Source organism: Curcuma longa, chromosome 3 (assembly GCF_044706935.1).
Source record: "Curcuma longa cultivar G26 ecotype Majalengka, Jawa Barat chromosome 3, ITB_CL_G26_1.1, whole genome shotgun sequence".
Classification (NCBI taxonomy): domain Eukaryota; kingdom Viridiplantae; phylum Streptophyta; class Magnoliopsida; order Zingiberales; family Zingiberaceae; genus Curcuma; species Curcuma longa.
Genome location: NC_133863.1, coordinates 13,517,800 through 13,659,906, shown reverse-complemented (window position 1 = coordinate 13,659,906; position 142,107 = coordinate 13,517,800). Strand labels below are relative to the sequence as shown.

The window sequence follows — 142,107 nt, the reverse complement described above, 5'->3', positions numbered from 1 at the left end:
TCATTTAAACCTTGATGACCAAGCTGTCCTACAAATTAAATTGGATGAAACATGAGTTTAAAAATGTAGAAAAATCTAAATATAATAAAAATACATCCAATTACAAATATGTGTCATCCAAGGCAAAAATGTACAACTAAAATCTTAAATTTTCTTATTAATGATGTCAATTTAACCATCAATTATGTTAATCATCAAGCGGCGATCGGGAAAAGAGAAAAAAAAATTAGGGTTTTAGAAAGGCTCTGATACCATGTGACGAAAATAGGATTTAGAATTATCCATCCAATAGTTACATACAACTATATATAGATAACATGATCTTTATGTATATGGGCCTTAACCCTAATATGTATATGGGCTTTAACAGTAATATAATTTCTTCATTTGAATGAGAAATCAATATCTAAAATTATTTTAGAAATGAAGGAAACTATATAGGAATGAATTCATACACAAGCGTAGTCCATGAACACAAATGCATGATTGTTGGTTCTAGCATGTATGAATATTAATCCATGAAGCAGGATTCTTATAATTCAATTTGGTTGTGTTTCAGCTGGATGCCACAGACGGTTAAGTCATCAATCAAGAATATGCCACCTTAATCTTCTTTGGTACCACAAACGAAAAATTCTCATGGGGAGAAAGAACTGAGTGAAGGGATTAACGGGGCACCGGAGATTCCCGACAGACCACTCCGACACTCAAATCAGTAACGAAAATGAAGAAGGAGAGAAAGCAGTATACGAAGTTGAATGAAAATCGAAAGAGCCTCCTTCATACCTGCGGGGAGCTTATATAGTTGTCGAAGGGAACATTCCTTCTGTCATGAGAGCAGAATGTTGTAGTGTCTTAGGGAGGCAAATTCTGTAAATTGCTGATAAGTGAGCTGATAATGCATCATCAAGGGGAACAATCTTTGCTGATCCCTAACCACCTTACGATTTAGCAGAGTCGATTATTCTCATTTTTTGACTGTAGATACAAATGTGATGAAATCTAGGGGACCAGGCCTAAAAGCCTAGTAATCGTTATAATCCTTTGGCAAAGCTCATACGCTTGATTGTTCTCTAGTACGAAGAAGGTTGAGAGGGGCCAAGTTGGAATTTGACAGAGTGGCCGAGCTTGTATAGACCAAGGAACCGAAGAGGCCAGTTAGTTGAGAGCGATCGAAGTTTAGCTGGCTGAGGTTGAACAAGGGCGAGTGCCTAAAGAGCTCGAGTGGGCCGAGTGAGGCTGAGTGTGGGGTGGAGATTGGATTGGCCGAATGAGGCCGAGTGGTCGAAAGTATGACCAAGTGGTGGCCGAGGACGAAGTAGAGTAGCCAAGATGATCGAGGTTGAAACTGAATGGCCGAGCCGATCGAGAACCAGATTGAATGACTGAGCTGATCGGGCGTGGGGCTGAGTGACCAAGGCCGAGTGGCCGAACCAATCAGAGCCGAGATTGCGTGCGAGACTGAGAGGCTGGGCTGATCAAGGCCAAGAATGAGGTCGGGTGGCTGAAAAGATTGAACATATAGTCTGGTTGATCAAGCGCACAATCGAGCGGCCGAGGCGTATGGCCGAGTGGCCAAGGTGATGAGTGTGTGTAGTCATAGAGCTAAGCCGACTGAGGGTCTTTTTGAGGCTGAGTCGAATTAGCAGGACTGGGCCGAATGTTATTGCAATTGGGCTAGTAAAAACGTGGTTTGACCATTGACCTATTGACTTGCCAGATCGGATTGATTGTTGACCCACTTCACCATGTCAGACCAATAATTAAAGACCTGCCATATTAGGTTGGAAGATTAGGATCATGAAATCCTTGGGCTATCCAAATTAAAGGTTAGATTTAATTTGATTGAGATTCAATTTGGAGCTCAATTAAATTAAAAAGATTAAAAAATAATTAATTTCATAGTCATGCAGTGAAGAACTATATATACAACCTTAGTTGAGCAGCTGTCTCACACACACCAAAACACTAAATGACGTTGTGTCATTCGACACTACGCACTCCCAAGCAAAATGTGACATTGAAAGAAAGAAAAAATCCACACACCTTGAAATTGATTGTGTCTGACTGCATTATCTTAATGTAGTTGGTAGAGGATTTAAGTTTAGTTTACAAGTCTGATATGTTTGTCAAATATTCAAGTGTACAAGTTTGACAATTAATTATATTGCAAATGCAATGATAACTCAACAGGTGTTGAGTTGAAAGATTAAAAGTTGAAGAGGTTTTAGCAGATTGATGAAGTTGATCAAATACTTAATAGATAGAGGATGATTCCGCAAGTTGACGAAAGTTTAAGGAAACCAACTGTGTAGTGGATGATGAAGAAGTTCAAGTGATCTAGCTTGTAGGTTTGACATGAGGTTAAGATTGATTAGATTCTCGACAAGTGCACAAAATTAAGTGGCATACTAATCTGACAAAAGAGCAAAAGCAGATGTTGCAATGTCTTCCATAAAGAAAATTGAGTCGATGGTGGTGCTCACAACTAAGGAAACAGATAGAAAGAGAGCAAGAGATGAAGGAAGAGGTGAGAGGAGAAAGATTGATTAAATTGAATAATAATCAATCGAATTTGAAAATTCGATTCGATTTGATTTTTTTTTAATATTAGTTTTTTTATTTATTCAATTCGACTTTAAAATTTATAAATCAATTAAATCAAAATATCATTGATACCGATCAAATTAATTGATTTTATATTAATTCAATTTATTCGATTTTGATAGTAAAATTCGATCGATTTGGATTTGTCCCAAAAAAAATTTAATTTAACCGACCGAATTCAAAAATTCAGTTCAGTCAAAAATTTAATTTTTTTATAAAAAATATTGATTTTTTTTATTTATTCAGTTTAGTTTTAAAATTTAAAATTCATAAATTGGTTTGTTAATTCATAAATTAATTTATCAGTTAATTCAATAACCGATCGAATTAATCAATTTTATATTGGTTCAATTTATTTGATTTTGGTGGTAAAATTGGATTGATTCGGTTTGTCCAAAAAAATTCAATTTAATTGGTTTTGATTTGTTCAGTTCGATTTTGAACCAATTGATCACTCCTAAGCAAGGTATAATATACATATTACTTAAAAACATTTTAATCTATCAACAAACCCATTCAACAAATAAAAGTTTTTAAACAACGAATCCATCGGTATCAGTATTAATTCTTGAATGGATTGTTGTAGTTCTCAGAAGATCGAAGTCAGCCTGCACTGACTGAGTTGTTGGATGATCAAAGTCAAACTATGCTGATCTAACTCACTGCAAAATTGACAAGCTAATTCCGTCTTGAGCTGGATTGGAACCTAGCTGGTTGTCCAACCTAGCCGATCCCATTTTGAAGTACCTCAGTTTGAGGCTGTCACAAACTATATATGACTGGAAAAATCCCCTACAACTGAATGATAATCTGATGTAGATGCAGTGGAACCAGAAGCTTGTCCATCTCGACCTGTTGTTGATGGCAATACCCATCTCTTCCAGTCATTGCGCCTTCTTATGTTCTCCCTCTGCAAATGGTTGAAGCAAAAGTAGGGATGGATTAGACAATCGCTTAGAGGAATTCAAGGAACATAGAAGATAATAAAGTTTCTTGTGACATTCACTTTGCAGATAGATGAATGATGAAATAGTGGAGTAAAATGATGAGAATTATGATGGATCAATATACAGCAAAAAACACAAAGTGATTCATAATGATAAATACAAATGAAACTCACAAGTCTTAGAGTATATAGAATAAACAACAAAGTAAATTACTGTACCTGAATTTCAATTACAGTTGAACTTCTTAAAGCACTCAATATATAGTTTGTGTTACTAGTCACAATCTGGACCTGCACATGCTAAGCCACGATCAGTGTCGATTCAAATGAAAAATAAATGGATTAGAGTAGAGGAATGAGAAAAACATATATACAATGTATTGTGTGATACTGATTTGTGGTGCAACAACGGAATTAGCATGCTACAACTATAGTAATAGATATGATGATAAAATTGTTATAAAGAAAATCTAGAGAGTAAGCAAAAAAACATCCAACACACACATGAGAAAGATATTGCAAAAAATATTCGAGTTTCTAACAAGCTGTGTGCCTGCAACTAGATCCTTATTTAGATTCTTAACGATATCTTTTAATCAGTTAGATCTCTTAGTTTATTCCAGTAAATTCCTATCTCGTATTACTATTTTCCTTACTTTTATTTTTTTTAAAGGATGAGCAAAAGATCGATTAAACTGAATTAATCGATAAAATCAGGTGAATTTAAAAGAATTTAATTTTTTTAAAAAAAAATATCAGTTAATTTGGATAATTGAGTGTTTGGTCTTAATTTTAAAAGTTTGAATTCAATTGAACTGATTAAATTGAAAATAACAATTGATTGCTATATTGTTTTACATCAATCAATTGTTAAGACATAAAAAATCAAATAAAATATGTAACAATTGATCATTTGACTTGATTGTCCATCATCATTAATAGATTGATGAAAAACATCAGTCGATTAATGATGAAAAATTGATTATTTTAAATTTCGATCGAATTAATCGATATTTTATTGATTTATTTATTTATTTTTTATTGAAAAATTTGATCGATTCAATTAGTTTGAAAAAAATACATTTGTTCAATTTCGATTTAAACAGTTTGATTATTAACTGATTGTTGACCCCTACTCTATTTCCATATTTCTTTATTTCCTCCCTTTCAACACATGTCTATTCGTCTACTTAAATAGCAGTTTCAAGGTCAGATTAATCTCAAGCCTATGAGTTTTTACATGAAACAAGCTAATCATATCTGTTGAAATTAACTACTAGCTAGGTTTATCACAATGTGCAGTACTAGCTATTCTATTTTATCTATGGATCAGATTAAATTGATAGAAATTAGCAAAATTTGTAAATCCTACTATACCAAGATTAAGATGAGGTAAAGGTAACCCCATGGCATCTAAAGGAACATTACAATCTCTTATTTAATAGCAAAGGCACACAGGGATCCTTCAAAAAGAGTCAGAAAGCTAACTCATGTAGATGATATAGCAGTCAACAATTAGTCGTTACATTTTAAAACATAATATTCAAAACTCAGAGACCATTCACAATTATACAAGCCAAATCAGTAAAATACTAAAAAAGAATAAACGATGAATCATCAACATAAATGCTCATCATCTTATTCAATTAACTTATACAATACCAACATAAGTTTTACAGTACAAAATAAAGAAAACATGAATTATCATCATTGATAATCTATTGTATATATGCAGAGGAACCAGAAGCTTGCCCATCTCGATCTGTTGTTGATGGCAATACCCATCTCTCCCAGTCATTGCGCCGTCGTATGCTCTCCCTCTGCAAATGGTTGAAGCAAAAGTAGGGATGGATTAGACAATCGCAAGAATTCAACATGGAAGATAATAAGGTTTCTTGTGACATTCACTTTACAGATAAATGAATGGTGAAATAGTGGAGTAAAATGATAAGAATTATGATGGATCAAGATACAGCAAAAACACAAAATGACCCATAATGATACAATATTTAAAGGAAACTCAAGAGTCTTGGAGTATATAGAATAAACAACAAAGTAAATTAGTGTACCTGAATTTCAATTACAGTTGAACTTCTTAAAGCACTCAATATATAATTTGTGTTACTAGTCACAATCTGAACCTGCACATGGTAAGCCATGATCAGTACGTCGATACAAATGCAAAATAAATTTATTAGAGTAGAGGAATGAGAAAAATATAGTACAATGTATTGTGCGAAACTGATTTGTAGTGTACGGAATTAGCATGCGATAATAAATATGATGATAAAATTGTTATAAAAAAATCTAGCAAAAAAAACATCCAACACATGAGAAAGATATTGCAAAAATATTCGAGTTTCTAAAAAGTTGTGTGCCTGCAACTAGATTCTTATTTAGATTCTTAACGGTATCTTTTAATCAACTAGATCCTTTAGTTTATTCCAGTAAACTCCTATCTCATATTACTGTTTTTCTTATTTTTATTTTTATTTCAAGAGTGTCGGTTAAACTGAATTAATCGATCAAATCGGTTGAATTTAAAATTTTAATTTAATTAATTGAGAAATTTATTTTAAAAAAATAATTAATTCGAATAATTCAGTTCGATCTCAATTTTAAAAGTTCGAACGATTAAATTGATTAAACTGAAAATAACAATTGGCTGCTATGTTGTTTTTCATTAATCGATTGCTAGACATAAATAAATAAATAAAATATTTAACAATCAATCATTGGATAATTGTTCATCATCAATCAATTGATGATGGAAAATCAATTATTTTGATTTTGGATTGAATTAATCAATGTTTTATTAGTTCATTCAATTAGTTTGAAAAAAATATATTTGTTCAATTTCAATTTAAACGGTTTAGTCAATTCAATGTAGCCTACAGAAGCTGTAAACTGGAATTGTTATCAAAAGAGAAAGAAAAGAAATGATTAAATAATATAAAATTTTCATCAAAAGGGGTCTTTTATTGATGATCTCATGGAAGTGAATTAATTATGCACATTTTAAATACTTGCAGGGAAGACAATATGTAGAAACTTACTGGATTACAAACAAATAGAACACCAATCAAAACATTAGCAATGCAAAGCAATAGATGCAAACTAACTATGGTTGCAGGTTTTTTCCCCTTTACGTTAAACAAAATGTGGCAGAATCTAATAAACTGATAATCTAATAAACTGCACACCAGAAAGCAAGTCCAAAGCAACTCACCCGCCTGAAGGTCGCGATCAATGAGATGGGCACCCACCCTTGAGCATCCATATTTCTTCGCAGGAAAACATCCTTGCACAGATTATCAACACTGCGAAAGCATGTTCATTATCAACACTGAGACATCTATAATGGAGTTGTTAGAGTAAAACCTGAAGTAGTATTCTATTTGTTTCTTCAACACCAATTGTTTGTCAAATACATGTGGCATTGGATAAGGTGGAGGTGGAGGTGGAGATGGGCGGACATAGTATGTTTCAAGAACTGGAGGTTGGGAAGCATAATACGTCTGAAGAACTGCAGGTGGTGTGCCATAATACGGCGAAGTGCCATCTGAGGGAAGATAATAACGATCATCAAAACCATGAAACCAAACTTGACAAAGAGAAAACAAAAAAAATTTCATTACCAGTGTAGCCTATGGGACTCGCAAAAGGCGGGGCGGCTTGATGAGGCACGAAAGCATAGGGGGCCATGAACGGTTGTCGTCCATGTCCCTGCAGCCGGGGCATCGGCATCCACATGTGTGGATTTGTATCAAGAACTTGAGGGCCATTCCAACCATGGACTCCTCGCTCCGGATGAGGCAGCTGATTCCTGTAGCGTCCATTATCGCTGTTGAATCTGTGCCGATTGCCACCAATTACTTGTGACTGTGGCAGGAACCCAGCGCTCGTGGCATGCCTGTTCAATGGAAGCGCACCGCGGAAAACCGGAGGTCGTACCGATTCCGATGTCTCAGGACCACCGTTGGTGGTGGACGTACTGCCGCCGGCATTCTACATTGAGATAGGGTTTATTTTAGGTTTATAAACAAGACTACGATCGATTTCCGTTACGTTCGTTAGACTATGAATACAAAATTTACATCAGCCAGTTAGGGAAAGACATGGACAAGACGAAATCTCACCGCAGATGATCCATCAAATAAAACTTTCACGGAGTCGGAAGAAGAGGAATTGACAGTGGGTAACTCCGAAGACGAAAGGCCCAGACTGCGCTCTCAAAACCTGACTCGCCTCGTTCACCCCGCCGGCCTTCAAAATCAAAGCTTCTCTATCACCACCTCCAGCAGTGGCAATGCCTATGCTCCGCTGTTCTTCGTCATCACCCGTAATGTGCTCGCTAGCGTCGGAGGGCTGTGGGCTAGCGATCCTCTCGGGCTCGGCTGGCGCCGGGGCAACGATCGGCGCCTCCGGAGAAGAGAGAACGACGTCCAGACTTGCACCGGAGACGGCATCGGAAGGCAGGGACATGGTGATAGGATTTTCGAGAAGACAAGCGAGCGGACCGCGCGGAGGAAGGTAGTGATCGTCGGACGGACGGCGAAGAGGATAGACGTTAAAAAAATATATATATATATATATATATATATAATAAAAATTTTGAAACATCAAAATTATTTTTTTTGTAAAAAATTTTTAAACGGAAAAATTATGGATAATAATTACGAATGATATAGAAAAAGCAAATTTATCATTAATATTGTTGAGATAATCCTTACTGTATATTTATAATTGAGATATTATAATATTAAAAATAATATATATATTTTTAAATAAGAATAATAATATTAAATTTAAATAATTCTTATTAATAGACTATTTCAACTATACTAATAAAAAATAAGATTTATTTAAAAATATAGTAAATAATCATTAAAAATCATTAATATTTATTTTAATTATTTAACTTATTTATTTCAAATATTTTTTAAAAAATCAATAACTTTTAATTTGTTACTAAAATATATCGTCTCTATTGATAAATAATTTAAAAAAAAATATTTTGACGAGCAATAAAATTTTAAAATTTATTTTAATGGATGTTAAATATTAATTTATTTCTTAAAAAGTTATTTCTTAACTTTAATTTGTAATAAGTGAAATTTTTTTCCCTGGGCACGATGCAATGGTAAAAATATTGATGGATCATTGGTATAAGATAAGGCATATAACATAAAGTACGATTACTTATGAATAAGCCTTTTGATAGAGTGAGGTGTTACAAATGCAACGCGAAATATAATTAACCATAAGCCTATGTCCATTTTGATGAATGAAGCTATCATGTTATAAGTTATAATTGAGTATTCAAGTAAAGTATGATTCTTTTATAAAGGTTGGCTATCAATGTCTAACAACGTGAGTACATTTTAATTTATCCTAATAATTGATGAAATTTTTTTTTATGGGATAGGATCAATCACATCTAATTAAGATTAATCAATTGGAAGAGTTAATAACATTATGATTTTTTTTAAACATCAATCTAGTAATATTAATAGATTGTATATAATATACTAGTTGCATATTATTTGATTTGATCAAATTTTAAATTTGAAAATCAAGATCGAACTAAATAAATTAAAATAATTAAAATTCAAAAATAAATTTTTAAATAAACCAAATTAAAATTTCAAATTTAATTGGCTCGGTTTAATCGGTTAATAAATGATAAAAAAATGAAATAACAAAATCATTTTTCTTTTTCTTTTATAAAAAATTTTGAAACAGAAAATTATGGATAATAATTGAGATGATATGAAAAAGTAAATTTAGTAACAGTAATTAATAATGTTAAGGTAGTTCTTACAGGATATTCAGATCTTATAATATTTAAAATATATTTTTTAAAATAAATATAATAATATTAAATTTGAATAATCATTATCACTAGACTATTTCAACTACATTGAATAAAAATATAAAATATATATTTTTTTTACAAAAAATAGTAAATAATCATTAAAAATTGTTAATATTTATTTCAAATATTTTTAAAAACCCAATATAATCACAATATTTTTTTATAAAACGCTATTATAAAATAAGAACATTAAATACTGCTATTTATTAGGGAAAAAATAAGTTTATAATTGGAATTATTGTAAAATCAATTTTTTAAGATAAATTGAATTGATCGAATTTTATCATGAAAAATAAAAAAAATTAAATCAATAAAAAATTAACTAATTCAATCGATTATCAAATTAATCAATTTGTTATATCAATTGACTTATATTGATAATTGAGTCAGAAATTAAGATTTTTATAAAATACTAATCTAACCACATCAATTTATTTCGTACCATATAATTGAAATGATTTAATCGGTTTAATTAATTTTAATTTTAAAAATCAAAATTAAACCGAATAAATTGAAATGATTGAGATATTTAAAAAAAATCTAAACAAACTAAATCCAATTTTTGAATTCTTTTTTAATGGATCTTTTATTATTCATTCTATTTGTATTTCAAATAGCCCTTTTATTATTTAAATTTAAATTATTATTACTAATACACTATTTCACCAATACTAAAAATATTATAAATGTAAAATTTATAAATATATATAATATAATATAGCATGTAATTTTTCATCTGTTTTTTTTAATTATATAAAAATATTTATTTCAACCATTTAACTATTATAATTGAATATTTTTAAAGAAATGTTTAAACTTTATGTCATCGTTTATATTTCACCTACAATCCTTCAAATATTTTATTTCATCATTCTTCAATTTTTAACGGATCTCAAACCATTAAGCTACACAAACTTGTTTGCACAAGGTCATGACTAAGCTCATCAAGTCACAAACTCCATAAATTTCATTTGTGTTTCTACTAAGTCCATGCATAATTGAACACCCACATTAGAAAGATAAGTGAACATTATTTATTTTACCTCCGAGGTATAACTGAGTTGGTTATGGAACAGACTTACAGAAGAGGACAAGAATTTGAATTTTGACGAAGTCAAATAATATCCTCTTCCGTCATGATAACTCTCCTCACAGAATCATGAGCAGATACTATTTTTTTTACATAAGTAAACATTATTTAAACCTCTGCCTTTCTCGTATTTAAATTACTTGCAAGACACTTTAAATCAATAATGTACTCTTTAATTATCAATTAATAATTCGATGATCATCGTATCTTTATTAAATTCAAAATCTAAGATCATAAATGAACTCGTCGGAGCTCATGTAATTTTAGATAAAAGTTAAATGGTCATACCTTCTAATGATATATTTTTAAAATGATAAAGTTTCGACTCCTTTTTAAAAGATTAAAAAATAAATTATTTTAGTTTTCTCAAAATTATTTGATAATATAAAATAATCTATTTTAACTATTTTTTTAATTTAAAATTTATTTTTAGAGATATACTTTTATTTGTTCAAAGTAATAAATTATTAAAAATTAAAAACATCTAAAATAGAGCATTAAGTAATTTATAAAAATAAAAGTATTCTTTTGATAATAATAAAAATAAGTGCGTTGTTTTGAGAAAAAAAAAAGATACATAGAGTGATTCGAAAATTTAAAAAGTGGAAGGGTACATTTTAAAATACCGGAAATGTAGGGTGCCAAATGAATGCTGGTGCTGGTCACGGCTTATCTGTTGGCCGAGTCTGCCAATGCGCGACGATTTTTCTCTGCCCAATTTCTCTCCTTCCTCGTCCGCCAACATCTCTCTCGCCCGGCCGGCGTCGTAGCGGTGACGCTGGCGGCGGAGGCCTGCGCCGCTCCTGTTCTTCTCTGGATTTTAGCTTCCTCCTTTCGCTCTTTTGCTCTCAGTGGAGTTTTGTCTGCTAAACCTGCGCTGTGCTACGAAAAAGGCGTCTCCTTTCACTCCAAATCCGCTACTTGTAAGCTCAGCGCGACCCTTCTCTAAGCCTTATGAGAAGAATCCTGACGCCGTCTCCAGATCTGAAATCCCATCCTAGCTGATCGCCTAAGATCGGAGTGAATTCTGTTCCAAAGGTATTTTTTTGGTCGTCGCCTATTGTTTACGATGGAACATACGAGAGATGATAGGGTATGATTAAAGATGCAGGTTACAGTATTAGGAGTAGATGGTCCATGCCTACAATATCTCGTTGGTCTCTATCTTCTATCCCGTGCCAGAAGGATCTATTTGAGACTTCTCTTCTGCGCCTCCCCGCTTTAGGGTGCGAGTTCGTAGAAGACGGACCAATAAGTTTGTTTCTGATTTTGGTTGTAACTTTGAGCCTGTGACCTGTTTAATTTCCACCTTCCATAGATTCATCTTTTTAAGACTGACATCGATTTCGATTTATTTTTTACTTATTTTTACGCTGTTCACTTTACTCGCCGAAGGTCTTAATTTTTACCTGATAAAAAAATAAGTTTCTAATTTTTACTAAAGAATGCAAAGTTGGAACCTTTTAATGGTTTCCACGCTGGCTATTTCATTCAAGTTGATCATCTCTTTTGTAATCGCCACTGATATGTGTAAATTCGTGTGACCCAGGAAGAAACATTTGGATTTTGGGCGTTTGGGGGTTCCATTGATTTTTGACAGACGGTTAGAAGTGGAAGACAGCCAGGATGAGATGAAAGATGTTAGTCACATTAATGAACCTGCTGAGTTCCTGCTGGCTGCCTTCAGACCGATATGGCTATTTAGGTTCTGATGCTGTAGGTCGGCAGGATGGACTTCTATGGTATAAGGACAGTGGTGTGCATTTTAATGGCGAATTCTCCATGGCAGTGGTCCAAGCAAACAACTTGCTTGAGGACCAGTGTCAGATTGAATCTGGGCCACTGAGCTTGCTTGAATCCGGTCCCTATGGCACCTTTGTTGGTGTATATGATGGTCATGGCGGTCCAGAAACATCCCGTTATATCAATGACCATCTATTTCAGCATCTTAAGAGTAAGTTCCAATGTTCTGTCTTGAAAACTTTGGCTTAGACTCTGCTACTTCTATCTACATAATGTTGTTGAATTATAAATATGTGATTGTATCCCAAGTTTCACTAAATTCAAAATTTATTTTTATTATTAAAGAATTCAAATGTCTTTCTACTCCTGTGGTAATTATTTGCAGCACAAATTGACTTGGATGATCCTTTTACAAGATATTTTCTGCACAAAAATCCAGAATAGGTAGTCTTATCGACTAGGAATCACTTCGGTGCCGAAACATAGCTTATGATTGTGTCTCCGTGCAGTTTATGTTTGCATGCCAATGATTAGAGTCCCTTGCAAAATGTTATGCCTTTTATAAGCATAGACATGTAAGAACAATTTGTTTTTTTTTTTCTTTCAGGATTTGCAGCTGAACATCAATCAATATCTGTGGATGTAATACGAAAGGCATATCAAGCTACAGAAGAAGGCTTTACCTCACTGGTTGCCAAACAATGGTCAACAAAACCTCAGCTTGCTGCTGTTGGCTCGTGTTGTCTAGTTGGTGTTGTCACTGGTGGAATGCTGTACACTGCCAATCTTGGTGACTCCCGTGTTGTTCTTGGGAAACTTGTCAAAGCAACTGGAGAAGTTTTGGCGGTTCAGTTGTCAGCAGAACACAATGTAGGAATTGACTCTGCAAGACAAGAGTTGCAGTCAATGCACCCAGAAGATAAACAAATTGTTGTGTTGAAGCACAATGTTTGGCGTGTGAAGGGCCTAATCCAGGTGATTAAATAATAATTTACCAACAGTAAATGACATGAGTTCATGTTGCATTTAGTCTCTTCATTTTTCTTCATATCTATGCATTTAATTGTTACTACCCTGATAACCCATGAACTCAAGTGGAGCCTAATCCATTCAAAAAATGGCTAGCTACTTGGAAGAGATACTACCTTCATATATATCCACAATAATGGCCTTTGCATATGCTTATGTGGAACTAAATTGTGTATAACCCACCAAGAAATTCCTTTCATCCTTACCTAGAGTTATTGGAGTTGCACCTATAATATGAGCTTTTTTGAGACTTACATCTTGCAAGTCACAAAAGTGCTACCTCAACTATGTCACTAACATTTTATAATCCGTGCTAGCCTAAGAAGTTAGATGGAGTCCAAACCTTCCCTATTGGCCATCTAGGAGAATTTCACTCTTGTATGCATTCTCTCCACACAGGACTCATGTCCAACTAATGTGTTGCACTGGCATCTTGTATGCACGCCTAAGTGTATGATCCTAAATTTCTATCTTTTTGTGATCCAAGACAAGGTAACTACTTTATGCCATTGAATAAAACTATTTGAAATAACATGCATTCTTGTCGATGAGCAGTGCATAAATCACAGTGAGAATGATGAGTGAATTCCTGCTTCATCCATTGAATGAAACTATTTGAAATAACTTTCCTTCTTGTGTTCTTTTGGATGATCTAGTGCATAAAGGGCGGAGAGAATGCTGAGTGAATCTCTGCCCATACATGGTAGGTAGTGATTATAATATGCTCTCTTGTAGATGGGCAGGAGAGAATGATGGATGAATCCTCACTGCCATTACAGGGCAGGCAGATAATCTGCAGATCAGTCGGGCAACACTATATTGGGACAGTTATTCAGTCTCTCAAGCTCAGGTAAGTTCAAGGTGTTCTTGGAGAAGTACAGAGAGAAATAGTGGATGAAGCAACTGCAACTGAGCCTAGTAATGGGTTGAGACAATTACATTGGTTTTAACCCTTAAATGTAACAAAAGGGTATTGTTGAGTGCAGTGAGGATGAGTGTGATGGCAGTGAAACTTTCATGACCAGGACAATGATGTTGTAGATGATGTGGTGTTTAGTGTCAAGGTGGACATAGCACAGGAGTTCTTGCATGTGTATCGAAAGCAATTATCATACCTTACTATAGATAATTACCTGTATAACGTAGACTTTGATTCAGTATCTGATTTCAGGTGGACATAGCACACAGATGAGGCATACATGGAGTTGGTGTGCAAGGAGTTTTGAGATTCAGATTTCAGAATAACTCTAGGTAGACCTATATGTTAGATAGACAGAAGGTATACAGTATATCAACATTACTAATTGCTTTACTTTTATTTTGACTGACTGCCTTTTTTGAAGACTGATTGCTTGGTCTTGTTTCTATGCTATTAGAGCTCTTGAGTTCTTTGCTGACTCAAAAAATAGATTACCTATTATTTTGTATGTTATATGAGGCGCCGTTAGTAGGGAAGTTGTTGGATGATTTTATGAAATGCTGCAAGTTCAACTTATGTTGCCCAATTTGGAGAGGATTCATCAGGGGCCGATGATTGACTTGGTGAGAAGCCATTATATTAGAAAGTACAAGCTTCAAGGCATCTGCCTAATGTTACATCCTACTCAACAATCTCAGTAAATCTTGAAGAAGTGGATTTTAGGTTTAGGGATAATCCAATATTGACTTGCCAAGAGATAATTAGCTTAGCATTGATAAAGAAAGTTCCGAATAATTAGTATAAAATGAGGTTCCACATATACAATTTTCCCAAAAATCTCAAAGTTGGAATATTTCACAGTAAATGTGTTATATTCTGGAAATTCAAAGGTTCAAATATAACATATTAGTTTCTTTCTTAGTGGCCATGAAGACATACTTGCAGAAAAATGGTAGTCGATAGCATTTGTTTGCTCAAGCAATTGCTTGCATGAGTGAGAACAACATGCCACCTGGGAATCACATATAGTAGTATTGCAGGGTGAACATATGATAAGATGTGGTTTTATAAGTGATCCTATTGGTGAACATATGATAAGATGTGGTTTTATAACTGATCCTGTTGATAAGCTGATCATGTGCCCTGTTGAATATTGACAGATCATTCCACACACTGTTGGTATAAAGTAGATCAACAAGGCCAAAGAGGCAAGAAAGAATAGTGTGGGGTATGTTAATGGCTCAAAATAATAAGAACCTCTAGATTGGTTACAAAGATGCATGAGAATAAGTTTGCCTTACTCCTATATATTTGTGTACTTGATTGAAACATAAAAGTATGTGTGTGAAACTGAAACTTTGGCTATAAATCACTATGATTTATGTAATTAACCGAATTATTGGACACATCCATATCTGGTAATATATCATACTTTCACTGTTCTTATTGGTGTTTTTCTTTTTTAGTTTGGTGTACTCAAATGACTGTGAACTTGGTGTTCAGGCAGAACTCAAGCTGTTTGTTTTGCTTAATCAGTCTTGTTTTGAGTAGTGTCAGTTGCTATGTTTCTGTCAGTTCCAATATTTTATTAATTTTTATCTGTATTTAATGAGGACTAATCAGGGCTGAGTATGGTGAAGTTCTGATGCATTTGTTTCTTTGTCCTCTCTCCACTATTTGGTGCACACGTTGCTCATCTTTTCCGGTGAAGATGTACCTTTTTCTTTTGTTGGAGCACTAAGCATCCTCAATCAACAACACATTCTTCAACTTGTTAACTATACCAGTGTGGGAGCTTCATGATGTCACATCTATGCGGATTTGGATGCCACAAGATAGTTTTAAATTGCCTTTTGTTTGGTTTAATTGCATTCTACTGATTCTGAGAAGACACCTGTCACACAACAGGAAGTAATGTTGGTGGTTTCTAGCTTTTAATTATTTTTTACATAAAATATTTTATTACCTGCACCTACCAATATACATTCCAGTCGACATTTCCTCTTACTATGTACAATCAATATTAGATACTAGTGACTCCTTTTTCTCTTGAAGAAAAGTGTGTTCCATTTTCATTTCAAATAACTGAAATAAAACAAAAGCCTCGGTTTATTCTTTTCTTTAAGTGCCATGTGCAATAATGATGTATTTGGAAGTGAAGGTGAAAGGGGTTGAGGGTGATCAAAGACAAGAGAAATGATTTAATTGATCTGAATATTGTTACTAAGAAAAAGTAATTTAATTTATCTAAATTCTGTAACTTACAATTTTTTTTAGCTGATCATAAATAATTGGGACTAACATGGCTTTAGAATGATGATTGCACGTGTTGCATGATTTCTATTGTTTATTTGTTGCCACGAGCACTTAATGGATCTTTGTCATGATCATTCTTTTGTTTGCACACCATCTATGTCATGTAATCAACATAGAAAATTGCAAATTATATTCTTTTTAATTAAATGTATTCTTCCTCTTCTCTTGTTTATATAGGTTTCTAGGTCAATAGGCGATGTCTACCTGAAAAAGGCAGAATTTAACAGGGAACCATTAATTGCAAAGTTCCGGTTACGAGAAACTTTCAAAAAGCCTATACTCAGCTCAGAACCATACATTTCTGTGCAACCATTGCAACCTCAAGATCTGTTTCTTATATTTGCATCGGACGGCCTCTGGGAACATCTCAGCAACCAAGAAGCTGCAGATATTGTTCACAATAATCCTCACAGTGTACGTTTCTTACCTATAATTTACACTATCATTCTTTTCAGATAGTATTGCTTCGAATTCTGAATCCGAATAATTATTTATTCTTTGCTTGTTGCTTTGTGCTCTTTTGAACACTGTCTTATTGGGGGTAATTTTTGTATTTTCTGGCCAAATTTTCTTCTTGTTAACAAACAAAGTATTCTTCATAATAAATGCAAATTGCATAACAAAGTTGTTGGATGTGTTAAAATCAGTAAAATTTGTCATAGTTTAGGATGCGTAATTTGATCTTCTTGTCTCATTGGGGACAATTTTGTTTTTGTGGTCAAATCTTCCTGTTGATGACAAACAAAAATCCTTCACATAAACATTGAATTGTATAATAAGCTGGTCGGACCTTATTGACTATGGAGTTTCAGGGAGACCTGAGTACTCAGGCAGGCTAGAATGAATCCTTTAATATTGTGGGTAAACAAGGTTCATAACTATAAGATGGGTCACATTCTTTCAATACCATTTCATGCTTTCCTTGTTTACATCATCTGATGTATCCTCGTGATGATTCCACCAATTCCTTCATTGCTGAGTATCAAGGGGAGATGCCATTAATCTCCTTTTTTCTTCCTCAAAGTTTCACTGTTCCAGTTCTTGTTTTGTCTATACTTTAGCAATCTCCATGCGACGTGACATTATCTTTAAGCTTGCACAATTGCCCTTCTGTTTCACTAGTTCGTTTCCTAAATTCTTGGTAATTACTGGCTGGGATCCTGACTCAAAGCTCAAAAGCCTAAGCTGATTTGAATTCTGATCCTTCAACTTCTTTAACACATTTTTTATAAGAAGGGCCACTAACTGTAAATTGCACAAATCCAATGCTCTTCCGATAGTCTTGGCACTTTTCTGTTTTTCCTGAAGAAGTTCCCAGATACCAAATATGTCACACACCACATGCCACAATGGTGCGCGAGTGACTAGGTCCAAAAATCCAACCGGAAGTTTTCATGTGAGAGGGAGAGAACTCAAACTCAAAGTAAACTTTTTTCAGAGGAAGCTCATGAGTTGGTTCTTTTTCATCACCCTCACCTCAGCCCTGTTGCAACCATTTGCTTACAAGTGAAAATAGAACATTGTTCGAAGAAATTCCTATATGTAGTGTTTCTGTATCAAATTCTTCCGACTAATATGGCATTGTTACTCGTCAATACTGTCTAAATAACTCATTAATTCCTGAATTAGACAACTTGATCCTGATGTTTTGTGTAACTCGCTTCTTACATGAGTATAAACTCCTGCAGGGAAGTGCCCGGCGACTCATCAAAGCTGCACTTCAAGAAGCAGCCAAGAAAAGGGAGATGAGATACTCTGACCTACAGAAGATCGACCGCGGCGTTCGCCGGCATTTCCACGACGACATCACTGTCGTCGTCGTGTTCCTCGACTCCAACCTCGTTAGCAGGGCCAGCTCACACTGGGGCCCTTCTCTGTCGATGAAAGGGGGTGGAATCACCGTGCCTGCAAGCTCCACTCCCCTGTCTCGTATACAATACCCGCGTAAATCTCAACCTGTTGTTGTTTCTATTTAAGTAAATGTAATCCTCAGTGATGTAAATGGAGGAGAGGAGATTTGGATTGTGCCTGTTCTAGCAGACGTTAACTGCAGACGCATACAAGTTAGTTTATCCTTGTTATAATGCTGATAGAAATGCTCATTTTTTTTACATGTATTCTTTCCTATTTAATAACTAAATTATATGAGTAAATTAGTGAGTGGTAGAATGATGAAGTTTGTTATTTTAAAGAATATTTATTTATTTTTCAACACAATTCCAATAAGATGAATTTTCTTTTAACATTGATTTTTTTTTGATATGTTTTTTCTGTAGATACCTTTCCCTTGTTTAGTAAATAAGGCATAATTGATAATCCCATGATATCAATATTGAATAAAAAATATTTAAAAATTTTAAAAATAAAAGCAATAATTTTTTACAATATTATTATTATTATTATTATTGTTTGTTTTCACGTGGATCATGCCCGGTTCAGCCAGGCCGAACCAACCCTTGCCACGTAATCCGAGATGCCAATTGAGCCCGGCATTAACACAGAGACGGCCCAAATAACAGGCGGCCCGGCCCAATCCGCAGAAGTTTAAACCGACTCCAAATAGTTATATATTTTATCATCGAGCCGATCCACGCCATTTGATTTCTCTCTCCGATAACAGGCTTGTTCCTTTCGCCTGAAGGACCCCCAAAAAAGGGAAGGGCAAACCCTAGATAGCTCTCGAGGGTTTCTCCGTTCCTCCACCGTCGCTCGCCTCGCCGCGTCGGCTAATCGGAATGGTATGCTCTTTCTCTCTCTCTCCGTGTATCATCCTTCTTTTATCTCTTTATTATTGCATCCTTCTCACGTCGACGTATTCTGTCTCCTTGCAGGCGGATTCTCCACGCGGAAAGTATGTACCGATCTCGTTTTTTTTCCTTTCGGATTGTTCCTATTTTGTGTTGGTTATTTTAGTTGTCAGATTTTTGTTTGTTCCATGTTTTGATTCATGCTGTGATTTGTGGCTATCTAATTTTTCACGCTCGGAATATTTGTGGATGGTTCCTTTCTTGTTAGGCGTTGATGATTCAGATCCCCTTTATAAAGGTCATGATTAAAAGAACCTTCTTGCTTTCTCCTGTAGCTGCGAATTATCTTTGACTTACAACGCTTATCTAAGTTAAGAGGAAGTACATATGGCAACTCTTATCTAACTAGGAATTTTTGGATTTTGGATTCGTGAACTATGTAGTAATGTTGGTGTTGCAAAAAGCAACTCTGATACCAAGCTGACTAGGATGAGAAAGGTAGAAAAGGATAATATTAGTTCTCTTATAGACTTGGAATTCTTCTATTTGCTTCTTCTTTGCTCGCTTCTCCTGTCTCTCCTTCAGAATTGTTCTCTTCGTATGTGCAATTATCTTTCTCCTCTTTATGCTACTATCTGGTTCTGTGTCAATTAGGTAAGATGGTCCAATATTGATTTTATATTGAAGTTCATCACACATTAGTTGGACTATCATTAGTTTTAAAAATATTTTTATTAATAAAAATGACTAATATATACAAAAAATCAGTATATTTTGATATATCTGTTTTATCTTTTCACACAAAAATGTGTGACCATATGATGTATAACACATGGGAAACAAAGTAAAAATTGATCCAATTATGTTTTTTAACCGATATGTAGACTGCATTTGCCATATCCTCCGTTCTGTGATCTTTTGTCCAATCTGCTAGGTTGTCACACATGAGGCCCAAGCGGTGTCATGATCTTGAACGAGATGCATTCTTTTGTTACTTGATGTAACATCGTGACTTCTTTTTTATGCTTATTCTAGAAAAAAAAGTTAGAACTCTGTCTAACTGGTTACTTGTGGTTGATTTGAAATCATCCAACTATGTTATAAGTTTTATTTTCTAAATGAGTGACAGAACACATATAATTTAGCAAACACTTATCAATAAGTGAAATATGAAGTATTTATGCAACAATCTTCCAAACCTGATTAGTAAAATGGGTAATCCTTCATAGGAAGCACAATATCTTTCAACTTTCATGATCATCACAATCCTCTCTTTATTTGGTAGTGCAGAGGCAAATATCTAGGCTTTCCTATATCAACATCAGCCCTGTTTGTTCATCTATGAGGCAAATATTTTGAAAAAACAAAATCGCATACTGGAGTAGTCAATTCAAGGGTAGAGACAAAAAATATAGGGCTTTGAGTCTCATCATATTGTGAGCTTATTTTGCTCAAGCAATTAATTAAATTGAATAGTGCTCCGACTGAGACAATGAAATTATACTGTGGGTGATAATTGTGGCTTTTGTGCAAATCAGCTCTAATCTAGTTTTTCATGAGATGACTAAACATATAGAAATAGTTTATCATTTCAGCAAATAAAGTGCATTCTAAGGACATCATTAAGTCATTCATTAGATCAGTTAATAGATTTACTAAGTATTTGTAACAAGTTGGAATTAGGTAATATTTTTAAGCTAGCTTGATTCTAGCTTGAGGAATGTATAAATGGAGGGGACTGCCTAGGTTTGTTTGACCTAAATTAAATTTCCTATCCACAAAAGGTTGGAATGTCTAAGAAACATGATGAAATGCTTAGAATTTCTCTAGGATACTCCCTCCACTGTCACTATTATCAACCATTTGGAATCCTTTTATGTTTTCCACATTCCTGTTTAATTATCATGATTAGTTCATCACTTTTGTGCTATTCACATTTAGGATAGACAAACCAAAAGCAGGGTATATGCTGATATATATATCTTTTCAATCAGAAGATAAGGGTACTATGCCTGGTTTAGAAATGCTTTCCAAACTGCTTGGGGTCAAAACTCTTAGGGGTCAAATAAGGTGTTTTTAAAATGTTGAAATTACCTTTAACTAAAAATACAGCAGTCACATTGAAGGGTGCTTTCAAAAACTAATTTCCCAAAGTAGTTTGTAGATACCTCTAAAAAATTAATATCAAAATTAAACGAATAATAAAATGTTAAGATTGAATATTTAACTATTCTACATATCTTGTTACAGTAATATTGTAACATAATATTAAATAATTAAAAATATGATGCTGAAATTCAGATTTTATTAACACAAAATATAAACTATTATTTATAATAGTGGCCAAATCATACTTAAAGATAAAAATAGATAAAACTATCTTATGATTTACTAAATTATAAAATTCATTATTTAATAATATAATAATAAATCTTTAAATAATGTTTTTAGATCAATGGATAGTATAATTAAAATAATAATTCAATCACTAAGATATTTAGATTTTAAAATAGTAATAAAATTTAAAATATTATATATATTTTATGTTAATAAAAAGCCAAAAAGTTGAGATGTAAATTATGTAATTTATTTTAATTGTTAGCTGTATATATAATTCTAATTATTTATTATGTAATTCATTATGTGGTTATGAGATGTGATGATGTTGTGGGTGTTAGCAGCTGGTAGATATTAATAGACCATAGGAGATAAGTCTTCCTTTTTCTACAATGTCCTTTGTGCTTGATATGCCATCTGAGTGGACAGTTGGAAGCAATCATCATCTTTGTTGGAGACTATTCAACTACTTGAACTTGAACGTAGTAGTTTGCATCTTATTCATTGTTGCATCCAACTCTCTATGAGTCTCTATTTCTGCTTTATTTCCATAATTGTATTTTTCTTTCACTACTTGTCTCTCTTTGAATATCCTTGTAAATGCAATCACTAGACTTGGAATAAACATTATATATATACTCCAATGTCGTTTTATCCCTTATTTTTTACCATCTCAAACTCTGCTTATTGCTTTCTTAGGTACTCTCGTTCACCATCTCCATATGGAGGTCACTCCAAATCAAGATCTCCTCCTAGGGATTTGTCTCGCTCAAGGTCTCGGTCTCCTCCACTAAGGAATCGAGCAAGATCTCCCTCTGGAAGTCGTGACAGGTTTATCTTTTCTCATGTTGAACTTTAAGTTCTTGTGGTATGTTTTATTTTTCTGTTTGATATCTTTAGCTATTCTCATTGCCAAGTTGACTGCAGGGATGAGGCAGTGAATACTGGAAATACTCTTTATGTAACTGGTCTTTCATCCAGGGTTACAGACAGGGATTTGGAACATCACTTCTCTAGGGAGGGAAAGGCATGTTGATTCTACATTTTTTATTTTCTATTTTCAATTATTATCATTGTGTAAGGCCTTGATATCCTTTTCTTAGGTTGTGGGATGTCACCTAGTTGTTGAACCTCGTACACGTGTTTCTCGTGGTTTTGCATTCGTGACTATGGACACTGCAAAAGATGCTGATCGTTGTATCAAGTACCTCAACCAGTCAATCCTTGAAGGACGGTACATAACAGTGGAGAAGGTAGAATTGTTCCATACCTTTGTTGACTATTATAGTTGTGGCATGGCCTTCTCATTCTTTAACTTGGAGATTCTTTGGTTACATTCAGAATTTGCATCAGATTTGTTGGCAGCATTCAAAGATGATGTGTTCATCAATATCAACTTAACTCTCACAGCTTGATGAATGGCCAGCTTAACAAGTTTTCCATGCATCAGATCAACTAAACATACCAAAAATTTCCAACTTAACAACTTCAGCATTCTTCTTCAACTCTCACCACTCTCACAACTAATCAACGGACATTACCAACTCATACTTGGACTTAATGGTACCTCATCTGTTGCATTCAGATATGGCTGGTTGTTGCAGCTTGATTATGTTTCTCTAAGCCTTGAATGCTTCAGTAAATATTTGCCCAAGTGACCAAGCTGTCTTATCCTTGGCCTTTTTGTAGATCTGTACAACATACCCTTGTTGTATGAAGATGATTTACTGAGTTTGGAGGCAAGCGTAAAGAAGTGACCTAATTTCTTGTTTCTTTTCAGTCGAGGAGGGGGCGTGCACGGACACCTACACCTGGAAAATACCTTGGCGTGGTTAGCACGAGAGATGGTGAGTTTATCCTTACTAAAATTTGATCAGTTACTATCTTGAATTTATCACGAATAACTATTCATGTTTCTTATAGTGTTCAACTATCATTTCTGAAACACTCAGTTATTTTTCTCTAATATTGATTCTAATGTGTCTCTGACAGGCCGTAGAGGTGAGCGAGACAGATACTATGGAGGTTACAGCCGTGATGAGTATGGCGGTGGTTACCGTAGATCTCCTAGACACTCTCCTTATCGAGGTGGCCGAGATTTCTCGCCTCGGAGATCACCTTATTATGATAGCAGGTACAGAAGAGGACGATCAAGGTCTTTTTCTCCTTATGGTTATAGAAGCCCAGAGAGAGCATCCTTTGGGCGTCGTGTCAATGGCTATCCACGATAGATTTCGTGCCTGGACTTGGTGTCGGTTTCTTCATTCTGCTTCTAATTATGTTCGATATTAAGAGCTTTAAACTTCAGGGACTTATACTATTCTAGCTGTCGACTTATCAAACATCTATTGTATGTCGCTCATGTTATCGTGGATATTACTCATGGTAAGCAGTTGGTCGTTTTAGAATTTTTGAGTCATTTGTGCCTCACCGTTGCTACAATGGGCAGAAGCCAATGCTGCACCTAGAAAATTTTCTTAATGGATTTCAGTTTACTGTGTCGAACGATTTTGAGTTGAAACATTTTATTTAGTTTACTTGTACAAATGTAAATTTTAGGGTGTAAATCCGTTTTAAAATACGCTAGACAATTGCAGATGAGCTAAACAAGTTTATTTTGAAATAGTGGCAACCATCACTGATGATGATGTTTGGGTTCGTGGAAGGCAAGAAAAAAAAGGCGGTGGTGCCCTGATGGTGTAAGAGGCTCAATGAATTAGTGTTTATTCCACTCATCTAGAAATAAGTACATGAATATTTGGTTTTGGTTTTTGATAATTTAGGTATCTAAGTTTCATCTGATTAATTTTAGAGGTGAATATTCCTCTTATATTTGTAGATTTCTGTTCTTGGCTCGATCAAATGCTACTCACAAGGTTCTTTCAACATGTAGGATCACAAGGTTTATGATTTTGTGCATTCGTAGTGTTTTTTCTATTACGCGCAAAGTACGTATGCGCTTGTTGCCACAACTTCAAGGTGGAGACTTCGAAGTTTACTAATTTATTTGTCAAAACCCATTGCCACAATAAAATCTTTCTTTATTTGTACCAAGTTGGCCAACAAACTAAATTAATGGAATACTTCTATTCGGGGACTTGTGACAATCTATGACACCCCAATTTAGTCTCGTATCAGCTGAAGCATCAGTTCTTCACTCATTTGCTAGATCACTTTTCCCCTACAACTTCTCGATATCCAAGCTCTTTCGTCTTTCCTAAAGAAATTATAGATGGGTTCCCATAACGAACAGATGGAACGCTGACGCCATTGTGTGTACCAGATCTTGAGTTACGATGCTTTTTCCGATAATGACCTGAAAAAGAAAAGAGCTGTCATGGCCCTCACAAAGATTTCATTAGCTACTGTGTAGGCTTTCACTTCCAGCGACTTACTACTCCAAACTGAGGAGTTCGGAATCTGTCATAGTTGCTCAGAAGTCAAGAGATCCACATTGTTTGCTCTGTAAGTTGGAATCAGTAATTTTTGGAACAGAATTTCTGTGTTCCCCTTGCTTCTTCAGATCATTGTTGCCTCTTGTTCTTCCGATACCGAGTTTTGGGAGACCACGATTCAATCCCTCGAGCAACATACATGCTTTGCACAGCTTCTGTGATTCAGATTGAAAAATAAAATAAAAAATCATCTGTCAGTGTTAATATATCAAGTATACATCTGATGGAAAAATCACAAACATATATGAAAATATAACCAAGAAAAAAAAAAGCAAGTTGCAATACCAAGCAATCATGTCAGAAATACTGCTTAAAAGAATACCTATTTTTTTACTAAAAATTGTGCTGCTATGCTATCTGGCTAAACATGTATAATAATCCGTAATAATAATAAGTAGGAAAGGTTCCGACCACATCCATCGAATATTTATATATGAATATCTCTATCTTTATTCTATCAGCATCAAATGAAAGAAGGATGTAAACCAAAATGCAATAAAATTAATGAAGTCCAACTAAAGCATGTCACTTCAGGCTTCAGCCATTGTCTCTGCTCCTTGAACAGCAAAAATTGAGTTTTCCATGACGATGGTTTCTTGAGAGCTTCAAATTGAACAAGACAAATGCCCGCATATCACCAATTCATAGGTTTCAAATTTAGAATTACAAACTAAACTGCCTTTTAGGTAAAAGAAACATCATGAACTTTCAGAAAATCTTAAACTACTGTGCTTTTCCTGTAAGATTAGATTCAACAATTAGAAGTTCAACATTAGCAAATCAAATTCCTATTTGGTGGTCTGGCAGAAAAAAGTAATTAAGAGAGGTGAAAGGAATAGCTATAAACCTAAAAACTTCTGAGCAATGAAAAGGTGTGGTTTTAGTACCTGGCTAGAAATATAACTGCAACGTTCACAGATTCCTTGCTCTGGCAACTTGGTGGATGTCGCAATTCGAAAATTCTCACCTGATCTAATAATGTCTAGTATAGCTCTAGGCCTGCAGGAGAAAGAGAAGATTAGTTGCATAATCTCTACTAGGAAACCTAAATTTATTTATGTGCATACGATTATTTAATCCAGCTTTGAATTATAGACATAGGCAAAGAATTTACCTTATTCTTTCCAAATCCTTGATAAATTCACGAGCAAACCCACGATATGCATTAGGTGAGTAAATGCCTGCACATTCATTATCAGTACTATGAATTGATGAGATGAAATAAAAGTGCTCTGCATAACATATAAGTCTGGTGTGTGCAAAACATATGACAAAAAATTCAGAAAGCCAATACACACAACAAATTTCTGGGAACTGGTAAATCTACAAATCAATATATTAGTCAAAAGAAAAGGAGATCATTTATATTAGCTGCATCCTAACAATATAGGCGATATGGTCATTCAGGTACCAGCATGTCCTGAGTCATGCACTAAATCTGTTCTGCAGTGCTAGCACACATAAAATAGCAGCCATGACCCATTTTCATATACATAATTTTCCCATTTAATAATCTGGCTGTACTTGACAAGCTACTACATAAGTTCCCCTAATCACCATTTATTCTAAATGTGCATGCCAAATCTCAGCGGACAAAAAGTATAAATAAGGGAAGGGCACGATAGATTACATTCGGTGGAGAAATAATCCAGCTTCTTGAAGTATGCATACGTGAAACTTTGTTAAGGTCTGGCAGTTTTAACATTGATAAATTAGCTCGATAAACATACAAAGACTGCATAAAAGAATTTCATTGCCAAGGATATATAACAATTTCTTTCTCATAAGTGTATTTGAAAGGCTTGCATCTTGGAATAGGCCCATCTTCCCCAGTAGTAATGAATGTACACCTACTCAACCTAAAAGAAGTCCATGATTGTGATTATTATTTACTAGAGAAATTTTAGCAGTAAGCGAAATTTGGAGAGTACATTACCTAGCAATATCACCCCGCAAAATATTCAATAGAACAGTCTCAGCAATATCATCTGCATTATGGCCAGTAACAATTTTATCTGCTTTCATTAATGCAGCACCTCGATCTAGAGCCTACAAGTAACATGGCATCCTACTGTCCATTATCACAAGATTGACTCTTCATATAAGGAATACAAATGAAGCATTAAAGAGAGCGGTCCCTAGATGTAAGGAATAAAAAATTAACATTCAAAGGAGAGATGCAAATACATATGGTAGTAACCATACTCATACTAATGGTGTGTTTAATTGGACAGAAATGGGAGGAAAAAATAAAGAAAGAAATGAATTTGTTAAAAGAAGAGAAGAATTAAGGAAATTCCATCTAATTCCTCCATTTATTTTCCACACAATTATGTAGAGGGAAAAAAGGAAGTTTGAGGTTTGAGTTTCTAATAGAAACAACATAAGTCGCATTACTATCTTTCTTTTGGTTTTGTTCAAGCAAACAAGTAATGTAATACTATTTGTTTTTTTTTTATCTCTTCTCATATAATCTATCTCCTTCCTCTCATATTTCCACCCCTTCAAGTAAACACCAGATAATGGTAGACACTGGGCAAGTGGAGGCTGACGAAGATGGCTACAATAAAATCTGAACCTCAATCCCCCTTTTAATTATAATAATGGTAATACAGGCTAGCAATTTTCTTTTGTTGAAATATAGTATCGAATGTAACTTATTTAATTAATTAATTTAATGATATGCTCAAGTGATTTCTAGATCCACACGTCATTATATTCTTCACTTTACAAACACATACCAAAGATCAAAAGAATGGGAACAAAGAACAAAAACAGGATTTAGTTAGCAGAGCTACTTTGTTTTAATATTCTAAAATTAATTTATATATCAGCCATTAAATTTGAGAGGAGCTTTTAGGACCAGATCTTTTCAGAATTTTAAAAAAAAATCTGTAAAATGATATTTACAACTTAAAAAGCTGGGCAACCAAAGAGGCAAAAAAGGAAATTCTACTAGTGCACAATCTACTAAGTAACTTATGATACCTGCCGACGAAATACTCCACAAAAAGTACAATTGTTTTTTAAGCCTATTGCCTTCACTATCTCATCCATTGTCCAACCATACAGATCTTTGTAAGAAACCACCTTCAGGGGCAATCCATACTGCAGCAGATTTGTAACGCTAATAACTTAAATGATATAAAAGGATGGGTTAACTTCATTAAGATGGGACCATAAATCATAAAATCTCAAAAACAGGCAATAACTAGAGTAGTATAATAGCAGAACCAATAGGGGTTAAAACAGTAGATGTTATCAGCCTTTGAGACAGTAAATTTAGTTCATGATACATCAGATGCAGATATGCTCTTTGGAGGAAAAGAATCAATGGCTGTTAATTGTCTAAAATACAGGTGTTTCAAGGCTACATTTCTTTACCTCAGCGGTACCACAAGGGAAGAGCAAAGATACAAACAGTTGAATAATGCATATTATCCTTTATTCCAGGACTATGCCTACACATGGCATGGTAGGGCAAAGATACAAGCAGTTGAATAATGCATATTATCCTTTATTCCAGAACTATGCTTACACATGGCATGGTAATATAAAAACTAGGCAGCATCGTACATATCCGGATAACAATAATTTATAATTTGTTATTATCTCAATTTACTATGATTTATCTTACCTATGAAAAATCTAATACTATTGCTAATGAGTGACAATATATAATTAACAATTAGTATATAATTAAGTTACTATTATAGCATTACCAATTAGTAATAATATTAATTATTAGCTTATTATGCTAGTGCTCATGAACGAAGCCATCCTTTTCTTGTGAGCTTGGATCTGTCTTCCTCATTCCTCTTCTCTCAAAGCCATAAAGCTCAATCTCGTCCTTTGCTTCCAACTATCCCATAGCCCAATTTTCTCTTCCTCATGAACATGAACATGAACTCGTGACATCATGTCAGTTGGACACTTCCCTCAAGTGGCTCTAGCAAGGGATGCGATGTGGATATCTTAGCAGTGGCAATTGCAACCAATGGAAGAGCTTCGTTCTTCCAGTGCATTTTCTTTTCTTCCATGTCTTCCTTCTGGTTGGCCCAAAATAATAATTCAGCAGAAATCAATCAATTTTGAGAAATCACTGATCCCTCTCCATTTTTCTTGATTTGATCAGTTACAATGAGATATATATTCCCATTGAATTCCCATTGCATCTATAGTGTTCCAGCAAACCCCGAACACACTTCTGAGTCATCAGCCAGAATTGGATCAGCTCTTATCACTTACAATCCAACTTGGCCAATTTGTATCACAATTGGCTGAGTTGACAACCACGATAGTGGCAAAGTTGAATTGAGTGAATAAATGATCCTCAAGCTTTAGATAAAACTCAAAGCTAAGCAATTCAAGCGAGTAACAAAGAATTTTTTGGTCCTTGTGTGACTTTGCTAGGTTTCAATCCCAGTTTTAAAAAATTCAATCCACTTGCACTATCTAGTTGAACAAATTTCAATTGATTTGATCAATTTTCTAAAAAAAATATATAACTCATTTCTAGTTAGTTTTAGAAGTTCTAGTTTTTCAAACTTCTCCACAATCTTATTGAGATGCTCAATTTTATGAGAAAAACTGGAACTGTTTATGCATGTACCTATCCAGTTGGAGCAATCTGTATCCATATAAGGCCAACTTTAACGACCATGATTAAATCAATAGTATCTTACAGTTAAAAATAACTTATGCACTGCAAAATAAATAACAAAATGCAATATGAAATGATAATAACCTAGATTACTTATACTCACCTGGCTAAAAAAAAATTCAATCTAGTATGAACATAATAATATAACAGAACCGCTACAAAAAAAATCAAGAAGTAACTAAATTCAATTAATAAAAGAAGAATTCCTAATATGGTAATTATACCATAGCCTTAGAAAGTAGCAGCTTAACTAAGTTAATACCTCAATTTCATTTCTTTTAACAGTTTCAAGTGAATCATCTCTGTAACCTGTAATGCCTTCATCAACAGATAAAAGGAAGAGATCTAATCCATAGTTGTGTCGGCGATTCAACTGTGACATAACATATGCAAGAACAGTTGAATCTGCATAGAAGAAATTTGTCATTTGTGTGAGAGGAAATTAGAAAAAGGATCCATCTTTGAGCTGAGGTAATTCTAATTAACTGGAGACTGAAACTATTTAATCTTGGAACATGACAGTAAAAGTTTCCAGTAAACTCCTGCAGAAGCACTGTGTTAACAAAGAAGCTTCACTTTGTATAGACAAACATATTTTTTGTTAAAGGGGAAAAGAATAAATATGACTCAGCATGTGATACTTGTAAGAACTTGGCATTCACCTTTTCCTCCAGAAGCTGCAACTGCAACACGCTCACCAGGTCTAAATAGGTTGTTATCCATAATGACTTTATGTATCTCGTCTTCAAAAACAATGTAGAAGCATTCCTTACAAATCTACAAAAAACAAAATGAAATATTCGTTGAGTGTATGCCATTTTACATCTGTAACATTCAACTTGTTCCTAGGAAATTGCAATTAGTTTGTGTTCGAAATATAGGCCTCAAAGGAAGATATATTTCCCAATTTCTAGATCATCCCCATCATGTCAAACTTGTTCCTATGAAATTGCAATTAGTTTGTGTTAGAAATATAGGCCTCAAAGGAAGATATATTTCCCAATTTTTAGATCATCCCCATCATGTCATTGAAGCTTTAATTTGAACCCACCTCAGAATGCAAATCGGTAAAGGTCCTCCCACAGAAATTTGGAATCCAAAATAAGCAATAGTAATTTCATCTTAATCTTAATCTTAATCTAAGGCTATTGGTTAGCTACAGATTCCTTTCTTTTCACAATAAGTGAAATTGTCCAGTAAGACATCTAAGCTACAATCGTCAACAATATCATCGCCAATATTAGCATATTCCACATTTAAGGATATATGTTAATTGCATAGAAAAAACATCAAGATCATCAGGAAATATGGATGATTAGTGCATCTAGTGTAGCTTTTGCATCCTACATTGAGTAGGATTTGTTATTGTGCTCATAAATATCTGCCAAAAAAATTATCGGGTATTGTGGAGCTACCACTATAAATACAATATTAAATTGTACAGATACCTCATGAACTACAATATTAAAATTGTGTAGATACCTGATAACAAATGTGTACCAGATGGTTTGAACTTGATTCTAAAAGTACCAACTCCACCAACTAGTGCTAATTTCTCACTTTTTAGAATGGAACCAAAGGTTACATATATGTTAAGTCTGGAAACTTGAGCAGCTGTACCTTTTGATTATGGCATGCTATTGTCAGATAGGAACATAGAGCTACTTTTCTGTCTGCCATATCTTCACTAGGTTTTTATGGAGTCAAGTTTAAAAGATGATCCGGGCTTGTTGAAGCTTACAGCTTTTTTGAAACCATATGAAAACATGAATTCACATTCACATTTTTTTCTTCTAAGTTTCGCTGCTCCATAATGTTGGTCCAGTGATAATGACTTGGCATTAGGGAATCAGGCATTTTAGGAGCCGTGTCAATCACTTCTCCCCCTTCAACAGACTAAGTTATGCAAGTTTGCATTTTTAAGATGATCCACAATTCCTAGGTAACAAAAATTGACGATAATAATTATCTTTACAAGTTTACTTGTCCTACCTCAAAAAATCTGCAACAGTTAAACAAAAAAAAAGTGAATCACAACATAACATTCTCCCCTCCAATACGATTCCAATTCCAACGCATAAACAATCCCTCCTACGAAATAGAGTGGAAAAAGTAGTACCTGCTGCGAGGTTTTAGGTCGCTTAAGGGCAGCCTGCCTTTGGCTGCAGATGGAGCAGAGACGCGCGGCTGCCCTCTTCGGCCTCGAGCTGGTGTCGGGATCCTCCATGTACACTGACCCCTGCCGCAACTCGAGTGGGGTAGAGGACTGGGCGGAGGGGAGGGGAGGGGAGATCGATCCCTAAACCTGCGAACAGGAAGGCGTATCGCCGCCGTGCCTCCGCCGAGGACAAGAGAACGTCGCGGTATTCGCCTTGCTTATGTTTATGGGCCGTAAAACCTAAAAATGGGCCGAAAGATTTTGGGCAGGTTTGATTAACGTCGTGGCTTTGAATATTATAAATATAATGTATAATTAATTTAACATAAATTTACTCATTCATGAAAATATATATATATATATTTTAAAAATATTAATTATTTTTTAGAAAGTCCTTCGTCTAATTATTTTTGTTACATTAATTCAAAGCCTCGAAACTCTTTGAGACAGAAGGGAAGAGAAGAGTAGAGCTCAATTTAATTTTTGTTTGATTGGTGGTTGAATTTTTATTCATTAAAATTATTTATTTAGTATATTGATAAAAAAATTATTAATAAATATTTGAACATTGTTCAAAATTCATAATATTTATTCATGAATATTAATAAATTTAATATCAATATATTTAAGTTTATTTATTTAATTTATCAAATCTAATATCAAATTCATTTGGGAATCATTTGATTCATTTAACACATTCGTTCTTTGGAGGAGACCATGCTGCTTCTCTTTTGTAGCCTTCAATATTCATAGATACCTGGAGAAGCTTCTCTACTCTGTTCAAATAGATCTCTAATTAAACAATACTATCTTTTTTTATTGATATATCATATATTCAATTTATAACGATCAGAGTGTTTTTAGATTAATTGTCCATACGACCATATGTGAGGAGATAAATTAAGAAATTGTAATTGACCATGATAGAGGAAGTTATTGTCTCGACTTCATCGAGATTCAAATCCTTATTATCTTCTGTAAATCTATTGTGTCGTAACTAACTCAGCTATGCTTTGGAAGCCATAAAAATTTTGAATTCTTTTATAAAAAGTGGAATCCGTCACTCCAGCGGTCTCATACGATCAGTCATATGATTATATATGAGAAAGTAAATTGAAAAATTACAGTTGATCACGACTAAACGTGAGCTAGGGAATCGCAAGCAATAATAATGCGAGCGAGCTAAGCTAGCTAGGGACATGAACACATGCTTGCTCTGTAGCTTTCATTCCCGAGGTTGGTGCCGCATTCCATCAGCTTTCGCCTTTCGTAGCTTTGCCAAAGATAAAAGGTGTTAGATTTTGTATCATATGAATTTATATTATTATGGAATAAATTTATTAAATGATCTAATTAATTATAAATATGAATTTTTATTATTAGATCTGAATTTATATATATATAAAATCTGTTTGTTAATTGATTTTGTTATTAATGATAGAATAATAATAGAATTGGATTCATTATTATACATAGAACGTGGTCTTAGAATTGAAAAAAATGAATTGCATAAACAATACCAAGATTATGATAATTTCATTGCATCTAGATTTATTATCTTAAGCAATTTAATTTCTATTGAGAGAGCTAATTTAGCCTCGAGGCCTGTTTGCAGCAACGGCGACACATCGAACCCAAACAGCCAATACAGTTGTTGCTATGTTCGATTATCCTTTTTTTAAAATAAAAAGTTACCTTTAATTATTATTTTTATTAAAAAGGCAAATTTTAAAGTCATTTGAGTTTTTTTTTTAAATTTTTTATAGCAGCGATGTGTGATAGTTACATTATAGTTGATTTGTATTAGGATAATCATTTTAAAGTTTGATTAATTTACTTGTTATATAATACAAATTAATAAAATTAAGTATATATATATATATATATAGCTCTTTATATAATATTTCTAATCAAATTAAATTTATTTATTTATTTATTATAACAGCTATGAAAAATATATTAATATTTTCAGTTTTTTAAAATAAGGATTGATCTTTTGACTATTTTAATACTTAATTTTTTTTATAATCTAGATATTTTTATCTGATTGATTAATTTGAATGGTAGACGATTTTAATTTCTTCTCTACCAATTAAATTTGAATTCTAATTTTTTAAATTATTTTTAAAAAAAAATTTATAGCTGCATAAAAAATATGTTAAAATTTTCAAAGAATGCCATGTTGACGCAGATGAAAGAAATATGTTAAAATTTTCAACGGAGAATGTCATGATGAGGCAGAGTTCTGAAAGATGACAGTGGTGGGTCATGCATTTTTTTTAAATTTTTTTTCACAATCAGCTGCGATCACCTGATCGACTACCACGTGGCATCCCATGACGATAACGCCACGTACGTTGCGTAATCAAGAAGGAAAGAAAGAAGATGGTAGATTTTTTTTTTTTAATGATTTAATCAAATTTAAAAGTGATTGATTATTCGATTTAATAGTCGAAAATTTTTATCCATATCAAAATAAATTAAAAAGTATAAATAGATTATGATGAACAATTTAATCATTTCAAATAAATTTAAAAAATATAGATGAATTATGATGAACAATCTAATAATTTTTTAAATATAATATGTCTTGATTGAAATTTAAATTTTTATTATTTAATAAGTTTTTGTTCTATTTTTCAAGGAAATGATACTTAGCATGATAAATCCAATATGAATGGAGTATGACACTCACAAGGGACCCACTGCCAATGTGAGTGTCATGCTCCATTCATGTTGGGAGTTTTCATGCTAAGTATCATTTCTCCTATTTTTTACCATCACATTATAAATCTGAAGAGGATAAAACTCCTATATATATAATCTTAAAAGTACCCTCTTGGTCCCCGGGGCAATGATGCAACGGTAGGACATCCGGGTTGTAACTCAGGGACCCGCGGTTCGATCTCCAACTACGGCGTATTTGCAGGAATTTTCTTCCAAATGGGGAACACAATCAAAGAATGCTGGGTATCTGGATTGGCCGCCGTATGCGCTTCCCGATCTACCCTGGTGGTCAGTGGGAAACTTCCGTGGGACCGGGCCGGCCACCCTCAGAGATGTGGCTACTGGGATTATCATTTTTTGTTTGAAAGTACCCTCTTGTCCTCGGGGCCATGGTACCGCGGTAGGACATCCAGGTTGTCACCCAGCCCGCGGTTCGATCCCTTTCCTCCAAATGAGGATCACAATCAAAGGATACTGGGCATCTGAGTTTGCCACTGCGTGCGCTTCTCGATTTACCCTGATGCCCGATGAGAAACTTCCGTGGGACCTGACTGGTTACCTCAGGGATTGAGTCAATGCGACTAACTGGGATTATCATTTTTTTTGAAAGTACCCTCTCACAGTTCTTTCTTAAAAAAAATGATAATCCCAGTAGCCACATCTCTGGGGGTGGTCGGCTCGGTCTCACGGAAGTTTCCCACCGACCACCAGGGTAAATCGGGAAGTGCATACGGCGGCCAATCCGGATGCCCAGTATCCTTTGATTGCGTTCCCCATTTGGAGGAAAATTCCTACAAATACGCCGTAGCTGGGGATCGAACCGCGGGTCCCTAAGTTACAATCCGGATGTTCTACCGTTGCACCATTGCCTCGGGGACTCTCACAGTTCTTTCTTAGATTATAAGGAAGATGATATATTACGAGATCAATTTATAGTCGATCGTCAAATGATTAGGGATTGAGTTTTTACTCCATTAGTTTAGTGGGGACGAATAGGGCTCCGTTATATTATTGGGATATGATTGAATTGATTACGATGGTAAAAATCGAATCTTGACTTATTTGGTCAATTGTGAAATCAATATCTTAGAATCACTGATTTCTGAGTAGAGCCCTACCGTGATATAATCACAGGAGATGTCATGCATGCAGCAATAATGCCACTGCTGGTCCTATATATCCTCTCCTCGTCTCATCTGTTTGTCCCCCTCCTCATCATTTTTATTCATATCTTTATAGAAAGCATACTACACTTACACAAGCATAAAGAGGATTTAAAGCAAATTAGTGCAATTATACAATCACTAATTAGCATTTCAAATGTAATCGAATACAAACCATTAGTTAACAATGTAATACATGACATGCACGTATCAACAAATGTCCAATAATCTAATCAAACATAGATCAAAGAAAGATTAAGACATGCACCTCACCTCAATGCCCTCTCTCATAATGGTGAATCATAACTTTCCGATTTACTTCCTCGTAGATGATATCATGTGAAGCTGTTAAGGTGACGAATTCTATTTTTTTACTAAAATGAATACTAATTCACCTACAAGAGTCAGTGTTATCAAACTACTTACACCTCAAAAACTTATACATTATGGAGGAGAAAATTTCATAGCCCAACATGCATGCCACTTCAACCTCGATAGGTTCTATGTTGTTGTAGAGCTCTTTATACAGATCAATGTCTATATTGTGATTAATAAATACTAACTTATCTAATTTATACTGTTAAATGATACCATTGACATGTGTTAATTAGCATAGAAAGTGAACAAATTGTTTCCTCCATGTCTTCCTTAATTAACGTCATCTTATAAATTCCGGATAAATATTTTATAAGTTGATTTTTAAATGTGTATAAATTATATTTTAAACTTATCCGAGGGATTAATTAGACTATCTACCTATTAATTTAGCTCAAAAAGCTTTGATTAATATGGTTTATGAGTTCCCTTATGTTACCGTTTGGTCCGTTACACCGTTTTGTTCTCTTCTCACACGCATCACGTGCCGGAGACCGATACAAACAAGTAACGTGGTAGAATGTTACGTCGACAGAACGTTAGTAGTCATTAAATTTATGGTTTCGTACCGCGAAGTGGTTGGATCCGAGTCACGACGCGTCGATCCGAAATCCGACATCCGACCGGCGATCTACCCGAGAACACATGTCGGCCCCTCGAGGGCATTTTCGTCACTGTACTACCACCTTCTTCGTCTCCAGCACCGGCGGTGAGGCGGTGACCATACCCCAGGCAAGTACTACTTGTAGCTAAGGCTATAGCCAGGACTAGCAGTAGCAATAATACCAGCCTACGTCTTCTTCTTCCGCTTCCTACTCCACCCAAACCCTAGTGATGTGATATCGCCTCCTAGAGTTGCGTTCTCTCTTTGTTCGATTGATGGGCTGCGGCGGTTCCAAGCTCGAGGAGACGCCGGCGGTGGCGCACTGCCGGCAGCGCTCTCTGCTCCTCGCCGACGCCATCCGCCACCGCTACGCGCTCGCGGATGCGCACGCGGCCTACGCCCGCTCCCTCCGCGCCACCGGGGACGCCCTCGCGGCGCTGCTCCTACGCAGCGCCTCCGCTTTGCCCCAGGAGTCTCCCGTCCTCCCGCTTCCCGCCCACCGGAAAGGCGACGACCTTCCGCAACTCACCCCCTCGCCGCCTCCCTCCGTCCCATTCCTCGGCCCGCACATCGACTTCCTCTCGTCCGACTCCGACACGGAGGAGGAGGAGGACTGGCCGCTCCACTCTGAGTCGGGAGGCGCGACTCCGCTTCACCACCTTCATGCGGGTGGCGGCGAGTCGGTGGGGCCCATTGATGTCGGCCTTAATTATTCTCGGAGCCGCCCTGGCCGGACTGAACTCCACGGGGAGCGGCCGCCGGGTTCTGATGATGTGCGCTATGACTCTGTCGATGAGCCGCCTCCGACGGTTTACCCTTACTACACCGAGCCTTACCCTCCTCAAAGTTCGAATTTTTTCGGCTATTCTGCTTACCCTTATGTGAGCTACGGTGGTGGAGAAGATGGCGGCTTCTTTGACCCTTCTTTGCCGGCTTCAAACATCCCACCGCCTGTTGCAGCAGCTGTTGGGGGTTTTGCTGCTGCTTCTCCAAAGGCTCGACCTCCTCCTTCGCCTCCCAGGACTTCAACATGGGACTTCCTGAATCCATTCGACTCCTACGAGAATCAGTACGACTCACATATGGCGAGTCGAAACTCAAAGGCGTCGCGGGAGGAGACAGGAACCCCTGATCTGGAAGATGAGCGTCAGGAGGTCATCAAGGAAGCGTATGGCGATACAAAAGTTTGCCGCTACCTCATCAGTTGCATCATTATCCAATGACCATAAAGATAACTGTGAGATGGAGACGAACGAGGGTGTGGTTGGTGGCGCAGGGGAGGATCATAGGCCCTTGCCTAATGCAGCCAGTAGCTTGGAGCCAGGCGTTCGTGTTGCGGATAAGAACGTGGTGACCGAAACTAACGAGCGGGACAAAGCTGTTGGATTCACATTTTCAAGGAGTTATCAGGATATTGTGGAAGTAATGCATGAGATAAAGAACCAGTTTGATGGGGCATCTGCTTCAGCCGATCCTGTGGCCAAACTGCTTGAAGTGGGAAAAATTTTCTATCACCACAAAAATTCTGCATATAAAGGTGGGAGCTATTGTTGCAATTCTTTTTTCTGAGTGTTCCTTCATCTCGTTGTGCAAAATTTCCAGCAAAATCTGATTTGTCTTTACTTTTCCCCTCTACTTTCTTTCTCTCTAAGCAGTTTCTGCGAGGATGATTTGTGGATTGTCTCCTCTTTCAACCTCAAAAATTGATGATCTTTTGGTGTTTGAGGAAGATGAGGTAATTGGCACTGGTTATCTTTCGTCAACTCTACAGAAGATTTACAATTGGGAATTAAAACTTCTTGAGGAAGTCATGGTCAGTGTAACTATTTTTTCTTGTCTTCTATTAGCCTTATTTTTTGCTTTGATATCTTTGCGGAATGCATATCTATAAGTAAATCAAGAAGGGATTTACCTTTTCTTTGATTTCATAATGTCTTCTTTTAACAAATTTCTTCCTTCCATCCGGAGACATTTTCTTTTTCAAGAATTTGGCTTCAGTCATGTAAAAACAAAAGAGAAAAAAAGGAAATAAGCCTTGTTTTATGTTTATCTATTAACTTGTTCGACTTTATGAATCTATCTCAAGTATTTCTGACTTTTTTCCATTGAATCAACAATCATGTATGTTTGCTCATAACCTGGTATAGAATCATTTTGAGTATGTTGTATTTCGTTAACCTTTAGTAAAATACCATGGCTCCCAGACGATTCAGTCTCTTTCACATATGTATGATTTGACACTAGATATGCTGATAAATTTCCATGACATGCTTGATAACTGACCCATATTCTTAGCATTCTGTGTTGTTTTGTAGCCATACAAACATATTGGTCATATGAATCCATTGAGTGTGCTTGTGGTATAAATCCCTACCAGCTACATGCATCAAGAAAGGTAATGTATTGGCGCAGCCAACAGTTTGCAAAAACATAATAATGCGAATGTATATATAATCATAGGCTGTAAATAGGTTTGGACTTGTGGTTCCACATTTGTTTAGTGCACGTTTGGCTTCAATATAATTATCAAGCAAAAACTCAGAGTTTTTAGAACTTCTCTAATTGTTTTTAGAATCACTACTGATTCTTTTTAGAACTAAATTTTTATATCCTGAAAAGTTAAAAAGACATTGACAATGAAAAATTAGCAATTATTTTATTTATATGTTATCTGTATTAGGTGTTAATAATTAATTGTAGTGTAAATAAAGAAAAGATAGTCTTGCAAAAATTTATATTTTGTAATTGGTATTAGTCATTTGATTATTTTTAGAAATGCTTTTTTTTTTCTTTTAGTAAATATTATAAATTCATTTGATAGTGTCGCTAAAAAAATAAAAAGTAATATTTTGGTATTAAAAATAAATAAATCTCGAATATATTTTATTTATTTATTTTTAATCATGAATTTGCTACTGAAGTATTGCTTCTATATGACCAAACAACATTTCATATTTTTATCTATTAAATTTTATCTACCAAATTATTTTTTATTTTTTTAATATTTGAATTAGAACATATATATATATATATATATATATATATATATATATATATTTATATTACTTTTCAAAATTATTTCATTAAAAATGAAAAATCCAAAACAAGTTCCTTTGGCATTAAGGTTCCTCCTTGTATCATATTCATTACAGTTTTACTCAAAGAAGATTAAGTACAATCAAGTACAATCAAATAATCAATAACACATATAACTCTAACGTTCTTTCTTTATCATTTAAATGGCTTTACATGTCATATGATCTTGAGCTGATCTGATGGTTGTAGCACTATGCAGGTTTCTTTTTACATTATTGACATACTAGGTTTAAGACGAACTAAAAATGTCTCAAATATATTCATTGTTTAGTTCCTTGACTGCACATCTACTGTGGCTTTTTCTTCTTTGCATAACATTGTTAAAAAACAATATTGGAATAGTTTTCCTTCTTTGTGATAATATTTTTTATCATATTAAATCATCTTCAAATAGAGAACTTTTATTGATTGTTATAGTGACAACTTCCCATGTTTACCTACATTCTATTTAAACTTCATGTAGGATGAGGAAAAGATGAGGGTTTTATACAATAGAAAATGTGAGCAGCTGAATCGACTAAGTAAAATGGGTGCTGAGGCTGAAAAGCTGGAGTCAGTTGAAGTGTTCATCAGAAAGCTATCTGTAAGGATACAAATAGCCATACAGATAGTAGGTTCAATTTCAAGTAAAATCAATCAAGTCAGGGATGAAGAGTTGTATCCGCAAGTTATTGAACTTATCCATGGGTAAACCATTCTTGATTATTAATTTATGCCTTGTTCTTATATTTGTGATTAATTCTAAGCTTGCACATGTGCTCAACTTGAAAATATACTGATTTCTCCATTCTCTATGATTCAGATATGCTACGACTTGTTTGTCGGCATTTTTCTTGATCTCATTTTTTTTATAAATAGTAGAATCTCTATTTTTATAATTAGAAAAATGAAATCGAGTTAAAGGTGTGAGGGTGGAGGGAGATCAAAATAGAGTTGAAGGTGTTAGGTAGGTGGAGATTAAAGAAAACTCTACTTGACAAACTTAAAAGTGACAAATGATTTGAGTGTTAGTAGTCATGATTTTTCATGCAGGACAAGATCCATGTATCCAATCTCAAATTGTTGGAACTCACAGTTTAACTGTTGTAGAACCTGTTTGACAATGTACATCATCAGTTCTTATCTCTGGCATACTTTTTTTCCTTCTCACATGATGGTTAGTCATTACACTCAATATATTTTTATCTGTAGGGTCTTGTTGTTTTCATCATCACCTACTCATAGTTTTCTTCTTCTTCTTTTTTTTGTTGGGAGCTGGGTATTTGTAGATTCCTTGTACGGTTGGTACTTTCTAGTTCATTTGCATTACCTATCATTTGTGTTGTAGCTTAATTGTTCTTGAATTTCACAAGTATTCTGACTTCTCTGTGATGAAGTCCTGGCATTTTCTGATTGTGTCTATCCTGAGCATCCTCCACTACTATATAATTCTGGACACAGTTAGAGATATTAAAACTAGAAGTTCCTTCTGGAAAAGACCGAGTGATTTCCATAAGATATTTGAACCAATCTAGTCCTTTGTTAGATTCTGGTATGTTGTTGCTACTATGAACAGACTTCTAAATTTGGACTTTCCATCAGTAAGCCAAGTGTTTTTCTTAGGATTGGAACATTGTGAACTTTGCATCTTCCATGATGTTAATCGGTCGATGTAATTTATGGGAAAAAATCTGGTTGGTTACCCTATATAGTCCCCTCTGCTTATGTACATTATTAATCAGTATAAAACATTACAAGTAAATCTCTGATATTAATGATATTTACACTTAGACCCCATGATACCCCTTTCCTCTCAATCTTCTTTTGTGATTACAAATATACTCTATTCTAGGATATTAGAGTCCTTTAAAAATTTGGTTAGTAAGTTTGCTAGCTGATCGTTGGAGTAAATGAGGAAGGTAACAATTTCATTGGTTTGCAATCAATGACCAAGCCACACCTAGTGCTTTTGGTCTGAAGATACAATGCTTGGAAGCAAGCCTATGTGTGCAGCTTATTGCAATTGTGTATGACCATGGCGTCGTGATTCTGGCGGAGGGAATTACATAGCAGCGGTCGCAATTAAGGTCCACGCATCAACATTGTGATTCTGGAGGAAAGGGATGAGTTTGTTGCCCTTTCTTGCATGGTGCAGTTAGAGGATGAGAGGTAGGGAGCTAGGTGAAGATTGAGGCTTAGCTTGCCTGGATCGCTCAATTGAGATTGTGGTGGTTGAAAGAGAGGGACTAGAAGCCTAGGGCTCAGCTAGTAGGTTACGAGCAAAAAATTGGTTAATAACTCTGGAAACTCCCCTCTACTTGGATATATTATTAGTGAATGCATAATAATAGAACCAGGTCCCTGACATTAATGTTATTTACATTTAGGTTCCATATTCCAGTGCAAAATAATCAAAATGCTAAATTTGAAAATTTTGTACTCATTTCATTTTTTGATTAGAGAAGGTAAAATAAACCATTAGATTAGATTGTGTAATTAAATTTGTGGTCTGGCTAAGATTGTTTAACTACTGGTTATTTTCTTTCTCTATATAAGGACTTTCAATCTATATTTAGTGAACCTACTTTTCATTTGTTTTATGAAGTATGATGTTTTTTTTTTTTATCAATTTAACATTTCAGATTTAGAACAATGTGGACAGTTATGTCAAAATGCCATCATATTCAATGTCAAGCAATATCGGAAGCTAACAATCTAGATTCTATTATCAACGGAGTAACCCGGAACGACCATATGGATGAAATAAAGCGACTGGAGATGGCCACAGTTGATTTGGTTGATCATTTTTCTGGTTGGGTCACTGCTCAAAGGAACTACCTCAAATCCTTGAACGGTTGGCTTATGAAAGGTGTCTGTTCTGTGCCCGACGATACAGATGATGGCATTGCTCCTTTTTCGCCTGGGAAATTAGGTGCACCTCCTATATTCATCGTCTGCAATTACTGGTCTGAGAGTGTAGATGCCATATCGGAAAGGAATGTTGTCGGTGCAATGAAGGCTTTTGCTCATATTGTTTTTAAGTTATGGCAACAGCACAACCTCGAGCAACAACAAAGTCTGATTGCAAACAGAGATATGGATAGCAAGCTAAGATTGATGGCAAGGGATGAGCAACTAATGGTCAAGCATAAGAATAAGTTAATGCTGATTTCCAGTGAGATCGATATATCAGTTCCTGAACATGAACATCATGGTTCCAGTATGATTAGTTTTCAATCAAGCCTCACACACATTTTTGAAGCCATGGAAAACTTCTCTGCTAGTTATGCAAAAGCATACGAGGAACACGTTTTGAAGGATAGATAAGCCAGAATGCCCGTAGGATTATGCCAGATGGAGCGAGACTTTAATCATTGCGATACGATTAGAACCGGAAGAGTAAGCTTCCCAAGTGATGACAAGCTTCACTGTCTAGTAGCATCTGCTTGTGGGAGGAGATGAAGAATCCAACCGGCACAAACATTGTGGATATCATTTATAACTTTGGATCCCTATCTTCATATCTCAGGTAGTAATCGGTACCGATATGTTGAGAGTATCTCTTATAGGAGTTTTCATCACTTTTTGGGTAAGACCTGATCAAAAGCTGTGAAGTTGTGAAATTTTTTTGAGAATGCCATTGATGCTGGTGGTTCTGCTACTATTTCGCGCCGAATATCGACCATTAAACTGCAATCTGTGTGCTGGTACCTGCTGTTGCTCTCCTGAAACATTGCCAAACTACACTGGTACTTGTTGCTGTTGAAATTTCGATGTTGAAGCTGTGAGATGCTCATGATGCTGGGCTTGGAGCAGTGTTAGTTCTAGCAACAGCACCGCACGACGCTGAGGAGCATAGGACGGTCATTCACTCATGATCACTTCGAATTCTTTTAATGATCACAGTCATAGCATGGAGCAAAAGGTTAGTGATGTACATTTGCAGAGAAGTTTTTTTTTCTCCAATGAAATTCTTTATCTGTATTCAGGATCTCTGATATGATATCTAAGCTTGTTTATTCATTAACTTAGGGGATTTATCTATTATTTATAAAATTCTTATAAATTAGATATGAAAATAAAAAATAATCAAATTAAAGCACACACATATCAGTTCATTAAAGTAACTTATCAAATTTATTCCGCAAGTGTTGTTTTACCAAACAGCTAGATGAAATAAAACTAATTAATTTATTTTTTTTGTTAAAAAATTATAAAGTACAAATTATTCTATACAATTATTCAATTAAATCGAACATTTATCTTTTCGTTTTAAAAATCAAAAGGTGCTCTATTCGTTTTAAAATTTAATTAAAATTATTTTTACTTGGTATTATTATAATATTTATGTGATTTTTGATTAATTTAGAAGTAATTTTAATAAGTTGATAAAAAAAATGATAAATTTCAGTTAGTCCCATTGACTATCTCTGGGGTGACTAGTCCGGTCCCATGGAAGTTTTTCATTGGTTATCAGGGTAAATCGGGAAGTGCATGCAGCGGTCGATCCCACGGAAATTTTCCATTGGCCATCAGGATAAATCGGAAAGTGCACGCAGCGGTCAGCCTAGACATCAAGTATCTTTTGATTGCGCTCTTCATTTGGAGAAAAATTTCTATAAATACGTCGTACTTAGGGATCGAGTTGTAGGACGTTCTCTATTTGGAGGAAAATTTCTACAAATACGTCGTAGTTGGGGATCGAGCCGTAGGTGTCTGGGTGATAATCTGGATGTCCTATTACGACACCATTGCCCAGGGACAATAAATTGATAAAAAGAATTTTGATGTAAAAGTTATTTGATAAATTAAAGTACTTTTATTTTATATCATAACAATTAATTTAACATATAATAATTACGTTTTATATGTTATAATAATATTGAAATAAAAGTATTTTTTAAAAAAACTCAGAGGAGGGTTTTTGTAATTTTCCAATATTAAAGTAGCATTTGTATAATTGCTCTATTTCCTACCGGCAATCCGAGTCACTACCCACATCGCAAGCGCATAACCCGTCGATCAACCCTAACCTGCCACCATCCTCTCCCACTTCCGCCCTTGACCGCCAATGGCGACGGCAGCCACTCCCACCAGGACCTCCCCTCCGACCAGGACTCCACCTAACCGGACCCGCCCGTTCCCCCACTTCTCCCGCCTCCGGTGCTCCGCCGGTGCTAAGGCCCCGATTTTGACCGCCTCCATAGCCTCCGACCTCACCGACCCCTTCCCAGCGTTCCGATCTCTCACGGCCTTCGCCCCCGCCACTGTAGCCAACCTCGGCCCCGGTTTCGACTTCCTCGGCTGCGCCGTCGGTGGCGGCCTCGGCGACACCGTCACCGTCTCCGTCGACCCCGCAGTCGCGCCTGGTACCCTCTCGATCGCCGACATCTCTGGATCCTCTTCTGCCTCCAAGCTCCGGCGTGACCCGCTATGGAACTGCGCTGGCATAGCCGGCATAGCCGCGATGCGCATGCTCGGCGTCCGCTCCGTCGGCCTCTCCTTGTCTCTTCACAAGGGCCTCCCTCTCGGTAGCGGTCTCGGCTCCAGCGCTGCTTCCGCCGCCGCCGCGGCGCTCGCCGTCAGCGAACTCTTCGGCGGCCGGCTGACCCCTGACGAGCTCGTTCTCGCCGGGCTCGAGTCGGAGAAGAAGGTCAGTGGCTACCATGCCGACAACGTGGGGCCTTCGATCTTGGGAGGCTTCGTCTTGATCCGGAGCTACGACCCGTTTGAGATCATCCAGCTAGAATTCCCACATGACCGGGATCTCTTCTTTGTGCTGGTGAGCCCCGAGTTCGAGGCGCCCACCAAGAAGATGAGGGAAGCATTGCCGGCAAACATCCCAATGAAGGACCATGTCCGGAACTCGAGCCAAGCCGCCGCCTTGGTGGCTGCTGTGGTGCAAGGCAATGTGAGGGTTCTCGGGTCTGCAATGGCAGCAGATGCAATCGTCGAGCCGAGGAGAGCGCCCCTAATTCCGGGGATGGTGAGTGTGAAGAAGGCAGCAATGGAGGCAGGTGCCTTTGGTTGCACCATCAGCGGCTCCGGGCCTACTGCTGTAGCAGTCATCGACGAGGAGGAGAAAGGAAACGAGATCGCCTCGACGATGGTGGAGGCGTTTGCTAGGGAGGGTAATCTCCAAGCCATTGCAACTGTGGCCAAGCTTGATAGAGTTGGGGCTAGGGTCATTGGAACAGAAGCAGCCTAAAACAAACAGGTAACTTTCCTTTTTCACTTCTCTCATCCATAAACTTGACATGTTCTTTCAACATCTCAAATTTTCCATTGGCATGCTTTCCTTTACATCATCTCTTCTAATCATATAGACTGGATGAATTCTAGTTCAGTAAGTTTCATTGATCTCTCCTTTTCAAGACTAACATTTTATCTTTCTGAGTTATCATCCAAACCACTCACTTTGTTTAGGGGCAAACAAAATCAAATTTTTAAAGCTCATGTTGTTCTCTGCTTAATAGGCAGGTTTGAGCACACAGGATATGTGTTCCTAAGCAAAGATCTGCTGCAGTTGTAAAAGGGTATTGCAAGCCTGGTGAGATTGTCATTTTCACAAACATTATGACTGTCTTTGAGTATATTATTCACTTTGATTTAGTGTTTTGAATTATAGTTTATCTGGTGGTGAAATGCTTTTCCCTTCAAACCCTCTTGTGTGATGATCAATTGTCATTTCTCTTTCCCTACTTAGATCGATCATCATCAATTGTTTTGATTGTTCATGCATCATCATCATGCACTATTAGATCTGATTGTTAAATACATAAATACCAAGAAAAGAGATTTAACATGGTTCAGAATTACCAAACTGGGGATTCTTCCTCTGCCTCGACTTCAGATTCAGTGTTACTTGCTAAAGCAGCCATCTGCTTTCGCTTTGCCCGCGCCTTTCTGTTCTGGAACCAGTTGTAGACGTTTGATTCTGAGATCTGACCGTGTCGAGATAGCTCGTTCGTTATTTGTTTAATCTTCTGTTTGCTTCTCGGAGTCCCCTTGCCTTCGTCGAACATGGTCTCGAGAATCTGTAGCTGCATAGCCGTCGGAGTCCAGCGCTGCCTGGCAGCAATGTTTTGGCCGCTGGACGATGTCAGGGGACCGTCGTAGACGCCTCCCAGCCGCATTCCTCAAATTTAGGTCGATTTGGGACTTGGGACGTTTAGAACCCTAATCAAAGCCTATGAACGTCAAGAACATGAGGAAACACTCACCGGCAAGTGAATCGCGGTGGGCGGTGACGGCCTTGTGCATCTCGACGAGCTGCTCGCAGATGGTAGCGTAGGCGGCGATCTGGCGACGGAGGATCTCCATCTGCTCGTCCGTCATCACCTTCAGGTAGAGAACGCCCTCTCCCGTCGCTTCCCTTCCTCTCTCCTCGCTTGCGCCGCCATTCCTGGAAGAAGAATAAGAACCCATCTCCCACTTTGTTCCCCGCGCCGCCTCTTTCAAAATCCCATTTGTTTTTCTCCAGCCGATCTCTCGCCCCCTCCGGTCTCCCCCACCGCCTCGCCCAGAACCTACTTTTCCGGGCTCGGCCCCCAGCGGCGGCGCCTTCTTTACGTACGCCCACAGGATCGGCAACTACTTGGGTCCGATGGATGGAATCGGCACAGCAGAACAAGGAAAGAACACCGCCGACGGAGTGCGCTGCGCAAGGAGAGAAAGGGAAGTGCAAGAGACAGAAAAGGCGAAATCGGAGGAGAAGAGAGCTCGCGCTTGAGGTCTCCTCTCTCCTCTTCTTCTGCGTCTTCTTCTGTTTTGCTTTGCTTTTGGCGAAAAAGCTCAAAAAATTAACAATACTTTTTCATAATTAAATAAATAAAGACTTGTTTGGTACCAAAAATATATAAAAATATTGAAAATAAATAAATAAATACTATATTAAATAGTCCACTTGGATTGACCTTTGGGACAATTGTTTTCAACTTGAAAGTCTAAAATAACTCTTTTTATTTAGTAATAAAAAATATCATAAGATAGTGAAAAAAGTTTTAAAAATATATATATTTTAAAAAGACTTGAATTTATATAAAAGATATTATTTTATTTTAGTAGCTTATTCAACTCAAAAGGTTTAGAGGGCATGATGACCTTGAAAATGAAAGTGAAAGAGGGGCATCTTTCTCGAAGGGAAATCCTATACACATAAACTTTCTATAAACTTTCTCTTTGCCCATATTTTATGATCATAAGCACATAATATTTTTATGTTCACTTTCAAAGTCATCAAACATCATCTCTTGTTCAATCATTCTTCTGTAAAAGGTAGAATCTGTCATTCCATCGATCTTACACGGTCGGTCCCACGACTATTTATGAGGAAGTAAATCGAGAAACTGCAGTTGGTCACGACGGAGGAGGGTATTGCTCGATTTCGTTGAGATTCGAACCCTTATCCTCTTCTATAAGTCTGTTCCATCGTAATCAACTCAGCTATGCACCGAGAGCAAAACGACTATATATCAGAAAACCACCTAAGGAATTTTTTGGAGGCACGATACCACTATGTTGATAAGAGCCTACTGTTGAAACATTACCTCAGTCAACAAGTATGTCTCTATGCTTACCACTTGGGATAAGTCACTTCGACAAAAAAACTGTATTTGATAAACTTTTTATAGTGACCGACTCCCCCGGGGGCGAAGCGACCCCATATCAGAAAATTGTATTGCTCGACTTCGTCGAGATTCGAATTCTTGTCCTCTTCTACAAGTCTGTTCTGTCGTAATTAACTCAGCTTTGCCCCGGAGGCAAAACGACTCCATATCAGAACTCTTGCCCTCTTCTACAAGTCTGTTCCATCGTAATCAACTCAGCTTTGCCCCGGGGGCAAAATGACCCCATATCAGAAAAATTATATTGGGTAAATTTTTTATAGTGATCGACCCCACCGTGGAAACGACTCCATATCAGAAAATCCCCTAAGGGATTTTTTAGAAGCACGATACCACTATATTGATAAGAGCTTACTGTCAAAACAACACCTCAGTCAACAATTACATGTTACTAAGAGGACGTTGCTAAGAGGATTTGAATTTGAAACCTCAAGCAACACATGTCTCCATGCTTACCATTTAGGTCAAGCAACACATGTTGCTAAGAGGACGTTGCTTCGACTCTTGTTCAATAGTTCTATATCGTACTTGACTAGTCAATATGTCGAGCTAGATAGGATGGGTTAGATTATTCAAGTTGGCTAGATTGTTTAGCTCGTTGGCTCAAGCATGCTCGTTAGATTGGACTAGCCGAGTGGATTAGTTGACTATTCAACATGATCATCTTGACAAATTAAACGATTCAAATAGACTAAATATTTTTCATCTGATTAAGTTGGTTAAACATATCGAGGAAGATAGACTAAGTGAACCAAATAAATGGAATATATTGAATGGACGGACTAAATTAAATTTTATTAAAATTATTTATAATTATATGTGAAAATTATCCATAAAAGAGTGATAACTATTCAAACTATATTTTACAAAAATTATATAAAAAGTATCTACTTTAAAATTCATGCAAAATGTATTTAAAAAAAAAACTTATTTCACTGTATCTTGGATCTTCATCCTAATTCTATTGGTCATCTGTCACCGTGGAAGTGATAATGTCAATAATGATACATCACTTTCAATAGTGATTAACACAACAAATTTTCAATTACTATTGTTATTAAAATGCTAAAAATTCAAAGTGGTCACTTGAAAACGCCAACAAGCAGTCCTCTAATAGAGCAGGAAATTAAGACTCCCAACTGTTCCTCCACATGCAAGCAAGCAATTATTCTTTTCATTTTTTTTTATGTTTTTATTTTCTTTTTTGTTTTTGTTTTGGCTCCATTTTTTGCTTGACGAGTAGATTATGCTCGAGAAAAATCTTCTAGTAGGACAATGAAATGCAGGAGTTTTGTCAAAGATGGTTCCAATCAACAAATATATAAAAGTGTTATGATGATACATGAGAATTATTTAATTATCGATATTTTAATTGTTTGAATCGAGTGTTTTTCACATCGAGAAATCCACCTTTCATCGTAAACAAATTCAACCGATAAAATAAAGAATAGAAATTGCAAAAGTTTACATGCGTGAAAATTAAAAAGAAATTTAAAATGATCGGACTATGTGTCTATTTTATAAAATGCGCCGCAAGAATTTTCTATTACACGGTGAGTTTAAATTATAATAATCCTATTTATACAGCACAAGCCATATATTAATTTCAGATTTGATTAATTTTTATTTATTTATTTTGATTTAGATATTCAATTTTTAAAATCCATATTTAATTCTAAAGATGATTGATTAGTCTTTATAAAAATTTTTCATCGACTATCATATAAATAAAAAAAATATAGAAGTTTTTCATCGACCACTAATATCTCAAAATCGTTTTCACCAATCACCAGGTCAACTAATATCTCAAATTTTTCATGTCACAAGAGAAATACAAGATATCTAGTTTACATTGACTAATTCTAGAGTAGACGGTTCGATCTCATATTCCACTCATCAAATAAATTCAAAAAGTGAGATGACTCTTAAGGACACTTCAATCATTAGTTGTTCAAACACCTGCATGACTGCATTGGAATTGCTTGATTAATCTTTAAAGATTATAGAAATGCACTTCAATTAGATTTAACTGAACCCAACAAACCATGTAACTTTAAAAGATTGTCTTAATCTAAGGTCAAAAAAAAAAATAATAAGGAGGGAGCAATAAGTGAAGCGGATAAACAAAATATAGTATCTCATAGGAGAAAATAAAAATAATCAACAGATTAAATATATTTTATATTCTTTTAGTATTGAATAATCATTCTTGTTATCTCTCAGTAGTTTCATCATTTTTTTAATTTTCTCTTATATATATATATATATATATATATATATATATATATATATATATATACTAATAAAGGATGTATTGTATATAAAAGATGAACTATAATTTATTTATATCCACAGAGTAAATAATTTATCTGGAGGTATGATTGAGTTAGTTATTACGGAACAGATTTATTATAATGGGTAAAGATCAAATCTCAATGAAGTCAAACAATGCCCTCCTCGTAGTGGTCAATTATAATTTTTTAATTTATCTCTTTACAAATAGTCATAAAGCCGATTGTATAAAGTTGTTGGAGTGAACGATTGATAATCAAATAACGTGTGAAAATACTCAAAGACATTTTTTTAATTGCCGAGTTTTATTGTATCAATAGTATAAATAATTTTGTACTATCCTATATATTACCACCGATAGCAAAGGTATATAACAATATAGCTATAAGCAATTAAGGGCATCATAAAAGTACATGCGACTACAAAGATAAGCATCATAGACCAACAAGTATATTTAACAAAGTGTATAATCAATGAAATAATAAATCAACTTTCATTTTTATATAAGCTCCAATCAAACTAATAGCCACTACTGAAAAAAGCAATAAATCATCCAAAATCTACCAACTAAATATTTTTAAAGATGAGTATAAACTTGTATGTTTTCTTGTCTTAGCTTTATATTTTTATCTTTATCCTATGATCTCTTGGAATTCAATGTGATCAGATGAACCACTAACAAAACTATCTTGCTTGGATTTATTTATCCAAGAACCAAAATTTACAATGGAGGAACATTGAATAGTATGTTATGCTTAAACTGAAATCTTTTACTCTGTTGCATGAGGAACACCTTGTGAATGTTTGAAATCCAAAGTGAAGGCATTCTCAAAAATGGTGCTACAGCTTTCTATACAATCCTGAAGATAGAATATTAGGTCCTATTACTTTTAGGTAAAACATTTCAATGACATGTAAATTTTACTTCTACTGCTCTAAAATAGATAGATTTCTATGGCAATAATTACTAAGAATATCATGGGTAATAGATAATCAATAACTGAGACAAATTATGTGGGCTAAATTGTCCCTTAATTTGATCTACCAAGAGCATTACATGCATATTATTAAATGCAAACAAGAAGCTAAAACAAACCCATGTGGGTTATTCATTACTAGAACTACTTTGGGTGGATCATAAAATCTCAAATGGTTCAGGTAATTGAGACATTGGACTTCAATTTTGACAAAATTAAATCCTTTTCTTCCATAGGAGGCCTCTTTTCGGTCAAGACTGGCAATGTAAACTTACAAGGTTTAGAGCGCTATTGTTTTATGTCGAAGTCATCCCTCTCGCCGCCGCCGCCAGAAGAATAAGAAGCCATCTCCCACCCTGTTCTCCGCGCGCGCTGCGTCGGTCAAAATCCATCTTTCTCCAGCCACTCAGCCTGCCTCGTCAAGAACCCACCTTTCCGGCGGCGGATTTCTCAGATATCACCGCGAGATAGGGCAAGAAGCGGCGGCGGCGGCTTGAGTGAACGGAAGGAATAATAAGACCAGCGCAGAAGTAAAAAAGAAAAGGAAAGAACTCCTCCGCGTTGCGCTGCGCTTTCCTTAATCGCCAACCAAGTGACCAACAGCAAGGAGTGCGGTGCCCCAGTGCGGGCGGGAATGGAGGAGAGAAAAGCAAGTGGAAGGAAGGGGTAGAAAAGGCGAGAAAGAAGATGCGCGGTGGAGTGGGCACTGGGCAGACAGCGACCTTGTGGAATGATGAACAGAGTGCTCCTGCTCACACTTGATGTGTCGTCTGTCTTCTCTCCTCTCCACTGCGGCTCTTCTCCTCTGTTTCCTTTCCTTTCCTTTCCTTTTGCCTGGCCTGCACGGCTGCACACCTCAAATTAAATAATCAAATATAAATTATTGAAAATAAATAATAAAAATAAATATATATAAATAATAAAAATATTGAAAAATAAATAGTATGTTATTAAACAGTCTACTTTGCTTGACATTTATTTGAAGTAGGTAGGCGGTAGTCTACTCTAATACCGTCCAATAAAGTTTTAATTTAATATAAATAAATAAATAGATATCAAAAGATAATAATAATAATAAAGTCTAAAAAAACCATTGAGAAAATCATTTAGCGAAAATACAATTAACCAGTTGAAATTTATTATGTCATATAGTCGATATCTTCCGCAAAAAGGTGGAATCCACTACCCCAGCGGCCTTACACGATTGACCCTACGACCATTTATAAAAAGATAAATTAAAAAATTACAGTTGGTCACGATAAAGGGTATTGCTCAGTTTTACCGATATTCGAATCCTTGCCCTCTTCTGCAAGTCTGCTCCATCGTAATCAACTCAATTATATCCCAGAAGTCAATATAGCCTGCATCAAACATTAATTCACTTGTTCATAATTTTAGATAAATTTAGATGATATGTAATTGATTTGAAAAAATAAATTTTATGAAATATATTTAATTAAAATCTTGATATACATATGGTTAATTAATTATATTAAAACTTAAAATAAGTCAATAGTTTAGTTTAAATTCGACTTATATGCTAGCTAATTCAATTTAATTTTACTTTAAAAAATCAATATCATGAAACTAATTATTTAGTCTAATCTACTTTGATTTGATAGTTTCATGTAAAAATGCATATAGTAATAAAAATTTAATTTATATATATATATATATATATATATATATTATGGATACAAAAAATTCATATTTTTCTAAATAATATATGCTAATATATTTAGATAATATGTTATTAAATTGATAAAAATATATATATGTATATTTAGTAAAATATATTTAATGAAATTAGTACATTCTTATGCAAAGATTTTCAGCTTCATGTATTTTCATATTTAACCCTAAATAAATTGCCTAATATGAAATAAAATTAGTTGTTTATTTAAACCGTATAACATGTGATTTAGAAAATAAAATTTATTTCCTCAATTTGATTGTGTGCACAATTATCAAATTGAATTCAGATTGGAATTTTATGTTACCATTGGATTAATGCGAAGAATGGAATAAAATTGAGGGATAAGTTGAATGATTTATTTTTTTTTATCTATTGTTTCCTTTGATAAAAGAATATATATATATATATATATATATATATTTTAAAAGGATAAATTTAAAATATTCCTCCTTTATTGACTATAAAACATATATTTATATACTCAATCAAAATTGAATGACAAATTCTTTCATTCTCCAACCTTAGTGAAATTCTATTTCTACCTCGCTTCTTCCTTCTTTATAAGTCTTCTCTAGTTGCCCATCGAGGTGTTCCATAGCTCATCACTAGTCCATTAGAAGGCCGTCGATAACCTCTCTTTGTGAGTTCAACCATCGATTGCTTATTGCCATTCATCACATCGTGCTTATCATGTTTGCGCGAGCTCATTCTCTTATCATATATAGATCCTTTTAATTTCATAAAAGATATATAAATTAACAAAATTAATCTTCCTACTTATTTAAGAGGATCTTTCTACATCTATTTGTACCAATTTAATATAAATAAAATGTAAACTTTGTAAATATTAATCATTTATTTGGAGTTTCCTTTTCTTGATTAATTAACTTAGCTTGAAAAAGTATAGTTTGAAGGTATTAACATGAATGACTCTTGTACAAATCACAACCTTATAATTAGATGTTATATTTGAAAGAAAGAAAAAGGCAATCTGTTAGACACAAAATATCTTAAATATTGTAACAATTTTTTAATAAAAAATGTAAATTAATACAAAGAAAAAACACACAAGGCACCTAATTATTTTGAAAATAAAATTTCTCTTACGGCTATGCACCATCCAAAATTAGGGTCATGTGAGACCACCTCGTTTTTCTTAGTAGCTTAGACTCAACACAAAAGGTCGAGGTGACATGATGGCCCAAGGTGACTGTGTTGGGACCCCTTATACCATTTACATGATGCCTTGTAAGACTTGGAATTGCCAATAAATTTAGTTTAGGGTTCTTGGGTCGCATAAATGATGGGTCACATCTCTCACTTTCACTTTGCATGCATCATGAAATTATATGTTAATGTTAATGTTCATGTTCATGTTCATGTTCATGTTCATGTTCATGTTCATGCATGCATGCATATGTCAACTATTCAAAGGAGAGATATATAGATATGGATGTCTCTATCCTCCTTTGAAAACTAACCCTACTTTTGATTGTTGTTAATGTATGTGGAGTGGCAAATGGAAGATTAGCTAAGAGATGAATTTTAAGAGAGCTAGGGCAAAACACTAAGAAAAATTAATTAGTATTTTAAAAATTATAATAAATTATAAAATAAAAATAAAATTTTAGAAGATGAAATATATTTAGTATTTTTTCCATTTTCAAGTCAATTCTTATTATGTTATTTTTCTTGTGAGGTTGATTGTTAGTTGTAAGGATGATGAATAATTGTAATAAAAAATAAATGTTTAAAAAACGTGGAGCGGAGTGGAGTACGAAAGGGATACGACTTTGAATTTGTCGATACAACGTGATATCCTTTCCTTTCATTTTGTACATATACGTGCACTTTCTCATGTAGGGGACAAGCTAGCCATTTGTGTCTTAGTGGTGGTAAATGAGGGAAGGTCTCAATTGTGTTGTTGGCCTTGAAGCTTGAATGCAATGTCAATACATTTGAGGTTATTCGACCCACTCGTCTCGATCGGTGCAAGTGTGAAATTCTACAAGTTTGTTTGGAGTTTTGGGACCACACTCAACATGAACTCATGAAATATGATGAAAGGTGCAAGAGGTTGTCTAGTACTCTTTTGAAATCAATCAAAAGGAACATGAGATGTGTTTTATAAGGTTGAAATAAAATGAAAATACTTTAAATTCTTTTTTGTGATTTCATGATGGTCGATTTGAGATGAAAGAGCATCTTTCACTTTTATCTATTTGTACTTTAGTGTTTAGTCTACTTTGCTAGGAGATATGAAACTCCATGGAAGAGGGGCAATTATTGTTTGAAGTAACTCAAAATCCCTTTGGGGTGATTTTTTTTCCCTTTCTTTCTTCCCGAGCTTCCACTCGAATCGAGTGGAAGACTCTAAGTTTCTTAAAAGGGGGGCGTTAAAAAGTCCCTTTTAATTTGCCTATGGACACAGGTCGAAGACAAAGACAATAATAAGATTGGAGGTAGTGAATGTGCACGAAAGGGCAATAGTGAGCTTGGAGATAGCAAAGGTGCATGTGCACATTACAATCTTGGGTGGGTGTCATACTATTCGCTCTACTACTCGTGTGTTGGATATGACAAACTCATTTGCTTCATCTATTGGTCCGCTAGAGACAATCTATTGGGTTGGGTTGGGTTGGCCAATCAAACTCGATCAATTAGAACAAGTGGGCAAGTATGTCAATTTGATTGATAATTCTGGTAGCTAAGGTTGTTTGGATGGATCTAATCAATTAAGCCAATTTAGTTAATTTGAATGAGGCTAGGGGACGATTAGGCTAATAGATTTATTAGCTTAGGTAAATTGGAGAAGTAAACTAATGGAGTTCAAGTCGAACGATCAAACTAACATAAGGTGATGACAAGCTGATCAAATCAACATGAGCTAATTCAAGTGGATCGCTTGAGTTGATCAAGGAAACACATGATCTACCCCACTCTCTATCAATTTAATATAGCTAGCAAAAAAAGTAAATATTTCTTCTCATTTTATATGCTAGACACGTAAAAATATTTTCTAATGAATTTTAGTAGAATATACTTTTATTTTTTTTAAAAAACATAGTCTTCATCAATAAATTAAACTTTTATTTTTTTTCTCAATTTCCTATGCAAAGTCAAAAGTCAACTCGAAGTGGCCACATGAAAATGACAAAACGTATATATGTATGTATGTCTATCCCAACAAGTAGTCCACTTGAGCAAGAAATTAAGACTCCAACTGTTGCTCCTTCCACATACAAGCAATACCCTTTCTCACCCTTTTCTTCTCTTTTGATCACTAAATTATTTATTAGATAAAAATTAAAAAGACACCCTAAATTATACAAATCATTAAAAAATACCCTTTAAAAAAAATCAAAAGACACCCAACTAAATATTTTATATATAAAATACTCTTTATTTCTAAATTATTATAACAACTACCAAATAGCTGCTATAATATGAAAACTTAACTATTTTATTTTAATCAAAATTATTATATATAAAATATTATTATATTATAATATTATTTATCAAATTAATTAAAATTATTTAAACTTCATCAAAATTATTTAAAATTAATTAAAATTATTTTAAAATAGTTATAACAACTAACTTTATAACTAAATTCTAAATCTTAAACTCTGAACACTATTATATTAAATATTCTTTATCAATTTAATCAAAATTATTTAAACTCTTTCAAAATTATTTTAAATTGATTAAAATTATTTTAAAATAATTAGTCGCTACCTAAGTAGCTACTACATAGTTGTAATAATTGCTATAATACTATAATAATATTATATTAATTGTTATATATTATAATAAATATAAAATAATTATTCTACATTGTAGCAACTAATCATAATTACTACATTTGAAGTCCCTGGGGCAATGGTGCAACGGTAGGACATCCGGGTTGTGACCTAGGGACCCGCGGTTCGATCTCCAGCTACGGCGTATTTGTAAGAATTTTCTTCCAAATGGGGAACGCAATCAAAGGATGCTGGGCATTTGGATTAGCCGCCGTATGCGCTTCCCGATTTACCCTGGTGGTCGATGGGAAACTTCCGTGGGATCGGGCCGGCCACCCCTAGGGATTGAATCCATGAGACTGACTGGGATTTATCATTTTTTTTTACAATAGCATTTGAAAAAAAATAATATTGTAACAATTACAGAATAATTATTTTATTATAGTAGTTAATCGTAGCTAATACAATAATATTGAAAGTAAAGATATTCTCGAGATAAAAGATTTGATGAAGTGCTTTTTTATGAAAAGAAATATCATTTTGATGATTTGTATAATTTGGAAGATCTTTTTAATTTTTTATCCATATTTATTATATGCTTTAGAGCAATCTTCAAAATGACGTATCAATCAATTAATTGAATGAATGTGATTCAATTGGACGTAGTTGACCCGACACGCCATGCCATGTGCTCCTTCAATGGCTAGGCTTAAATCAACTGTTCAAACTCCACCCACTAATAATCAATTGACACATCATAAAAATTTCACGGTACGCGTTGTGGTGAGCGTTTAAAGATAACAACTAATTCAACTACAAAAATTTTAAGATTGCTCCAAACTTGGGTTTTACTTCTTTTTCAAAAGGCCCTCTAAACTTTCAGTATATCAAAAATACCCTCAAGCTTTCACCAAAGTACCCCTGAAACGTGCAAAACTAGGTTAAAGACCTCTTCCTACCTAAATCTAGTGAAATCCACATTCCGTGCATGACACTTGCAGTTCATAGATCTCAAAGCACTTTCATTAAAGCTTTTTAATTGGATGTGAAAATTAGAAATTAAATAAAAGCACATGTTTGAACAATGTTTGCATGAACTAAACTAAGAAGTATAATGGAATTAAATGGAAATTAGGAAGAAACACATGTCCAAACCAAATAATGAAATATAATTAAACTAAATAAAGATGCTTGAAACTAAACGGTGGCACTTGTAACTGACTAGAAAATCATACACAAAGATGATGGCGCGTTTAAATCATGGTGCTCTAAGATCAAGTAAAATATATTTGAAAAATGAGGGATATTTTGACAATATGGAAAGTTTAAGGGGCATTTTAGTTTTAGTTTTTTATTTTTATTTTGTAATTCCTACACAGCGACGCAAAGTTGCCATCATGATTGCATACCATTACCATCCATCATGAATGCATACCATTATCATCCATCATGAAAACTAAATTATATCAAGTATTTAATAGTTTAATGGAGAAGTGTAAAATAAGATATCCTTTTGCTTTTATTCTCCCAACCTAAAGCTTTAATTTGAGGAATGGTAGTTAGCTCCATCTCACCCACTAAGCGGGCACACACATACGCCATGTTTCAGGCCTCCTACCCTAACTTAAGCCTTTAGTCCTGATTTCAGGGCATCTCTATGTGAAAAATGGTGTACATGGACTTGGAGTTGTGTTATTGGAGATGCTCAAATGGCCAGCACAAGTTGGTGGATTGATATTAGGGACCAATAAAAGTCGGTACAACTAAGAGATCTATGTTAGAGCCAGAATCTCCCATCAATAACAGAAATTGTTGATATTTGCAAGTCCAGAACATCTTAATTTGTTTGTCTAAACAAACCAACAATTGGGAGATATAGAGACATTTAGCTTTGTTGAAATCTAAAGTGACTGTGTACTCACTCAAACTGATGCTTTGGATTTCTATGCAATCCTAATAATTAGGTTACTTTTTCCTCTTTTTTTTCTAAAGATAGAATTTTACTTTTAATAATCTAAAATAGATAGATCTTTATTGCAACAATTACTAAGGCTATTATTGTACATAGATAATTGGTGACAAATAGAATTTTCCTTAATTTGGCCTACCAAGATTAGTATTACATGCGCATAATAAAAGAGGCATTACCATAAAGCGTATGTGGGTACATTATCCATGCACAGCAAACAAGAAGCTCAAACAAACCCGGCTGAGCTGTTCATTTCTAAAACTATTTGGCCGGCTAATAAAATTTCAAATGGTTCAGGAAACTGATACGTGGGCCAAAAATTAAATCTCAAACGGTTCTTGAAACTACTTTGGCAATGTTTGCTCCAAAAGTTTAGAGCGCCATGGTTCTATGCCAAATACAAAGATTGACTATGGTCTTTCTGTAAACGGACAACAAACTAAAACCCATCTCCATTAGCATTCAAGATAGCATCTCACTGACCTTTGTAGCAAAATCATCATTGTCATCTAGATCATCTTCGCTTGGGTGGGGTGTGTCCTCATCTTCTTTGTCCTTTCCTGATTCATAATTGAAATCCCCATCTTGCTTGTCAGAATTTTCCGTCTCTTCATCTTCTGCATTCTCCAAACCCATATCATCCTCAGTTTCCAAGGCATTAGCTTTACTTGGAGAATGGTCGTCGTAGGCTAGCTCATTTTCAGTACGGATCATTCCCTTGTCATGGTTAACAATGGTGTCGCCTTCTGTTTTGGCTTCTAATTGAGGAACCAATTCATGTAAAGAAGAGTAACCACTTTGAATGTTTTCATGTTGAGTAGTAGAAACTTCATTCTTTGCATATGCCCGCTCTCTTTTCCTCTTCAAGATAGCAGTCAGTGGCAATGGACCCTCAAAAGATAGAGGATTTTCTGGTTCATAAAACCCTTCCAAGTTATTAGAACCAGTAACTTTGATTTCCTGGATATTCTCATTATTCTTGGCACTTCTTAACACTGCAAGAGACTTTGGGCTGGCAAAATCTAGAGAGATTGTGCCATCTCTTAAGGTTGTTTTTTCCCTATGAAACCTCTCATCCTTGGTGAATATCTCACTTGGTTGACGTCTTATTCTTTCTGAATACCTTATTTTGCAGTTTGTTCGCCTAGATGGTGACCATATGCCTCTAGGTCCTCTTCCTCTCTCTTTCTCTGAGAACATATTGTTGGTTGCATCAGTAACAGATCTACTAGGAAATGTAATCCTGCCTTGCAAACGACAGCTGATGCACTGTTCAGGAGGAAATTTCATATCATCATGTGAATGGTAGCAATAATGTCTCTCCTCAACATGTTGTTCATCTCTTCGGTAGTGCTCACTATAACGACCATGATTACTGGTAGATCGTGTACCATTGAACCGTCTTCGTTTATTTAGTTGGTAGCGCAAATCTGACCCATTCACTGCATCAGATTTTGTCTCTCTATGAGTTACTCTTCTTTCAAGTGATGATGCTCTGTCCAAAGTTCTGCCAGCAGTCTTTGATTCCCACCCATATCTGTATGTGGCAGTTCATAGTTTTCATATTTGCCATTGCCATTGTGTAGATCCCTTTCAATCTTTGTCATAGCCTCATAATCACTACGGTGATAGTCATATTCATCTTCAGCTTCCATCTTGTGTCCACCATGAACAGACATTCTTCTGAAATCATCTTCATTATGGTAATAATCAGGGTCTTCAATATCATCTTCTACAAGTACATCAAAACCAGGGGAATGTTCCCACAAGAACTCATCACCATCCCTACCATTATCTGGTTCCTCTTCAGTAGGTTGCACCTGACGATTCCATGGTTGGCTTTGAAAATAACCACTGTTAACAGATACACCATTCTGTGGCAATCCAGGATGGTCACCATCCATTGAATGAGGTGGACAATATTTTATTTTCAGATGGTTCGTGCTTGGGAGCATTGTCAGCTTTAGTTTCATGATTTACTGTTGCATATGATACTTCACCGTGCCTACTGATACCCATCTTGTGTCTATCATGATTGGCTGCTTCTGTATTATGTTGCATAGGAACTTTCTTTTGTGTATCTTGTTCATTTGATTTTCGTGGTGCAGCAGAAAGCGAAGAAACCTTTGTAGCCGGCTGGGGAAGAAAGTTGACAGATGCCTGAGGTCCATGCACGAATGGACACCTTTCACCCTTCAAACACTGGCCCCACTGGAAATAGTAGCAAGGAACACTTTGTCTAGTTCCATTATTAGGAGCTCGGGCAGCTGGTGTTAATGTTGATGCTGAGGTCTGATTTGACAGTGGAGGTGTTTCAGAGTTAGGTATTGCCGTTGCAAACAAAGAATCAAGAGGCTGTACAACAAACAGCATCAATTAGCTTCACGTATATAAACTACTTAATTGATACGTTGCATTAAAAAACAGGCAATCATTGGATGGTCATTTCATCTAATTGTAAAGTATTCAAACATGATTAGCGTTCAATTAAGGAAACAAATACAGCTTTGAAATTGGAACCAGACAACTGTTGCAATTGCATAAATATGGATTATTGAAAGTCAAGAGTTATAAAATAGAAAATTTCTTGATATGACACTCAATGAGAATCCTGTTGCTTCAAGCACTTCACTCCCTGATGACAACAGCTAACATAAACTAAAAACTGATTCAGTTAAGATGACCACCTGAAAATTGCATTACAGAAAATTCTCTGCGAAAATTTTTGGAGATGAACATCATATGAATACGAGCAAAATTTAAGCTGACAAAAACAAGCATGCAATTAATTGTTCCTAACTAAAAGATGCAGGATACCATGTGAATCATGTTTGGAGAATCCATGCACAGTAAATAAGCATGGAAAGGTAGAAATGACATACTGGATGGCGGAATGAACATTTTGGATTGAGGCAGTTCCCATTGAGCCAATACCAACAGTCCCTAGGGTTAACTCTGGCACCCTCACTGTGGCGATAATCACATTCACTCCCCTGAATGAAGAAATAACTGTTAGATTCTAACACAAAATACAATTTCCAAGATACATAATAATGCTACAAGCAAAGTAATATTAATCTATGAGCACACATATGCATCAGTAGAGTATAGCTTAGAAGAGAGCTGTATGTTTTGATATATGATAAACATCATTATCAAAGAGCTCAAGAAAAAATATTCAAGTAAATGAATTTTAAAATCAATATCAGAATAAACTCAACACCAGAATGAAGTGAAAGTAGCAGAATGCATGCATGCATGCAAACTGTACAAAATGCCAAATTTGATAACCATATCAACTGTGCCAATCTCATCTAAGATTTTGTTAACCTACCTTGAGCAGAGGGTTTATGATTGAACAAAGAGCTTAGTGCAAATACACATTACAAGGGCCTAACTACAGGTGTTTAAGCAGAAGAAAGAACTAGATTACTGTACTAACACCATGCTACCACAAAAAGTCCAATGCTTCAATTAATTCAACAACAACATGGTGCCATCAGAGCAACTACTGTGAAATGAACTGCACGTGCCATAGAGGTGTAACAATCAGAACAGGCATTTATAATTCTGGTCATTTGAATTATCTTCAAATCATTATTAAGGCATTAAGGTGGAATCCTCTTCTTATGGTGTTCAAACACTAGTCAATGGAGCTCCAAGATTAGGGATGGCAAAAAGTTGACATTACCTGTTTACATGACACAACCTAGCCTAGTCCATAATTTTGCAGCTTTGGGTTTGAGGCAAATAAATTTGGGTCGTAAACAGGTCGACTCATTTATGACCCTAAAATAACCAGCTCATGTCAAGTCATAAATGAATCATAGTTTATAAATATATAGATATTTAATTAGTTATTTAGCAGTGATCCATATGAGTTATAAATATATAATCTAATAAATAAGTTATAAATGCATAATTTATATGATTATATATTTAAGTTTTTGTATAATTAAAAATAGGTAGTATGTTGTTTGTATTTGAAATTTTGTTAAGTGGGTTGACAACCCATTTATGACTACTTAATTATACCCATCTAATCTGTTTGATTGAATAGATCATAATTAGGTCAATCCGTTTATAAACAAGTCCTGTATAGGTCATGAATTTTAACCCATTTATTAAACGGGTTGGGCTCAGGTCGAGAATAAAAGGCCATGGTTCAACTAGACATGGCCATTGTATGAAAGATGGACGTAAATATAACACCTATCAAATTGCCACTCCTATCAAAGATGGACGTAAATACTAGATATAACACCATTTGTTTCATCATTCATCAATCGGCAGATTGCATATCATATACTTTCATCCGTCAATATTGTAAGTTCATCTGTGCATTGAAAAAAAAAAAAAAGGACAAAGGAAGGAAACTGTCCAGTAATATAGCTAACTCACTCAAAGTTACTTTACAATACCATAATGCTGATGGTTAAGCCAATTTTTTTTTTGCAAATTAAATGCCTGAGTATTCTGAAATCCACTATGGTAGCAAAAACGAATGACATCTACTACACTGACAGTAAGAAAGGAGTATAAACAGGTTACATAAAGAACCAAAACATCGTCTCCACTCATGTTAGACAGAATGTAACAAAAGTCACCAGCTTCTAAAACCACCAAAATGGCAAAATGACAAGCCTTAACCAAATATAAGCTTGAATTGTGGAGAGAAATTTTAGGAACTAAACATTTTCAAGTAGAGCTAATACAGATTGTAGAACTAGAATTGAATATTTGAGATATTGCTTCAACAATAAGAAGAGTGAAACAATAATTAAGATAGTGGGCAAAAGAATCAAAGAGCTTTAAATGTCTCAAATCTATTACTAAAAACAAGATATTGATGAAGATAATATTAATAGGATAAAGAATAGAGGGCTAAAATCAAGAGAAACCTTAGTCTTTTTATGCAAAGGTTGTGTGTCTCATAGACCAAAGAAAAAATTTATAAGGCTGTGATACAAAAGACCACAATTAAATGTAGCTTTGATAAATCATAAATTAGACAACAGATATTGTGGTACAAATGTCTACTTGGAGAAGGGAGGAAGATTGGGGGAAAAGGAGAGAGAGGAGAGGAGGGAGAGGGGGAGAGATATGCAGGGGAGAGGAGTGATCAAGAGTTGCCAACTTTGATTAAAGGCAGGGAAGGAAAGAAATGTAAAATTCTACTTCTACTTTTCTTGTTCAACCTCTTTTCTACCCAACTTGGAGAGGCTGCTATGGTGGTCAAATCCAGCAATTGTACAGCCATGGTCCAGCAACCACAAGTTCTACAGCCGAATCAACAGTTGAAGTGGTTTGGCCATAATCCTGTGACAACCAAGGACTGAATCTAGTGGCCCGATCCCATGATGGCCAACAGTGATCTGGTGCCCAGATCTGACAAGTTGATCAATGATGGTAGGTGATTCATGATGAAGAAAGGGATAGTGGTCTTTTACTGTTTTTCTCTTCATCTCCTTCCAATGATGGCAGATCAATTTTGAAGGAAAGGAGGATGCCTCCTTGGTTCCCTTCTCTTCATCCCTCCATCCAAGTAAATAGCAGACTCTCTTCCTTTCCTTCTCCTTCTCCCTCTCCCTCTCCCTCTCCCTCTGTTTTGCTCCCCTTCATCCAAGTAACACTGCCTTAAAGACAATCAATAGATTCTACAATTAAACAGATCGAATCAACCAAAGTTAGAAGTGTGAGGGGCAGATAGATCTACGAAAACTTTATTTAATTGAATTAAGTGATTTAAAGATCTAAAAAATAGTAGCAATAAAATCTTCTAGAGATAAATCCTAAATAATTCATTAAAAAGACCCAAATAGTCAGACTGATCAATTCTTCTTGTTGTATTTAAGTAGAAAAGCTTTGGTTTTGATTGCCTTACAAGAGCTTTCCAGCAGATTAACTATTCAAATACTCTTATTACACAACGAAAATCCTAAAGACATCATGCAAGACTGCAGAGAACGTAATTTACAATTTGGAAAAGAAATAATAGTAAACTGAAGCGATATTGTTCAACCATTGCAACTTAATACATCATATGCTCCATTATACAAAGTTTAGCTCTACAAGAGTGACAAATGATTAATTTTGAAATATACAATAGTGGTATTCAAAATAGTTTTCTGTGCAAGGAAGTTTAAGTTTTTGTTGTAAACAATTGCATAGATCTCTCTGTATTTAACCATTTTAGGCTCTTAAACAAATTACTTGCTATATGTTGAACTTATTTAAAGTAAATGATGTTTATTGCAAAGTGATACTAAAGCCATAGGGAACTTTTATCTGGACATGGAAATATGGAGGACAGTTTCTAAGTATCACATTATGCACAAACACAACCCTTCGTCAAGCTGGAGATCCAACAATAGATCTATTGATGTGCTATTACAGGATAATACCAACACAATTTGAACCATTGGAAGGAAAGCCCGCATGAACCCTATTATGTAGATACTTATACTGCTAAACCTAAAAAAACAAGAAATTAAGCAGTCTTTTGGATACATGAATTTGAACAGTTACTGAGAAGTAAGTTCTGCCGGTAATGCAAACAAAAACAACTTATCACAAGCTCAAACTATGGAAAGAATATGGCATAATGACTGTTTATTACTAGAACTTCCTACAAGGGCATGCTGCATGCACAACAAACTAGGCCGGACAATCTTCCCTGAAACAAATTTTATGATTAGCACGAGGAGTGCTTACCGGATTTGAACCACAAAATATAAATAAAATACAAAGAACCAAATGCATGTGAACCTAAAGCAACAAAAAAAACACAATTCAAACTAGCATCTTAGCGACTTAGAAATAACAGGCGTAAACCAGGGGGCAAAACACCTTCTTGCAGGTCAATGGGGAAGCCAAAAAGTAGACGCAGTCGGTGTTCCTCTTCAACGCCTCTTCTTCGGCCGTCGCAGGCTGGATTGGTTCACGCCTAACACCACCTTCCATATTCCAACTCCTTCACAGGAGAAGGGGCATCGACGTATCCCAACCTCCTCGCCGCAGATCAGAGCGTGCCGGCAGAGACAGGTAAAACCCCAGCTCAGGGCACAGAAATCGAGAAAAAGGGAGCTACTGACCCACGGATCGGGGAGTCGAAACGCGATATCCGAGAAGACAAATTAGGGGGGAAATCGATTGAGATGGACCTCCAGATTCGAGCCGGGGAGAGAATTCCTTAGCCATAGGAATTCATTTCGGCGATTTTGCGAGGCCGTTGGCGAAGGCTTCCGCTGCTCTCGCCCCGTGAAGCAGAAGCCCTCGATCTTGTTTCGTCGTCCACCCCTTCTATTCTCTATTTATAGTACAATTACTAGTTTATTATTTTAATTAAAAAAAATAAAATTCATCGTCTCAATGATTTCATGCGATTGATATCATTTAAAAATATAAATCAAAAAAATATAATTGATCAGAAAATTATAAATTGATCAACAATTCTATTCCGTCGTAACCAACTCAACTATATCTGAAGGCTACTATTTTACTATAAAACTTAAGAAAGTAGTCGGTAAATACCTAAGAAGTGGGTTTAGGCAAGTACGCGTACGATTTGGAAACAAGTCAAATTTAAATGTTAAATTATTTGAATTCATATAAAAATTTTGATCAAAATTATTGTATATTTAAATTTAAAATGATATACAAGTTAAAAGTTTTTTTTATAGCTCCTTTCAAATGACTAGCGTTCTAAGATTGCCGTGGGGACTTAATATCTTAGATTTAATCTATTACCAACAACTTAGTGAATTGATTAAACTAAAAACTTGTGTGAAAAAATTAATAAAAATACTTTAAAATTGGAATATCAAGATTTGTATAGTATAGATACATCGGTGTATAAAAAATGAACCCCAACCACACTAACAAGCCTAAGCATGTGTGATTCTTCTTGCTCCAATACACTCGGTGGCTTAAGCATCGGAGGAGCTTTATCGGACAACCCTGGTGCCTTATAACAAGATGATAAATTTTGGACACATCATTTAATTAGTTATTTTTCACTATTAGGAGAAGTTTAGCTTTTCAGACTTCAATAAAAAGAAGAAGAAAAAAAAACTACTTCGCATCTATTTTTCATGCGAAGACACCGTGATTAAAGGTCAAAAAGACATCAAGCTTCTCTGAATTCAATGCATGGCACACGTTTTCTTGGTCAACTTTTAACAACTCTGCAAATAAAACATATATATTTGTAGCAGGATCAGATTGCAGCAATAGATCGAGGCAAATCATCAAACTATATATTTATTCAGAACTTTGATTACTGTGATTGAAGAACAATAAACAGAACAGAAGCCCAGAATGTGAAAAAACCATGAGTTCCTTGTACCACTTGTGTTCTTAAAACCATGAAACTTTGCGATCAAAAACCTTTTTTTTTTACTGGTGTTCAATGCGGCAGAACATGATGAGGAAAATTCCAAGAACTCAGTTGGATTCCATAAACAACTAAGCACAGTTAGGCCTGCATTATATATATATGTATGCATATGTTCATACTTCAGACTCAGAAAAAAGTCAAGAATCATTGGTAAAATCTCTAACTAGATTGTTTGTTGATGAATTCAACAAAAACCAATGGAAAGCAAGCCTGGTTGTAATCAACTTCTTACAAATAGTGATACCAGAAAAGTTAATGAGTTTATTTAGACTTAATCTCTGACAAGCATTTTAAGATTATCGGAAGACAATCAGTAGGAATTGGATAGTTTATCAGATGATAAAAGTAAAAAAGTTAAAATAAATTTTATTACGAGATATTGTAACCTAATCTTTACACATGCCATTAATGCATATGGATAACAGAAAACAACAAGAGGTTATAGAAAAGAAACTGAGCATTGAGGATTTGTATGAATTATGCAGAATGTGACTGTTCTTATTGTGAGTATTAGCTTGCGAGCCACCTTACAGCAGTTACCCACAAGTTCAGGAGGCTGCTATGCGATGCTCGTGAAGTTGATCGACTTATCAGCTAGTCGTTGAGACTGATATCCTCAAGCCATGCCAATAATTGGTGAGTTGATGGTCTAAGTGTAGGAAATTCACTTATGCAAAGGCATGCAATTTCAAGCATCCTCAACATCTGTCTGTTGCAATCTTTGCTGTATATACATGGATCGAAAACTTCAGCCTCCCTTTTCTCCTTCCTCATCCGAAGCACCCAAGATACGACATCTCTACTGTCTCTTGGTCTGCACATATCTACAGGCCTCCGACCAGTGAGTAATTCGAGGAGTACAACACCAAAGCTATACACATCACCCTTAAAAGTAGCAACTGGAGATTGTGCATACTCGGGAGGAATGTATCCCAAAGTTCCAACAAGATCAGTCGTCACATGGGTCTCATGAGGTAAAATAAGCCTCGCAAGGCCAAAATCTGCCAAATGTGCTTCAAAACTTTCATCAACAAGGATATTGCTTGACTTGATATCACGGTGAAGGATGTGGGGATCACAGGACTGATGAAGGTAGGCCAATCCCCTTGCTGCTCCCCGTGCAATCTGCAGCCGTATTTCCCAATTTAGCATTGTGCTTCCTTCATTTTTCTCATGGAGCCAGTAATCCAAACTGCCATTCTCCATGTATGAGTAGATCAACAATCTGTCATTCCCATATTTGCAATATCCTTGTAGCGAAACAAGGTTCTGATGCTGGACTCTTGAAAGAGTTTCCACTTCAGCTTGAAACTCCCTCTCCATCTGAAAAAAGTCACCAGAAAGCAGCTTGATAGCTACCTTCTGTCCGTCAGGCAAAGTGGCTTTGTAGACCAGCCCGAATCCTCCACAACCTATAATATAACCCTGATCAAAATTGTTGGTAGCCTCCAGTATGTCATCAAAGCTCAGCTCCTTGTTATCCTTGTGAAACATGATAACTAAACTACAATCAGTTGCATCTGAGCTTTCATCTGTGTGCATCACTACCTTCGCATTGTCTTTGTATCTCCCTGGATAACCTCGAACCATGATACAATAAACAACAGCTAAAAGCAAAGTTGTCCCGGTTCCAATTCCAACTGCGATGCCTATAATGACAGCTTTCCAATGCTCTCTGCCCTTTGGTGGTTGAAAATCTTTGGACTCACAAGGTAACAAGTGAAAACCACAGAGACCAGGATTGCCTTCAAAATCAGCACTTGAGAAGGTAGAAAATTGGCCTCCGATTGGGACTGATCCAACTAAATTGTTGTGTGATACATCAAATTTTGACAAGAAATTAAGATTAGACAGAGAATTTGGTATGCTTCCTGTGAGATCATTATGTGACAAGTCCAAGCATTCTAAGCTTGTCATTTCTGAAAGTTGTTCAGGTATTTTTCCTGAAAGATTATTCCAACTCAAGTCCAACACGTGCAGCTCTACAAGGTTCCCGAATCCTGACAAAATTTGTCCAGAAAGCATATTGTAACTCAGAATCAGTGAAGAGGGGAAGTTACTGACCTGATTATACTGCAAAGCCTTTGTACTTGAATTCCTCTTGATATAAAATGGGAGCTCCATTGAGGCAACTTGGAGTGACTTACTTCCAGCCATAAGCCCCTTCATTTGTGCCAAGCTATTCGGGAGCTCTCCGTAGAGTGAATTGTTTGACAGATCCACGTAAAAGAGATTGTCGAGCTTCCCAATCCATGCAGGAATTGTACCAGACAAGTGGTTCCATGAAATGTCCAAAACCCTTAATTCAGACAATTCTGCCAACCATGAAGGAATATAACCTCTAAGAGCACAGTTTGCAATCACAAGTAATTCCATCTTCTCAAAACCTTTGATTCCATTGATTGGCATAGTTTCGCCTCCGCGAAAGTTATGTGTCAAGACTAAACTAACAAGGTTGGGGCAATACTGAAGGACTTGCAAAGCTGAAGCTATGTTAAAGAAATTGTTATGGCTTAGAGACAGACCAGAAAGCGAAGTGAAGTTACTGAAGCTGGAGGGTATCTCTCCTGAAAGATCGTTTTTAGCAAGATTGATGGTTTTAAGCTCCACACACTGGGGGAGTATATCAGGAATGGGGCCAAAGAAAGAATTGCTTCCAAGATCAATGAGCCTTAAGCTAGTCATGGCAGTGCAGTTGAAGTAAATCTTGCCTTGAAGAAAGTTTCGATTGAGATTGAGCACTCTAAGAGAGGATGAGTTTGACAAGGAAGGGGGCAAAATGCCAATAAATTTATTGGATTGAGCAGTAAAAGATTCTAGTGTTGCAAGGCTACCAAAGATATCTGGGATAAACCCTGTAAAATTGTTAAATGAAAGATCAATACCAACAAGGTTTGAGAGATTACTGATCTTTGTGCTCAAATTGCCGGAGAACTGGTTCCCCTGAAGAAACAACTGTGTCAGGGCTGCCATGGTGAACAACTCATCTGGCAGCTCTCCAGTGAGGTCATTAGTACCCAGGGAGAGCTCAGTGAGGAAGCTGCAGTTGGCGAGACCTCTAGGGACGCCGCCGGAGAAGTGGTTCATGGAGAAGCGGAGAACTTGTATGTTGGCGGAGGAACTACAAATAGCTGGGTCAATGGGGCCGTAGAATTCGTTGCCTGTGAGGTCCATGGAGGTGAGTTCTCTGGAGCCGGCGAGGAGTGGGTGTCTGCCTGTGAAGGAATTGTAAGAAATGTTGAAGATTTTGATCGCCGGAAGGCTTAAATTCGAGGGAATCGATCCGTTGAGCTGGTTGGAGCTGAGATTGAGAAACTCCAGTAGAGGTAGCCGGAACAGCTCCGGCGGAACCAATCCGCGAAGGTAGTTTGAGGAAAGGTCGAGCTTTGTGAGTCGGCCCAACCTGGCCAAGGAATCAGGTAAGCCACCTCTCAGCCCCCGGTGGCTGAGATCCAATTCCACGACCCGCCGCCCGGCGATGCTCGAGTTACCGCAGCGCACTCCAGCCCAGTCGCAGCAATCGGCGGACGAGCCATTGAAGCCCCATCCCAACCTAACCAGATCGGGACCCTCAAATCCCAGCAGCGCGTCGAGGTCCCTTGACTCGCAAGTCTGGTTCTGCGAGAACACCAGCCGAGCTAGCACCAGGAATAGCAGCGTCAAGAAACAGCATTCCGGCGACATTGAAATCGAGCTCGCGGGGGCAAAGGAGGGTCTTTTCATGCCCAAAAACCCAATTTGGGGGGACACCGTTGAGAAATCCGACACCCGCTTGCTCCCTGGTCACCCTCCAGGGGATCTTGGCCGGAGAAGGCAGACTTCCGGCGAAGCAGCGCAGGCAAGGAAGCTTGAGGAGGAAGGCAGCCGGGATGTCGGAAGCGCCGACGCCGAAAGCTCCAAAAGAGGAAAGTAGGAAGCGATGAAGCAAAAGGAGAGGAGGATCCGAGGCAACCGAGGGCGAGGGAGCTTGGTATTGACTTTGCTTTCTGCTACAAAACTCGATAGTTTGAAGATGCTCAGTACGCCCAGCGTTATAAGCCAGCGAGAAATTGGAATTGGGAAAGGGCGAGATGTGACCGGCTATAGGCGGTGGGAGGTTGCAAACGGAAAGAAGGGGCGAAAGTAACCGCACGAGGACGTTGCAGGTCAAACGTTTGAAGGGGGAAGACGACAAGACGTCGACGGGAAGCTCCGACGCGTATTGTTTTTGTTCTTTGTGTTTGTCAAAATGACCAACATTTATCGATTATTTATTTATTTATTTATTATTATTATTATTATTATTATTAAAGTGGTAAATGAAGCATAAGGGAAAGAAAAAGCTTATCAAAGAGTTTGAAAAAATGAAATTGAAATTGGATATCAATTTGAGCTCTTGGATATTGATACCTTAGGAATGACCTTACCATAGGTCAATAGGTTATACCTATGCGGTCCCACATCACATCGGCATATCGCATTTGTTCTTGAATCTTAAGGGGCCGACCTCTAGATATGAGTCTTCTTGAACTCTTTGAACTATCCTCTTCAAGCACTCTGAGCTCTTCACAAGATCAATTCATATTTGTTCTTAAATTGGGACCAACCTAAGTATGATCTTCCTGAACTCTTTGGTATTCCCTTCGATCGAAGCTCTTTACAAGATTGATTCTCCAAGTTAGCCATAATTAGATGTGGGCAATGACATGTTCATTACTTCTAGAATTAATAGGTTAGTAATGGATGAGCAATTTGAGAAAACCTATAATAATATAAATTTATTTTCGCAAAAGGTGACATAGTCATCTCCATGATCATCTATGAGGGCATTATTACTTAACTTTATCGAAATTCGACCTTTGCTCACTTCAATAAGTCTGTCCTTGTAGTAATCAATTTAATTTTGCCTTGGTAGCTATAATAATATCAATATACACTAAAAGAAAGAAAACCTAAAATACAAAATTAATCAGTATAATCGTGGAATATGAGTTTGAAATTCCTTACACAACTCTCTCTATATATATATAAAAAATGATAGACTGCATGAAAATGCAGCATGAAATTTCAACATGACATACTACATTGTATGGAGGTGGGATCCAAGCCTATAGTATGTCATGCTGAGATTTCATGTTGCATTTTCATACAGTCTATCATTTCTCATATATAATATAGGTATTTGGAGACAGATGATCTTTTTCTGATTCATCCATCGAATAAATTCAAAAATATGAATAATTTCTCGGAAGAACAAAGGCATATCAACTCTTGTTTATAAAACCTCAAAGTATAGACAAATTAAATTTCTACGTACCCAAACGTTCGGTTTTCATTCTAAATTAAAACTTTAAAGTGATTAAAATCATAATATAAAAAATAAACTATCGCAAACAGAGCTATTTGATAAATGAAACTAATTTGCGTATAATTTTAAATCCATTTTAAAAAATAATGAAGAAATTTTTAAATAATTTTCAATAAAAATTTAAAGAATCATTATTTTAGACAAGTTAATTTTGAAAAAAATGCTTACAAATTAATTTTATGAAAAATGATCGTGGACCACGTGTTTCTGGAACTCACATGTCATACTTCGTACCGACCACGGAACTAACAACCCTTACTGGCCACTCACACGAGAATTAAATTTCTTTGGTAATTTAATATCAATAAACATTTAATTAAATCACGTAAAAAACACAAATAATTTTTTAGTTTTAATAATGAAAGGGAGAAATATTATTATTTAATGCAATAAGATAAGAAAGTTGAGCACTTTCGCCATCAATTTGAGTCAGATCGCATTAATTTTTCTGTTGTTCTGTGTCAGAAATTATTATTTTCACACGGCAAAGGCTGACAAATTAATAGTGGGGACAACAATTTACTTTTATTATCGAAACAAAAATATCCGTCAATTTAAATTGAATCTATCAAATAATTTAAATGAATTAAATTATAATTTTATTAATAGGTAGGTTTAAGTGGATCGAGCCATCTAAGTTCGCATTTTGTATTTGGATTGATGGATTTGAATTGACTCATAAATTGAGAAAATTTATTTATTTTTAATTTAAAATTAAAATATAAAATTTGGACTAGTGAAATTGACTAATTTAAATCTCAATCTAAAATTAAAATTTTAATTTAACCTATTTAAATTATAATTTAAACTTAAAAATTTTAATATTTTTTATTTTTTGATAGGTTCGTGAATTAGTCTGCCTAACCCACAATCTACTTTAGATTGGATTGGATTAAAGATTTTTCAACCCGTTAAGTTAATGGATCAGTCCATCCTATCCTGTTATATGTCGAATTTCTAGCAAGTTGGATCAGTCTGTCATAAATTGGTTCGTTTGACCGTTCTACCCCAGACACAATGCTCTAGTAAGGATAGGATGAATACAATAAGCTGTTTATTATGATCCATCTGTACTTCTCAAAATAATTTTAATAGTTGGTGAAAATTTGTTATGAGACTAAATCTATCCCTTCTAGATAAGAATGGAATTTAAAAAAATCACATTATGGAAGTGAAAAAAAAATTTATTAGCATTTAAAAAAAATGATAAATCCAGTCAATCTCATGGACTCAACCCTTGGGGGTGGCCGGCCCGATCCCACGGAAATTTCCCACCGACCACTAGGGTAAATCGAGAAGCGCATATGACGGCCAATCCAAACACTCAACATCCTTTGATTGCATTCCTCATTTGGAAGAAAATTCTTGCAAATACGTCGTAGTTAGGGATCGAACAATGGGTCCCCTGAATGTCCTACCATTGCACCATTGCCCTGGAGACATATTATTTAGAGGAGGTTGTCCATTCACCTCCTCATTCGTCCCTCATTTATCTTCTTTTCTATACCTTTATATTTCTTATACTAAAAAATTGACAAGAGATGACCACCACCATCACCTCCCTTGATTCCGCCCCTACTTATAGAATTAATCGATTTGAAAAATTAAATATCTAAATTACTTAACAAACAAAAAAGAAAGAAAGAAAAAAATCATCTTATTTTAAATATTTAAATAACATCTAATCTTATTTTTTTATCATAAAAATATTTGTACACAGTCCCATCTTATAAAACACATTGTACATAAATTACTATTATAATAAAATATTTTTTAAATTTAATTAAAATTGCTCTAATTTTATTAAATCGACTTCAATACAATTATACCAACTTTATTTAAAATTATTACAACACAGGTTTATTTAAAAGTTATTAAATAATTTTAATTAAATTACTCCTCTATCTTCTAACAGTTTGTTACAAAACTATTATATATTATACCATTACTCTATCTTCTAAAGGAATTATATATTATAACAAATTTGAATAAAATGTTTATATATAATAGTTTTGATTAAAGTTATTATATATTGTATTATTTTTTTTTTGTCAAAGTTGTTAAAAAAGTATTTTCAAAATAAAAAAATGCATAAGTTATTACATAAGGGTGCCTTTTTGATTTTTTCTCCCTTTATTCCCAATTTATTATTTTAAAATTTTGTCATTATTTTTTAAGGACAAACTAAAAAGATGTCCTATGTTTTTAAAAATTATTAAAAGGATATTTCTCTTTTAGTATATCCCTCCATATCCAAATAATAGAATATTTTAATTTAAATCCATAATATTTTTCAAAAATATTTTTGTATAAGAAATGCCATTTTTTTTTAATATTGAGCTTATTTAGTATTTTAATCACATATAATAAACATATTATACCATGTTGGAAAAGTCAACTGTCGATATTTTTATATTGCACCCTTTTTTTTTTCATAATTTCCTTTAGGAAGAAAACCCATGCTGACTTGATTGTGCTCATGAACTTTGCATTGTATATATTTCCATGAAGTTTGACTCTTGTCTTTTCTTCAAAACCCAAAAGTAGACTTTTTTGTGGTCAAACTAAATAGTGACGTTTTGAAAATAGAGACCTTATAGTCCTATTGTTCTCATCAAAAGGTCAAAATGGTCCTAAAAAACTAATATCACAAGTCAAATCTAGAATGAAGTTTGAAAATGTTGCAAGATGTGTGTGAGTGGAATAAGTTTCCTTTGCCTCAATGCTTCCCTATCTTCAAACCAATTCTCTTTGCTATTCTCATGGTGTGAAGCCATGAATTTTGAACGCGATATTTGTCAAACTTCTCCGACTCAACCACTAGTCGATTGATTCTAGATAGTTTCTTGTGGTCGATGCGTTAAAACATGTTTTATCGAAAAGAATATTAAACACAAGATTTTAAACTTATCTATTCATTTCTTAGAATATTTCAAGCATGTACACAACAAAGTAAGAATACTAGCAATTTTCTCAATTGAAATAATACAATAATTTCAATGACAACAAGAATAAGCGGCCTCAATGTATCATTATCCTACTAATAATTTCATGCATAAGAAAAATTAAAACATAGAATTGCTTTAGAATAAGATTGGATTTAAACAGAATATATAAAATAAATGTGAAGGAGTTAATAAAATTGCAGAGAGAATAGTCTACATTATTTTTGGCAGTTCCAGAAAACCCTAAATAGTGTGTCACAGACTCTCAGTGAGGAAGATGGTACTAATGGGCTGGGCCGTTAGGAGGCCCACTATGTCATCGGAACGTACTTGGGCAAAAACCCTAATGAAATCCCTAAAAATAAAAAATAAAAAAAATAAAAAAACGATATAAATTTGATATTTGATTTAGCAACAGCTGATTTATATTCTGCAAATAGTATAAAATATTAGTAAGCTTCATTTTATTTATTACTTATTTATTAAATGGCCATTAGTAAAATGATAAAAATACTTGAAAACTATTGTAGCAGTTATTAATAGTTATTAAAGAATTAACAATCAAACAAAGTATGCAAACTTTGGCAGATCAGAGCATCTTTACCTTCGATATAGTTAATCTGATGAAAGTTGCATGTAATTCACTACAACTTTCATCGATATGCTTGCTTCATAATGATCTTCCTGCTGGTTACTGATTCTCATTGGTAATTTGCAGAAACCTCACAAGTCAGAACATTATTCTTGGAAGAAAGCTCAAATTTCTACATGACAGATCTCTGAACTACACCCCAGGACCTGGAGCTACTTGGGCAGGAATGGCAAATCATTAGTCTCCTTGAAAATCAGTGATTGCGACGTCATCACTGGAAGAATTTGGTGGGGGGTCACTGAATGATCACTGTTGATTCTGACCCTTGGAACAGTTGGGAGAAAAACTTCTGCCCGAAGAAGAAAAGAACATATAAAGGTTAAGCACGATCGATGTATCCTGTCCTAATCGAAACTAAAGCTTTCATACCACTTGCAGAAAAGTTTTCAGTACCTTGCCAAGTGAAGGTGCAATGCGATGTCATCTAGCTAGCAAAAGTGCTCTTGAGTATGTCCATTTGCTGCTGTTGCTGCCTTGATTCTTCTACATTTGCTTCCCAGGTTGTGGGGCCTGAGGTTTCGCACACTTGCAGTTGCTCATAGTTGCTGCCATGGCATCAATGCTTGTTTCAGCAATAGCAACAGTGGAAGCAGCAAACAAGTTCATGGAATCAGAGAATAAGGAAGACTTTTAGAAGAAAAGAAATATCGCCTACCGCTCCATTTGATGCATGATGATCTCCAGTCTAAAAATAATTCACTTGTTCATTTGTTCAGACCAAAAAAGGAATCATTCGCTTGTTAAAAGCATGTATTATGGGGGGAATGTCCAACTGAGTCAAGCTAGTAATCACACAAGAATAGATGCTAGGGACACAATTGTCTATTTGACTGTCATACAAGATGACAATTTAAGAAAGATTGGGAGGTTATTCGATTCTTCAGATAAATATAGTAAATCAAATCTGAAGGATCTTAGACCAAATAATGCTCGCTTGTGCCTATTCTCACAGCACAACTACAACTAATGATAAGGCCACTAAGTATATTCATTCATTCGTCGTCGTCGTCATCATGATCAAGTCATTTTTGTCCTCAGTATTTTGGTTTGGTTACATGAATCTTGCCCCTCCGTTGAACTCTATCTATGGTTATATCACTAATAATATTTAAATGAATATATAGGTTCACTAGCACAGCCAAATTATGCTTCAAGGTTGATCTGTTGTGTTGAGACTCAAATTATATTGTAATATCAGCTGACAAATAAATAAAAACTATAAATGTAAACCGGTAAAGTGAAAATTTGGGATTTGATAGAGCATCCAAAACAAGCATAAAATTGCAATCTTATAATTGTCAAAACTTTTGAACATGTCTTTACCTGGTTCAATGGAAGAATAGGATTTGTAGCTGGCTCCAAATAGTTGAAACTAATAGGCTTGATGATGATGATGATGATGATGATGATGATGAAAAAGACACATCTTTCTCATTTGCTTGTGGTAGGCGATTTCCATCCACAGCTGGACGGAACAATTTCTGCAACTTCAGAACTGCTTAGGATCATCTTAAACTTCCTATGATAATCTTCCAAGGTTACAAAGGTCTGTAAGTCTTGAAGAGAATGACAATTCTGTCTGTATCTGATCCCCAGTGCAACTGTTTGTTGTCATGACAAAAGTTTCACCCTGAAATGAAGAAAAGAAAGAAGAGATGGAAGAATGAGATGCAAAGCTAGTGGAAAGCAGACTCAGATCCAACTGAATCAATTTTGCTACAGACAAAACTGGTGATGAGCGATAGATAAATATAAGGACTACAGACAACTGAATCAATTTTGCTATACTGGCCCAAAAACAAAGTTGCCATGTAAGAAAGTGCTCAGTGACTCAGCCCCATAACCTTTTTTTAATGGTTTTGCATGAAAATAAGCAACAATGTAATTTAACTCACCATTTTGTGGCTGTAGCACATTGTCCATCTCTTTCACCTTCCAACAAACTTAATTTGTAACGAAACTGTCCCTGAAGTACTGCAGTTACTTCAAGCAAAAAAGAAAAAAACAATCATACTAATCCCACTTAATTATAGGCTCAAAATAGAGTGAACAGAATTGGTCTAAAACCTTCTGAGTATTGATAGATCTCATGCAGTGCAAGATAGATTGCATACAAGCTTGCACCTGATTTGGTGAAGAGTAAGAAGCACATGATGTGACCAGAAATGAACCTAATTTGAAAAGAAGCATTAGTCTCTCCCCTTGTAATTTGTAAGGCATCCAGTACTGTAAAACAGAAGATGCCATTTTTGAGCATTAATTCTAACTGTTTTCACATTTGGACACTGATTACGAAAGTTAAATTCCTTTTACACGTCACGTAAGGGATGCGCTTCTTACTGTGCAGATAGTATATTATTAAAGTACATAACACAAAGTACAGAGGCAAGTGTCTTGCTACATGTACAATATTTATTTTTATACTATATGCTGACATATTATAAATGAGGAAGAATGAAAAGAGAAACAAGAGAAAGACATCAGCATACATCAGTGAACTCTCCCTAGATTATGGGGTAAAAAAACTCAGCATTTATTTGCATCTTCCCAATTCAAGGATGCAGTTGCCCTCACTTTTTGATCCCAAGTGAACATGTACCTTTGATCCTTGTATACAAATAATCTCAATCATGTAGGTGAAGATGGTTTGGTATCATTTGGTGTAGCAGATTATTGTCGTGCACCATAGGATCGTGAAAAGTTCCATTTCGAGATGCATGGGCTTCAGTTGCCATCTGATAAGGACTTACTCCACCAAGTAATCGTCTCATTTGCATTGATGCACCTAAAAAACCAATTGCTTCATGGGGCTGATTTATGTCTAGGATAGATGAGTAGGAACTTGGCAACATGGGTGTAGAAGCTGAGCTTAACGGATTGCTAAGAGATGATGACTGAGATGGAGAGGAAGGTCTGTTATCTGGTAAATGGGCAGTAGTAATATCATGTATGCTGGCTCTCCTCTTATCTTTGCTACCGGAATGTAACCGGATGAAGTACTTTTGGGCATGACTAGCTACCTGTGTAGGTGTCCTGGTAATCACAAAATTATGGGAAATATTTCGCCAATCCCCTTTGCCATACATTTTAAGCCCAAGCAGGAATAGCCTGCAAAAAAAAACAAAAAAGGAAAATAACTTAGTAACCACTCTAAAGATTGATCATCTGACAATATGTTCCCCAAAGGATAAGTTACTAAAGAACCCAATAGAGATGCATGGTTTAACATCCTCATACTCTCTCCAAGTTTAGATTAAACCTCAACTATGGACAAATAATATATAAAAGAAAAACAGAAGCGGAGAAGGACTCGTACTCATAACTTAGTAATGAAAAACTTATGCCATCAGAAAGGCACCATTTGCAGATTTATGATTTAACACAAACAATCCCTACAATTCCAGAACCAAACTAATTCAGTTCAAGTACCAGAAATCAATAATCGGATCAACTAGAAGAAAGAAGATATAGAATTGAGAGTTTCAAAAACTAGTTCCAAAATTCAATCAGATATAAGCCAAACACTTTCACCTTGAGTTATACACCACCTTTAGATTGAGTTGAATCTTACGAAAACTGAATGGACTTACTTGTGCTCCTCTTCAGTCCAAGGGACTCCTTTTTTCCTCTCCTGATCTGCCGCGCGCAGCCCTGACTTCTTCCCGCTGGTATGCGCCCCTGACTTCTTCCTGCTGATTGAATAAGGTTGCTTCACAGCTTTGAAGTCGCAATTGCTATCCCAGTCCAGTGCAAAAGAAGAAGAACCGTAGCTAGGACAGTGAAACCGCCCAGCTTCTATCTCGCTCACATCCTTCAACAAATCCCTGTAGTGTCTCTCCACGTCCATTGCGGACTTGCCAGGGATATACGCCGCCACTTTTTCCCAGCGGTCAGGTGTGTCTTTGTCGAACTCAGCCAGGGCTTTCTCGAAGAGCTTGTTCTCTTCCCTGGTCCAGTTTCCATTCGAGAGCCCGCCCCAATTCCTCCTCTCGACAAGGAAGCAACTTGTGCCGGGGAAGCACAGTGCCGACGCTGGAGGAAGAACTTCCATCCACGATTTGGCCATCATCTCGCAAATTTGTTCCTGAACTCAAAATTGGGAGAAAGAAGCAACAGGATCCAAACCGTGGTAGAACAATGCGAGCTTCCGGTAGAGGACGTACTCACCAAATGCCCTAAAACTAAATATTGAGGGAAATAATCAAACTTATGGATCCATAGCGAAATCAAAATGGAATAGCGCAGAATTTTCGAATAAAACAAACCCGGGGGCAGTGATAAATCTCTATCGATCTTTAAATCGAAAATAAGAGAGGGCAAAGAGAAATCGAAACTCAAAATAACCAGAGGAAAACGCAAGAATCCAGTTAAACCTCTAGGTCAGCGTCGATGCGGCCTGGATCGATGGGAGAAGTGAGTAGACTCGAAGAGGCAGATGGCCGCTCAAAGATTCGACCTTTGTTCGCAATTTTGACGGGGGAAAGGAGACGGAGACTGGAGTGAGAAGAGGAAGGGTGAGGAAGGAGGCGATCTATATAGGCAGCCATGGATGGACGAAGCATTGAAACCTTGATTCGCTTATAAAGCTGTGCCTTTTGCCATGCTCTCCTGAAAGCTACATGGAGAGGAAGGCAATGGATTATTTTAAAATATCTCCAACAATTAACTATTTATTTTATAATTCCCCTATAATGGAAAATATCTATTTTATCTTTTATATTACTATTTAAATCACTCAATTATTTATGACAGAAAATAAATATATATATATTTTTATCAATATTATGTTAAAATTATCAAAATATCACTTCCAGATAAAAAAGGAAAGATAAATCTCAATTATTCTCAATGATTGTGCTCTCTATTTGAAAGAAAATTCCTATAAATACGCCGTAGCTGAAGATCAAACCTCAGGTGCCTGAGTGACAATTTGAATGTCCTACCGAGGCATCATGCCCTAAGGACCACTACACTGCAAGGAAGTTACTAGTAAGAGAGCTTTCAAATGTTTGAAATTAAAAACAAACAAATGATCGTAGAATTGATCGTATAAAACTGCTGAGGTGGCATATTTCACCTTTTACTACTGAAGAAATTAGAAAGACCATAAACATCTAATTTTATCTGTCAATCATGCTACAAAATTATTTTGTGATATTTTAACTATGAAGGCTGATTTACATGTTATGCCAAATTATGTGAAAACTACTAATGATAATCTTAGATAAATAAGATAGCTTACAATGTCAAAAACTTGTTTATACAGAACCACAATGTAAAATAAGAAGAAAAAAAACACTCTGGAGGGACTTCAGAGGACTTTATGAAGAGGATGCTAAAAAGCTCAAGATTTTGCAGAGACAATCTGCTGCTGCTGCTTTATTTGACAGTACAGAAATGCTAGATCGAAGCTCTTCATAGACTTCCCCAACAAAAACGTTCTTTGAAGACAACTTTAAAGCTCAAGGTACCTGAAGACAAGTTTAAAGTGCTCATGGATTACAAAAGTAGAGCTTTATTAGTGCGTCAGGGATACATTTTGAGCGACTTTACAACCTCACTAACATAAAAGGAGGAGGCGAGGGCCAACTTCTCAGACCTGAAAAGGTCCACGAGAGTGTAAAATATACTACGACAACCGAGTCCCATGCTACCTGTTAAACTAAATAGCAAGCAAAACATTTGAACTGGCACGAACTAAATACATGAAACAGCAGCAGCTCTCCCACAGATCTGTTACAACAAGGACAAAATGTTATTAAATTTAAGTCAAGGAGTGTATCAGTATATAAGATTCAGGGCATCTTCAAAAAATAGTCCTTCTAAAGATAACCAATTAAAAAGAGTTCAACCTCGGCAATGCCCAGTTGTTATGCGTGATTCTGAGCAAAAGATATAAGCTTAAGTTGCAGGCGCAATGATCGAGTAATTTGAGAAGCAGTTGAGTTCAGCAACCATATTACTTTGAAAATATTTTGATGTGTTTGACAAATAAATTCAGAGTTTGCAAGAGCATGGCAACACATGTAGTTTGTGACCAGACATAATCAAGTCATGTTGATTTGGCTCGATGATCTGGAGATCTAAGACAGACTAAGAGGTCATTGGCGAAGGATGGTAGAGTAAGAGCTGACTGGTGAAGAATGGTATGAGATATTCAAAGGTCTGAAAAATTGCTGACGAGGTGGACCAGGAGATGTGAAGTCTTTGGCGTAAAGACTGAAGGTGAGACCTTTGCACAAGTGGTGCAAGATGTGAAATCATTGGTATCAAAATCTGGAAGCAAGACCTTAAAGCTAGTGGAACAAGTGGCTAAAATCCTAAAGCTAAGGCTTTTGGATTAAGTGGTTGAGATGTAAAGTCTTTGGGTGCGAAGATCTAGAAGTAAAACCTTTAGGCATGTGGAGGCTTTTATAGTCTTTGGACAACATCATCATCGAAGATAAAGTAAAGATTACAGACCTGGATTTTGTGTGAGCAGTGAGAGATTGCATGTTAATTGTAATATGAGGTTTAGATGATGATGGGAGTAAATTAAATAGAAACTGCAACCAAGGAAAACAAGGTTCCTAATTGTAATTTGTGGTCAAACTTGACCCCAAAACTTTGTGTAGACTTATGAAGGCATAAGCCAAGTGAAATAACAAAATCCAAACAGATTAAGTCAAATGAAGATTGACCCAATCAACTAGAGTATTGAGTCAATTTTAATCTCTCCATTCGAAAGCATAATCCTCTTGATTAGCCTTGAGTTATCTAGACTAAATTCCAGTCAATTATAATACTTGTCCAACTGGCTGAATTGAACTTTAAAGTATTAGCTCATAACAACTATTTGTATAAGCTTAGTTGACGACTAAATTTCAGACAGCTAGAGTGGTTCAAAAACTAGTCATTACTTGACCATTAGAAAATATTCTATATGTGTCAAATAACATGTTCCTTATTGTAATTTGCAGTCAAACTTGACCCTGTAGTAGGCTTATGAAGGTGTAAGGCGAAGTGAATTCAGGACCACCAAGCAGATTGAATCGAATGAAAATTGATCCAGTCGACCAGAGTGTTGACTACTAAGTCAATTGTAAACACTCCATTCAAAAACATAATCCTCTCTCTTAGCCTTGAGTTATCCGGACCAAGTTCCAGTCAATTGGAAAACTTGTCCAATTAAGTGAACTTTTGCGGATTATCTTGCAATACCTATTTGAACAAGCTTAGTCCACTGAACTCAAATTTCAGACAGCTAGCGCGGTTCAAAAAACTAGTCGTTAGGAATATAAGTGTTGAATGTGTTTTTACTAGGAACCATGCACAAATTTGGTAGTGATATTCCAACATCTAAGCGTCCTAAAAAAATTGTCGAAAAGGCTTTCAAAGGCTTCTACAGATCTTGATAGCCATCAACACAAATCCTAAAAACAGTGATAGATTCACAAATTATTTTTGGTTTCATGAGCTGCTGACATCCAATAAATGCTCTTGATCATAATAACTACTACGTCTTGTGGTTGATTTTTTGTGCCTTTAATCTAAAATAAGCAAAATCACACCCTAAATCACAAGGAGAATAAGGAATCAACATTGTGCTGAACTCCTTAATGATGCTAAGTGAAAGATAGCATTCTTTCACCAAGTGAAATTTTGTGCTTCAACATAAGAAGAAACCCAGAGGGAAAGAAAATCTCTCTCTCAAGTGACCTACATAAAAGGCAAACTAAATTCCTCTATTTAAAGCCTATTTGATAAATGTTTATAGTTAATACAATGAGCCAACTCAAGCCATTTGCACAGCTAGACAGCCTTGATCTCTGCCATAGTACAGCAAGGGAGCTCCATTAGGGTTCAGCCCTCTCGAGCCACCTCCACAACTAGATAGTCTTCATCTCTCCCAGAGTACAGGAATAGGGATCAAACCTTCACACAATTGTGCTAGCATAGCAAACATGAATAGTAGACACCAAGCAACAAACAATAGATGCAGACAAATTTACATTGAAAAAAGGATTGAAAATGGCCAAGCAATAGAGTTAGCGCAATAGTCCCCTAGTCTCAGCATAGATAATCACAGTTAAACAAGCTCAAACAGATGATACCCACTTCCAGTAGTTCTCATCCTTATACACTATCATAATAAAATCTGACCAACTTCTAATGACAGAAAGATGCTCAATAAGGGTAGTCAACTATAGACATCTGGAACCATCCTAACTCCTGTAAGCCAAGTGATAAAGAAAGAAACCAACAAACATTTATCAAATTGACGAGTTGTCAATTAGGTATATCTGTTAAACATAACTTAATATGAGGCAGATTTGCTTCCGTGGCAGAAAAATCAGCTGCAAGCTAGAAGTTAGCTATTGACTAATTTTCCCCCAAGAAAGATTGTTAATCCCAAGTATTTAAATGAGAACAAGGTCGACTTGTTTCAATTACATATATGTAATAAATTAAAACTCAGAATACCAAAGCAACATCTAAATAGAGGCTGGTTATTAGTATCTAGCATAAAAAAATTTCAAAACAAGAAAAAACTTGAAGAACAGAAAACAAATCAGACAATTTTTCAAAAAAGCAAAATCAAAAGACGGCAATGTTTTTCTTATGTAGTCGAATATAGAATGGAACTGATACAGTGAATAATATGACATGCTCAGCCCAAATATAGTGGTAGCAACTCGGCATAGAAGACACAAATGAATAAAATTACACCAAATTATAAATTCATTTTTGATTCAGATCATTTGCAGATGATATATGTCAATGAGCTAAAATGGTTACTAATATTTTGAAGTGCCAAATAAAAGGAATTACCTTCTATGAATATTGATCAAGAGCATATTAGTTGAGTTGGTACTTCAATAATACAGAGAACCTGAAAAACAATAAATTCAAACAAAAAACACAATTACATAGTGCTTTTTTTAGTGTAAGAGATTCAACACAATGCTAATTCACTTGATCAATACCTTGCCACCATTCACCTCGATTGGCAGCATCAGGGTCATTTGAATTTCCCCCTTTGTCATCTTTAAACTAAGGCCATTAAAAGGTTGAGTTTCATGCCGTCATAACATTGTTCTTCCTAATTTATGAAATTTAGTGCGTCACTTACAGTTTTTGGTGATCCAGAAACTTGGGTGGATGAAGAACTGTCATAGAAATCACGACCGCCATAGTGAACAGAAGAGCTAAAATAGGCCGATTCTTCATATTGATCGGGAGTTTCAGGTTTACCATCCTTGCTCCGCATCATTTGTTTCTTGGTTGGATTTCCCTGAGCTTTACCGCCTGCATAAGGATAATAGGATAAATAGTTTTTCAACCAAAATTCTAACCCATTAGAACCAAACAGTTGCCTCAAGAAACCTTATTTCCTTGCATTATGATTTCAGCATCTCTTAAACAACGAAGAGGAAGATGATAATTTGATCTCAAAATACTTCACTTCAAGTAAAAGTAGAACAATTCGTTCCTTGAGAACAAGAACAATTCCAAAGTACAAAATACAAATAAACTGAATCCATAATAAGAAAAAAAAAGAACTAATTGAAATCCCGAAAAAGAACAAGTCTGCACATTCAACGACCTGAAGGTACGCCCTGAGCGTTCCCGAATTGCCCATCCGTCTTCTGCTTGCTCAACGTCCAGTACAAGTCGCTCTGTGACGAATCCTTACCCATCACCTGCAACGCCATGTCGGCAGACGAGAAAAATCTCATTTTGATGGTTCAATTGCAGAGAAAAAAGAAATAAAAAACCCTAAAAGATGAAACAATCGGCAAACTATCAACATGCAAGAACTCAAAACCCTAAAATACAATCCAAAATTCCACCCCCCCCCCCCCCCCCCCCCCCCCCCCCCCCCCCCCCCCCCCGGTGCAATCAAAGAATAGAAGCCCTGGACGTACCGCGGAAGCAGGGGGGAAGACGCTGCTAAAGTACCCAGGCGACGAGGATGACGAACCATCCTTGCCGGTGGGGAAGAGCTCGTCGGCGATCGACGAAGATTGCTTCTTTCCTCCTCCTCCTCCACCTTCCATCCGATCTTGACCCTAATCTTGTCGCTTCGATGCGTGTGGCCTCGAGATCGACCGAGAGAAAGGCACAAATAGGGAGAGAGGGAAGGAGCACGTGAAGAGAGACGACAAGGTATCAAAGCGAGCAGGAATGGCGGCGACTCTGCTGCTGCTCTGATCGGTCGCTGTGTCGGCCTCGATGCCGCTCCATGTGGCCGCATTTATACGCGCCTCGCTCGTTCAATCTCGCTCTGCTCTCGGATTTACGCCATGGATTCGCGACGAAATCTTTGCAGATCACCTTCCATTCCTGTCAATCTCAGTGTCTTTGGATAAAATTAAATATCCTTTTGGAATTTAATCAAATAAATAATTTTTTTTAAATTAAAAAAAAAGGGGGGGGGACGGGTCACGTAACTCATGCCCCGCAGCACGTGTGCCAATGGAAATTATTTATATTAAATAGCAATTATTAATAATTTTATTTTACCAAAACAACCTTCATAATTTATTATATTACATTGCATTTTGACGAACACTCGATGGGCATCAATAATTCTGCATCCTTATCGCCTCGTCTTGCTTCTTCTCCTTCAACTTCTTTTCCTGATTAATTTGGATGAGGATATTCTTATGGAATATGATCATCCTCGAATAAAGCCCATGCTTAGTTCCTCCTCCCTTTTCTTTTTATTTTGTTCTTTAACATATTTATTTTTTTTAAAAAAATAATTATTGAAGTCTCAAACTGTTCATGTCTTGTTTGTCCTTGATACAGTTGTTTCATGGTGCTCAACCATACCATATGTATCCATGTTCTCATGTTGCTTCTGAAGCTCAGAATTCATGGTGACAAGCATGATGCATAATATATCTAATGCATCATCTTGATGCTTCTTGTAAACATCCTTTTCCGCACGAGTGGCGGTAGTGACAGGTGCTTTAGGAAGAGGTTGCTCCAGAACATACAGTTTTCGTTCCTTTTTGAGGACTATCCTCAAATTCCTGTACCAGTCCAAGAAATTTAAGGTAGTGGTAACATATTTTTTTTAAACATATTTATTTTTTAAAAAATGATAAATCTCAGTCAGTCTTATGGACTCAATCTCTGGAGATGGTCGGTCCGATCTCACGGAAGTTTCCCACCGACCACCAGGATAACATATTTATTTTACTACAATAATAAAGAGGGATTATTGAATTAATTTTGTTAATAATGAATGTAGTGTATTATTATAATATCCGGGCTGGACCTGCTATGGCCCAATTCGTCGGGCCCATGACTAACTAGCTCTCGGTCCAGAGTTTTGGGCCGTAAACGGCCCAAATATTGGTCGAACGGGCCGGTTTCTGGGTGCCCATTTCGGCGCACCAACCTGAAGTCGGTTGCCTCACTAGTCACGCTCCCTTGTGCATCTGTCACGTCACGTGCTAAATTCCACCAATGTCGGTGGCTGGCCGTGGCCGAAGCTACGTGGGACTTCTCCAGCCGTCGGATCCATTGATGAAATATCGATCGAAAGTAATCCTCACCGCCAGCAATACTCAACCTCGCACACTCGACTGATATTGGTCAGCATAAGGGCCCCAACCTCACAGCCTACGCGGTCCACATCAGTTTAGGAGATTTTTAATGGGTTCGCAACGTGGAGCTCACGAAAAAGGTCCAAAACGCCAAGAAAAGGGAAGACGACGGATTAAAGGGCTTCGAATCCCTCGGAGAGCGGCTGTAGATGCACGCCAGAGCTCCTCCGGCTTGGTGCTAGGGTTTTCGAGGAGCACGCGCAGAGAGGGGGAGATGCAGACGGAGGCGCGAGTGGGGGTTGTGGTGGAGGACAGCCGGCAGAGAGCTCTATCGTCCGGCCACGGAGACGGTGGCGTCGGTGATGGGAAGAGGAGGTACTCCACGCAGCAGCAGAGCCAGGCGCCGAGGCAACAGTTGCAGCACCAGCCGCAGATCGGGACGGTGGAGCACCTTATAGCCGGTGGTGTCGCCGGCGCTGTCAGCAAGACGTGTACGGCCCCTCTTGCTCGTCTTACCATTCTTTTTCAGGTATCCATGTTCTACTAGGTCTTGGATTTTATTCTAATTGAGCACTCCTGCTGCTCCTGTCCATGTTTAGTAAAATGATGTAGGATGAGAGATATTCTTGTCAATTTGCTGCTTCAATTGTTGCAACTGAAAAAATATTTGCTGTGAATTCCCTTCTTTTTTTTTTTTTTGGGTGACAATAGAGTTGTAGTTTTGATGTTTTTCCAACTAAACCTTCTAAAGGTTGTACTAAATTGAGTAGCATAAATGTTGGTTGACCCTGAGAACTCATGGCATGAAATAGCATGTTTCTACAGGTAGTACTTTCCAGCATAAAGAATGTTTGAAAATTTTGATGCAGAGCTTCGTTGTATTTTTTTTTCCAGGGGCATTATTAACAGATATACCACTTCGGAAGCTTAAAAACATACGTTGGTAATCTAAAAAAGAATTTGGCAGGCATATGATTTTGTTGTGTGTACTGTTTTTAAGATTTTAGGCATTCAGTGGGTTTTCTCTCTTTGACATGTATGGCTGAATTTGGATGGGCTATTGAGTAATTGATCTATGATATTAACTAGGCTTTTTAAAAAAAAGTATTTTCTTTATATTTATTTGCATTGTTTTTATAATTATGTAACTTACAAAGCCAATGTATGTTTTCTAGTTTTTAGTTTGATGTATATACTTGGTATCCCTTCATTTTTCTCTGTATATTTCATGGTTTTAATTTTTGGTTGCCAAATTTAGGTGCAAGGAATGCACTCTGATGCAGCTTCTCTGGGGAAAGCAAGCATATGGAAGGAGGCTTCTCGAATTGTTTCTGAAGAAGGTTTTAGAGCATTTTGGAAAGGAAATTTGGTGACAATTGCTCACCGCTTACCATATTCTTCAATAAGTTTTTATGCCTATGAGCAATACAAGAGTGTAAGTTGAAAATTTCAGTAGATAAGTATGCCAATTTTCTACGGCACCATCAACTTATTTTTGTTTCTCTAAATTATTATTATTTTTACAGTTATTGAAAATGATTCCTGGGTTAGATAAGCATAGAGATAATGTCGCAGCAGATATTTGTGTAAGATTGTTTGCTGGAGGCTTAGCTGGAATAACAGCTGCATCACTTACATATCCACTGGATCTTGTGAGGACACGTCTTGCAGCTCAGGTAATACCATGATTTATGTGAATGAGTATAAGCAGTATTCTATCTTTTACTCTTCATGGGCAACAAAATCTTAGTTGAAGCTCTTAATTTTGACATATTCAAAGATACAAAACATATAGATGTGTGAAAATAGAATGAATTATTTGAATTTGATGTTTTTGGTGCAATGATAATGTCTTTCCTATGCATAAACTTGTTGTTACTCCATTATGAAGTGCACCTTTCATATATATTCATTTTTGGGATTTTCTGTTTATATATTCATTTTTGGAATTTGTGTTGTTTGTAACTGTAATTATCATTGTTTTAAAAAAAATTAGAATATTGGTAGTTCAAGATCATTTGTATTTATTTTACACAGAATTCCGAATTAAATGCTAAAATAGATATGTACAATTAATCAATAAATGATATTTTCATCTAATCCCCTGTTCCTGAACATTACTGATAAAACTTTTTTATACGTTAGGTTTCAGATGTATATAATTCTTATATTTATGATATGTATAAGATTTTCTTATATGAAACCAAAAGGAAGAGAAGAAATGATAAGAAAATTGTATATAGATGGAGGAAAAAATGAAGATCGGTTTGTTTAAGGGGATAAAAAAATAGGTAAGATACATTTAAAAATATTAATCTGAATTATCCATGAATCTCAATGACCAAGAATTGACAATTGATGTGTAAAAGAACCATAGAATACCAAGAATCTCAGAGAAATATTCGTTTTTATCAATTTTTTCATTCAATTTATTTCAAATAAGTCGTATCTTGTTTAAACCAATGAATAGAGCTGGGGTTATAGTTAAAGCAGCCAGTAGAAAACCGAAATAACTAGTTATAGTAAGCATGAAAGAGCTAAATTAGATATGTTCCTTTGCTACATATATTATTACATACAATTACATTATATATTATTACATTATATATGTATATTATTATTACGACTATATACGACTATACGACTACGACCAACCAATTACTTGAAATGAAAAGATTCAAACAAAAAATTTTATAATCAACAAAAAGAATTGTTAATGGATTTAAGATCCATTATATTATACGTATAAATTAAATTAATTTAATTGTGTAAAGTGTAAAGAGTAAATATAATTTAATAATATCTTTCGTGAATTATTAGAAACAAGAAACCATTGATTCCTCTCCACTCCTCGCGAGCTGCAAGGTCCGTCGCCACTCGCCCCTGCAATTTCCCAGCCGCACCCACGCCTTCGCCGCGCCTCTCTTCTTCCTTCGCCCTCACCACTCCTCGCGAGCGCAAGGAACCTCGCCCCGAGCGCAAGGAACCTCGCCCCGAGCGCAAGGAGCCTCGCCCCTGCTACTCGCGAGCCGACCACTCCTCTCTTCTTCCTCGCTGCCGCTCTTCTCGCCCTCGCCCCTGCTACTCGCGATTCGAAGCCACTCGCCCCTGCTACTCGCGCCTGCCGAGCAGTGGCAAGGTCCTCGCTGCCGCTCTTCTTCCTCGCCATAGGATTTCACCCTCGCCCCTGCTACTCGCGAGCCGAAGCCACTCGAAGGTCCCTAACCCTATTTTTTTCTCTATTTTTTCTTATGTTTGTGCATATCGTTATCCACAAAAGAACATCTAGTAGCCTGATTAGGAGATAAGAAGATGGAGGAAGACTATTTGCCACTGGATCTGCTCACTTCTTCGAGCAAATTGTCCCATTTAACACCTGGAGCTTATAGTTTTTGTACACTGGCTTAATTAAGATTTAGTCGCCAAAGCTGAAAAAAAAATATTAATGTTTTTCTACACCCATCCCCCGCCCCCTCCCCCAAACCCAAAAAAATATCGATGCTTCCTTTCTGGTGCTTCAGTTTGATTCATGTAAAATAGTAGTTAAGTGTTGCTTCTTTTAAGATTTAGATTTAGATTTGGATTAATCTGGTTTTGGTTATGCTTGTTCTGTCTTCCATTTCTTCATTTATTAGAGTTCTATTGTTGAGGTGGATATGTTGCTTCTGTAAATTTAGAAAGAAGCTAATTTATTTTTTTGTTCTGGTTTGATAAAGGAACATTATTTTACAACCTGCATTTGTTTGCATTTGCTTGGAATATCTTGTGCTTGATGTTTATGTAGGATTTACTATTTTGAATGAGAAAATTTGGATAGATCATATGGATGAATTTCTTAGCAATTCAGAAGATTAACAGCTATCGGTCTACTTGTTAGGTTGGAGTTGTAAATCCAAATTTATACTCGTAGCAAAAATGGTAAGTCATTTTATTTTAATTTTGACTTAATATCTTGGTTATATAATAATCTGAATGTTTTTTTTATTTAGGGAAAAACATATGTTGTTTTTGTTGGACATCAACCAGGTATATATGACACTTGGATAGAAGCTTCTAGTCAAGTTCTTGGCTTTAAGGGCGCTATACATCAGTCTTTCAAGACTACAGAGGAGGCAGAAAAAGCTTTTGAACGTCACATGAATAAAAATTCTACCCCCACTTCAGCTTCAGCTTCAGCTTCAAGTTCAAATTCAGAAAAAAACCTATCGCGGTCAGAAACAATATCTAAGTTGAAAGAAACTTTGGACGAAATAAAACAACAATTAGATTCTCTCCTAATTAGTGATAAGGATTAAATATATTGTATCAAGTTATTATTTGAATTTTATTGTAAACTGTTTCTGATATTATGTTTGCACTGTTGTAGTATTGTGTTGAATCTAATGTGATTAGCACGTTGATGTAAAGGTGAACTACGTTATATCCTTTCTGTTCCTTTACTTTGTGATTTGTGTTTTGGTTCTATGCTGGGTATGTTGTATATTGTTTCTTCCTAGAGAGGAAAACAGTTTCGCATGTAGCTTTGTATTTAGGTATGTTCCTTGTGCATATAACTATATGCAGCTGCTTGAAAAACAGTTTCGCATGTAATTTTATGCCAGCTTGTGAACGATTATTTATTACTCTTCAATAGAACCTTCGTCCGTTAATCTACTCATTGTTTTAATTTTGGATCACCTCTTTCAAGCAAGCAACACCTTTAAGGCAAGAAAATTTTCCTCGTTCTTGAAATCAAAATGCTGCTTGGCCAACAAAACAAAACAGCTTTACAATTCATACTACTATTTGTTCCCTATACATGACGGATAAGAAATATTGATACAAAATTATTTTCCTTCACAACAGATGCACTCTCTCTAACATATTCTAGGTCCTTGGGTTCCGACTATAGGCCTGGCCAAAGCACCTCCTGTCTCTGCAGCCACAAGATAGCTTCCGAGAGGAATGTATCTTTGTGCATTCTTGATTCTACAGTATACTTCAACAAAGTATGTTGATCACCCAGCTGTTCCAGAATCCAATTCCCCCGAAATGAATCAAAGTCTCCTTCAACTTGTTCAAATTTGATTTTGTGCTCATAGTCTTCACATAAATCTAAAACCACGCGTGCATGAAGCACCATATACAACAGGCCTTTGCAACCCTCCTGCAAACATAATTTACTGAAATTTTAAGAATGTAAAGGCTACAAAGCTTCCAAAACATTTCAAGACAACTAATTCCATGAAGGCTACAAAGCTTGTTTTCTTTCTCCAAGAGTTTTCAAAGCAATGATATCTTTTGTCGTTGATGATAATCCTCATTGCCTACAAATTCGAACATTAAAACCACATGTCAGCAAATGCACTATAAAGGCATCTTCTGAGTTCAGACTCTTTACATAAAAATTGAAACAAGAAAAAAAAATGAAAAAATATTACCTTCAGTTGGAGTGATGCCCGATTTCTCAACAGTTGGCAAGAGGAAAAAATGAAACAAGCAGGTCATGCCATAATGAAAATCTTACCTGATTTCCACAGCCAAACTTTGTTCAGTCAAGCAAGCAACACACAATCTAGTGGAACAAACAACTTTAATATGTATAGGTGATGACTCAAGCAGAACACATCACACTGTTCATCATAGAGAAAGGAAAAAAATAGGAAAATTTATCATGTCAACATTCAATGCATGCATGCTTGTAGTGAGTTCCTGTGCTTGAAACCATAATGCTAATTAATTACCATCACAATGACTACCAACATAAGCAACAAGTTATAAAGCTACATGTCAACCACAACATGTTTCATCTAAACACAACATGTCAAAACCAAAACCGTACACAACATGATGGACGACTTTCCCAGCAGCTACATCCTCTAATATTGATGGTTTGTTAAATCATCATTAATTATGAGGCATGTTGTTAGAACCTGCAATAATAAAAATAATTATTAATTTCAATTTCTCAGTCAATCAACAACTTTAATTTCCTAAATTGAGAGTTTTATAGTACCAACTCTAGAAGCCAAATCTTCCTCGTTTGTGTCGTCGTTGCTGTTATCATGATCATCTATAGTTGATCTGGTAATAACAACATCATTATATTTACAAAATTTATTTAAATTTATTATGCAAATAAATTTAGGAAACAAATATAGAAATAATCAGCATATACCTTTGCTGCAAAATCGGACAATTACGCTTATCATGAGACACACCCCGATGGCCACATCCACGACATAATCTGGATTTTGAGATTGCCTTCTCCTTTGACGATTTCAACCTTTTTCCGCATCCTTTTGTTCTTACTAAAGAAGGATCAATAATACCAAGGGTGCCATCCATTGAATTCTTCCTTTGACTACCAATACCGCATGTTTTACTAATGTTCATGTCTTGAATTTTGCTATGGATACAATTTAGTTGTTCCTCCAAAAAGGATGTTCCCTCATCAGTCAAAGATGCATCCTCAATTACTAAGGAAGCTTTATAGGATAACCTTGAAAGTCTTGACATCAAAAACTTATTTGGATCATTGATGGAAAGTTGGTCTTCCCCCAAAACATAATTTGCTCCAACCTTTGCATCTCGTGTCCATCGTTTGAGTATATACTGTTCAGGTAAATGAAAGACTTGGGTGATGCGGAAAAAGGCTAACATATGCCTGCATGGAATGCCCTCAAACTCAAATTTTCTACAGTTACAAGATATATAGTCCTTCTGTTTGTCATGAGTGAGTAACCTTGATTTGGAAGAAGAAGAACTTTGAAATTTCATCACATTATAAATCAGTAAATCATCTTGTACAGACGCTTGTTGCACATAATAACTGTGACTATCACTAATTTCACTTTGAAACTCCAACCATTTCTTTTTCGTGTACACCTTAACCATTTGAATTTCCATTGGCCAATTTGTCTTAGTCCGGGGATGCTCATTAATATCAACATGATCAGCAGCTAACTCATTGTGTCTTAGATGTCTCAGTGCCCTATTGAAACGAATGATAAAATCAATCAATGAGTTCTTATTTGAGATGGTTTTCTTAAAAAATGCATGTGAGCTTTCAGATCTCTGACTGCTTGACATTCCAGCACAAAATACATGACTAAAATATGCGGGCACCCACTTTTGTCGCAATTCATACATCAATGCCAACCAATCATTATTCTCCAAGTTAGCACATTTGATAACGTCTTCCCATGACTTCTCAAATTCATCAGGCGTTGTAGAATTTACAATGGCATTCTTTATGCTTTGATAGTGATCACGAAAAGTCAAAGGATTTAATTTCTCTGGAAATTTATTCAAAATGTGCCACAAGCAATATCGATGCACCGTATTAGGGAAAACTTGTGCAATAGCTTTTGTCATAGCAAGATCTTGATCAGTAATGATCACATTTGGTGCTCCTTTAGGCATAGCATCTATGAACTTATTAAACAACCAAACAAAGGAATCAGTTTTTTCATCACTTAGAAAACCACAACCAAAAATAATTGTCTGATGATGATGATTAACTCCAACAAATGGTGCAAAAATCAACCCATATTTATTGGTGTTATATGTCGTATCAAATACAACAACATCACCAAATACAATGTTAGCCGTCCTCGATACATGATCAGCCCAAAAACATCTACTAAATCTGTTTTCTGAATCAGTCTCATAATCAAAGAAAAAAGCTGAATTTTTTTCCTTCTCAGATGTAAAAAACTCAATCAATGTTTCAGCATCAATACCCTTCAGGTCATCTCTTAGTTGTTGGTCAAAATTTCTAAGATCTTTTTCTGTGCAACCTACCCTCTCGGGCCCCCCAGACTCTATCTCAAATATTCGCATTTTTTGAGAAGCTGGCAAATTAGCCTCAGAAAATTGTTGAGTCAATGCTTTCTTAGCGGCTGAAATATGACGATGTGAGCGAAGCAAATGTACCTTTGAAGGAGTCGAGAGGGTATGATTATGACTTTCCATGATGTGACTGATAATCCAATTAGGTCCAGTTTGTTCTTTTACAAGTGAAATGTGTGACTTACAACCGGTTCTAATATCACTGCGGGCTCTTTCCATAGATTGTTGATCATAGTTTACATTTCTATTTGCCCTCATTTTATCTGTTTGACCTTCTTTAAAGCAAACAAATTTTTTCCATACAACTTCATTTGTAATCTTATTCTTTTTGCTATTGCTCATCCTTGCACTAAAACCAGCTTCTCGTGCATATTGATTATAAAACAAAAATGCTTCCTCTAAAGATGAGAATTCCATACCAACTTTAGGCTTCCTATCATTTTCAACTTGGGGAATATATAACTGATTATCACCGTCATTTCCTTCCATTGCCGAGGATTATCAGATTCAAATTAAGTGATTACCACCCCTGTTTAATAGTTAATCACTTAGAAAAAGAAAAAGAGAAACAATATTCCTTTCACATTAAGTATTGTTTCAAAAATGTTAATGATACATAATGTTCTAAATAACTTTAGCCTAACAAACATTGTTAAGACATGCATTATGAAGTATCATTAGTTCCTGTACCATAACAAACATTGAAATAACTTTAGCCTATGAACATGCCTAAAAAATTAGCAATAAGACATGCATTATTAAGACCATTTGTTCTGGTATTTTGCTCTAGCGATAGGTTTTTCAATCTTTTTCCACCAAGGTTTTGTATTCTCACATCCCCTCACTAGTGTTTTGTGGATAACGATATGCACAAACATACATAAGAAAAAATAAGAAAAAATAGGGTTAGGGACCTTCGGCTCGCGAGTAGCAGGGGCGAGGCTGAAACTCTGTGGCGAGGGTGAAATCCTGTGGCGAGGAAGAAGAGCTGCTCACGAGTAGCAGGGGCGAGGAAGAAGAGCTGCTCGCGTGTCCTTGCGCTCGCGAGTAGCAGGGGCGAGGAAGAAGAGCTGCTCGCGGGTCCTTGCGCTCGGGAGTAGTAGGGGCGCGGCTCCTTGCGCTCGCGAGGAGTGGTGAGGGCGAAGCGGAGGCGCGGCGAAACCCTAGAGAACAGGGGCTTCGGGCGCGGCGAGAGAACGGGGGCGAGGGGCGCTGCGAAGAATGTCGAGGAAGAAGAGAGCTTCGGCGCTCGCCTGGTTCGCGCGAAGCAGAGGGGGGGAGTGGAGAGGAAACCGAGGCGAAGGGGAGCTTCGGCGAGGGGAGCTTCGGGGGAGCTTCGGGGGGGGGGGGGGGGGGAGCGGAAACCCTAGCGTCTTCGCGAGCGGGAGAAGAAATTGGGGAGAAGAAAATCGCGGGCTGGTTTGGGAAGAAGGAAATCGCGATTTTCGTGGCCACGCACGCGAAGACGCGAAAATAAATCCACGTCAGCAGTCCACGTGAGCAGACGCGCACCAGGCGCTCAAAACAGGCGCTCAGTATAGCCCTCTGTATATATATATATATATATTAGAGATAAATCTGTTATTCTTTAAATTTCTCAAGTAGTCCGTAGTCGATGATCATCAACCCTAGGTACTCGGCAGTTCGGACTACACTCCTACTAGTAATTAAGCAGCAATGTCTTATGATGAACTGAATTGGGTACTAAACCTTATCATGGAAGCATCAAAGCAAGAAGAAGGATTTAGAAGACAAAGAAAGAGAGAATCGATAAGAGGGATTGTTGCTTGTGTGAGTGTTGCATAATTATTCTCTTCTGTCTCTTTCTTCCCCTGCTGTTTTATTTTTTCAAAATAAAACATCATTCTTTTTCAAAATAATAAATAAAAATAATTATTTATAATTCTCATCTTTTATAATTAACATTTACTTTCAGCTGCCCTAAACCCACTGCTCACTGCATTCACCACCCACTTCCTGCCACGTGTAACTTGTGTGGTCCCACCAGCCACCTGCAATTCCTCTGGCGGTCGAACGTTTTGATGCCTTCCCACAACGGCTACTTCACTCCGTTTCCTTCGATAAATACATCCCCCTTTCCCTCCCTCTCCTTCTTCCTCTCTCTCTCTCTCTCTCCCCACTTCACTGCATCTCTCTCGCTCGATCAATGGCGTTTTTATCGATGAAGGTCTCCGTGAAGGTGCCTCTTCTCCTCCTCCTGCTTCTCGCGTCAGTGGCGGCGATCGTTGTCGCGCAGGAAGCTCCTGCTCCGGCGCCCTCACTGGACAACGGATCGGCCTCGGGGCCGCCCGGTTTCATCGCCCTTGTGCTTGCCGCCGTGGCCTCCCTTCTCGCCCTCTCTGCTGGATCGATGACTTTATAGGCTGGGCCATCCTCTCGTGGCCCGTGGATCGTAATTAGGTATTGTTCTTGGCGAATCACTGAGACGATATGATCACAAAGATGCCGTAAGATCCGTTGTTAAATTGTGTTGATTCGTTGCTTATTAATCGATTCGTGCATGTTCGTTCATTGATTTTGGAATCGAAAAAGTTATGCAATAAATAAGAGCATTGTTGCAATAAATATTGACTGATGAAGTTATTATTTAATATTTTTAAAATATGAAATTTTAAAAAATATTATATATTTTATATTATATTGATTTTTTTAATTTATTGAATTCGTTCCTCTAATTGAAAATCCTAACTACGCATACTAGATATCACCTTACAGTTTACTATATCGTTGGAAAAACAAATAACATAAATAAGTCTCAGACCTTACAAAATTACTCATCTCTTTTAGACATGACAGCCTTCAATTTCTCCATCATCTCTTCCTCAGCCGCCTTAACCTCTGTGACGGGTTGCCTCCAGATCGTTAACGGTATGACCTCGCATTTGCTCCAGTGCTTCTGCATGAGCCGTGACTATTTCCAAATGGAGGTGGAAGGTAAGTTTTGTCCTTCGGTTGATAGATTGGGGATCACGGTAATCACCTATTATCCATCTCAGGGACTCCCAATGGTCTCTACATAAAGTGAAACAACTAACATGTATAAATTGAGTAGGAAATGAAAACTTTAGATTTCATGGCTACCCTGGGTGGAAGGCCCTCGGGATTTCTGAGGAGGACGATGGAGTTGAGTTTTCCATAGATTCCTCAGAGGAGGCAGTCTATGAATCCTTCGATAGCAATATTACTAAAGAAAGGGCAACAAAAATGGCTTGCCTTGAGCGAGGCATGAGATGCAACCAACGTTGGTTGGGTGCCACTGACGATTGTGGAATGCTCTTCCTTGGATTAGACACAGAAGCCATCGAGGTTGGTCCAGATCTAGGGTTCATAGGGGGCCCAGATGAAGGTGGTGACAAGTTTTATGGTGCGTGAGCCGACAATGCCAAGATGATGCCAAGATGATAGGGGGACCAAAACTAACGGGGACCGACGACGAACCGAACAAGGAAGCATAGGGGAAGGACTGGGCGGCTTAGCAGATATCCAGCTGCTCGTTTCAAGCTCATGAGGCCACCATGTCACTCGGGCCTCACCATTCAGTTCAACCTTAGGAGCCAATCATATTACTTGCCTTCAATCATGTTCTAGTATGCAATTGCAAGGGTGATTTCAATCTTTAGCTCGTACCACTCCACTGTCTCATCCACCAACTCAGTCAGCTTCCTCTCCGCCATACAACCTATGGGCTATACTTATGTATAACAACCTTATATTATTTTATAACAACCTTCAAGCTATACAATATTAAAACAATCTCCTAGCTATAATATTTTATAACAACCTCAAAAACTATAGTATTCTATAATAACCTACGAGCTATATTATTCTATAACAGCTTCAGAGTTATAATATTTTATAACAACCTCAAATTTATACTATTTTATAACAACCTCCAAGCTATCTTATTCTATAACAACCTGAGGGTTATAGTATTCTATGACAGCCTTAGGACTATACTATCTTATCAAAACATCAAGACTATATTATCTTATAACAGCCGCAGGAATACACTACACTATAACAGCATCAGGGTTATAGTATCCTATAATATCCCTCAGCGAGATTAGATTTCTTATCTTATTAATTTACTCAGTAATATTCCCTAGCAGAATTGAATTTCTTATCTTATTAGTCTGTTTAGTAATATCCCCAAATGGGATTGAATTTCTTATCTTATTAATCTACTCAGTAATATCCCTAGTAAAATTAGATTTCTTATCTTATCAATCTGCTCCTAGTAGAGTTGAATTTCTTATCTTATCAATCTGCTTAATAATATCCCTTAGCATGATTGGATTTCTTATCTTATTAATCTACTGAGTAATATCCCCAGTGGGATTGATTTCTTGGCCTTAGGGGTATTCTCATTTAATATCCCCGTGCGGGATTGATTTTCTTATTTTATCATATTTCTCGATAATATCCCAGAGGGGTTGGTCTTTTGATACCATTGACATTCCCATTTAATATTTCCGGACGAGACTGAATTTTTTTATCTTATTTGACTCTTCGGTAATGTCACAGCGGAATTGACTTTCTGATATTCCCAAATGGCATCAAATTTCTGATCTTGTCATTCTTTTCAATAATTCCTACAGTGGGATTAGTCCTCTGGTCTTATTGGTACTCCTATATTGACGTCCCCGGGCGGGACTAGATTTCTACTGTCATCTATATCTTCAATAATTATCCGAACACATTTGCTCTTCAATTTTAATTGTGTCATTTCCATATAAGAAGTTTTCATAGACTCTTATCCTATCAATTTTCTAATTGGATTTCATTCCTCAATCCGACTCTGAAGGAGGGCATGTGATGTAACTGGAGGAGGCTTCTTCGATCTCTCTGGGTGGTCCTTTCCTCCATGGCTTCAAATGATGCTCAACAGCAATGGTCACCAAATAATCGGACTTCATTTGACTTCACTTCTCGGTCCTACTTGAAGGGGGGACATGTGATGGTACTGGGTTATTTTTCGAGCGGTCAATCTCACTTCTCAATCGATTGGGCCCATTTCTTGAGTACTCCCAAATCATCGATATCTTTCCCTGAACACTTAACCTTCGTCTAATAACATTCCAATCAGACTCAAAAGATTGCCTAGGACCGACATCCACGAGCACTAAAGGTGACTAGCTAGCGTCCCCAGCACTAAACGTCCATCTACATAGCAGTATCCCTGAGCATTAAACATGGTTAGCATCCCCAAGCACTAAACGCCCATCTCCAAAGCAACATCCCTGAGCACTAAACGTGGAGCACTTAACTTGCATTTAGCGACATCCCACTCGATCCCAAAAAAGGCACTTGAGATTTGCTCCCCAAATACTTAGTGTCCATCCAAGGACAACTCATTCGGGCTCAAGAGATGACCTTGAAACTAGGTGCTCGGCCAAATCAATACTCTACTTCAACTCTCGACAATCTAGCAGACAAGCACCATCCACGTGGAGATTCTCCTCAATGGTTGTCGTCTCTTGGTGCCTTAACCGCTCCGTAAATGGATAGTTGTTGGTAAATCTCTTCAACAATTGTCCTCTAATTGCCTAGCAAATGGATAGCTGGAGGGGACGTGACATTCTACGTGAAGATTCCTCTAAACAATTGTCCCCTAACCATCCATTGGAAAGGTATGATTTTCTTCTCGCGCACGGAGACAACTCCATTTAGGCGCTCACACACACTCTCTTTTTTTCTCTATCGCATCTCTGACTTGTGTATTAGAGTGGCGGCGCTAGTAACATCGGTCAACCTTGACGTACATCTCTTCGCAAGCTATCGGAGTTGTAAGGATCTTTTGTGAAAAATAATAAATAAATACAGCGGAACAAAATCGATCCCTCCAGAGATCCATGCGAATGTAGTATACATGTTTGATCGAGTTGTTATCTTTGTTATGTGAACGGAACAATCCCGACAGCAACTTGATTCGATAGATCTCAACACGATCAAAATGACCGCGCCTCTTCGGTATCCACACGAACACGTCCTTCATTCGTCACACGAACTTAGCCTTTGGAGAAAAACCACCTTCGTTGTGCTAACAACTTGGATGATTTTTCCAAGAGTAGAAGAAGAGAAGACTAGAAGTGATCATCCACCAAATGCATAAAATTGATCTTTTGTACTTATCTAATAAATATAAAAGGTCATCCAATGAATACAAAGGGTCATCCAATGAATACAAAGAGTCATCCAATGAAGACAAAGAGTCATCCAATAAATACAAAAGATTTTTACCTTTTACTCTCCTTAATCTCTATTAATAGACATTAATCCTATTTAGTGGTTGAATCTAATTCAGATTAGACTCAATCCAATAATTGAATAGTTGGATTCATTTGAGTCTAACTCAATTAGTATAATTCAGATTAGATTTAACCCTATGATCTATCATATTTTAGTTAAACTAAAATATACTCATCTTCAAATCAACATGTTCTTTGTGTGTGACCCAATAGGTTCTCATAACATTGGTAATGTATCTAAAATAATATTTTAATACACAAGCAATGAGTGACATCTAGCAATGCATCAATGTTACCGAAGTGATAAGGATGTCGAAATTTGACCTAACCTTTCTGTGTCTATTATCTTGTATAACTTGGTCCTTCTATTCTCGATATCTAGATTGGTTCATAAGGCATAGACTATGTCATCCCCTTATCAATCTTTATGTTTCTTGATCTCTAAGTAGACCTACTTAATCAAATGAGTTCAATATCTCATATTAACTTATTTGAGTATAGTCATGCATTTTAATAGTCCTACGTAATCAAAGGGCCCACAGATATCACTTCCGTCATATGAAAAGGATAGATCTCATCTATACCACTCACATTCCTCCGCATAACTTATTGCATACCTAGTGATTGACTTTATAGTCCACCTTGTTACAGGTGACGTTTGTCGATACTAAAGTACACAACTCCCTATATAGGAAATCGTAGTAACTTCAGATCTAAAGATTATTTATACTAATAGTCACTATTAGAATGTTTATGACACTCATATAATGATCCTTGAAACATTCTCAAGGTGGGTCAATTCAGTACATATTCTCTAATATATATTCATGTGTCAACTTAATACCTTATATCCATGATTTGTGAGATTAAGTCATTAGTTAACCTATATACTAGCTAGTCTCAATCATTAATATTGTCCTTGTATTTTAAAGCTTAACTAGAAATAGTTAAGAGTAGTATTCTATATATATGATTACAATCTCCCACTATCAATCCAACCAATTAATACGTTGTAGACTAAAACCTACTATCCTAGGATATTATTATACTTATTCATTTGACACAAATTCAAAGTAAATATAATAACTATAAACTTTACCTTTTATTAATAATATATGATACAAAAGTTTTCTTGTCATTCATCATTTCATAATTGACTCTAGGATTAACACTAACAAGAGTTTGGTGAGCCAACAATTCACTATAACCTTGACTTAGAAGGCATTCGGGAGAGGAGCTCGAACAAGCAAAAAGGACTCCATCAATCACCCTTTTAGGTTAGTTGTTAGTATTTATTTTTCTATTTGATGGGCTTACATGTTCCAATTATAACATATGGTATTGTCATTAAAGATTTAAGAGCAATAAAATAATTTATTTTATTGATAAATATGGATTTTGTGTGTAGAAATTTATTAATCCTCTTTTGATATTATTAATGAGCTAATAACAGAAACAAGTTTAAGGCTATAAATAGAGTTGTGGTCCCCATAGGATTAAAGGTGGCAATTTTTTTTGTTGTCATTTCATCCGAAAAGAACACAACTATTGTCGTCCTATTTCCTTACGGAAGATCAACCAGTGACTGCAAGAAGATGACGATGACTCTCAATTTAAGTTCTATTTATCATTTTTATTATTTTTGATTTTATTAAATTGCTATACATGTCGATGATTAGATCTAGCTTAGAATTATTTGCGACATTACGGATTCAATTTGTTTGGATAGTTTTTCATATGCAACTTACTCATCAAATATAATTGACACATCCATTTAGATAGATTAATCACCTTTTAATCATCTTCAACACTTACTCGTCAGATTTAATAGTCAGTAAATTTCATTGGCCTATCCTTTTAAGTACACACACCCTTTAAATTAAGGTTAATATCAAGGTTAAACCGTTTTTTTAAAATAATATCGCTCAATTCAAGTGTTATAGTAATAAGCAATTGTCCCTCAAAATAAAAATAAAAATAAAATAGAAACATTGAAGTTTAAAAGACACCTATTGGTGGAATATTGAAGTTGATTAAGAGACATTGTTGGCTCAAAATATAAAAAACAAACAAACATAAAATAAATCAACTAAGGGATTACAAATAATCCCATGAGTAATCGTTTAATTTAATATCAACAAATCTCTACCCTATAGACTAAATTTGAGCGTTTGGAATATTTGAAGTTGATTAAGAGACTCCATTGTTGGCTCAAAATATAAAAAACAAACAAACATAAAATAAATCAACTAAGGGATTAGAAATAATCCCATGAATGTAATCGTTTGATTTAATATCAACTTGAAATCTCTAGGATCCCTATATTTTTTTATTGATCGACTAAATAGACTATTGGAAGTACAATCAAGCATCTTTAATTAAAAGTGTTTAGCGATTTCAATGCCTTAAGTTCATGTTAAACAAAATTAGTCCATTTTATTTAGTCATCTAAAGCTCAAACATCAAAATTTATAACTCGGGGCAATATAGTGCAACTAAAACGGACTAAAACGGACTGTCTAGATTCGAGATTCAACTGTAATGTATTGCAAGAGTAGTGAGTCAAAGGGTAAATTTGCTGATATGTACAAGAGTCGAATCTCGATAAAGTCGAAGAAATTCTTTCTTCATAGTAATCAATTGCAACTTCTCGATTTTCCTTCTCATGTATGATCGTGGGACTGACCGTGTGAGACTACTGGAGTAGCGAATTTCATCTTTGTTAAAAAGTAATGAGTCAAAGAAAATGAACTATTTAGATAGACCACGTGTATACTTCTCGATTTATTTTAATGATTTATAAAATTTTTTTTGTATAACTATGGATATGTAGTAGAACTAAAAAAATACCAAAATTTATAATTTGGTTTCAAAAGAAAAGTTACACAAACCAAATAATTTGTTCGACAAACATGAAAAATAATTAATAAAAAGCACAACCAAGTCAACAAAGCAGCTTCCCCCTCCCCTGCTCACCTAGTGGCTAGTGCTGCGTCCTCTTCTTCCACATCTCTCCGAGCACCTGCATTCCGGCCATCTTCCTCCACCCTCTACCCCCTTCCTCCTCCCCCATCTCCGCCGGCGATCCCCACCCGTCGAGATGCTTATCCATCAACCTGCACCGCCTTCCTCCCATCTCCACCATGAACCCGCCGCCGTCCCCCGCGGCCAGCAGCGCGGTGGCGGCCTCTGCCGCCTTGCGCCATTGCTCCATTTGCACTCGCATCCTCCTCATCTCCGCCTCCACCGTCTCTTTCTCCCCCTCGGTCGCCGCCAATCGCGCCGCTAGCGTCCCGGCTCTCGCCTCGCTCTCCTTCAACTCCGCTTCGACGGAGACTATCTTCGCCTCGAGCTCCTCTTCCTTGGCTCGCGCTGCCGCCGAGAGCTTAATGGCTTCCTCCTCGGACTTTCGCTTGAAGATCATGTTCTCCTCCAGCAGAATCTCCACTTTCTTATCTTTCTCCAATATCATGGCTTTCAGTTCCATTATCACAGCGCTCTCATGAACCTCACCATCATTCCTTTGCTCTTCCAATTTCAACTCTCGCTCCAATGATCGCTGTGGTTCTTCTTCTTCTTCTTCTACTACTACTTGGGGATTCCCAACGGCGGAAGAGCAGACCTGCTTCTTGGCCTTCTCGAGCGCTTGTTCAGCATCTTCCTTGGCGAGTTCAGCAGAGTCCAATCGATCGCGAAGCTTCTCGAGCTCTTCCCGGGCTTTGCTCAATTTGGTTGCTAGATCAGCCGCCTTGGCGCCGCATTTACTCTGTGAAGAAGATCAATACAAGTGTTATTATCGAATGATCGTCGGCTGGCGATTACTGATGAGAAGCTGAATCTCAGGATCGATACCTCCTTAAGCTTTAAGCTTTGATCGACGGCCGGTCGGAGGTGAAGACTGTTGTTAGCTTCGGGACTGATTGTGTTCTTGAGGTGAAGGGGAACTCGCGGGGACTGCTGCTGCTGCTGCTGCTGCTGGTTCAAATTCATTCCTCTGGTGACAACACAATTTGAACAAAGAAGAACTAAATTTTGCCGCCCTTTTCGACTTTTCGAGTTAGCTAGTCGATTGAACAAGAGATCACCAAGAGAAAGATTACCTTGCCCTCGACATTGCACCGAGCTACGAAGATCAAAAATGGCTTGCACCCTCCTTACAACACCGATCCTACGGATCAAGATATCGAAAGATTTCAATGATAAGAAACTACTATAGCCTACAATATATTATGAACCATTTGATGTGGCACGGGGAAATTACCAAACATGATTAGGGAACTTTTCTATCAAAAGGCTCCTACAATTCTATATGAGACAATTATACTAATTAAGACTTTCTTCAAAGTCTTTTTCTCCTTGCAAAGAAAAACCTACCAAAACAAAAGCTTTCCAAATATAAGAACTTTTATAAATTACCTTATTCCTTCCCTCTTTAATCGACATTTTAGCCATATCCCAATTGAAATGTCGCTTGTGAAACACGATCAATATGTTAAGTGTGACCTTAATGTGTTTGTGTGTTAGAAGAAGAAGAAGAATTACACCAAGGGAAAGAAGAGGGAAGAAATTCTATGGAGAATCTAATTTTGTTCTTTAGGTTCGCCCGAATGACTATGCTATTAGTCTTATTTGTAGATAAAATGGTGACTCTCAAGGATGCCTCTTACAAATTGACAAAACTCATAGAATGAGGAAGCTCAATTCTTCAAAAGTTTTACCTACTTAGTTGTTAACACTAAGAAGATGGACACAAGACAATCTTCTTAAGTGTGGAACTGAAGAAGTTCATCTTGATCTATCATGTATGCTCAAGTTGCCATTATCACTTTAAAAGATTGGTGTTCTCAACTCTTGTGAACATCCATGAGCTCGTAAAACATCGAATTACCTCGACTTCATCTTATTGACAATTGTGAGAGATCTCAGCTCAAAAGGGAAGGGGTGTGATGAATCATATCTGCCTACTAATGCCTAATGTAAGAATCACAGGAATAACCTCTAAAGTACCACAAAATAGATACAGCTTTAATCAATGCATTACTCTTTTTCTCTTTTTCAAATAAAAGCCTTAGAAGTTCAACTAAAGGAGGGCATCCTTTGTAGGTTATTATTATTATTTTATCTTGAAAGAACTGCATATTATATTGATGATCTATGATAGTACTTTAATTTCTTCAGAGAAATTCATAATGGTGATAGAAAAAGTCAAAATTCATTTTCTAGAATTTTTTGCAAGTTCGTTCTAAAGCAAGCCAACTTTATAGAGGTAAAAGAAAAGAAGAAAAGAACTCCCCCTAAAAAGTCAAGAGCTCCAAAAAGAAACATCATGAACTCTAAGAAATTGCTTTCTCAACATGCTCAAGGAGGATCACAAGTGAGAAGATCACCTCTTCACTAGAAAAACAGAAAAAGAAAGTGTAAAAAAGAAGAAGAAGAACAACAGAAAGGTAAAAGAAAAAGTGAAGAAGAGTGATCGAGTCCACAAACCTCTAAAAGGGTTAAAACATTTTAACCAGTTCTGTTGCCTCCCAAGAAATGCTCCAAGGGGGAAACTGAGATCTCCAAAGCTCGGAGAGGATGAGACAGTAAGAAGAAGAAGAAGAAGAAGAGGAAAAAGAAGAGAAGTGGTGTGAACCAGAGAGCAGAGGACTGGATCGAGTGTTGTCTGCTAATCAAGAACAGCTTCTGAGAATGCTGTCATCTTGTGGCAGAAGGAGAGCATGTGGGAGATGGATGGTGTGGGGTGGAGTGCGCTGTTTGTAGCTGAACAGAGTAATTAATTGAGAGTGGTTGGAGCGTGCTTTTGGTTTTGGTTTTTTGAATCGAGGTTGTTTGAAAAAAGCAAAAGATTAAAAAAAAAAAAAAATCTGAAATTTAGTAAACCAATAAATAGGCGTTGGAATCTGAGAATTCATTGTTACTTTTCGAGCTCGAGCCTAGTAAACCACTAAATAGATTGCCAAAGGATCTGTGCATGTTTCTCCGGTTTTTTAGGAAGTGTGGGGTTTCTTTTAAACGAGCTATTTTCGTCTGTTCGTTTAACTTTAAAATGAGCTTTTTACTGCTTTAAATCCTTGTAAACTTGGCCTAATTCATTGTTACTTTCCAAGTAATTATCATTTTGCTTTTTTTTTTTTTATAATCTAGATACCGAACTTCGATTAATCTGAAAGTAGATAGTATTTTTTTTCTTAGTTTATGTAAATCTAAAATAAAATCCAAGATATTTATCTGAACATCATTCTTCTTTTTGTTTCTTACCTCACACAAAAAAGACTAATTTTGATAATAGAATTTTAAAGAAAATATCAAAAAAATTATTTATGTAGATTTAACTAAATAAAGTTGATTCAAAATAAAAAGAAGATAATATCTTAACAGTAATTAAATAAAGATTTAAATAGTCTCAAAGTCCTAACGATACAAGAGACGAAAATAATCCTAATTTAATAACAAAAATTATTAGGAACCTTCGAAAAAAATTTAAATGATATTTTTTGAATTTAAGATCAGTTGTTATAGGTTACATCTGGTAACGAATGTAGATATATGAATGAGCTTCGATTTGATAGTTAAAAAATTTATGATTCAACTCGAGTCAAAAGTCATTACCTCTTAAAACTCAAATTCCTTGCATCACAAAGCCTTCCAAGTTTGAGACGTTGCTACTGTGACACAATCATGTTGGTAAGCACAATCAAGTCATTTGGCGATTGGATGTCTGTGAAGATCGAACACAATCCATTTTTTTTTTATGATTGCATATGTAAAAAGATAATGTGAGGAGTTCTCATGATTAATTTTTTTAAAAAAAATTATTTTAAATATAATAATATACAGAATAAAAGTTTAAAATATACAAATTGATTTTAAAAATAATTTATTAAATAAATCACTCGCATATCAAGAACATTTAAAAAAACTCATTCATGTCTTTTGATGACTCATTTAAAAAAAATTAAAAGAGGCACAACCGTAGATATTAATTAATGAGTTATATCCGGATTCGAACATGGTATGAGCATGTTCAATTTTTTTTTGTCGAACTTAATCTGTCATGGCTTCAAATGGATCGAGCTAGACTCGATTTGAAATTTGAAATTTGAAATTTGAAATTTGAAAATTTCTACTTAGCATAAGTATCTTTTCTTGTGTTGGAGGATTATTAGTAATATAAAATAATAAAAAAGTTTAAAATTAAAAAAATTGAAACTAAATTTTTTTATTAAATATTATTTTAAAATATTATTATAATAGATCATGATTATAAAAGTATTTTATCGTTACATCGTAACCACAAGGTTTGGGGCAAACCTAATAGAATAATTGATCATACATACACAACCTAATTTAAATTAGTCAAAACCTCAAGCCACAATCTAGACCTACATCGGGTGGTCTAATTTGCACTTCTAACATATTTCTTTGAATTTTTTTTTAAAAAATGAGAATTAATATTAAAATATTACTTAGAGAGCTAATAGAGGTAGATGTGGTCCGAACAATATTTTCTATATTTAATTTTATAAATTTCCAAATTTTTTAAAACAGTTTTTTTTTTAATTTATTTAATTTTTTATTTATGCATTAACAAAGTAAAAAAAAATTTGCTCTTCATAATCTAACATTGGGAAAAAAGAATGATTTGAAATTGCACAATAAAAACAAACTGATTGATGTATTGATATGGTCCAAATATTGCATGGGACCAAGTATACGATGAGGGGGAAAAAACAAAGTATACAAAAAAAAAACGAATCCATGAATAATTGGGCAAAATTTGAACATCTAAATTAGGTTATATGAGTAATTAGTTGACTTACCACTCCAAAATATAATGATTAATCGATCATGTTAGGCCTCAAGAGTCAACTTTTGGTGGTGTCGGTCGGGCATGGATTAATTAGTAAATGACGTGATGATCCGATAATTAGTATATTGTAGTGGTTGCAACTAATAGTGTATCATGCTAATTTGCGCGTAGGATCAACAAATGCGTGCAGCAGTTACATAGAAAGCTCTCGTCACTTTACATGCATCACGTGAAGAGGAGGACCCATGCTCATGCAACATAAAGGAGGAAGGTCCGTGTTTTCAGGGTGTAGTAATAATAGAATTGAGAGGAAGGTCCATTAAGAGAGCTGCAAGAAAGAAAAATTAGTCAAAGAGAATCATTATCAAACACGATTAATTAATTCAAACTCTGTTCCAGGTCGTGAAAAAGAAGACTGCATGTGAAGAAGGACCGGACCCCACAGTGGATCTGGCTGGACCTAGCAATATCCCATCCCGTCACAGGGATCACCACAACCTACATTTACGGCCATTAATTCAATGATGTAGGTAGCCGTCCATCACGCTAAATGGATGGTCTACCCAGATCTATATAATAATAATAATAATAATAATAAACAAAGAGAAACATTGCAGAGGGTATTTCCACAAGTGCGAGCTGAGAAATTAGTGTTAATGGTGTGATAAAGCTTTCAAGTAAAGAGACGGTAGGGGATACAAGCTTGAAATTTTGCAACTACATGAAGAGTTGCTAATTATATATATATATATAAATATATAACAGCATTTTCTTGACACCTTGTTCATTGTCAACATCTTAATATGGATGAATAAACTTCCGCTGTGGGTAGATAGATTACTGCCTGCAGTGGTCTGCATCAAATTTTTATGCGCCCGTGGCATAAAGACGAGTCCACTCTTTTGCTGCATTGTCCGATCGATTCATGGGAGTCAAGAAGACGAGCAACTTGAAATGAACTAGTTTAAGTACTCAGGCCAAGAATGGCAAACTACCTGTTTCCACAGCTTCTGCTTCATTCGACTTCCAATGTTTGGCGATGTTCTCGGAGAGAGGGTCGTCTGGATTTGGGGCGCTAAGAAGTGCTTGAATGCTGCAAGTACAATTTAGAAAATGAAATTAAGGAATTATTATTTTCAAACTAAATACAATTTAGATAGACTAAGGGAGAATAAATATTTAGATCAGTAAGGTAAGAGATCCAGGGATTGCTTTAATCGCAAAGCATAAAAAACGTGTCCTTAAAACTAAATTGGGAAAATTGAACAGGATAAAGAAATGTTGAGTCAAGAATGTTGTTTGTAATCAACCGAAAATGTCTGCTAATGGAGTGTTGTTGCCTAACCATCTCATAAATGAATCGGTTGTTTCCCTTGCTTACTAAGGAGACAGTAAGTGGGCACCTTGTGACAAGTATAGACATTTAGCTTGTTTCCCTTGGTGACATCCCCGAGAAACAAATCCCATTGTGATGCATGCTATCTGATGATGATTGCAAGCAAAAACAACCAACCAACTAAAATAATCATGTCACCTGAGTAGTACTGTTCTGATTTGGAGGGCTGGACTCCATTTATCCTTCAGGATGTCAAGGCATATTCTTCCAAGCTGCACATCAACTCCATTACATTTGAATTGCATTTTATATAAATTAATAAACGAAAAAGAAGGGTAGAGCATCTTGCCTTGTCAATGTTAGGGTGGTATATTTTGGTAAGAAAGCGGACCTGTTCCAAATATATTTTATGAAATATCAATCATTGCAGATAAACATATCTTGTTGTCATGGGGTGAAAAGAAAAAAAGCTCCGAAGACAAGTGTGCCTAAAATCTAAAATGTAGCAAGATGCACGGTGAAAAGTTTAACACAAATGATCAGTGTTCTAAATGGCGGTTTAGGCGGCCACCTAAGGCACCTAGGCTGGAGGTGAACCTCAACCACACTGCATTTGTAAAAGGCAGTGGTTTTGGCGGCAATCAAAATCAACTTAGGTTAAAAAACCTTTGCGGTGCGTTAGTGATTTCAAAACAACTCACCTTCTTCCCTCCTTCCGTATCAAACCACTGTGGTCGTCCGTCGTTGCTGTCGCCACAAACCAAAAACCTAACTCTCAGTCTCAACGTTTCGACTTCAAACGCGTCGCGCGATGCATCCGGACGCATAGCCGGGCTCAAGCGACGCGTCCAGGCCTATTGCCGGGCTCGGGCAACACTTTCGGACCCGTCGTCGGGCTCAGGCGACACTTCCAAACCCGTCACCAGGTTCGAGCGATATGTCCAAGCTCACACGACGGGTCCAAACTCATCGCCGAGCATAGGCAACGGGTCCGGACTCGTCGTCGAACCTAGGCAACAGGCCTAATAAAATTATCCTATTAATTTAATATATATATATATATATATATTTTTAAAAAAATAGATTAACTTTTTTATTTTTAAACTTTTAATTAATATATTTTATAATAAGTTTTTTCTAATTTTTTATCCTTTATTTAATTATTAATGACTATTTATAATATTATGTATAAAAATAGTAAAAAAAATTCAACCGCTTAGGCAACTGAGACGGTAGGCGATCACTGACCGCCCTGCCATCGCCTACCGCCATTTACAACACTGCAAATGATTAAGAAAAAAAACTAGCAATTCAAATGAAATCCATGATGTTAGTTCAAGACTATAGTTAACCAATAATTTAGCATGAGTAAACTTTTTAAAAATGTGCTTTTTATAGAGGTTTGAAATCTAAAGGTGAGACTTCAAATGTTGAATCAAACACAAGGCAGGCTTGAGCATCCAACATAGAATCTAACACAAAGCGGCAAGCCTTCCCTCTTCTAGATCCCACACATTTTCCTTCCCCGGCAAACCTTCTGGCTCTTTCCCCCTTCTCTTCTATGGTTGGTATACCCATCAGCATCAATGCGCAACACACCCGCTACATCTCATTCATGCTAGGGATTAATACCCCAACTCAGAATGAGATTTCAAACCTTGATACAATTTAGTTTACTTTAGATAACTAGAACATGAGATGTGCCCATTATAATTTTCCAATAGGAAATTATATTAGTTGTCTGCAACTTATGCACACAAAAAAAATATGAACTTATCATTATTTCCTATACCAGTGCATAATGCTAAAATTTTTGTTTTGTTGGCCATATAACTAGTTCATATCTGCAGTTCTCCTAGTGCATTAAAAAGACAGTAAATAGGTAATTAGCCTGTTACAAGATGGACAAACTCAAATGGTTTAAATTCTCCACTGCCTAGAGTTTGAATGGAAATGAGCTGGAAACTGAATTGGAGTTGGGACAAGAGGCAGTCTCAGTGCTATTGTCACAGTGGCAATCCACTAAGACAGTTAATTTATGGCCATGAACACAAGTTGAGTTCCAAAAGAAATATATTGATTCTGAAAGGAATAAAAGGAGAAAAATGGAAAGAATAATAAAGATGATACAAAAAGGAACTTGCAATTCATGCTGCAGTTTGAAGCCTTGGTAAGATGATTACATCTCTTCATAATAAAAGAGGTTTCTCAACGGATGAACAAAGCACCAAAATGGATAATATCACAACTAATCGAAGGAAAAAAGACAAGAATGTAATCTTCCTATCACAACTTTGAATACAAAACATGAAGGGAAAAACGACAAGAATGTAATCTGTAATCTAAGTTGTAGAATTACAAGGCTCCCTGGGTATTCATGAACAGGTTTGAAGAGTACAGAATGACAAAGCCAAAGACCAAACTGAATTAAAAATGACAACCTCAAAGGCCAGAATGCAAAAAAAGACACTTTCTTCAACTTCTAATTGAAGCCTAATCCAACTTAGTTATATGTTTACATGCAAAAAAATGTTTCACTGCCTAACATTTTGAAAATAAAACATAGGATATACATAAAAAACAAGAAAACAACGATTGGCTCATACACTTAAGCCCACACCTGGATTTGGATCAAAACCATGGTAGAGTAGCAAGCATGGTATAGTGATATTGTTATGGAGAATTATCAATTTGTGTATACAGATTATCGTTGTGGATCATAGTATACTAAAACACATTGAATAGCTAACAAGTTAGATAAGAGTTGTCCCTAGGTATCAGAGCCAGATTTCTACCTTAAAAACATGAAAGGGATGGAAGCTAGGATGCATCACACCCATAGTCTCACATGATGTGGAGAAATGTGGTAGTCCATGGTATCTATATATTAAGAGGCATCCACCCTTCCGATTGACTAGTCATTTTTAGTTGGAGTATGCTCCATTCAATTTCAATGCATTCATATAAATTATATCCTATCCTAAACGCAACCTAAAGATAAAACCCCTAGTTTGCACATCATTCAATAGCAGAAAGTGGGTTGGGCCCTTAAATTTAAAAGGTGAATAATTTCAATGTTCAAACAAATATACTGAGAACCATTTGCTCCATCTTTGCACTATAATAATGGCACTCTGACATGGCTTGTACAACTTTTCATTGTCATGGCACTGGGAAAGCCCACATGTGTGAGCTGGGAAAAACTGAATCTAGAGGGTAAGTTGAAAAAGATAAAACAAGATATAATCCTACTGATTTTGTGCTTCCATGATATCCTATGATTTTTTGTTTCAAGCCTATGATCCATAAGCCATAATTCCATTTACACTGTGCCATGATTTTGTGCTTCCATGATATCCTATGATTTTCTGTTTCAAGCCTACTCTGATATATGATTAATCCAAGATCTTTTCTATCCCCCCCCCCCCCCCCGCTTTTGCTGGCAGTTCTCCATTGAGTGTTATTGAAGCCTTATGGATTCCTTCTTGTTCTTTTCTTAATAGTTCATTTCATTTTCCTCTTCTCTTCCACCACCGTGCTTGCAACAACAGTAAAGTCACACCCTCATTGAATTGTCATTACTTATTTTTCTATTTTATATATATATATATATATATTTCTTTGATAAAAATCATCAATTGGCCTTACCTTATTCTCACTTCTTACTAAAAGGAAAATGTCTAGTTAACTTGTTTATAGGATAATCTTAACATCTAAATGGTTTCATAAGAGCCTAGCTAGCAAACTTCCTTACTTTATCATTTAGTCTTTTTAAACTTTAAAAAAAAAGCATGAGAATCATTATGGAGACAATGACAATGGAAAATCTCATATCATCATCATGACGTGTTTGACCCAACTACATGGGGTGGGTTAATAGCAAAACTTATAGTCAAAAATTCCTATGAAGTTTAGAAATGCTGAAATGCAAACATCTATGCAAAAAAAAGAAAGAAAGAAAAACATAAGCGTAGTGAAACTAAATAGAATGAAAATAAACAAACTCGAGGACACTTTGTGTAGCTAGTTGTCAGTATACAAAACCTGTAATAAGTGGCTTGCCCAGGGGTTAAAGATAAAACTTACCTAGTGCGTAAACTTTTTCCATAGGTTTTCAATTGAGAAACTTGCCCCAATTAGATTATTTCTTTTCCAAATGTATAATCATGTCCAAGGGAATATTAATCACAATAAATATACAGATTGGGTCAATCTCACAGTTAACATTAGAAGAAAAAACACTTGAGATATTTTGGCACTGTTCAGCTGGACTATTTTCATTCAGTTCAACTTTCAACTTTTCTGTCTGAAAAAATATAAAACAATTTTGGAAAATGCATTTGGTAATTTGATTTTATGAAATGAGATCCTAAAATATGAGAATATAATAAGAAGAAATAATTCTATATTGTATTATATTATATTAAACTAAATTATTTATAATATCATAGGTATCGTGGTAATTATATACACTTTCAAACTATTTATCAATAATATACGATATTAACAAATATAGAAAATGTATCAACAATATTTATCAGAATTATAATAGCATAATACTATTATGTTAAAATTTTAATATGTCATTTAAAATATGATAACAAAAAAATTCTAATATAACCTTGTTGTATCTAACAACGTTTTGTTATAATAATATAATATAAATAAATATTTTTATATAATTAATTTAGTTATATCATAATACACTTTTTTTATCAAATATTTCAGGATATCATTTGAAAGAAAACAACTTACCAAACCCGTCTTTGAAAATTGTTTTCTGTTTCCATAAAAGTGGAAACGTGAAACTAGATGAAAATGATCTAAGTGAATAGGGTTTTGTCATAAATCTATCACACAAAACTCAATCGAACATTGTCTTCCATTTTCATAAAAATGAAAACTCAAAACTGGATGAAAATGATCCGACCAAAGGGTCTTGTTGTAAATGCAACACACAATACTCATTTCAAATAATATCTCAGATCCGTCATAGGCAAAAAAAACTTTATCCTAACATTACAACAGCACATCAACACAGTAATTTCTTGGATGCAAGTCTCAGGCAAGCAATCCTAACTTTTAGTATTTTCACATCCAAGCAGGAGTTACCAAATCACAACTTAATCAAGCAAAAAGTACAAAGCCATTGAAATTGACAAAGATGCTAAACCTTCAGTAAAATTGTCTAGCAAAGGTGAGCCTAATATAAAAACCATTTTGGTTGTCAACTTACGACTGATATTGTCCACACATTCTCACAATCTGAATCCACTAAGAACTGAAGGGAAATAAAGAGATGCATGGCAATGTTGGACAAGTAATTGTACTAAATAATGAACCTCATATATATGTGAACTCTCGAGGTAGAACAAAAAAAGTAATATCAGTGAATACCTTGATTAAATTCATTCCAAACATTTTTGTAAAAATTCTTTAGCTGTATTGGATGCTTGAATTATTGTACATATTACATTTGCAGAAAATGGTCCTAATAGTTGTTTACATGACAACAAAAATTAAATAATAGTCAAATTTTCAGCTTAATGTTATTATATCAAGACTTTCAATTTTCTAATGTTATTATATCAAATTATGCTGCAAATTTATGCATGTTAATTTTTTCTGAAAAATTAAGCTGAAAAATTAAAGGTCCAAAAGGTAGCAGAAAGTTGATAAATTTTAAATAAACTCAAATTGTTCAGAAAAGAATTTATATATGAAGAAAGAAAAATTTTACAACAATAGCAATACTACTACAATGACAATGGGCAGTGTGTCCCAACTGTTCCAGGGCTAATTGCAATATTAGGTCATGCTTGAAATAAGAAGCAACGTAAGGCTTGAAACATAAGTAAACTAGTCATAAATTTGCCTATTCTAGCATGGCTAAATGCTTAAATCTAGAAAAGAAACAACTGGAAGCAGGACGACAATTGCCTTCCAACCGAGATTGGAAGAATACTAACTATAGGATCTCTTACCTTTGGGGCTGCCATAGGATATTCTTCAGGCAAAAACAACTCAAGCTTGAAAACTCCTCCTGATGGTAAGCAAGACAAAAAATAAAATGCAAACAAGAAAATGACTTCAAAGTTTCAGATCGGCATTCATATCATTAACAACTGAAACCAAGCCAAGGTACTCAAATAACTCGTATTTTATCATCAAAGTCGTCACCTTCATATGGAGATTGTGTCGGCCCGAGTATCATCACATTGAAGTAGCGCATATTATCCTCCGACGGAGACGCACTGATGCCGGGAGCTGCAAAAGATAAAGAGTCGCAAAAATCCAAACAGGATCAACAATTCCCAAGCCAAAACACTATAAGAAAATACTTAATACTAATCAACAACAAAGAAAAGCATACCGGGTTCGCTAAGGAGCCGTTGCGTTTCCTGACAGACCGACAGGGTAAGAAATAAAAAACAAATTAAAGCACACATTCTCAGCACAAATGAAACGAAACCCTAGTAGAACGATAAACAACCTTCGATGCTATTTCCTGGACCTGATCTTGCCAAATCGGCGAGAAGAGGAACGGAAAGAACAAAAGTGCAAGAATCTAGTAGAGGGCTTACCTTGATGATCCGGCGAGGGAGGTTGCTGTTGGCCATCGGGACGATGATACGGATCAGGCACCCTGCTGCGCTCTCGAGGCTTTTCGCGGATCGATCGGAGGAATTGGAGAAGAAAAGGAGCGGAAGGTAAAGCGCAACAGGGCGAGTCAAGGGAACCTCGCCTCGTCTTGATCGAATCGAATCGAATCTATGGGAATGGCGTTAATACAAAGCAGAGTAAAACTATATTTTCCAGGAATTTTTTTTTGATATATTTCGTTTCACCCCTTAAATTTTGTAATTTTCAATCTTAATTATAAAATGTTCTAAATCATGATCATATGACCTACTTAGTTATGTCATGTCGTTCCACCCTTGTGTGCATTATTGTTATTTCAACTGCTAAGAGCTAACATTTGGCTGACACAACGTTTAGGGTTGTAAATCAATTTAGCAGAGTTAAATTTTATATTGTTCGAATTTATTTAATAAAGTATACATTCAAGTTTAGTTTAATTTTTGTTATGCGCTTGAACTTAATTTGTAAGTGGTTCGTTTAGATATTGTTCGGTACTCATTTGAATTTATTTGATTGTTTATAATTTTTATATTTTTAAATTTATTTGATTAGTTAATAAGTTTGGTATTATAAATTTATTTATTTATTTTGATAACTTATTTATCTATTTATAAATTTAATTCATAAATATTTATTTATAAATAATTTAAAATTTTTATTCATGAATATTAATGAGTTAAAGATATATATATTTCATTTAATTTAATAAATTTTTTAAATTTATTTATTTAATTAATTTTGTATATATTAAACAAACTCTTATCAAATACAATACAAATTTCAAATTTGTTTAGAAACATTTAATTCATTTACACCACTAACAAACTTTACAAAGTCAAGGAGCAAAGTCAAAATTTTCATACCTCTAGTGGTTTTATAAAAAAGAAGGAGGTGATATTAAAACGTTAACAATGTGCCTTTTGTCGATTTTTTTTTTATAATGCTGTTAATTGGCCCGACGGAAGGTAACATTTGTTACAAAAAAAAAAATGAAGAGAAAAGATGGAATTAAAATAGATTTTCGATTACTATTATTCAATTGGATTAACAAAATTCATCCGATTGATCAAAAACTTGAAACATATTTATTTTGGGAAGTCATAGATTGATCATAAACTCAATAGGCTAAGTGAAATTTTCCTGAATTAAAAAAAAAAACATATTGCAAAATTTACTTTCATAGCTTCAGCAGAAATTTGACTGATAAGAAATTGTGTAGCAAGGAAAATTCAGGATATCAATGCACCTCTCCGGCATATCAAATGCTCAGAGCCCCCAAGACATGATGTTAAGAAGACATGATATGATAGTAAAAGACTGTTTCCCAAATCATCTGAATTCAAAATTCACACAAGACATGCATGCAAACGACATTTAAACAACTAATGAAATAGAAATGGCACCTGAGAAGTCACTTCACTTTTTGAATTTACTCAAAAGGGACACCCATGTGGCAACATCTTTTAAGCATTCAAATTTTGACAAAATTCTTAAATCAAGTTAGAAACGATAACAGGAAATAACAGAGAGAAACTAAAGAAAAATGGCAACAAAATGACAAAGATCGCCTAAGGATGCTCCACCAACAGGTCAGTTCATCAGACCTTCACTGCAAAAATTCCCCGAAACGTAATTTTAGCATCCATCCAGAGAACATGGAAATAGAGAAGGAACTTTCTATTTCGTGTAGGAAGTTGAACGCGGAGTCAATTTGATGAGTGTATTAATGGAGTTCAGGGGAAACCTACCTCTGCCTCTTCAGGTGCAGGAGGCTTCCCATGGTTCTCCTTTATGCCGTCTTCAGTTGCTGCTCAAATCACCAGAAAAATATTAAGCATCTTTGGCTACTCTTAAAGAAACCCATCCAAAGATTTCAAACACTATTTCAAACCCATCTCCTTTATAACATATTGTGAGTGAATACTTCAAGATCAGAGTTGAGTCCTCTGTGGCAACTGAGATCTTACTCCAGCAAAACAAGTTGTGAGTTCCAGGGATTGTTTTTTAACCAGATGAGTACAAATTTAAGCAGTAATATTCGTTGAATAGTAGAAAAAACTAATTACCCAAATTCACAAAAGCTTAGCAATACAAAACGAAAGATTAACAGAAAAAAATGACATGAATTTTCAAAGAGAAAGACCAACATTAAGTACAGATATCAAATGGGTTACCCTTGTACTCTCTGAACGAATTTCCAATACCATCATCTACCTGTTGGTGTTTTTTTTTTAAATTTGTCAAACTCAAAAGTAAAGAACCTAGTACCGTTTTAATAAAATCAACTATCTATTTCGATTTTTTTATTATTAAAAGGGTGCATCTCCTAGGAAGAACACCACCTTAGTCAACGAGTATCTTCAATAGACTTTTTTTTTTAATACCAAGTATTCAGCTTACACCGACTAATCTTGGGGTAGATGGTTCAACCTCACATTCTGCCCACCAAATAAATCCAGGAAGCGAGGTGGCTCCTGACGTAGCACCAACCAACATTTGCTCCTTATAAAAGAGGAGTCATTCTCAAGGTTAAAATCAATACACCATTGAAAAGTTCTAATCAAAAGGATAGAAACTTCTCAAGTGTTCCCCTATTTTTTTAATATTTCAAAACAATATTTACTACGTCGCTCAACATTGAAAGGATCTACTACAAGCCTCTACAATGAAATGTTACATAGAAGTAAGATTGATACTATCATATAGGGGTAAAAGATCAGTAACAGATCCACATGAAAGGGTTAATTAACTTTTAGGACTATGAGCTTTGGCAGCACCGACTTGCCTCTAGGTTGTATTTTCTCTAATATTCTTATATTTATATGCATTATATTTGTTGATTAATTTATTGTCTCTCTTGATTGGAATAAGGTTGATTGACAGAATCAATAATTTTATCCAACGGTTCCAAACTTACCTCGATAGATGAATAGAAGGGAGAGAGAAATGAAAGAAGCAAAAAAGCTTCACAAGACAAGAAATGTTATATGTTACTATTTTTAAGTACAAAACGTGGGAACAGGTACAGAGAAAAGGGAGTTACTAAGGCACCAAACAGAATATTATAACCCTGCTAATCTTTGAATTGGTGCTAGTTAAAGTTGAATTGTTAAGCAATAACATGCAACCTTCCTTGTCAAAAAAAAAGGACAATATTTAACATGTCAAAAACGCGAAATATTTAGTAGCTTATCATGCAAATATTCCCTTTATAATGCATGCAAGAATAACAATCATCAATAATTACCTCCATCTTCAGGGACATCGGAAGTCCACAAAGTAAGATTGTCCCTCAATAGTTGCATGATCAAAGTGCTATCCTTGTATGATTCTTCACTCAGTGTATCCAGCTCGGAAATAGCTTCATCAAAAGCTTGTTTTGCAAGGTGGCAAGCCCTGTATTTAGATACATTGTGCAGAGCGTGAATCAGATGATAAGCATACATCTAAAGAACTGAATTTGATAGAAATTACCGTTCAGGTGAGTTCATGATTTCATAATAGAAAACAGAGAAATTCAGTGCCAACCCCAATCGAATCGGATGAGTAGGAGGAAGGTCTGACTCAGCTGCTTTTGTGGCAGCCTAAAAAAGACACCCATTGTTTTAGCAAAAGAATTCAATAGTAATGATAGATCAAATTTAGAAGAGGAACAAAACAAATAAATCAATAATTCCATGAATTGAGAGACAAAAAAAGGTCAGAGACTATCCAAAAAAGCAAAAGAAAAGTGTGATAAAACTCATAACACATAAATGTATGCTATATCCACTAGCCATTTTACAGGAATCTTAAATCCATATTACACCTTAAGTAACATACACTTACAAACTTTGGCATCATTTATCCTCTAGCAATTCAGAGTTCAAGACTTCAATTTGCTCAAAAGTCAAAACAAACAGAGTGCTTTAGTTGTTCATAATTAAAGATTTTGAGATACATAAAATTTATGTATTTAGCTGCATACTAGGAGAGCTACATATTCATTTATCATACGCAAAGACGTACAATGAAGAGGATAGGTTCCATCGGATCAAGAAACCTAATACACAATAATCCTTCTCCATCAACATCATGCATAGTCAAAAACTCAAATGGAAGTATGGGAATTATTGACATTCAGAAGTCAAATATTGAAGAGGATAAAAAAAAAACACAGCTCAGACCCATTCAGTAATGATGCAGAAAGAAGCAACCCCACATAGGGTAACGAGTACTTAGTTCTGTTGTCTACTTAGTCTTTCTGCACTCAGCATATGCTACGGACAAACTATCATGTTTAAGCCTGCATTGTGAAATTATTCGTACAAACTATAAAGAAAAATGAGAGACAGAGAGAGAGAGACAGAGACAGAGAATTTTAAATATTGTACAAATATTGTACATGGAACAGGCAGCATTGCCTGCCTTATCATAATAAAGCTTTCCTGGAATAAATACTTAAAAAACTCATTGGATATAAACTAGTTCCAATAGAAATAGATCTGAAAACAGATGTTAATTTGGATGTGTAATAAAAAATAGTACCATATTTCGTCAGTTAAAGAAAGCACTTACGTAAAATAAAATATGGAAGCGGAAGGAAAATGAAATCTACCTCATACGATTTGAAAGACTGCTCTGCAGCTTCTTTTTTATCGCCTCCAGCTTTGAACTCTGCCAGGTAACGATAGTAATCGGCCTTCCTGTGACAAAACGAGAATAAACTTTGTGAACCCTGAAAAGAAGATCAAGCGCCAAGGTAATTTCTTATATATAACCCACATCTTGTTGTAGAATACAAATGCTTCGCCGGCCGAAGCTGAGGGGATGAGGTGCTCATCGATCAGGGAAACGATATCGGTGCAAATATTCGAAAGCTCCGTCTCCACCTTATGCCGGTACTCCTTGATGTTCTTCACGTGGTTCTCGTTCCCCTTCGCCTCTTCCTTCTGCTCGATGGAGGAGAGGATTCTCCAAGAAGCCCTCCTCGCACCGATCACGTTCTTATAGCCCACCGAGAGCAGGTTCCGCTCCTCCACAGTGAGCTCGACGTCGAGATTGGCAACCTTCTTCATAGCATCTACCATCTCTGCGTCGATCGACACGGATCAAATCGGGAGGCCCAAAAGACATGATAATGAAATGGACGGAAACCGAAACCCTAAGATTCCAGATCGGAAGACCTACCATCGTAGCGCTCGGCTTGCTCAGCGAGCTTGGCGACGTACACGAAGTTATCGCGCTCCTTCTGCGACGCCATTACCGATCGAGTGAGTGGGAGCTCTTCGCCGCGATCGCTTTTCTTGCCCTCAGCTTTTTGCCTTCGGTTCGGTGAAGACAAGGGACCAGTTTACAAATTAGCGGTCAAGGACGCTGAAAGAAATCAAATAAATAGAAGTTTTTTTTGTTTGGTTTTTTTAGGAAACTATTAATTTTTTCAAAGAGATTTTTGATTAAAATAGTTAATTATTATTTTTAATCCTATATGTTTTTTCCATCTGAACATTCTTCTTATTATATACATTTCTCTTCCTATGCAACATCAATTGCATTATCTTTGTTTTGTCCTTATAATTACAATTAAATTCGAAAGTGCAAAATCCTACCGTCAATATATCAAATTTTTCATTCAATTAAAAAAAATATCCTATAATATATTATAATTAAATTTAAATTATGAATATTTAATTAATCTAGTTAATATACTGAATGTCTTATTATTTCATCAGTACTGACTTAAGATATAGGTCAAGAAGGCCTATCTTGAGGATCCCAATTTTATTGAGTCCTAATTTTATATATTATTTATATTTATTTTTTAAAAAAAATATATATTCACTTTAATTTTAGATGAATTTTTAAAAATATTTATTTTTAATTTTATTTGCTGTTAATTTAATTGTAACTTATGTTTAAAAGATAGTTGACTTTTTTTTCCACAAATGTGATCATGATCATATGTGAGGAAGTAAATTGAGAAATTGTAATTGGTTATGACAGAGGAAGGTATTATCTCGGTTTCGTCGAGATTCAAATTTTTACTCTTTTCTGTAAGTCTGCTTCGTCGTAACCAACTCAATTATATCCGGGAACATTAATTTCATATCTTTCCCCTCTTTTATTGATGATACTTTCAAAAAATGTTATTTCCCTCTTGTATTTACATTGTCTTTCGAAAGATGTTATTTCCCTCTTGTATTCACCTTTTCTTTTTTTTTTGATAAGAATAAAGGTAGGGATCCTTTATTCATTTAATGTAAAATAGTATATTAGTTTTTTTAAACATCGTCCTAATCCTGCTTTGCCGCCGCCCAGCATCAAAAGCATCAAATTATTTTTTTATTACATAAATTAATAAATGAAGCTTTATTTCTCCTCATATTTTTGGATGAAAAGTTTTTACAATTAGCATGTTTGAAACTTGGGTTTAAATTTATTTTCAAAATTAAATATTTTTAAAAAATAATAAATTAAAAAATAATACATGATAACTTATAAAATACTATTGACTTCAGCAATAAAGTATAACCATAACCAGTCCTTATATGGCTCCAGCAACTAAGGTTTGAAGAGGTTACACCATTTATATGTGATAACCAGGTCGGTCATATCACCTCGGATTTTCATGAGAAGACAAAGCATATTGAAGTCAATTGTTACTTTGTCAAAGAGAAAGTCATATCTGGATAAATATCAGCTCAATGATCAACTAATAGATATATTCCTAAGTCACGGAGAGGTCTGCCATCTATGAAAAGATAAATCGAGAAGCTGCAGTTGGTCACGATGGAAGAGAGTATTATCTCGGCTTCGTCGAGATTCAACTCTTATCCACTTTAATAACTTTACTCCATCATAACCAACTTAACTATGTCCAAAGGTTATAAAATACTGTTGATGATACATATTACTATATTTTCAAAGACATATATTTTTTTAATTAAATTTAATAAAGTTTTTAATAATGTCTAAAGATTAAATAATTTAATAATTTTATTAATTAAAAAATTATTATTAAAATTTGAATATAAAATTTTATTACTAATTTTACTTCTTAAAAAGATAGAAAAAATAAAATTAATTTTTTAAAATTAATATTATTTAAAAATAAATAAATATTTAAATATTTTTTTTTACCTAAGGCCTCTAAAAGAGTTGACACCCCATGCGTTGCACCATGCCTAGGGGTTAACAAATATATTATTTGTTAGTTGAAGTTTACTTTTAAACTATGAATTTTATTTTAAAAATATTAATTATAAATATAATATTTCACTTAAACGTGTACTAAGTTGTATTGAGTTAAATGAATTAAGAGAAATTATTTAAAAATGTAGAAGCTAGGAAAGAAATAAATGAACGGTGTTCATAATGGATGGTTCTTATTATAATCCATTCTTTATAATAGGATTTTTCTTCTTTTAAATGCCAATTAAATAAATTAAATGCCTAATTGACACCTTATAGAATTAATAATATTCCCACGTCGCTATTAAATATAATTTACGGATTATTTTTTCAATAAAAATTAATTACTAATTTTTTAATTGTTCCTTAAAATAATTATTTTTCTCAAATATAATTAATCATTCCCATAAAAGAAAGAGCATTTCAGCAACATGAAACTGCCTCAAGGCTCAAAATAAATAGAGCAAGAGGGTTGAGTCTTGCAACTCAATGTGGCGCAAGGCCGGTCGGATGTTAGCCATCTTGCCACATCTCACCGGAATAACCGTGGTCGCCACCTCTCGCTCGAGTAACACCCTCATCGGAGAGCACAAGAGTGAAGCTACTTCATCCATTGCAATCATCGCGATAGCATTAGTCTCATTGACCATCCATGCCTAAGAGAGTCCCGTGTACACAAAAGATCACACGGTAACAACTTTACTATGCGAATATGCCACAGGAAAACCAACAATAGTTTGGAGTAGTACACTTGTTTTATTTGCGAGAAGAAAATAACAAGGGCTACAATGACCCTCAAGCTAGTAGACTCATATATTTTGCGAGCATCCATTTCATTTGCTCTATTATTTTCATTGCATATTTGTTTACTAGGCAACAATGCCGAAAAGTGAAGTGTTTCAGACGACAGTGCTCGTCTATAAGTGCACAACAAAAACTGCAATACTAATTTTATGGGACCGGATAGATATCTTGGAGTTCATAATTTAGCCAGTGTTCTGCATTCCGGCAGCAATGCCCTTCATAGTCAAGATGAGGGTGTCCTCCAGTCCAGGGGCATACTCACTGCTTGGGTTGAGCTTCACTAACTCAGCAGCTGGTTTACTGGACTCTCTGATCTCCTTTGACAGATGAGGCCTCACATTGACATGGTATGATGGATCCCTGATTTGCTTCAAGGTGTACGCTTGGCACGCGTTCAGAGTCGTGATATAGGCGTCTCGCAAGCGTAACCTCTGCTTCAAGTATGGATCCCCTTCCAACAGATCTTTGTGACCAGCAACCTACACCAAGAGAATCAAACAGTTTGAGCTGATTGAATGGCAATTGTGTTTGATTGTTCATAAGAAACTTGAGAAAAAACATCTCACCTGAAGAAGAAGTTGCTTTGTTTCTTCATAGTTGGCTCTTAGCTGTTCCCCGAACTTCCACAAATCTTCGGAAACCAACAATTTATCGTACAAAGCAGCTATTCCAGGATCTCCCTTAGCGAAAACCATCTCGACCAAGTCAATGGTGACCCTGAAAAATGGCCATTCATTGTACATTTGCTGAAGAGTTCGAAGATTCTTGACATCTTTTTGCAAGACATGTTTGAAAGCTGCACCGAAGCCGAGCCACACTGGTAGGTGGAACCGGGTTTGTGTCCATGCAAATATCCAAGGAATTGCACGGAGTGATTCGATGCCCCCACTAGGCTTCCGTTTAGATGGTCGGCTTCCTATGTTCATCCTTCCATACTCCAGCTCAGGTGTAGCCTATCAATTGTAACAAGAATTGGATCAATTGTAACAAGAATTGGATTATAGGGAAGTAAAAAACTGAAGATGAAGCCTAAGACATGCCAATAGATCACTTACAAGGCGGAAATACTCGACAAAACGTGGTTCTTGGAAGACGATAGATCGATATTCCTTTGTAGCTACAACAGCCATTTCATCCATCAATGCACGCCATTCTGGCTTGGGGGGGATGGGGGGATGCATTCCATGTTCAAGCGTAGCAGCTGTGAAACGTTGGAGTGTCCTAAAGCACAAATGTTCCTCTCCAAATGACTGCTCGATAACTTCACCTTGAACTGTAACTCGAAGTGATCCATGAACTGTATCCGGAGGCTGAGATAGGATAGCCAGATGAGTAGGACCGCCTCCTCTCCCGACAGTTCCACCTCGCCCATGGAACATGGTCAGCTTTACTCCATACTGGTTGGCAACTTTTATAAGCTCTTCTTGAGCTTTATATAACTGCCAGGCAGCAGAAAATCTACCAGCATCCTTCCCTGAATCCGAATACCCAATCATAACTTCCTGCTTCCCGTTAATTCTATTCCTGTACCAATCAATTGAGAAAAGTCTGGCCAAGGCTGCTGGAGCAGCTTCAAGATCTGCAAGTTTCTCAAACAATGGGACTACTCTCAATGGAGTTTTCACATGGCACTCACGCTGCAGCAGCTCAACAGCCAAGACATCTGATGGCGCAGTTGCCATCGAAATGATGTAAGCCCCAAAGCTATCTGAAGGAAGCTCTGCTATGACATGGAACGTGTCCAAAACCTCAGCAACTTCTTCCGTCTTCGGTAAGTCAGATCCAAATAAAGGGCGTTTTCCATTAAGTTCAGACAATAGCCATTCTTGACGTTGTTCCTCAGACCATTCCCGGTAGGATTGAATTCCCAAGTGTTTAGTAATAGCATCAATAACGTCAGTGTGCCTGTCCGATTCTTGCCTGATATCAAGTCTGACAAGGGACAAGCCAAAGGTTGACACTTGACGCAAAAAGTCAAGAAGGCTCCCATCAGCAATAGATCTATCACCACAGTCACAGAGTGATCGATAGCAGAGTTCAAGAGGCTCCAAAAACTGCAAGAAAGGGATTGAAAAGGTTAGTACAGAAAAGTTGGTAAACAGTACAATACAAAATTAATTGCATAGGCAAGTATTTCAGCTAATAAGATTAGAGATCATTATAGCACCTGTTCAATGCTGGTGAAAGTTGCTTCCTCAGGAATGTCAGAGTATCCATTTGAAAGTAAATGACGAGAGCGCTCTCGTGTGCAGTATAATTTATCTCTCACATCACTGAGAATAACACGGTACGGTTCGCTTGGAGGAACTTGCTTCCAGAACTCTGTTAAATAATGGGTGGAAATAAAAAATGAATTACTAAAAGTTCAAATGAACTTCAGTTTGCAAAATCATTTGTACAACACTGGAAAACAAATCAATAAACAAACAGTACCTATGTAGTGCTTTGCATCTTTTTTTGAGGATTTGTGCAGCACATCAGCTTGTACTTGAAGTTCAGAATTACAGCGCCACATAGACAACTGCAATAACATCAACAAGTTGCAAAGATATCACTAATGAAATTTCAAGTGACAAAGATCAGATTAGTTAATACCTCAAACATCAGATCTTCGATTTGTGAATAGTACAATTTTGCTGCCATCATTCTGGCCAACAAGCACACATCCCTTGTTACTTCTGGAGTAACTCTTGGGTTACCTAAATGCATAAGAAGTTTATAAGACAATGCACCAAAGTTCTTACTCATTTTCAGGAGTTAGGCCATCTACATTATAGTCAAATTTTAGGAATGCAAATGTATGAGTTGTCTGAAATCAGCAAGATGATATACCATCACGATCACCGCCCATCCAAGATGAAAACTGAATAAGAGGAGCGTTATAGGGCACACGCTCATCTATCCCAAGGTTTTTCAGTGCTGTATCAACACGCCGTAAGAATTTCGGAACACCCTTCCATATGGTTTCATGGAAATAGCTCATTCCAGCACGCATTTCATCTTGAGGAGTAGGGGGAGTTCTTCGGATTTCATCAGTTCTGAAGGCAGCTTGAATCTGCACAACTCAAACCGATTAAAGAAAACTCACCTTACTTTGAGACAATCATAGAAGGAGATAACATCATATAAGGGTTCAATGCTCCATTTTCCTATGAATAGCCTTGATAGAAAGAGAATCGAATTAATTTTACAGAGAAACCCCTGTAAAAAAATCGTATAATTACCTCTCTCTGAAGAGCCTCATCAAGTTCCTGCTTGTCATCTGGAGTAATGTCTTGCGCATTCAGCTGAGTCAAACAATTCCTTATCCTGATAAAGCATAAAAGATAGGTAAGACAACTTATTTTCTTCGGCTTCTGCTCCAAGAGATACCAACTCCATTTCCCTTAAGCTCATCATAGTTAAGCAAGCATAGAACATCCAGAATGGTGGAGACGAGAAATTACTGACTTAAAAGATACATCTTTTTACTTTTTGCAATGTGGATATATTGTGAGGATTAACAATTAAAACACTGGCAATCAAGCGTTACTATGACAAATATTTATAAATGAATTGTAGCATGTACATATTGATTGATAGTTCGACAAACCTTGCATGCTTCTGAAGCAAGGATCTTCTGACTGACTGTGTTGGGTGTGCTGTCAAAACTAGATCAATTGTCTGATTTTTTATAGCATCAAATACCTCTTCTTTGGACTTATTCATCTGGACCACAAGGCGCTTAAGTGTTTCCTCTATGTCTGATTCAGTAGCTGCAGAATTTTCATCAGCAAAATCACCCTTTTTCAGCTTGGCCCTCCTGCGATAAGCAATCTGAACCTCCTCAGCTAGATTAGCCAAGTTAAGCATGTGGGAGAATGATTTTGTGACCACGATTGTGTCACCCGCATCCAGACTAGTAAGCACTTTCCCCAGATCCTCTAGCTTCTGAGGCTCATGCTTGTCTTCATATTCGGCAGAAAGCTCATACAAATCTTGAACCTGATACCAATAGAAAAGCCCAAGTTGAAGTAAATAGTCAAATCTTCTAGCTTCAATAATCACTAGCTCGCTCAAGTTTGAATAAAAATAAAATCCAATAACCAAGGCAAATAGCAGATTACAACTGATCACGAATGGATCGGCACGAGAACCATCGAGAAAAAAAAAATGAAAACCCCAGATGGTTAACACCCCTTCCGGCTGATCTATCAACCACGAGCTCCATCAAAATCCATTTTTTTCCCCATCGAAAACAAAGACCCGAAAAAACCAAGCATACCGTTTCTCTGATCTCCTCGCCGTGGAGATCCTGAAGAATGTCGAGGAAGCGATCCAAGAGGAGCGCGTCGTACTCGACCAACTTATCGTCCTCGGAGACCTTGGCGGGGGCAAGAAGCCTGATGTGGGCATCAATGGATGCCATCTTCTCCAGCTTCGACATCTCTGCCGCCGATCCCGATCCACTCGCTCCTTCGTCTCGATTTACGCAGCGCGGGAAAGAAAGGACCACCAGGCGCACGGCACGGGTGTCCGCGAAACCCTAGTTTGCTTCCGCAGTCGCCTCCGAGGAGAAGCCCGTGGAGCGCGGAAAGCAGCGTTGAGTCGATGCGCAGCCACTTGACCGCTCGGCTTCTATTTATAGAGGAGCATTAAGCAACTCTTCGTCACTCTCTTTCTGTCTGTCGAGAAACCGATTGACTAAATTTTTAGAATTTTAAAAAATATTGCAAGCAATTATTTTATTAAACAAAAACAATTATCGATCACATAATTAATTATTATAAATAAATATTCCAGTTATAAATAAATAATGAGGAGTATCAAAATGGCATATACCTTTTTGATCCCTGCGAGTTTCAAAATATAGGGAGAAAATATTTAGCAATTCAAAATTGTTAAATAAAATAAAAATTGGCACTTATATTATTGATTTTTAAAGACTGAACTAACCTTTATTAATTGGGCAAATGAGCATTCCTTTTTTAAAAAAAATCAAATGAACACCTATCAATAATTTTATTTTAAAAATATTTCTTAATCCAATGCTATTTAACAGCTATTGATAACTATTATAATATATAAAAACTACCAAATAGTTGCTATAATATGTAAAATTAAGCTACTTATTATAATGTGTTTAAAGTGAGTTTAAGATTTAAGTTTACACAGTATAGAAGTTACCCATAGCTGCTATAATATATTTAGGATTTAAGATTATAGTAACTACATAATAATTTTTATAACTATTTTAAAGTAATTTTAATGATGTTTAAATAATTTTAATTAAGTTGATAAATAGTATTTTGATATAATATTGTTCAAAGACTCTAAATATAAATCTTAAACCTTTAACCCATAAACTATGCATATGTTATAGGAACTAATGAATAGCTTCTATATGTTGTAATAGTTACTATGTAACTTCTATATAGTATAAATTCTAAACTCACCTTAAACATGTTATAGCAGCTACACCATAGTTTTTACATATATTATAACAGCTACTGAGCTAGCTTTTATATGCACAATGTAAACTCTAAATTCATCATAAACATATTATAACAACTATTTAGTATCTTTTATATGTTGTAGCAACTATTTGGTAGTTTCTACATTTTGGAATAACTACTAATAACTAATGAAAATATTAGGTCAAGATATATTTTTGATACAAAATTATTAAATGGGATTGATAGGAGGTCCATCTGATAAATTTAAAAATGGATATAAAAAAATCTAAGTATAAAAAAACAAAAAAAATGGTAATTTGTTCACATTAAAAATATTTAAAAGATTTCTAAATATTGCAATTTTAATAACAAATTAAATTGCTAATAATTTTGATAAGAAGTGCTATATTATGAACGAGTTAAATTGTATTAAACGTAATAATTAAGGTAATTAAATGAGTCTACTGTTGTTCGTCGTGCTGCCGTCATCACTCATGCGGTACATTATGACTTTCTATTTTAAGAAACAAATCTAACGTTATCTACGTCTAGATTCGTGGAATTGAACTAAGTTGCCTGCTAAATTAAATGGTGAACAAAAAAAATGATAATTCCAGCATGACTCGACCATCAGGGTAAATCGGGAAGCGCATATGTGATTGCGTTCCCCATTTGAATAAGATACTTGTTGACGTTGTGCCCCGGGGACCGTGACTCGAACAAGATACTTGTTGATGGTGGATTCCACGCCGTTTCATTATCTAAATTAGATTCCTTATCACTTTAATCATTGTGTTTTTTTTAATCATTAATTTCTTAAAACATTGAAAAATACACTTGATCTGAACTCTTACATTATAAATATAACAATAGGGTTCATCCTTGGCAATATAAATAAGTTAAGGTATATATGCTAACAATATTAAAAAGAAAGTTAAAGTGATATTTATCGAGAAAACAATTTAAAATTTATATTTAAAATAAATGTTCTATTTAAATAATGAAAGAGAAAAAAAATTTAAAATTTTGATTAGTAATGATAAAATAGAATAAAACTTAATTAAATAATATGATGATATAATAAAGAATAGAATTTAATAACTTTATATTTAGATAGTTATTCTTATTTAATGGGATAAAAGTTTAATTGATGTTGTATTTTTACATTATAAATTTAAAAAAATTATATCATTTTCTTCTTTATCATTATTTTTAAATTTATTTATTTTATTTAAAAATTATATATAATGACAAATTTATAAAATTTTATAGACTCTATAGTATTTATGGAAGCCCAATTTGGTGAATTTTTTTTTTAATGTTTTTAGTTTTAAAAATAACATATTTTAAATAATTTTTTAGGAATAGGACAACTAGTTTACTTTCTGTTCATATTCCAAACTCTAATAAAATATGTATAATTAACTATTAAAATATCATGATGCCAATCGCATCATCATGCACTCTTTAATCAAATTAATAATAATAACTTTGCAACTAAACTATTACAAAAGCACCGACTATTACAAAAGAATAATTAACAGGAAGATGGATGGTTAATTATCTAAGCCTTGAACTCATTAGTCCCTAATTAACAATTATTCTTTATAGTTACTAGACTAAATTAATTGAGTGTATATGTAAACAAAAGTTTAGTGGTCATAATTATGCTCCAAGTGAGATGCGCTCTCCCACCTTCATGTGTAAGTGATAAAGAATTATATAAAATAAAAGCATTATCAAATATATTTATAAAGTAAGTATCCAAAGTAACATCTTTATTTCGAAAAATAAAGTTATTTTTTTAGATTTAGAATTTAAGATTTAAGATATAGAGATGATATTTTTTCTAAATTTAATTTTAATTATCACATAAAAGAAGTAATAATTTATTTAAAAAAATTAATAGTAAGTGTTCATAGGTAGGGTAGACCCGACCACAGGTCGGGTCCAGCCCGGACCCGACTCGGACCCGGCCGATTACGGTTCAAGGGGTCTGAAACCGGCGGCCTGCCGGTTAACTGACGGGTTGAACTGTCGATTCCAACAGCAACCGCTGGTTTGATTTTTTTGGATTTTTTTAATTTTTTTTCAACGGTTAAGATCATTTGATCGTTTTTTTATCAATGGTTATGATTTAATGTCTGTTCAATACCTTTGTATATAAAATATATTTATTTTTATTTAATTAAATTATAATTTAACACATCATTGTTGGGATCAAACCAGGAAATCTCGGGACACAAGCGCATATACTCACCACTGTTCTACAATGCCTTTTGTTTATAAAATTAATATAATTATATATATCCTATATTTATATTTATTTAATTCAAATCCATTTTAAGACGCCGTTGATGAGGAACGAACGTAATTCTCACCGGTCTTGGAATACGCACCACTAAATTACATCGACTTTTCTCTCTTTTTTCCAATATTTCTTTTATATAAATTTTAAATTTTAAATTTGTTAATATAATAATCTCGAACCGTCATGAACCGTGAACCGAACCGTGAACCGGCGGTTCCGAACCGTGAACTGTAATCGTTTTAGGCGGTTAAGGTTAAGGGTCGATCCGCCATGAACCGTCGAATCGGCGGTTTCGAAATCGTCGGTTCTGAACCGTGGTCGGGTCTACTTACAAATAGTAATAAGACTGACCATGGAAAACCGTTGGGATGATAAATTCCACCTTTATAGAAGACAATGATAATATTTATTTAAATTTAAATAATTTATGTTCATGCTGATCACAACACATCAAAATCTTGAGATTATCAAACTATCTAAAATGAGTCGAGCAACCTAAGAGCATCTCCCATGGTATGAATTACTATAGGATTTTTTGTGACCTAGATAGATTCTTCGTTAAAAGTAAAAAATTTCACTCATCAGTACTCCACTATCAACGTCGAACGTTGACGGCTTTGCCAATTCATTCTTTGCCGAGTGAAGACAAGCGCAAGTATCTACTGTCTAGATTGCCAAGAAATTACAATTTCAAAATTGAACACATGGCTATAACTTTTAAGAAGAACACGCGACTATGACTTTTAAACAAAAGAAAAAATTCAGGATAAAAATCATTGGCCTTGATTAGATTTTTCACAAATTAACTAAAATAAAAAAAAATGATAATCTCAGTTTGTCGCATTGACTCAATTCCTGGATGATCGGCCCGGTCCCACAGAAGTTTCCCATCGGCCACCAGGATAAATCAGGAAGCGCACACAGCGGCCAACCCAGATGTCCAACATCCATAAATCAATAGAGGATGATCATTTTACCTTCATAATTAATCAAACGAAGCTCAACCACGTAGATTATAGAAAAAAAATTATCCATTAAGAGAACAAATAAAAAAATCAAAATTTAAATTCCAATATGAATTAATATTGTAGAGATCAGCCTAGAGCCATCTCGAGAATTCTTAAGGCTCTAGGAAGAAAAAGATTTAGGATCTTAATATTTATTTTAAAAATAAATATTAATTTTTTTAAAAAAATAAATTTTTAAATAAAATATTATTAGACATATTTAATTTTATTAGTAAAATTTAAAAGGACAACTTTGTACATTACAAAATTTTAAATTACCGATCCAAATAAATCTGGACTAATTAAAATTATTTTTACTGATAATTTTAAATATTTACTGGATGTTCCGATCGGATGTTGTAGATAGTCACGCCACCAATTAATGAATGATCCAACTCATGCGAGACTTCACTTCCACCAGCGAAGGGATCTAATAGTAGACTGAGCGAAAGGGTTAAACTGGTGTCGGGAATCTCAGCAAACCACTTCGACGCTTAAGTTAGTATTAGTGGAAGGAGATGTGAAAGGACAGAAGAAAAAGAAGACGAGTATATGTAATTGGTAAAATTATCGAGAGAGTTGTTCATACCTTACCAAGAGTTTATATGCTCACGGAGAACGCCTCTTCACGTCGACCCGAGAGTACTGGTTGGGGCTTGAAGAGACCGACTCTAATGATTACTGACATGAGGTTCTGACATGAGACATCTAGGAGACTAAGTTTGTCATTCTTGTAATTGCCCTGCGACGGGGCAATCACAATTTTTCTTATATTTAATTTAGTTTTACGCATAGGTACAAGGGTATCTAGGGAACCAAGTCTGACACTCGTAACCACCTGACCTGTTTGAAGACACCACACGCTTGGGTAGTTTATGCGTTAGGCGGAGGGTGGCGATCGAGATGGGTCGCGAAGAGACCAAGGGGGTCGAGGGGCTGCTTGACTGAGAGACTCCGAGAGGATAAGCGGTTGAGGAACTGAGTTATTTGAAAGTTGGGTTGTCAAGTTGTTGTGTTGTTGAGTGGTCGAAGGGTTGAGTGATCCAGAGGTCGAGTGGTCCAGAGGCCGAGTGGCCGAGAGATCGGGTATCCGAGAGGCCGAGTGACCGAGTGGTCGAAATGTTGAGTGGCCGAGAGATCGAGAGATCGAGTGGCTGAGAAATCGAGACGCCGAGTCTCAAGGTGACAGTCTATTCTGTGTTGACTATTAACTTTAATTTGACTCGATATATATATCAGTTTACCCCTTGACTATCCCTGCCACGTACTACTAATTAGAATCCGTCATATGTTTCTAAAATAAATTATAATTAGATTATATTTAATAAATATAATATAATTAAAAATTTTGAACGTTGGATAAATTAGGCCGCTAGTCATAGATCATAGTGGCATATGTGGATTGACCTCTAAGTATATATAAGCTAAGTGAATTAGACGAAAAAGATGGTTTACTTCAGAAATTAATCAGATAAAACTTGGACACTTTTATATGTATATATATATATATAATTGTATTGATAAATTCGTATGACTCATTTATAAATTATTTTCAAAATGATTATTTTTTATTTTTATATTATTTAATAAAGTAAAGTTGAGAGTTGAGAGTTGGTTTGATTTTAAAACAAGTTTCGCCATTTTGTTTCCGTAGAATAAGGAATGTAAAATGTGAAAATATATATATTTTTGTTAGGACCTGAAAAGATACTTGGTTTGATGAACTGGTTGATTAATAATGATAATGTTGTATTTATAAAGATATAATTCTTTAGATTTTTAATATATTATTTAAGAAGGAGAGCCTTCTGCCATTTAATTTATAGTAATATTTATTTAAATTTAAATAATTTATGTTCATCCTGATCACAACACGTCGAAATCTTAAGATTATCAAATTATCTACACCCACAGATAGGTGTAAAATCATGGAGCCACCTAAGAACATCTCCCATGATAAGAGTTATTGTAGAGGTTTTTTTGGCATCTATAATGTCAACCACAACGGAGCTCTCTTCCACTACGAGAGAGAGAGCTTGTTCTATTTGACATAGCAACCACAACGAGAGCTCAAGGATGCCCCAACCACTCTTAACCTAGCCGCAACAACATACAATAACAACTATGAGATATGAGGGCTAACTTAGCCTATGTCATGGGTTGGGCTCGCCTAACCTATGCTATTGATTAGGCTACGACGGTGATGGTTCAATCCAAGAGGTAGCCTCATCCTTAAATATTTTTAAAAAAATAAAAAAAAAAATCTTTAAAATATGAATTTATTTATGAAATTTTTATAAAAGTATAATATAAATTTATTATTTTCTAAAAAAATATTCCTATCAAAACAATTATTTTTAACTTTTAGCTTTTAAAGTATTTTAATTATTATATTTTTTAAAAAAAATGGTTGAGGATCTTGCTAGACATTCCGATTCTAGTAGTGGCCGACTTGAAATCAGTGGTCGTGTCCAGCATCGCAAGGATCAGGCTAAACCCAACCTGCCTGACACACGAAACAAATTTGGGCCTGCGTGGTCGGTTTTGACTTTTGAGATCACTGCACATATAAGAAACGGGATGCAAAAGAGAGGGTAGACATTTAAAAGCCAAAGGCTGAAACCATCAAACGAAACCCACTGCTTTAACAGGAATTTTGAAGTGACAATGGGCGACTTCTCCTCAACAGATCCACATTCTCTATACAAACTCCATAGAACATTTCTTCAAGTCTCCATCTCCATCCATATCTTTACTAATCTACTTATGGCCTCCCTTGTGCTTGTTGTATCAGAGCTAGTGTATCTAAAAGAAGCTGAGAGAGTTGATGATGCAACCGCTGCCGCTGCTTTGATGAGATCGCGTCAAGTCTATTGCAAATCGCAAGCGAAATGCTGCAAAGAAGTCGTCGGAGATTGTTGAGCAAAGGGAAGAGGAAGAAGAGTTAAACGGATATGAGCGCCCTGGCTGAACTACTTTGGCCTTGAGTTGGTTCTGTTCTTGTCAAATGGTAATGCTCTTAGATTGACGAAATTGAGATCCAACTCAATTCAAATATCTAATTCTTACAATCCGATTAATTCTAAAAGTGACCAACTCAATTTCATAAAAAAATTTCACCAACCACCAAAATAAATCTAGAAACGTAGATGGATTATGATGAACAACCTAATGTCATAAATTTTTTAAACTTCTCAAGTATAATATGGTATGGGTAAAATTTAAACTCTAATCGCCTAAGGAATCCGTCCCACCTCGTACCATCACATCATAGTCTAGTCTCAAGGGCCAAATGGTGTTCTTTCTTACACTTTATCCTGATAGTGAATTTCTCGAAGATGAAATAATTGTTTATATGGAGCCAGCATAACAGGAAAGAGTGGCGCAAGCACTAGTTAGTTCTTAGGACTCGCCAAGGAGGATAATTAATTGGTTCTACTTTGATCATGATATGCTCCATTAGGATTTGAGGTCGTGTCCAACCTAACATAACATATGGCTGTACAAGACAAGCCCAGATCGTGCACGACATGAGCACAACCCATCGACAACCCTACTGTACCTCACTTCCTACATAGGACTGAATGAGAAGTTAAAAGGTCCTCCAGTTCTAAGCTTATCCCATGCCTACCTGCCCATTGCTCCACCAGATACGCTGTAAAATACAAAACCTGTTTTCGTAAAATTGTTAATTAGGTTCCAGAATAGGAAATATTCATCTAGTTTAGATGACAACAATTGAAACTAGGAACAAACTTATTGCATTGAATAGTAAACCACAATATGTTAATGCCCAGAGTGGGTATTGACAAGGGCAATTTTGCATGATTATACCAGCATTAAACCCTAATTAGGTTTATCATCATTCTTAAATTTGGCTAAATTATACACCTGAAGTCACCTTACTAAATCCTTAAGCACAGATATGTATGGTATGAGAGCTCATGAACACCATGAAAGTAACATGTTCAGTCTCAACAAAGAAACATAGAGTTTAAGAGGGCATCATCAGAATAGGGGTCTAAAACTTATAAGTGTTGGGAAGTACTTCACCCTTTCCTCTTGGCTTGTCATATAAACTATTATAAGTTCAACTGCCCACAATAAAGTACATCCAATTACTAAGTACCTGTGTACCCCATCCACAGTATTACATGTAAATGAACAAAAACACAAGGTAATCAAGTAGCACATTTTGCATAAACCAAAGGCTTTTAGTTTATTAGATCGATAAAAGTAATGGAAGCAAGTTAACATTAAAGTTAGTTTATTAGATCGATAAAAGTAATGGAAGCAAGTTAACATTAAAGTAATAATAGTAGTTGTGGAGCCGACTGTGTAGGATTGTTATGACGGATTCCACCATTTTACAGAAAAAGAAAAACAACAGTAATTTAGAATTAATATCATTGCAATTGATAAACTATATTTTTTAGAATTTCAGTGGCCAAGGGTTTCATTTTCAAAGTTTGCCTCCTTGACCATAACTATTAACAATCCAAATTATTTATTGTTACCACCAAATCACCAGATCAGCAACCAATAAGGGGTTTGTCTTCTAATTAGCAATAGCTAACTTCAACACACCATCATAATTGCAACACTTGGTAGCGTCTTTAGCTTGTTTTCAAGTTGCGAAAGTTTGAACCACAGAAACCATCAATCATGCAGAAGAATGAAGATTAAAAACATGGAGTTGTGGATGAAGAAAATGATTTTTTTTCTAGATTGGAGCATACTAATTACATGTATTTGGAAACATTCTCACTGCATTGAAAAGAAGTGAAAAAACAGAGACCAAAGAAACATATCCCAGAATTAAATGGGGAAACAGGGTGACACAATTAATCAAGAGGCGGAGATACCCAGGCCGATTCGATTAGGTCAAGTCGGAGAAGCAGGGGAGAACGACGTGGCGGATGAGGAAGAGGAGAGAAGGAGGAGCAGGCGGCGGAAGAGCGGTACCGGACAGGGGATCCGCAGCACGCCGCGCTGCCCGTAGCCGTACTCCTGGGCGGAAGAGCTCGACAAAGGCCGGCTGGGACGCATTCCGCGGAGCACCTGAACGGGATTAGGAGAGATTGGAAGAGAAGCTAACCTTAGAACTAGGATTAGGGCACCAGAAACGGGACGGAGAGATTGAGAAGAAGGGGAGGGAAGGAGAGCTGAAGGAGAGCAGAGAGAAGTGAAGCAATTATAAATTATAAATTTAGCTACTCAAGCTTCGGGACAATCCCTAGCAAGATACGGACCATTGCACAAGAAACAATCTTGGTTGTTTTTTGAGTTGTTCTTTCATTGGGTGGCAGGATGTTCAGTCCTCCCTTTTCATTGGTTGTGTGACTCACATCCTTCTTTTTCACCTTCTTTTTGTCATCTTTCTTCCTGTCTCCTTTTATATCCTTATGGATATTCTTGGATTTGGAAGAAGAAAAAGTAGGCGGATTGTCTTTGTTCATGCGAAAATCAACCAAGGCATCAACAGCCACAAGTGCACTTACAAGGTCCTTTACATTTTGCCGTCGAAGCTTTATTTGTGCCCAAGGCTATAAATCATACAAAAAGTTATACAACTTGTCCTCCTTATATTTTGAATATCCAACATCAAAGAACTAAATTCTTTGACATAGTCCGTTACAGAACCATTCTGTTTGAGAGGTTTTAACCCATCTTGAGCAATCTATGAACTGTTGTCAAGAAGGAATTGATCCTTCATTTCTTTCTTCAGCCACTCCCAAGTGTCAATTTTTTGTCGACCCTCATTGGCATCATCTATCATGCGTGTTTGCTACCATAGCTTTGCATCACCCACAAGGTACATGCTAAAAATTGTCACTTTCTCAATTTCAGACACTCGAGCAGCTGAGAAATATTGCTCCATGTCCCATAAGAAATTTTAAAGTTCCTTAGCACTCCGTGTGCCACCAAAGGATTTTGGCTCTGGAACTTTGATCGCAGGACGATCTGCACCTCTTTCTGTATTCGAAGTCACTGCTCTTTTCAAGATATCAACTCAAAGCGCAAGTCATCATTATCCTTGTGAATTTGAGCCGCTTCTACCATCAGAGAGCCCTGCATTTCCTCCATATTAGCCTCCAAATTCACAATTCATGCCACAAGATTTTAATCATCTTCTCCCAAAGGGATAGAACCGATTAAGGCTTCAAGATGTGAAATCCTTTCTCTGATTTCGTGATTGTCTCCCGCCATCTTTCAATGCTTTGATATACTAGTTGTCACAGGGTCAAATTTTGCCTTCAAAAATTTTATGTGCGGCTAGGGGTGGGAAAAAATACCGAATTTTTGGTATACCGCACATACCATACCGATATTTACCGTCCATATCGAAAATTTCGGTATACCGAAAAATTCGGTACGGTATTATACCGTACCGAAATTTTCGGTATCGATAACGGTACACAATTATTATTGTTCGGTATTTCGGTATAGCAATATTTTCGGTATAATACCGTACCGAAATTATCAGTATACCAAAATTTTTAATATTTTCGGTGTAATATACTGAAAATTCGGTATTTCTATTTCGGTATACCGAAAATACCGAAATTCCGGTATACCGAATTTTCGGTATGGTAACGGTATAGATTTTTTTATGCCGAAATTTTCGGTACGGTATACGGTATCGTATACAAAATTCGGTATACCATACACGGCCACCAAGTCTCGCACTTGATTCAGCCTTCAAAAGCACACCAACGCACAAGAGAATGTCTTTCACAAATATGACTAGCAAAAGTCACAAGCAAGCAACACACAATGTACAGGAACTTCCCAACCATTATTATTCACAATAATAAAGGAACACAAGTAGACCTTATAGATGTGCTCTCACCAATTCCTCAAGAATTACCTCCCCTTGCCAATGCCTAGCCTTGCCTATTTATCATGCATAAACAACATTTATTGCCTATTTATCATGCATAAACAACATTTACATTGGAGGTAATAGTAGTGGGTAGTTTTGCTAGCCACCCTTGCTTACATGTCTAAACTGCTCGTCCACATCATTTGTTGATTTGGCACCATGCCAAATGTCAGCCTACATACCATGTGCATGGCCCAAGCTCTGCACCATAGACTTAAGCAAAACAGCCCACATTGCTCTATTCGTCGTGCCGCATGGCATGCGCCCCAGTTCATGTCGTGGCTCGTATTTTCCCGCAAGCCTACTTGGCTAATTAATGTTAGACTTGGCATGCACAATCCTCGCATCTACTTGCCATAATCCAAATATGTGTCTTGCTCGACTTAGGCTTCAGCCGCCCCTGCACGCTGTTGTAAATCGTGTCGCCACTTGACATGTCTTGCGCATATGCCCAATAGGTTGCACCAAAAGAGCAGCGCACCAATCCTTGTGTCCAGCCGTGCCACCAAATTAGGGGGCTAACACACGCCCACTGTGCACCATTTGCGCTTCCCCACGAACTCGCACTCTATATATCAAAAAC

The 142,107-nt window shown here is 35.8% G+C and overlaps 14 protein-coding genes and 3 pseudogenes across 17 annotated transcripts; 5 read left to right on the top strand and 12 right to left on the bottom strand.

Annotated features, from left to right (window-relative positions):
* Window positions 1-3,355: 3,355 nt before the first annotated feature.
* LOC141823059 (uncharacterized) lies at window positions 3,356-8,038 on the bottom strand (annotated as a pseudogene).
* A 3,191-nt stretch (window positions 8,039-11,229) lies between these two features.
* LOC141823546 (putative protein phosphatase 2C 60) lies at window positions 11,230-18,637 on the top strand. Of its 3 annotated transcripts, none has more exons than XM_074710850.1 (6): window positions 11,230-11,559; window positions 11,627-11,776; window positions 12,071-12,475; window positions 12,872-13,239; window positions 16,706-16,942; window positions 18,217-18,637. In XM_074710850.1, the coding sequence occupies exons 3-6, from the start codon at window positions 12,160-12,162 to the stop codon at window positions 18,502-18,504; spliced, it is 1,209 nt and encodes a 402-aa protein (XP_074566951.1). In that variant the 5' UTR covers window positions 11,230-11,559; window positions 11,627-11,776; window positions 12,071-12,159; the 3' UTR covers window positions 18,505-18,637. The 3 variants fall into 3 exon arrangements, with proteins under 3 accessions (XP_074566951.1, XP_074566950.1, XP_074566949.1); XM_074710849.1 differs by having other exon boundaries at window positions 11,627-11,793; XM_074710848.1 differs by lacking the exon at window positions 11,627-11,776.
* A 503-nt stretch (window positions 18,638-19,140) lies between these two features.
* Window positions 19,141-24,133, top strand: LOC141824019 (serine/arginine-rich splicing factor SR45a-like). Its single transcript, XM_074711240.1, has 7 exons — window positions 19,141-19,266; window positions 19,360-19,379; window positions 22,312-22,443; window positions 22,540-22,639; window positions 22,716-22,865; window positions 23,393-23,459; window positions 23,605-24,133. Exons 1-7 carry the CDS (start codon window positions 19,264-19,266, stop codon window positions 23,841-23,843), a joined length of 711 nt encoding a protein of 236 aa, XP_074567341.1. The 5' UTR covers window positions 19,141-19,263; the 3' UTR covers window positions 23,844-24,133.
* A 469-nt stretch (window positions 24,134-24,602) lies between these two features.
* Window positions 24,603-32,086, bottom strand: LOC141824206 (cytoplasmic tRNA 2-thiolation protein 1). The gene is made up of 11 exons (XM_074711447.1): window positions 31,850-32,086; window positions 30,393-30,507; window positions 29,993-30,135; window positions 28,056-28,175; window positions 27,004-27,116; window positions 26,834-26,926; window positions 26,698-26,738; window positions 26,182-26,248; window positions 25,955-26,066; window positions 25,008-25,222; window positions 24,603-24,928 (listed from the first exon to the last, which is right to left on the bottom strand). Exons 1-10 carry the CDS (start codon window positions 31,955-31,957, stop codon window positions 25,046-25,048), a joined length of 1,089 nt encoding a protein of 362 aa, XP_074567548.1. The 5' UTR covers window positions 31,958-32,086; the 3' UTR covers window positions 24,603-24,928; window positions 25,008-25,045.
* Window positions 32,087-37,032: 4,946 nt separating this feature from the next.
* Window positions 37,033-43,234, top strand: LOC141824854 (protein ALTERED PHOSPHATE STARVATION RESPONSE 1-like; annotated as a pseudogene).
* Window positions 43,235-44,823: 1,589 nt separating this feature from the next.
* On the top strand, window positions 44,824-46,477 carry LOC141824697 (homoserine kinase). Its single transcript, XM_074712027.1, has 2 exons — window positions 44,824-46,049; window positions 46,309-46,477. Exon 1 carries the CDS (start codon window positions 44,904-44,906, stop codon window positions 46,038-46,040), a length of 1,137 nt encoding a protein of 378 aa, XP_074568128.1. The 5' UTR covers window positions 44,824-44,903; the 3' UTR covers window positions 46,041-46,049; window positions 46,309-46,477.
* A 103-nt stretch (window positions 46,478-46,580) lies between these two features.
* Window positions 46,581-47,425, bottom strand: LOC141824855 (WUSCHEL-related homeobox 8-like). The gene is made up of 2 exons (XM_074712188.1): window positions 47,056-47,425; window positions 46,581-46,970 (listed from the first exon to the last, which is right to left on the bottom strand). The coding sequence occupies exons 1-2, from the start codon at window positions 47,258-47,260 to the stop codon at window positions 46,648-46,650; spliced, it is 528 nt and encodes a 175-aa protein (XP_074568289.1). The 5' UTR covers window positions 47,261-47,425; the 3' UTR covers window positions 46,581-46,647.
* Window positions 47,426-59,332: 11,907 nt separating this feature from the next.
* On the bottom strand, window positions 59,333-66,401 carry LOC141824403 (zinc finger CCCH domain-containing protein 32-like; annotated as a pseudogene).
* A 1,675-nt stretch (window positions 66,402-68,076) lies between these two features.
* On the bottom strand, window positions 68,077-71,517 carry LOC141822848 (phytosulfokine receptor 1-like). The gene has a single exon (XM_074710156.1). The coding sequence runs from the start codon at window positions 71,255-71,257 to the stop codon at window positions 68,129-68,131; it is 3,129 nt and encodes a 1,042-aa protein (XP_074566257.1). The 5' UTR covers window positions 71,258-71,517; the 3' UTR covers window positions 68,077-68,128.
* A 4,820-nt stretch (window positions 71,518-76,337) lies between these two features.
* Window positions 76,338-81,106, bottom strand: LOC141822849 (transcription factor DIVARICATA-like). Its single transcript, XM_074710158.1, has 7 exons — window positions 80,852-81,106; window positions 80,069-80,659; window positions 78,546-79,586; window positions 78,374-78,461; window positions 77,802-78,108; window positions 76,872-77,023; window positions 76,338-76,767 (listed from the first exon to the last, which is right to left on the bottom strand). The coding sequence occupies exons 2-3, from the start codon at window positions 80,545-80,547 to the stop codon at window positions 79,103-79,105; spliced, it is 963 nt and encodes a 320-aa protein (XP_074566259.1). The 5' UTR covers window positions 80,548-80,659; window positions 80,852-81,106; the 3' UTR covers window positions 76,338-76,767; window positions 76,872-77,023; window positions 77,802-78,108; window positions 78,374-78,461; window positions 78,546-79,102.
* A 614-nt stretch (window positions 81,107-81,720) lies between these two features.
* Window positions 81,721-86,780, bottom strand: LOC141824809 (uncharacterized). Of its 2 annotated transcripts, XR_012601460.1 has the most exons (7): window positions 86,387-86,780; window positions 86,065-86,161; window positions 85,591-85,766; window positions 85,445-85,511; window positions 85,290-85,350; window positions 82,035-82,211; window positions 81,721-81,949 (listed from the first exon to the last, which is right to left on the bottom strand). XR_012601460.1 is itself a non-coding variant. In XM_074712142.1 (6 exons), exons 1-5 carry the CDS (start codon window positions 86,516-86,518, stop codon window positions 85,334-85,336), a joined length of 489 nt encoding a protein of 162 aa, XP_074568243.1. In that variant the 5' UTR covers window positions 86,519-86,780; the 3' UTR covers window positions 81,978-82,211; window positions 85,290-85,333. The 2 variants fall into 2 exon arrangements, 1 of the variants encoding a protein (XP_074568243.1); XM_074712142.1 differs by lacking the exon at window positions 81,721-81,949 and having other exon boundaries at window positions 81,978-82,211.
* A 1,347-nt stretch (window positions 86,781-88,127) lies between these two features.
* Window positions 88,128-89,706, top strand: LOC141823736 (uncharacterized). Its single transcript, XM_074710988.1, has 3 exons — window positions 88,128-88,547; window positions 89,277-89,453; window positions 89,545-89,706. Exons 1-3 carry the CDS (start codon window positions 88,128-88,130, stop codon window positions 89,704-89,706), a joined length of 759 nt encoding a protein of 252 aa, XP_074567089.1.
* A 4,148-nt stretch (window positions 89,707-93,854) lies between these two features.
* Window positions 93,855-96,340, bottom strand: LOC141825191 (protein FAR1-RELATED SEQUENCE 5-like). The gene is made up of 3 exons (XM_074712579.1): window positions 94,176-96,340; window positions 94,014-94,081; window positions 93,855-93,930 (listed from the first exon to the last, which is right to left on the bottom strand). Exons 1-3 carry the CDS (start codon window positions 96,338-96,340, stop codon window positions 93,905-93,907), a joined length of 2,259 nt encoding a protein of 752 aa, XP_074568680.1. The 3' UTR covers window positions 93,855-93,904.
* An 8,705-nt stretch (window positions 96,341-105,045) lies between these two features.
* LOC141825192 (interactor of constitutive active ROPs 4-like) lies at window positions 105,046-107,690 on the bottom strand. The gene is made up of 4 exons (XM_074712580.1): window positions 107,608-107,690; window positions 106,221-106,288; window positions 105,973-106,114; window positions 105,046-105,886 (listed from the first exon to the last, which is right to left on the bottom strand). The coding sequence occupies exons 2-4, from the start codon at window positions 106,232-106,234 to the stop codon at window positions 105,104-105,106; spliced, it is 939 nt and encodes a 312-aa protein (XP_074568681.1). The 5' UTR covers window positions 106,235-106,288; window positions 107,608-107,690; the 3' UTR covers window positions 105,046-105,103.
* A 2,890-nt stretch (window positions 107,691-110,580) lies between these two features.
* LOC141825194 (ubiquitin-conjugating enzyme E2 36-like) lies at window positions 110,581-118,035 on the bottom strand. Its single transcript, XM_074712582.1, has 8 exons — window positions 117,854-118,035; window positions 117,643-117,670; window positions 117,450-117,536; window positions 117,254-117,312; window positions 111,619-111,660; window positions 111,468-111,541; window positions 110,929-111,026; window positions 110,581-110,838 (listed from the first exon to the last, which is right to left on the bottom strand). Exons 1-8 carry the CDS (start codon window positions 117,887-117,889, stop codon window positions 110,801-110,803), a joined length of 462 nt encoding a protein of 153 aa, XP_074568683.1. The 5' UTR covers window positions 117,890-118,035; the 3' UTR covers window positions 110,581-110,800.
* Window positions 118,036-119,297: 1,262 nt separating this feature from the next.
* Window positions 119,298-123,246, bottom strand: LOC141825193 (14-3-3-like protein B). Its single transcript, XM_074712581.1, has 7 exons — window positions 123,081-123,246; window positions 122,676-122,982; window positions 122,509-122,596; window positions 121,386-121,495; window positions 121,159-121,307; window positions 119,660-119,718; window positions 119,298-119,520 (listed from the first exon to the last, which is right to left on the bottom strand). Exons 1-7 carry the CDS (start codon window positions 123,151-123,153, stop codon window positions 119,518-119,520), a joined length of 789 nt encoding a protein of 262 aa, XP_074568682.1. The 5' UTR covers window positions 123,154-123,246; the 3' UTR covers window positions 119,298-119,517.
* Window positions 123,247-125,895: 2,649 nt separating this feature from the next.
* Window positions 125,896-130,442, bottom strand: LOC141825190 (phosphoenolpyruvate carboxylase, housekeeping isozyme-like). Its single transcript, XM_074712578.1, has 10 exons — window positions 130,150-130,442; window positions 129,478-129,869; window positions 129,110-129,194; window positions 128,718-128,940; window positions 128,481-128,584; window positions 128,319-128,406; window positions 128,053-128,207; window positions 126,941-127,939; window positions 126,452-126,838; window positions 125,896-126,364 (listed from the first exon to the last, which is right to left on the bottom strand). The coding sequence occupies exons 1-10, from the start codon at window positions 130,309-130,311 to the stop codon at window positions 126,068-126,070; spliced, it is 2,892 nt and encodes a 963-aa protein (XP_074568679.1). The 5' UTR covers window positions 130,312-130,442; the 3' UTR covers window positions 125,896-126,067.
* Window positions 130,443-142,107: the final 11,665 nt, after the last annotated feature.

What these genes read in the sequence shown, in the direction of transcription:
- LOC141823546 (XM_074710848.1), top strand. Translation starts at nt 12,160, where the DNA reads ATGTTAGTCACATTAATGAACCTGCTGAGTTCCTGCTGGCTGCCTTCA. An exon ending in GTGTGAAGGGCCTAATCCAG is followed by an intron (nt 13,240 to 16,705) that starts GTGATTAAATAA and finishes TTGTTTATATAG; the next exon opens with GTTTCTAGGTCAATAGGCGA. An exon ending in TTCACAATAATCCTCACAGT is followed by an intron (nt 16,943 to 18,216) that starts GTACGTTTCTTA and finishes AAACTCCTGCAG; the next exon opens with GGAAGTGCCCGGCGACTCAT.
- LOC141823736 (XM_074710988.1), top strand. Translation starts at nt 88,128, where the DNA reads ATGGGTTCGCAACGTGGAGCTCACGAAAAAGGTCCAAAACGCCAAGAA. An exon ending in GTCTTACCATTCTTTTTCAG is followed by an intron (nt 88,548 to 89,276) that starts GTATCCATGTTC and finishes TGCCAAATTTAG; the next exon opens with GTGCAAGGAATGCACTCTGA. An exon ending in CCTATGAGCAATACAAGAGT is followed by an intron (nt 89,454 to 89,544) that starts GTAAGTTGAAAA and finishes TTATTTTTACAG; the next exon opens with TTATTGAAAATGATTCCTGG.
- LOC141825193 (XM_074712581.1), bottom strand. Translation starts at nt 123,153, where the DNA reads ATGGCGTCGCAGAAGGAGCGCGATAACTTCGTGTACGTCGCCAAGCTC. An exon ending in TTTGTATTCTACAACAAGAT is followed by an intron (nt 122,597 to 122,675) that starts GTGGGTTATATA and finishes GTTTTGTCACAG; the next exon opens with GAAGGCCGATTACTATCGTT. An exon ending in ATCATGAACTCACCTGAACG is followed by an intron (nt 121,308 to 121,385) that starts GTAATTTCTATC and finishes ATCTAAATACAG; the next exon opens with GGCTTGCCACCTTGCAAAAC.
- LOC141822848 (XM_074710156.1), bottom strand. Translation starts at nt 71,257, where the DNA reads ATGAAAAGACCCTCCTTTGCCCCCGCGAGCTCGATTTCAATGTCGCCG.
- LOC141825190 (XM_074712578.1), bottom strand. Translation starts at nt 130,311, where the DNA reads ATGTCGAAGCTGGAGAAGATGGCATCCATTGATGCCCACATCAGGCTT. An exon ending in AGATGCAAAGCACTACATAG is followed by an intron (nt 128,208 to 128,318) that starts GTACTGTTTGTT and finishes ATTATTTAACAG; the next exon opens with AGTTCTGGAAGCAAGTTCCT. An exon ending in TTGTCGAGTATTTCCGCCTT is followed by an intron (nt 126,839 to 126,940) that starts GTAAGTGATCTA and finishes TACAATTGATAG; the next exon opens with GCTACACCTGAGCTGGAGTA.
- LOC141824019 (XM_074711240.1), top strand. An exon ending in GCGGATTCTCCACGCGGAAA is followed by an intron (nt 19,380 to 22,311) that starts GTATGTACCGAT and finishes TTGCTTTCTTAG; the next exon opens with GTACTCTCGTTCACCATCTC. An exon ending in ACTTCTCTAGGGAGGGAAAG is followed by an intron (nt 22,640 to 22,715) that starts GCATGTTGATTC and finishes TCCTTTTCTTAG; the next exon opens with GTTGTGGGATGTCACCTAGT.
- LOC141825191 (XM_074712579.1), bottom strand. Translation starts at nt 96,340, where the DNA reads ATGGAAGGAAATGACGGTGATAATCAGTTATATATTCCCCAAGTTGAA. An exon ending in TGTCCGATTTTGCAGCAAAG is followed by an intron (nt 94,082 to 94,175) that starts GTATATGCTGAT and finishes TGTTATTACCAG; the next exon opens with ATCAACTATAGATGATCATG. An exon ending in AGATTTGGCTTCTAGAGTTG is followed by an intron (nt 93,931 to 94,013) that starts GTACTATAAAAC and finishes TTATTATTGCAG; the next exon opens with GTTCTAACAACATGCCTCAT.
- LOC141825192 (XM_074712580.1), bottom strand. An exon ending in AAAGCTTAAAGCTTAAGGAG is followed by an intron (nt 105,887 to 105,972) that starts GTATCGATCCTG and finishes TCTTCTTCACAG; the next exon opens with AGTAAATGCGGCGCCAAGGC.
- LOC141824809 (XM_074712142.1), bottom strand. Translation starts at nt 86,518, where the DNA reads ATGGAAGGTGGAGGAGGAGGAGGAAAGAAGCAATCTTCGTCGATCGCC. An exon ending in TCTTCCCCCCTGCTTCCGCG is followed by an intron (nt 86,162 to 86,386) that starts GTACGTCCAGGG and finishes ATGGCGTTGCAG; the next exon opens with GTGATGGGTAAGGATTCGTC. An exon ending in CGCTCAGGGCGTACCTTCAG is followed by an intron (nt 85,767 to 86,064) that starts GTCGTTGAATGT and finishes ATCCTTATGCAG; the next exon opens with GCGGTAAAGCTCAGGGAAAT.
- LOC141824855 (XM_074712188.1), bottom strand. Translation starts at nt 47,260, where the DNA reads ATGGGTTCTTATTCTTCTTCCAGGAATGGCGGCGCAAGCGAGGAGAGA. An exon ending in CCACCGCGATTCACTTGCCG is followed by an intron (nt 46,971 to 47,055) that starts GTGAGTGTTTCC and finishes CCTAAATTTGAG; the next exon opens with GAATGCGGCTGGGAGGCGTC.
- LOC141824697 (XM_074712027.1), top strand. Translation starts at nt 44,904, where the DNA reads ATGGCGACGGCAGCCACTCCCACCAGGACCTCCCCTCCGACCAGGACT.
- LOC141822849 (XM_074710158.1), bottom strand. Translation starts at nt 80,547, where the DNA reads ATGATGGCCAAATCGTGGATGGAAGTTCTTCCTCCAGCGTCGGCACTG. An exon ending in TGGACTGAAGAGGAGCACAA is followed by an intron (nt 79,587 to 80,068) that starts GTAAGTCCATTC and finishes TTTTTTTTGCAG; the next exon opens with GCTATTCCTGCTTGGGCTTA.
- LOC141824206 (XM_074711447.1), bottom strand. Translation starts at nt 31,957, where the DNA reads ATGGAGGATCCCGACACCAGCTCGAGGCCGAAGAGGGCAGCCGCGCGT. An exon ending in GACCTAAAACCTCGCAGCAG is followed by an intron (nt 30,508 to 31,849) that starts GTACTACTTTTT and finishes TGTTTTTTGTAG; the next exon opens with ATTTGTAAGGAATGCTTCTA. An exon ending in AAGGATTTGGAAAGAATAAG is followed by an intron (nt 26,067 to 26,181) that starts GTAAATTCTTTG and finishes TTTCTCCTGCAG; the next exon opens with GCCTAGAGCTATACTAGACA.
- LOC141825194 (XM_074712582.1), bottom strand. Translation starts at nt 117,889, where the DNA reads ATGGCCAACAGCAACCTCCCTCGCCGGATCATCAAG. An exon ending in TCCCTCGCCGGATCATCAAG is followed by an intron (nt 117,671 to 117,853) that starts GTAAGCCCTCTA and finishes TCGGTCTGTCAG; the next exon opens with GAAACGCAACGGCTCCTTAG. An exon ending in ACGGCTCCTTAGCGAACCCG is followed by an intron (nt 117,537 to 117,642) that starts GTATGCTTTTCT and finishes TATCTTTTGCAG; the next exon opens with CTCCCGGCATCAGTGCGTCT.